Here is a 139,937-nt window from a genome sequence, read left to right on the forward strand (position 1 = left end):
GCTGGGGGCAATGCAGGCGGGGTGGGGGGAGCGCATGGGACAGAGGGTGCTGGGGCAATGCAGGCGGGGTGGGGGGAGCGCATGGGGCAGGGGGTGCTGGGGCAATGCAGGCGGGGTTGGGGGAGCGCAATGGGGCAGGGGGTGCTAGGGGCAATGCAGGCGGGGTGGGGGGAGCGCATGGGGCAGGGGGGTGCTGGGGGCAATGCAGGCGGGGTGGGGGGAGCGCATGGGACAGGGGGTGCTGGGGCAATGCAGGCGGGGTGGGGGGAGCGCATGGGGCAGGGGGTGCTGGGGCAATGCAGGCGGGGTGGGGGGAGCGCATGGGGCAGGGGGTGCTGGGGCAATGCAGGCGGGGTGGGGGGAGCGCATGGGGCAGAGGGTGCTGGGGCAATGCAGGCGGGGTGGGGGGAGCGCATGGGGCAGGGGGTGCTGGGGCAATGCAGGCGGGGTGGGGGGAGCGCACGGGGCAGGGGGTGCTGGGGCAATGCAGGCGGGGTGGGGGGACCGCACGGGCAGGGGGTGCTGGGGGCAATGCAGGCGGGGTGCGGGGAGCGCATGGGGCAGGGGGTGCTGGGGCAATGCAGGCGGGGTGGGGGGAGCGCACGGGGCAGGGGGTGCTGGGGCAATGCAGGCGGGGTGGGGGGAGCGCATGGGGCAGGGGGTGCTGGGGGCAATGCAGGCGGGGTGGGGGGAGCGCATGGGGCAGGGGGTGCTGGGGCAATGCAGGCGGGGTGGGGGAGCGCATGGGGCAGGGGGTGCTGGGGGCAATGCAGGCGGGGTGGGGGGAGCGCATGGGACAGGGGGTGCTGGGGGCAATGCAGGCGGGGTGGGGGGAGCGCACGGGGCAGGGGGTGCTGGGGGCAATGCAGGCGGGGTGGGGGGAGCGCACGGGGCAGGGGGTGCTGGGGGCAATGCAGGCGGGGTGGGGGGAGCGCATGGGGCAGAGGGTGCTGGGGCAATGCAGGTGGGGTGGGGGGAGCGCATGGGGCAGGGGGTGCTGGGGCAATGCAGGCGGGGTGGGGGGAGCGCATGGGGCAGGGGGTGCTGGGGCAATGCAGGCGGGGTGGGGGGAGCGCATGGGGCAGGGGGTGCTGGGGGCAATGCAGGCGGGGTGGGGGGAGCGCATGGGGCAGGGGGGTGCTGGGGGCAATGCAGGCGGGGTGGGGGGAGCGCATGGGGCAGGGGGGTGCTGGGGCAATGCAGGCGGGGTGGGGGGAGCGCATGGGGCAGTGGGGTGCTGGGGGCAATGCAGGCGGGGTGGGGGGAGCGCATGGGGCAGGGGGGTGCTGGGGCAATGCAGGCGGGGTGGGGGGAGCGCATGGAGCAGTGGGGTGCTGGGGGCAATGCAGGCGGGGTGGGGGGAGCGCATGGGACAGGGGGTGCTGGGGCAATGCAGGCGGGGTGGGGGGAGCGCATGGGGCAGGGGGGTGCTGGGGCAATGCAGGCGGGGTGGGGGGAGCGCATGGGGCAGGGGGGTGCTGGGGGCAATGCAGGCGGGGTGGGGGGGAGCGCATGGGGCAGGGGGGTGCTGGGGCAATGCAGGCGGGGTGGGGGGAGCGCATGGAGCAGTGGGGTGCTGGGGGCAATGCAGGCGGGGTGGGGGGAGCGCACGGGGCAGGGGGGGTGCTGGGGCAATGCAGGCGGGGTGGGGGGAGCGCATGGAGCAGTGGGGTGCTGGGGGCAATGCAGGCGGGGTGGGGGGAGCGCATGGGGCAGGGGGGTGCTGGGGCAATGCAGGCGGGGTGGGGGGAGCGCATGGAGCAGTGGGGTGCTGGGGGCAATGCAGGCGGGGTGGGGGGAGCGCATGGGGCAGGGGGTGCTGGGGGCAATGCAGGCGGGGTGGGGGGAGCGCATGGGGCAGGGGGGTGCTGGGGCAATGCAGGCGGGGTGGGGGGAGCGCATGGGGCAGGGGGTGCTGGGGGCAATGCAGGCGGGGTGGGGGGAGCGCATGGGGCAGGGGGGTGCTGGGGGCAATGCAGGCGGGGTGGGGGGAGCGCATGGGGCAGGGGGGTGCTGGGGCAATGCAGGCGGGGTGGGGGGAGCGCATGGAGCAGTGGGGTGCTGGGGGCAATGCAGGCGGGGTGGGGGGAGCGCATGGGGCAGGGGGTGCTGGGGCAATGCAGGCGGGGCTGAGGGGTAAGCTGCGCGGCCCCCGTCGGACTCTGGCTCCCCCCCCCCCCGCGGCTGCGCGGCCCCCGTCGGACTCTGGCTCCCCCCCCGCGGCTGCGCGGCCCCGTCGGACTCTGGCTCCCCCCCGCGGCTGCACGGCCCCCGTCGGACTCTGGCTCCCCCCCCCCCGCGGCTGCGCGGCCCCGTCGGACTCTGGCCCCCCCCGCGGCTGCACGGCCCCCGTCGGACTCTGGCTCCCCCCCCCCCGCGGCTGCGCGGCCCCCGTCGGACTCTGGCTCCCCCCCCCGCGGCTGCACGGCCCCCGTCGGACTCTGGCTCCCCCCCCCCGCGGCTGCGCGGCCCCCGTCGGACTCTGGCTCCCCCCCCCCGCGGCTGCACGGCCCCCGTCGGACTCTGGCTCCCCCCCCCCCGCGGCTGCACGGCCCCCGTCGGACTCTGGCTCCCCCCCCCCCGCGGCCTGCGCGGCCCCGTCGGACTCTGGCTCCCCCCCCCCGCGGCTGCACGGCCCCGTCGGACTCTGGCTCCCCCCCCCCCGCGGCTGCGCGGCCCCCGTCGGACTCTGGCTCCCCCCCCCCCGCGGCTGCACGGCCCCGTCGGACTCTGGCTCCCCCCCCCCGTGGCTGCGCGGCCCCCGTCGGACTCTGGCTCCCCCCCCCTCGCGGCTGCGCGGCCCCCGTCGGACTCTGGCTCCCCCCCGCGGCTGCGCGGCCCCCGTCGGACTCTGGCTCCCCCCCCCGCGGCTGCGCGGCCCCCGTCGGACTCTGGCTCCCCCCCCCCCGCGGCCTGCGCGGCCCCCGTCGGACTCTGGCTCCCCCCCCCGCGGCTGCACGGCCCCCGTCGGACTCTGGCTCCCCCCCTCGCGGCTGCACGGCCCCGTCGGACTCTGGCTCCCCCCCCCGCGGCTGCGCGGCCCCCGTCGGACTCTGGCTCCCCCCCCCGCGGCTGCACGGCCCCCGTCGGACTCTGGCTCCCCCCCCCCCCGCGGCTGCGCGGCCCCCGTCGGACTCTGGCTCCCCCCCCCCCCGCGCTGCGCGGCCCCCGTCGGACTCTGGCTCCCCCCCCCCCCGCGGCTGCGCGGCCCCCGTCGGACTCTGGCTCCCCCCCCCCCCGCGGCTGCGCGGCCCCCGTCGGACTCTGGCTCCCCCCCCGCGGCTGCGCGGCCCCCGTCGGACTCTGGCTCCCCCCGCGGCTGCGCGGCCCCCGTCGGACTCTGGCTCCCCCCCCCCCGCGGCTGCGCGGCCCCCGTCGGACTCTGGCTCCCCCCGCGGCTGCGCGGCCCCGTCGGACTCTGGCTGCCGGGCTCCCCTGCCGACTGGCTCCCCGCGCCGCGGCCCGTCCCTCTCTGTCCCCGCAGGTTGCTGACGACGGCTACGGCGTCTCTTACATCATCTCTGGCGAGAACCTGCTGACGTTCCACATCTCCAGCAAGTTCTCCAGCCCCGAGACGGTGAGTCGGCCCGGCCCGGCAGGCGGGTGCTCAGCAGCTGTCCCAGCTCTCCCTGGAGATGCGCCCTGGGGAACGCCTGGTCGGCCTGGGTGTGTCTGCGCAGCAAAGTCGTTTTGAAATAACAGCCCTTATTTCGAGTCACCTTCCCAGCGACTACGCAGCCAAACCGCTATTTCGAAATGAATCCAAACTAGCGGAGCCCTTATTTCGAGTTTGGGAAACCTCATTCCACGGGGAGTAACGCAAAATTCCAAAGAGCTATTTCGAAATGAGCGCTCTGTAGACACTTCTATCGAGGCCGGGGGCCGCCAGCCTTCCCAGGGTGCCCTCGTGGCCACTCCAGCCTCAAGCAAGAACACTCCTCTCCCTCCCCCCTCCCCGGAGCCCTTCAAGGGGTTGACTCTGGCCACAGAGCCTGGGCCAGCTCCAAGCCTGCCCAGAGCCAGCAGCCACTGCCCCGACCCAGTGGCCCCAAAACATGAGCCAGCGAGCCACTGGCAGCCAGCCCTCCGCCGCCCCCCAGGAGCAGGCTGCCAGCTCCCCGGAGCCTGCCAGGGTCTGGAGAAGGCAGGCGCCTTCCTGGTCCAGGGTGGAGATCACGGACCTTATTCAGGTTGGGGGGATGCCCCCAACGTCCATGATCTCAGCCCTAGATGGAGGATTGCGGCCGTCTATGGCAGGATAGCTGCCAGCCTGGCCACCAACGGCCACATGCGAACCCAGGAGCAGGTCAGCATGAAAGTCAAGTTGGTCTGGCGAGACCCCCAACCCGGAGCTGCCCCTCCCCCTTCCTCCCCTGTCATCCCCCTTCCAGCTCCCTCCTCCCAGGCTTCCCCCCTCCCACCTCCGTTCCCAGTCTCACCAGAGTTTCATTCCCTCCCCCCCCAGTTTTGTTAAATAAAGAGAGTTTGTGTTCATGAAAATAGGTGTATTTTATTTGACACCAGGAAGGGGGGTAGGGAGGGGTAAGTGAGGGACGAATGAGGCACCAGCCCCCAGTGGGGCAGACCAGGGAGGCTCTTCGTGCTCCTCAGGGTGGACGCTCTCCCGCAGGGTCTCCTGGATACTGACAGCCCCCGATGGACCCCCCCGGACGGCAGCCTGCAGACAGTGCAGCCAGGCTCGCAGCAACACGTCCACGAGAAGCACCAGCGTGCCCAGGGCAGCTCCGGCTCCATGTTGCCGAGTGCTGTGGTGTCCCGTGTGAGGGCACCAGAGCACGCAGAGACAAATGCTTTGCTGTCCCTCAGCGAGGTGGGCAGGCAAGCAGGGAAAGCTGAGAACTGGCTGCCAGGGGGTCCCCTTAAGCACAGAGCTCAGTTAGCCTCAGGCAGCAGCCCCACACAGTAAGTCCTGACCTGGCCCTCTGCCGGACCTGGTTCTGCTATTTCGCATTTCTGTGTAGATGCGTTATTTTGAAATAACACTGTAGTGTAACTACATGTAGACATAACCTCAGAGGGCAGCCCGGACCGACCCCTGACCCCCGACCCCCGGCAGCCCCTCTCCGACTCCCTCCCAGTCCTCAGCGGGACAGGACGGTTCCGCTGACCCTCTCCCCGTCCTACCCCATGGGGCTTGTCCTCGGGCAGCACCCCACTTCCGGAGCACGATGGGCCCCCATCCTGCCTGTCCCCCCAGCACCCCTCTGCCAAGGGCCTGGGACCCGCCCCCTCTTGGGGCTTCCCGCGCTGCCCCAGTTAACCAGGCCCTGTCTCCCCGCAGGACTCCAGGCGCTTCGGGAAGAACATCTGCCAGGCCATGCTGGACATCGCGGCCCTCCTGAGCGCAGCCGAAGGCTCTTCCCCGGTAAGTGCCTTGAGAGCAGCCCCCCGCCCACCGGCCCCGCCTTGAACGCATATTCTCACCAGCAACTACACACCTCACCACAGCAACTCGAACTCAGGAACCAATCCATGCAACAAACCTCGGTGCCAACTCTGCCCACATATCTACACCAGCAACACCATCACAGGACCTAACCCGATCAGCCATACCGTCACTGGCTCATTCTCCTGCACATCCACCAATGTAATATATGCCATCAAGTGCCAGCAATGCCCCACTGCTATATACATCGGCCAAACTGGACAGTCCCTGCGTAAAAGAATCAACGGACACAAATCAGATATTAGGAATGGCAACATACAAAAACCTGTAGGGAACATTTCAAGCTCCCTGGACACACAATTGCAGATTTCAAGGTAGCCATCCTGCAGCACAAAAACTTCAGGACCAGACTTCAAAGAGAAACTGCTGAGCTCCAGTTCATCTGCAAGTTTGACACAATCAACTCTGGATTAAACACAGACTATGAATGGCTCACTAACTACAAAAGCAGCTTCTGCTCTCTTGGAATTCACACCTCCAGGTCAGCTGCTAGAAGTGGGCCTCATCCTCCTTGATTGGATCCACCTCGTCATCTCCAGCCTGATCCTGGCCTGCATATTTCTACCTGCCTCTGGGAATTTCCACTACATGCATCTGATGAAGTGGGTCTTTGCCCACGAAAGCTTCTGCTCCTACACTTCAGTTAGTCTATAAGGTGCCACAGGACTCCTCACCACTTTTGCAGATTCAGACTAACACGGCTGCCCCTCTGATACTTGACCGGCTGAGGGTCTGTGAGAGCAGCAGGCCTGTGGGACCCAGAGACTAAGCGATAGTTCTGGGGTGCTGAGCGCCCCTGGGCAAACCCCACTTCCTAAGGGTGTTGGTCCCCAGCGCCGATGCTGCGAGATCTGTCGCCTGGTGCTGCGGGAGGCTCTGATTCCATCTGCGCTGCACACGATCAGGCTGCCAGTCGGAACGACACCAAGCAGTGGCCAGCGGGGAGAGCTCAGCGCCTGCGCCTGTGGGGGAGGGTGTCACGACGCGGTCAGTCCTCAGCCCAGCAACAGCCACGATCTCCATCACCAACCTACCCGGAATAGCACCCTGCTGCTGGGTGTGAGCAGGGAGCAGAGTCGGCAGGACGGTCCCAGCGGGGGCGGGGCGGTTCTGCAGACCAAGCGCACTCGCTGCCCGGGGCCTCTGGCCCGTGCGGTGCAGGAGGGCAGGGGAGGCGATCACAGTGGTCCCCTCTGGCTTTTCCACCTGTGCAAACCCGGCGCCCCGCCGGCCCCAGCCCCTCGCAGGCCTTTGGCTCATTGACGTTGGGCCTGCGCCCGAGTCGCTCGGCGACAGACGCTGAGTCTGGAGGCCTCTCGCCCGCGTGGCCCGGCTCGTGGCTGGAGGAGGGGCTGATCGGTACCATCGCTGTGCACTTTGGGGGGTCGCTGTGAGTCCTTGGGGTGTAACTGGGAGCTGGGGTACGGCGGAGCCCTCTGGGCCCCTCCGACTGTGAGGCTGCATCCAACAGCCGCCCTCCCCAGCTGTGCATTTGTGGAGCTGTCCACGGGCAGGGACACAGCTGATTTCCACGAATGTTTTCACCAGCCACTCCTGAACCAAGCCTAGCGAGGCCCCAGCCAATGGCCCCGGCTCCCCAGCCTCACAGCTGTCCCCTAGGACCCCGGGGGGACCCCTGACCAGTGTCAGTGCCTTACCCAGGCCCCCGCCCTGAATGTGGAGAGGGCAAAGCGCCAGCCCCTGTTCCCAAGCAGATTTCCCCTGGCCCTTTAGGGGAAGCCAGCACACTGCCCTGGGGGAGAATACCGAGCAGATGTGTGAATTACAGCAAGATCGATTGTCAGTGACAATCGGTACCAGCTGTACAGACCAAGGCAGACGGCCTGAACAACCAAACCTTATTGATGGAAACCGCTGATGTGAAGTGAACAGCACTTTCCCGGTGGACATACACTTCTTCCGTGGTCTATTGTGTTCCTTAACCGGCCATCACCAGGAATAGCTCACTCACACTGTGTTGGCTGGACTGGATGTAAATTACCTCCTGGGAGTTACTCCAAGAGCCGAACCAATGAGGCACCTTACAGACTCACAGATAATTGGGGTGTGCGCATGGGTGGGTAAACCCCCCTCATCAGGTGAAGCGGAGTGGAAGTTGCAGAAGCAGGAGTATTGGTGCAGAAGACGTTGCTTGTGGTAAAAAGCTCATCGAGTCAGGGTGGGAGTGGGTCGTTCGCGGCATTTGGTCTGGGAAGGTGACTTCTGCAGTGCTGAGCTGGGAGTGCTGAATTTGTATGTGAACTCTCGTTCCCACGTCTCCCTCTGTAACTGCTTCTTGCAATTCCCGTGTCGCAGGGCTCCTCAGCGCCTCCGCAGATACAGGCTAATGGGCCCCTCTGAGACGTTTCACAAGAGCAAACTCATCGGCAATACGGGCACATCGGCGACAGGCGAACTCCCCCGACAGCCACGTCACCTGCCTGCCAACAGGAGGCTCCTATTCAGGGAACCGGCCCCTTCCCGTGGACACCTGCGGGACGTGGTTTGCACGAGCCACCTCAGAATTGCACCACAGTCCTGCCCTGGGGGCCGGGGCCGAGGGGTGTTGCTGTGGGGTGCAGAGCGTCAGACCGTCCCCCTCAGCTCGCGGCAGGCGGGTGAGTCAGTGACTCACGCCGAGGCCTTGGCTGCCACGTTCTGCTCCCTTCCTACGCAGGAGCCTCGTGTCGAACCCTGGCAGGGCCCGGCTGCCGCGTAACAGGCTGGAATTGGAGCCCTGCGCTCTGTTTAGCCAGGCCAGGGGGGAGCAGGCCCCCAGGGACCGTACCGGCCTGGGACAGAGGGACGTGGCCGAGGGCTCTGCCCGTAACTGGAGGGAAATGGAAGCTCGGAGAGGTGTCCTGGCCCAGGACACCCAGCGCAGCCTCAGCTCCTGGCACAGGGACAGCAGCCACGAGGCAGACAGTCAGGGCCAGCTGACTCCGAGAAAGGGGCAGCCAGCAGGCCGAGGGGAAGGCTGGTTCGTAGCGGGCGGCCCCGCCAGTGCTTGGAGCGGCCTGGCTGTGCCTGGCAGGCTCGAGGCTTTGGGAGGAGACAGCTGGGGCTGTGGGGAAGGGCCAGGGGAGCAGGTGGTGCTAGAGTTGAGGAGGGGCAGGGAGAGGCAGCCATGAAAGGGTCCCTGGGTTGGGGCCCCGGGTAGTGGCCGACCTGCCCCCCTTTCCCCGGCGCTTGCCAGTGATGAAGGCGGCCAGGAGAGGCTGCTGTGTGGCGGTGGAGTGAGGGGCCGGAGTGGCCCCAGGGGGGTGTGACCCCACAGCAGAGTCCTGCTCCCTGGGGTGAGGTGCTGGGGCCAGGCCCCCAAACCTGCATTGATTGGCTCCGCACAGGCGACTAATTCTCAGCAGCGGCTCTGCAGGGACCAGCCAACCCCCCTGGCGCACCCCGGACCGGACACGTGCAGCTACCCCTGCACCAAGGGACCCACTCCTCTGCCAGCAGCCACTGGGCCTCGGTGCCTCGGTGCCTCAGAAGCCTAATCCGAACTAGCTAGTCCATGCCGCATGTAGCTGTGGGGCACGGGGTCCGACCTAGCCGGCATTTAACAATGGCGCCGGCCGGCTTTATGCAAATGAAGCCCGGGAAATTCAAATCCCGGGCTTCATTTGCAACTCCGTATGACTACATTACCCCCCTAGTTCGAACTAGGGGGGTAGTGTAGACAGACCCCCTGACAGGTAGGAACTTTTCCCTAATGTCCAACCTAAACCTCCCTTGCTGCAGATTAAGCCCATTGCTGCTTGTTCTATCCTCAGAGGCCAAGATGAACAAGTTTTCTCCCTCCTCCTTATGACACCCTTTTAGATATCTGAAAACAGCTCTCATGTCCCCTGTCATGTTACTGGATTTTGAGGGGAGCAGCCAGATCACTGCTGCACCCATAGGTGGGGGTGTTGGCCCCAGAAATGGTATAAAAGGGGCCATGTGGGCTGTTGAATAGAAGCTCACTGTCTGCTGATCCTGTGTACACTGTTCATGTGGTTGTATAATGTCTGTGTGTGTAGGTCGGAATCTGTAATCTGTGTGGAAACTGAATATTTCTCTGAATGTGGTTGAGCATTGGGCAGAGCCCGGGCCTGTGGACATGCTAATTAGTGAGGCCCTGTGGGACAATGGCTCTCAATGGGCCAAGCACACACCTAAAGAACGAGTGGGGACTCATACCTAAGGGCTACCAGCAGAGAACACAGAAATAAGCCGTGAGCCAGGTGACCTGCTGTAGCCAAGAGGAGACCAGGAAGGAGCGATAAAGGGTCCATGTGGCGGACTCCATCTTGGTCACTCAGCTCAGCACTTCATCCCAGAGGCAGCACTGCAGGGATCAAAGAGCCGGAAAGAACTGTGGACCCATCCTGATCGTAGGATGTGCAACAAGGACTTTTAAGCCAGCAGCTGTGACATCTCTGCTAGAGCCTTCACCGAGAACTGGGAGATTCGGTGCATGTAACGTACTGTACTTTAATAACCTCACTCTCAGGCTTTTCTTTCTTATGTTAATAAACCTTTAGTTGTTAGATGCTAAAGGATTGGCCCAGCGTGATTTGTGGGTAAGGTCCAGAGGGTAAATTGACCAGGGATCTGTGGCTGGTTTCTTGGAACCGGACAGAACTTGTTCGGGGTAGGTGGGATTGGGTGCTAGGACCCCCCACCTGTGTATGAGGCCCGGGGCCATCTGGGGCACGGATATTGCTGGGGTGTCGGAGGGGTTTTGCTCGGGAGGCTTCAGGCAGGCTGCTGAAGCGCTCTGTGGGACTGGTTTGTGGCCTGTTTGGAGAGGTCACCAGTCAGGGGCTGTAAGGAGCCCCGGATTTGAGCAATTCACCCTGAGCGGACGCCCTCAGCTGTGCCCGGACACGGCCCGGTCCGTCACATCCTCCTCAATCTTCTCTTTTGTAAACTAAACAAGCCCAATTCCTTCAGTCTTCCCTCACAGCCCCTGTTCTCTAGACCTTTCATCATTCTTGTTGCTCTTCTCTAGACACTGACCCTCGTCGCGGGTAGCCCCGAGCGACCCCTTCCCAGCCCTGCCCCTGAGAACCACCGGGGAGGCCGAGGGGCCCGGTCACGAAGGGGCTGGGCCCAGCCCACGGCCCCCGGGCTCGGGTGCAGGTCGAATCACACAGACAGGCCAGGCCCTGCCCCATGGCCTGGGAGCTCTGAGGGCCCCTCTCTGCCTGGCCGGGCCCCAGGCCCATCCAGCCCTACTCCCCTTGCCCCACAGCACCGGGTCCGAGTGGCCAGAGCCTCCTGCCGTCCCATCTCCTGGACGTGGCAGGGGGCAGGCGCCTTGCGCTGAGGTGTCTGCAGCCTCCCTCTCAGGCAGCCCCCCCAGGCCTGTGAGGGGACCTGCAACTGCCTCCCCCCAGGGCCCCACAGCTCCTGTAGAGCATCCCTCAGGGAGCCACCCCCCCGTCCTGCCAGCCCCGCACCTCACTGCTCAGACAGAGTCCCAGCCCCCCACCTCCCTGCTCGGAGCACAGGCCGTGGGGCCAGGCACAGACCCCCTGGGGGTCACATTCGTATTGCCCCAGTAAGAGGTGACAGTTGCTACCAAAATTGCAGTTTCTTTGGTAGCACTTGGGGGTGCACGGCCCCCCGTGCCTCTGCCAACATTTCCATTGCTAACTGGGGTGCCCCACACGTCCCCTGCCCCTCTGGGTGGCCCCCCCTGCTCCCCTCCCCCTCAGGCACCCGTCAAGCCTGGCAATCTCCTCTGTGATCCGGCACGTCCGGGGCGTTAGGACCCAGCCCTGGTGCGGCTCACCCAGCCCGCAGGGAGCTGAGATAACACAGGGCTGGCTCCTCGCCTCCGGGCCGGGCTCTGCGGGAAGCGGGTTCCTCTCCCGCTGCTGTAGGGGGGGAGTGCTGAGCGTCCCCTTCTCTGTCCTCCAGCTTGTTCTGCTCCCAGTGCCCTGGTCACCAGCTCCTCTTCGGGGCAAGACCATGGCGGGAAAATGGGGCGCGTGGCTCTGATCTGCCCAGGAACCAGGGAGTTCCCGGGGTCCTCGCCCCCCAGGCAGGCCAGCAGCACGGCCCAGCGGTGCCAGGCGACGGGGGCCGCTGTTTGGCCTCACTGGCCTCTGAGGCAGGAGCCAGCCCGGGTGCTGGCTTCCCTCCCTGCCGGCGCGGTCGTGGGCCACACGTGGCGGGAGGGATGCAGGGCCACACGCCCCTCCCCAGGTTTTGGCCAGACCAGTCAGCGCCAGGGCAGGGGAAGGGAGCAGAGCCGCAGGGAGAAGCGTTGGGACGGGACAATCCGGGATCCCTCCCGTCTGCCTCCCTCGGCGCTTCCCTTCCCTGGCGCCCCCCACAGGGCGCTTCCCAGCCTCGCCCCAAGCTCCGGGCGCGGGGGGACCGGGACATGCGCACGCCCAGCACGGGGCAGCCCGTTTCAAGAGAGTTTGTTCTGTCTCCGCGGCAGCCCTGCACCCGGCCCCGAGCAATCGAGGGGGGCAGCCGGATTCCCCTCACACGCTGACTGTGAACGGACCCGAGCAATCGGGGGGGGCAGCCGGATTCCCCTCACACGCTGACTGTGAACGAACCCGAGCAATCGGGGGGGCAGCCGGATTCCCCTCACACGCTGACTGTGAACGGACCCGAGCAATCGGGGGGGGCAGCCGGATTCCCCTCACACGCTGACTGTGAACGGCCCCGAGCAACCGAGGGGGGCAGCCGGATTCCCCTCACACGCTGACTGTGAACGGACCCGAGCAATCGGGGGGGGCAGCCGGATTCCCCTCACACGCTGACTGTGAATGGCCCCGAGCAATCGGGGGGGGCAGCCGGATTCCCCTCACACGGTGACTGTGAACAGACCCGAGCAATCGGGGGGGCAGCCGGATTCCCCTCACACGGTGACTGTGAACGGACCTGAGCAATCGGGGGGGGCAGCCGGATTCCCCTCACACGCTGACTGTGAACGGACCCGAGCAATCGGGGGGGGCAGCCGGATTCCCCTCACACGCTGACTGTGAACAGACCCGAGCAATCGGGGGGGCAGCCGGATTCCCTTCACACGCTGACTGTGAACGGACCCGAGCAACCGAGGGGGGCAGCCGGATTCCCCTCACACGCTGACTGTGAACGGACCCGAGCAATCGGGGGGGCAGCCGGATTCCCCTCACACGCTGACTGTGAACGGACCCGAGCAATCGAGGGGGGCAGCCGGATTCCCCTCACACGCTGACTGTGAACGGACCCGAGCAATCGGGGGGGCAGCCGGATTCCCCTCACACGCTGACTGTGAACGGACCCGAGCAATCGGGGGGGCAGCCGGATTCCCCTCACACGCTGACTGTGAACGGACCCGAGCAATCGGGGGGGGCAGCCGGATTCCCCTCACACGCTGACTGTGAACGGACCCGAGCAATCGAGGGGGGCAGCCGGATTCCCCTCACACGCTGACTGTGAACGGACCCGAGCAATCGGGGGGGCAGCCGGATTCCCCTCACACGCTGACTGTGAACGGACCCGAGCAATCGGGGGGGGCAGCCGGATTCCCCTCACACGCTGACTGTGAACGGACCCGAGCAATCGGGGGGGGCAGCCGGATTCCCCTCACACGCTGACTGTGAACGGACCCGAGCAATCGGGGGGGCAGCCGGATTCCCCTCACACGCTGACTGTGAACGGACCCGAGCAATCGGGGGGGGGCAGCCGGATTCCCCTCACACGCTGACTGTGAACGGCCCCGAGCAATCGGGGGGGGCAGCCGGATTCCCCTCACACGGTGACTGTGAACGGACCCGAGCAATCGAGGGGGGCAGCCGGATTCCCCTCACACGCTGACTGTGAACAGACCCGAGCAATCGGGGGGGGCAGCCGGATTCCCCTCACACGCTGACTGTGAACGGACCCGAGCAATCGGGGGGGGGCAGCCGGATTCCCCTCACACGCTGACTGTGAACAGACCCGAGCAATCGGGGGTGCAGCCGGATTCCCCTCACACGCTGACTGTGAACGAACCCGAGCAATCGGGGGGGGGCAGCCGGATTCCCCTCACACGCTGACTGTGAACAGACCCGAGCAATCGGGGGGGGCAGCCGGATTCCCCTCACACGCTGACTGTGAACGGACACGAGCAATCGAGGGGGGCAGCCGGATTCCCCTCACACGCTGACTGTGAACGAACCCGAGCAATCGAGGGGGGCAGCCGGATTCCCCTCACACGCTGACTGTGAACGGACCCGAGCAATCGGGGGGGCAGCCGGATTCCCCTCACACGCTGACTGTGAACAGACCCGAGCAATCGGGGGGGCAGCCGGATTCCCCTCACACGCTGACTGTGAACGAACCCGAGCAATCGAGGGGGGGGGCAGCCGGATTCCCCTCACACGCTGACTGTGAACGGACCCGAGCAATCGGGGGGGCAGCCGGATTCCCCTCACACGCTGACTGTGAATGGACCCGAGCAATCGGGGGTGCAGCCGGATTCCCCTCACACGCTGACTGTGAACGGACCCGAGCAATCAGGGGGGGGCAGCCGGATTCCCCTCACACGCTGACTGTGAACGGACCCGAGCAATCGGGGGGGCAGCCGGATTCCCCTCACACGCTGACTGTGAACGGACCCGAGCAATCGGGGGGGGGCAGCCGGATTCCCCTCACACGCTGACTGTGAACGGACCCGAGCAATCGGGGGGGCAGCCGGATTCCCCTCACACGCTGACTGTGAACGGACCCGAGCAATCGGGGGGGCAGCCGGATTCCCCTCACACGCTGACTGTGAACGGACCCGAGCAATCGGGGGGGGGGCAGCCGGATTCCCCTCACACGCTGACTGTGAACGGCCCCGAGCAATCAGGGGGGCAGCCGGATTCCCCTCACACGCTGACTGTGAACGGACCCGAGCAATCGGGGGGGCAGCCGGATTCCCCTCACACGCTGACTGTGAACGGACCCGAGCAATCGGGGGGGGGGCAGCCGGATTCCCCTCACACGCTGACTGTGAACGGCCCCGAGCAATCAGGGGGGCAGCCGGATTCCCCTCACACGCTGACTGTGAACGGACCCGAGCAATCAGGGGGGCAGCCGGATTCCCCTCACACGCTGACTGTGAACGGACCCGAGCAATCGGGGGGGGGGCAGCCGGATTCCCCTCACACGCTGACTGTGAACGGACCCGAGCAATCAGGGGGGCAGCCGGATTCCCCTCACACGCTGACTGTGAACGGCCCCGAGCAATCAGGGGGGCAGCCGGATTCCCCTCACACGCTGACTGTGAACGGACCCGAGCAATCAGGGGGGGGGCAGCCGGATTCCCCTCACACGCTGACTGTGAATGGACCCGAGCAATCGGGGGGGGCAGCCGGATTCCCCTCACACGCTGACTGTGAACGGACCCGAGCAATCGGGGGGGGCAGCCGGATTCCCCTCACACGCTGACTGTGAACGGACCCGAGCAATCGGGGGGGGGCAGCCGGATTCCCCTCACACGCTGACTGTGAACGGACCCAAGCAATCGCAGGGGGGGCAGCCGGATTCCCCTCACACGCTGACTGTGAACGGACCCGAGCAATCGGGGGGGGGGGCAGCCGGATTCCCCTCACACGCTGACTGTGAACGGCCCCGAGCAATCAGGGGGGCAGCCGGATTCCCCTCACACGCTGACTGTGAACGGACCCGAGCAATCGGGGGGGCAGCCGGATTCCCCTCACACGCTGACTGTGAACGGACCCGAGCAATCGAGGGGAGGGCAGCCGGATTCCCCTCACACGCTGACTGTGAACGGACCCGAGCAATCGGGGGGGGCAGCCGGATTCCCCTCACACGCTGACTGTGAACGAACCCGAGCAATCGGGGGGGCAGCCGGATTCCCCTCACACGCTGACTGTGAACGGACCCGAGCAATCGGGGGGGCAGCCGGATTCCCCTCACACGCTGACTGTGAACGGACCCGAGCAATCGGGGGGGGGGGGCAGCCGGATTCCCCTCACACGCTGACTGTGAACGGACCCGAGCAATCGGGGGGGCAGCCGGATTCCCCTCACACGCTGACTGTGAACGGACCCGAGCAATCGGGGGGGCAGCCGGATTCCCCTCACACGCTGACTGTGAACGGACACGAGCAATCGGGGGGGCAGCCGGATTCCCCTCACACGCTGACTGTGAACGGACCCGAGCAATCGGGGGGGCAGCCGGATTCCCCTCACACGCTGACTGTGAACGGACCCGAGCAATCGGGGGGGGGGCAGCCGGATTCCCCTCACACGCTGACTGTGAACGGACCCGAGCAATCGGGGGGGGGGGGCAGCCGGATTCCCCTCACACGCTGACTGTGAACGGACCCGAGCAATCGGGGGGGGGGGCAGCCGGATTCCCCTCGCACGCTGACTGTGAACGGACCCGAGCAATCGGGGGGGGGCAGCCGGATTCCCCTCGCACGCTGACTGTGAACGGACCCGAGCAATCGGGGGGGCAGCCGGATTCCCCTCGCACGCTGACTGTGAACGGACCCGAGCAATCGAGGGGGGGGCAGCCGGATTCCCCTCACACGCTGACTGTGAATGGACCCGAGCAATCGGGGGGGGGCAGCCGGATTCCCCTCACACGCTGACTGTGAACGGACCCGAGCAATCGGGGGGGCAGCCGGATTCCCCTCACACGCTGACTGTGAACGGACCCGAGCAATCGGGGGGGCAGCCGGATTCCCCTCACACGCTGACTGTGAACGGACCCGAGCAATCGGGGGGGCAGCCGGATTCCCCTCACACGCTGACTGTGAACGGACCCGAGCAATCGGGGGGGCAGCCGGATTCCCCTCACACGCTGACTGTGAACAGACCCGAGCAATCGGGGGGGCAGCCGGATTCCCCTCACACGCTGACTGTGAACGGACCCGAGCAATCGGGGGGGGCAGCCGGATTCCCCTCAAACGCTGACTGTGAACGGACCCGAGCAATCGGGGGGGGGCAGCCGGATTCCCCTCACACGCTGACTGTGAACAGACCCGAGCAATCGGGGGGGCAGCCGGATTCCCCTCACACGCTGACTGTGAACGGACCCGAGCAATCGGGGGGGGCAGCCGGATTCCCCTCACACGCTGACTGTGAACGGACCCGAGCAATCGGGGGGGCAGCCGGATTCCCCTCACACGCTGACTGTGAACGGACCCGAGCAATCGGGGGGGGCAGCCGGATTCCCCTCACACGCTGACTGTGAACGGACCCGAGCAATCGGGGGGGCAGCCGGATTCCCCTCACACGCTGACTGTGAACAGACCCGAGCAATCGGGGGGGGCAGCCGGATTCCCCTCACACGCTGACTGTGAACGGACCCGAGCAATCGGGGGGGGGGCAGCCGGATTCCCCTCACACGCTGACTGTGAATGGCCCCAAGCAATCGGGGGGGCAGCCGGATTCCCTTCACACGCTGACTGTGAACGGACCCGAGCAATCGAGGGGGGCAGCCGGATTCCCCTCACACGCTGACTGTGAACGGACCCGAGCAATCGAGGGGGGCAGCCGGATTCCCCTCACACGCTGACTGTGAACAGACCCGAGCAATCGGGGGGGGCAGCTGGATTCCCCTCACACGCTGACTGTGAACGGACCCGAGCAATTGGGGGGGCAGCCGGATTCCCCTCACACGCTGACTGTGAACGGACCCGAGCAATCGGGGGGGGGCAGCCGGATTCCCCTCACACGCTGACTGTGAACGGACCCGAGCAATCGGGGGGGGGCAGCCGGATTCCCCTCACACGCTGACTGTGAATGGACCCGAGCAATCGGGGGGGGCAGCCGGATTCCCCTCACACGCTGACTGTGAACGGACCCAAGCAATCGGGGGGGGGGCAGCCGGATTCCCCTCACACGCTGACTGTGAACGGACCCGAGCAATCGGGGGGGGCAGCCGGATTCCCCTCACACGCTGACTGTGAACGGACCCGAGCAATCGGGGGGGCAGCCGGATTCCCCTCACACGCTGACTGTGAACGGACCCGAGCAATCGGGGGGGGCAGCCGGATTCCCCTCACACTGACTGTGAACGGACCCGAGCAATCGGGGGGGCAGCCGGATTCCCCTCACACGCTGACTGTGAACGGACCCGAGCAATCGGGGGGGGCAGCCGGATTCCCCTCACACGCTGACTGTGAACGGACCCGAGCAATCGGGGGGGCAGCCGGATTCCCCTCACACGCTGACTGTGAACGGACCCGAGCAATCGGGGGGGGGCAGCCGGATTCCCCTCACACGCTGACTGTGAACGGACCCGAGCAATCGGGGGGGCAGCCGGATTCCCCTCACACGCTGACTGTGAACGGACCCGAGCAATCGGGGGGGCAGCCGGATTCCCCTCACACGCTGACTGTGAACGGACCCGAGCAATCGGGGGTGCAGCCGGATTCCCCTCACACGCTGACTGTGAACGGACCCGAGCAATCGGGGGGGGCAGCCGGATTCCCCTCACACGCTGACTGTGAACGGACCCGAGCAATCGGGGGGGGGGCAGCCGGATTCCCCTCACACTGACTGTGAACGGACCCGAGCAATCGGGGGGGGCAGCCGGATTCCCCTCACACGCTGACTGTGAACGGACCCGAGCAATCGGGGGGGGCAGCCGGATTCCCCTCACACGCTGACTGTGAACGGACCCGAGCAATCGGGGGGGGCAGCCGGATTCCCCTCACACGCTGACTGTGAACGGACCCGAGCAATCGGGGGGGCAGCCGGATTCCCCTCACACGCTGACTGTGAACGGACCCGAGCAATCGGGGGGGGCAGCCGGATTCCCCTCACACGCTGACTGTGAACGGACCCGAGCAATCGGGGGGGGGGGCAGCCGGATTCCCCTCACACGCTGACTGTGAACGGACCCGAGCAATCGGGGGTGCAGCCGGATTCCCCTCACACGCTGACTGTGAACGGACCCGAGCAATCAGGGGGGCAGCCGGATTCCCCTCACACGCTGACTGTGAACGGACCCGAGCAATCAGGGGGGCAGCCGGATTCCCCTCACACGCTGACTGTGAACGGACCCGAGCAATCAGGGGGGCAGCCGGATTCCCCTCACACGCTGACTGTGAACGGCCCCAAGCAATCGGGGGGGGGGCAGCCGGATTCCCCTCACACGCTGACTGTGAACGGACCCGAGCAATCGGGGGGGGCAGCCGGATTCCCCTCACACGCTGACTGTGAACGGACCCAAGCAATCGGGGGGGGCAGCCGGATTCCCCTCACACGCTGACTGTGAACGGACCCGAGCAATCGGGGGGGGCAGCCGGATTCCCCTCACACGCTGACTGTGAACGGACCCGAGCAATCGGGGGGGGGGGCAGCCGGATTCCCCTCACACGCTGACTGTGAACGGACCCGAGCAATCGGGGGGGCAGCCGGATTCCCCTCACACGCTGACTGTGAACGGACCCGAGCAATCGGGGGGGCAGCCGGATTCCCCTCACACGCTGACTGTGAACGGACCCGAGCAATCGGGGGGGGGCAGCCGGATTCCCCTCACACGCTGACTGTGAACGGACCCGAGCAATCGGGGGGGCAGCCGGATTCCCCTCACACGCTGACTGTGAACGGACCCGAGCAATCGGGGGGGCAGCCGGATTCCCCTCACACGCTGACTGTGAACGGACCCGAGCAATCGGGGGGGCAGCCGGATTCCCCTCACACGCTGACTGTGAACGGACCCGAGCAATCGGGGGGGGGGGCAGCCGGATTCCCCTCACACGCTGACTGTGAACGGACCCGAGCAATCGGGGGGGGGCAGCCGGATTCCCCTCACACTGACTGTGAACGGACCCGAGCAATCGGGGGGGGGCAGCCGGATTCCCCTCACACGCTGACTGTGAACGGACCCGAGCAATCGGGGGGGCAGCCGGATTCCCCTCACACGCTGACTGTGAACGGACCCGAGCAATCGGGGGGGGGCAGCCGGATTCCCCTCACACGCTGACTGTGAACGGACCCGAGCAATCGGGGGGGGGCAGCCGGATTCCCCTCACACGCTGACTGTGAACGGACCCGAGCAATCGGGGGGGCAGCCGGATTCCCCTCACACGCTGACTGTGAACGGACCCGAGCAATCGGGGGGGGGGGGGGGCAGCCGGATTCCCTTCACACGCTGACTGTGAACGGACCCGAGCAATCGGGGGGGGCAGCCGGATTCCCCTCACACGCTGACTGTGAACGGCCCTTTGCTGGCCAGCGCTAACGGACGGGCCCAGCGAGCTCGGGGGCGAGAGCTGAGGCACAAACTGGCTGGGCCCGTGGCCTGGGGGGCCTGTCTGAGTGGCCCAGGGGATTGTTTGTGGGACTTTCTTCCGGCCAGGGAGCAGCTGCCGTGCCGGGAGGGGCTGCTTTGGTGCCTTGCAGAGCAGGACCCAGGCCTGGGCTGCGGGGAGCCCTGGTTCTGAGCCGCTCTCCTTGAATTGACCCTCTCAGTGGCGCCCCCCAGTGTCCTGATCACAGAGCCCTGCGCTTGGCGGGTTGAGGGGGGTGAGCGGGAACGGCTCACTGCGAGCCCGGCTCGGCGGGTGCGACTGGGCTGGGGGGTCCCGGGGCCTCCCTTGGAACCGAGCTGATTGAATTTCTTCCACGCGGCCCCCGGCCCTGAGACCTCCCTGTAGCTCGTCCCCTCTGCCTGGGGCTCAGCGCTCTCGGGGGCGGGGTGGGGGGCTGAGCTGTCTGCAGGTGTCGCCCCCCCCCACTCACTCCCGGCCCGTGACAGGTGGTGAGTCCGAGGGGCCAGCACGGTCCCGGGGCGGCGAGTGCAGTTCTGGGCAGAGCTCCCTGCGCGTCCCCTCGACTCCCACTCGAATCGCTGGGTCCCGTTGCCAGTCCTGGCGCCCGGAGAGACACAGACACGTTCCCCCGGCCACGCGTTCTGGGAAACCCGGGTCTCACGCGTGTCTCTGGGCCACCTGCCTGTCCCAGCGCCCGGCCCTGCCCCCGCCTGCCTGTCCTAGCACCCGGCCCTGCACCCGCCTGCCTGTCCCAGCACCCGGCCCTGCACCCGCCTGCCTGTCCCAGCGCCCGGCCCTGCACCCACCTGCCTGTCCCAGCGCCCGGCCCTGCACCCGCCTGCCTGTCCCAGCGCCCGGCCCTGCACCCGCCTGCCTGTCCCAGCGCCCGGCCCTGCACCCGCCTGCCTGTCCCAGCACCCGGCCCTGCACCCGCCTGCCTGTCCCAGCGCCCGGCCCTGCACCCGCCTGCCTGTCCCAGAGCCCGGCCCTGCACCCGCCTGCCTGTCCCAGCGCCCGGCCCTGCCTTCGCCTGCCTGTCCCAGCACCCGGCCCTGCACCCGCCTGCCTGTCCCAGCACCCGACCCTGCACCCGCCTGCCTGCCCCAGCACCCGGCCCTGCACCCACCTGCCTGCCCCAGCACCCGGCCCTGCACCCACCTGCCTGCCCCAGCGCCCGGCCCTGCACCCACCTGCCTGTCCCAGAGCCCGGCCCAAGGCCCATCCCAGCGCCTCCCCAGTGCCAGGCTGGGACTCAGCAGCAAAAATGCTTCCCTCCCTCTCCTTCCTCCCCCCCCTCCCAGCCACTGCAGCGCAGCAGGAAGCTGAGCGGCGGAGGGGCAGATTGCCATCTCTCAGCTGTGTGGTCACTGGTCCCATTTCCACATTCTTGCTCCTCCCCCTTCCCCCAGCCCCTCCCCCTGCAGGGCTATAAATACCTGGGACCCTGCACCAGCTGGACACCAGCCCCCAGTGCTCCGGACCAGCCACCCAGACAGACGGACAAGCAGACGGACACACGGACAGGTGAGTCCCTGCCCCTCTGGTCCCTTCCCTCCATGCAAAGCCCTTGGGGGCAGCCAGTCCCTGGGGTGGGACGGGAATCCCAGCCCCACAGCTGTCTACAATAACTATCCCTCCTCCCCCCCCGGCCCCAAGCCCAGGGGGTCGGCTCCCCAGACTCGGGCCCTGGAGCGGGCCGTTTCCCTGGGGCTCACCCCCTGCGGGTGGGGAAGGCCCTGGCTGGGCTCAGGGGTTCCTGGGCCAGGAGCTGGCTGAGAACTCGAGGGGCTCCAGGTTCCCAGCAGGAAGCCCGCTCTCCAGTCCGGGGTGCGGGGCAGAGGGCGGCTCCTGCCACTGACACTCCAGCCACGAGCACACAGACCGACTTCCACCCCGGGGCAGCGGTGCCTCCTCCAGCCTCGTCCCTCCCCCGCCGCCCTCCACGTCCCTCGTGTGGGGTTACGTGGGCAGGGGCCACCCCCAGCCCGGGGGGAGGGGCCGCGGGAGGGGGCAAATGCCCCTGCTGAGACCCGCTTGGCTCTCCAATGGGACCCCCTTGCCTGGAACCAAAGGCCCCGGGAGCGACCCAGGACACGCCTGGTCCCCGGCTCCTCCCCACCCGCAGCCCTGGCTCGGGGAGAGTCTGGCCGTGGGGAGCTGGGACCTGCCCCAGGCTGGGGGCCCGGTTCTGCCCCTCAGGCTCGGCGCAGTGAGGGGGGAGCAGAAGGGCCCCGTGCGCCGAGGGAGATGGGCTCCGAGCGGTGGGTGTGGGGCAGGATTCCTCAGGCCCTTCCAGCCCGGCCAGACCCCCAGAGAACAGCCCCACCTCTGACCCCCCATGAACTGCCCCATGGGAGGGGGGAGGGGGGAGTGGTGCTCCTGGGGGTGTCTCCAGCTCTCCTGGCCCATCTCCCTTGTGTGTTTGCTCCCCAGGGGCAGCGAGAAGATGGGGCCAGTCGCCTTCGTCACCCTCTGCCTCCTCGGCTGCCTGGTCTGCAGCCCCGCGCTGGCAGGTGAGTCCTGGCCCGGCCCCTCGAGCCGGAGCCCCCGGGGGCGGGTCGCCGTGGTAGGAGCTGGGACGTGGCTCCATTTCCCTCGGGGCTGCCAGAGCCACGGCCCGTCTCCTGCTGCTGGGGCCCCTGCCTGGGGGGCCCAGTCCCACGGCCGCTCCCAGGGAGGGGGGAGAGGAGGAGGCTGAAATGCTCCCCGGGGTCGGGTCTTGGGGATCGGGGGGGGGGGGCCGCCCTGGGCAATGTGCGCTCAGCCCCTGGCAGCGACGGGTGGATTGGGGCCAGTTCTCTGAAGACATCCTCTCGGTGGCAGCAGCCGTCACAAAACCAAACAGAACGTTAGGAGTCATTGAAAGGGTTGGAGAATGAGACAGAGAATGTTATTGCCTCTAAATAAAACCCTGGGATGCGCACAGCTTGAATGCTGCTTAGAGATGTGGTCGCGTCATAGAATCGCAGACACTAGGACGGGAAGGGACCTCGAGAGTCAGCGAGTCCAGTCCCCTGCCCCCACGGCAGGACCCAGCACCGTCTAGACCATCCCGGATAGACGTTTATCCAACCTGCTCTTCAATATCTCCAGAGACGGGGATTCCACAACCTCCCTGGGCAATTTATTCCAGTGTTTGACCACCCTGACTGTTAGGAACTTTTTCCTAATGTCCAATCTAAACCTCCCTTGCTGCAGTTTAAGCCCATTGCTTCTTGTCCTGTCCTCAGAGGCCAAGATGAACAAGTTTTCTCCCCCCTCCTTGTGACACCCTGTTAGATTCCTGGAAACCGCTATAATGTCCCCCCTCAATCTTCTCCTTGTTTCACGGAGTAACAGTCGTTCAGAATAGGAAGCCTAGTCCAAACTACCTAGTCCGTGCCACGTGTAGCCGCGGGGCACGGAGTCCGCACTAGCGGACATTTAAAAATGGCGGCACCCAGCAAGATGCAAATGAAGTCTGGGAAATTCAAATCCCGGGCTTCATTTGCAACTCCGGTTGCCAACATTACCACCCTAGTTCGAACTAGCAGGGTAGTGTAGACAGACCCTGAGAGGGGATATGATCAAGGTCTATAAAATCATGACTGGTGTGGACAAAGTGAATAAGGAAAAGTTATTTAGTTCTTCCCACACTATAAGAACTAGGGGTCACTAAATGAGATTAATAGGCAGGAGGTTTAAAACAAACAAAAGGAAGGTTTTCTTCACTCAGCGCACAACCTGTGGAACTCCTCGCCAGAGGATGTGGTGAAGGCCAGGACTTTAACAGGATTCAAAAAAGAGGAAGATAGATTCCTGGAGGTTAGGTTCCATCAATGGCTATTAACCAGGGTGGGTAGGTAGCCACTACTGGCCCCACCCTGCCATGTTCCATCCCTTCCCTAAGTCCCACCCTGTCTCCACCCGCAACCTGCCCCCTCCCCAGGGGGACTACTGCAGACTGGCATGGTGGCAGCAGGAATCCCCCCGCCCCATCCCTCACTCAGGGTCTGTCTACACTACAGCACTAATTCGAACTAACTTAATTCAAATTAGTTAATTCGAACTAGTGAATCTAGACCTAAAAACTAATTCGAATGAGCCTTTTGCTAATTCGAACTAGCATGTCCACACTGAGTGGACCCTGAACCGAGGTTAAGGCTGGCCGGAAGCAGTGCCGGCAGGGCATCAGAGGAGGACTTAGAGCGTGGAGCTGCTGTCTCAGGCTAGCCGAGGGCTGTGCTTAAAGGGACCCGACCCCCACCCTGGACAGACAGTTCTCAGGGGTGCCCCGCTTGCAAAGCAGTCCTGACTTGGAGTGCCCTGAGTGCCCACATCTCAGCACTCGGCCATCAGCCCGGCTGCACTTGCCGCAGGCTGCCATCCGGGGGGGGGGGTCAATTGGGGGGCTGCAGGAGAGCTTCCACCCCGAAGAGCCCGCAGAGCCAGCCCAGTCCTCCCCACTGGGGGCTCGTACCCCATTCCTCCCTCACCTCCTTCCACTTACCCCGCCCTCCCCCCCCCTTCCTGATGTAAAAAATAATGGACACGTGTGTTTAAAAATAGAAACTCTGTTTATTTAACAAAACTGGGGGGTTAACCTCTGGGGAGACTGGGAAAAGTAGGTGGGAGAAGGGAAGAGAGAGGGTGGAAGAGGGGAGGGGAAACCTTGGAGCAGTGAGCTGGAAGGGGCAAGCCAGGGAAAGAAGGAGGAGGGGAAGTATCAAACTATGGTAGCCACATCTTCAGTACTGTGTACAGACGTGGTCTCCTCACCCCAGAAAAGATATTTTGGCCTTGGAAAGGGTTCAGAGAAGGGCAACTAAAATGATGAGGGGTTTGGAACAGGTCCCATATGAAGAGAGGCTAAAGAGACTGGGACTTTCAGCTTAGAAAAGAGGAGACGGAGGGGGGACAGGATAGAGGTCTCTAAAAGCAGGGGTTGGGTGGAGAGGGTGAATAAAGAAAAGTTCTTCATTAGTTCCCATAATAGAAGGACTAGAGGACACCAAAGGAAAGGAATGGGTAGCAGGCTTCAAACTAGTAACAGAAAGTTCTTCTTCACACAGCGCACAGTCAACCCGTGGAACTCCTTGCTGCAGGAGGCTGTGAAGGCTAGGACTATAACAGAGTTTAAAGAGAAATTAGATAAATTCATGGAGGTTCGGTCCTGTGACGGACCGGGCCAAGTCTGGGCACAGCTGAGGGCGTGTGCTCAGGGCAAATTGCTCAAATTCTGGGCACCTTACAGCCCCCAGACTGGTGACCTTCCCAAAAAGGCCACAAAGCAGTCCCACAGAGCGCTTCAGCAAAACCCCTCCGACACCCCAGCAATATCCGTGCCCCAGATGGCCCTGGGCCTATACACAGATGGGGGGTCCTAGCACCCAATCCCACCTACCCCGAACAAGTCCTGTCCGGTTCCAAGAAACCAGCCACAGATCCCTGGTCAATTTACCCTCTGGACCTTACCCACAAATCACACTGGGCCAATCCTTTAGCATCTAACAACTAAAGGTTTATTATTACGATAAAGAAAAGCATGAGAGTAAGGTTATTAAAGTACAGTACGTTACATGCACCGAATCTCCCAGTCCTCGATGCAGGCTCTAGCAGAGATGTTACAGCTGCTGGCTTAAGAGTCCTTTTTGCGCATCCTAGGAGCAGGATGGGTTCACAGGCTGTTCGTTTGAATTAACACTGTAGTGTAGACAGACCCTCACTGGGGTGACTGGGTGGCTCAGCAACCTGCTCCTCCCTGTCTCACCACCCCCCGGCCAGCTGGCCCTGCTTCTCGGCGGGGGGGCGTATGCCCTGGGGCAGGGCTGTCTGCCCCCCACTGCCGTGGAGAACCAGAGACCCGGCCCGGCGGGGCCCAGGGCTCCGCTCTGCGGCCATGGGGTCTGGGCAGACCCGGCTTCTCCCGCAGCCCCAGGGCCGGGAGGCTCCCCAGCCGGCCAGGCCTCAAACACTCCCAGTGCCAGTGTCCCTGGGGGAGAAACGCCTGCGCCCCCGACCTCGGCGCTAACCACTGGGCCTCTCACCCCCGGCCCCTCTCTCTGCAGGGCCACGAGCCACGTCCTGCCCACGGGGATGGCTGAACTACCACGGCGACTGCTACGGCTTCTTCGCCCAGAAGACAACCTGGCAGGAGGCCGAGGTGAGAGGCTGGGGGCAGCGGGGTCAGAACGCTGGGCGGGGGAGGGGCGGGCTGAATATCTGAGGAAGGGCGCTGGGCGGGGGAGGGGCGGGTGGAGTATCAGAGGGAATGAACAGACCAGGTCAGTTATCGTGTGATGTCGCCCATTCCCAAGTTCTGACAGACAGATGCTGAGGACACCATTCTTGCCCATCGTGGCTAATAGCCACTGATGGATCCAGGCTCCAGGAACTTATCTACTTCTCTATTTTTGGTCTCTGTTAGAATCTTAACCTTCCTAACATCCTGTGGCGTGGAGTTCCACTGGTTGCCTGCAAGTTGTGTGAAGAAATACTTCCTTTTGGTTGTTTAAAACCTGCTACCTAGTAATTTCAGTGGGTGAAGCTAGTTCTTGTGTTCTGAGAAGGAGGAAATAGCACGTCCTCATTCACTTTCACTACTCTCTCCTACCCCCCTTAGTCGTCTCTTTCTATAGGTCCAAGTCTTGTGAATCTCTCCTCATGCAGAAGCCAGGCCAGATTCTGAGTCATTTTGGTGCCCGTCTCTGGGTCTTTTCTAGTGCTCATAGATCTCTCTGGAGACGGGGCGACCCCTTCTGGACAGTCCAAGAGGTGGGCGTGTCGTGGGTTTGTACAGAGCCAATATGAAACTTTCTGTCTATTTCTCTCTCCTCTTCTCACTGATCCCCAGCTCCCATTCAGCTGCCATTGCACCCTGAGTGGGTGTGTTCAAAACCTGCCCAGAGCGCCGCCGCCATCTCTGGAGCGAGACGAGGTCGTGTCGACCCCATTGGTTAGGGGCGCAGCTGGGATTCCGGTTCCCAGTGGGGGTCACTCTGCCTTTAGCCACCTGGATTTTCATCTCACTTTGGTTCTAGTTGTGTGAGCTCCTCTTGTGACTGTTCACAGCCTGCGGTTGCTGAACCTCCCCTGAGCGGCTGTGGGGTAACACTCACGCGTCCAATGCCCCCTTGTTGCAGAATGGCCCAAGGCGATGTCTGGAGCCTTCGTCCCTGCGGGGCGCGGAGCGTTCGTACAGCGGCTCCAGATCTCGCGCGTTGCTTCTCCTCTGGGCCCCTTCCTCGCACGCCCAGGTCTGTGCCCGGCCCTGTGGCCCCGGGCTGCCCCGTTCCTTCACGCCCTTCTCCTGCAAGGCCCCCAGGACCCGCACCCGTGATCCCTTCACCAGCCCCTCCCCGCACCCCCCCTCACCCTCCATCTCACACGGAGCAGGACAGGAAGTCCAAAGTCTCCTTTTCCGTACCACATAACAAGGCAGGAGGGGGATTCGCACGCCAGCGAGTGGGATCTGCCAGGGCATCGTGCAGAGCAACCGAAATCCAAACAGTTTAATCCCACTAGAAAGGCCTCCGATGCCCCCGTCATTGCAGAGCGTCTACACAGCCGGCTGGCGCTGCTCCAAAACCAGCTCTTCACCGCCCAGCCAAACAACTCACCCGTGTCACCGAGAGTGTCCCCTGCGGACTTCCCAGCGCTCGGCCTCTGCCCTTCCCTAGGTCAGCTAGGACCGTGCCGGCCAGGCCTGGTCCCGCACAGAGCCCGGAGCGCACCTCTCTTCTCTCTCCACTCGGAAACCGACCGCTTCTCCCACCCTGGCTCTCCTGCCGCTCCCCAGTTATCACCTTCCCTCTCGTCCCATGGGGGCTCATTTTGCTCAAGAGTCCTTGGTGAGGGACCTTGTCCAAGTCTTTGTGAAAGTCCAAACCCACCAGAGCCCCTGGATCCCCCTGGGCCTCAGGCCGGTTGCCCCGGAGCTCGGTGAGGCAGGATTTCCCGTTGCAAAAGCCACGTTGACTCCTCCCCAGCTAATTGGATTCATCCACGCGTGTGAGCTTTCTGCTCTCTCCTGTGCTTCCCGCCTCGTCCCAGCGCCGGCGAGGGGCTCCTGGCACCGGAAGGGCCGGGGAGCTCTCCAAACAGGGGCGCCGTGCCCCGTCCTCCAGCAGCGAGCTGCAGACGCGATTTCAGTGGCAGGTGACAAACGCCAGTCGGTCGCTCTGCCAAGTCACAGGGACGCTCCCGCAGAGCTCGTGGGAGAGTCCCCTCTGGCCCTGGGGGCTGGTTCCCAAAACCTCCTCTGGGGCCCCCGGGTGCCCAGATCCGTCAGCGACGCAGAGCGGCTCAGGGCTGGGGATCTCCCGGTAGCCCAGCCGTGGGAGCGAGGCAAAGAACTCATCGGTGTCTCCGCAATGGCCGTATCGGCCGGAGGGCTGACCCCCCAGCGGGGAGCGGCCCTGGTCGTGTGGCCGGCTTCCTGCCTCCTGCCATGGAAGAAAAGGGGTCGTTCCTCGTTCAGTCTTGGGCTAGCGGAGCCTCCCGCTCCCGTTGTGATGCCGGGTGTACTTGGGACTTCACTGGGCGCAGCTCCTGCTCCTTCCGAGTCTCCTCTCTCGGATTCAGTCCACGTGTCGGAGGGTCCCTGTTTGCCTCTCGCTGCCAGGTCCCGCTCTGTGTTGGTTAAGCTGCTGCCTGTGGGGGGGCCGGGCCCCCGGCCTGCGCTGGACTCGCCCCTGCTGCTCCCTGGGGGCAGAAATGGGGTAACTGGCTTTGACTCTTCCTCCCACAGGCCGAGTGCCAGGAGCAGGGGCGGGGGACCCATCTCGCCTCCATTCACAGCAAGGGAGAGAACGACATGCTGGCCGGCTATGTCAAGCAGCAGCAGGCAAAGACTGACCCCGTCTGGATCGGACTCTCGGACCCAAAGCATGTGAGTGCCCGGCGCCCGCTCCACCTGCGGCCCCTCCCGGCCCTGGCTCTGTTCCCTGCTCAGTGGGGGGCTGTTGTGGGGCGGGGGGGGGTCCCACGAGAGCAGGATCTCAGGTGGGACGGGGTGGAAACAGGCTACAGCCGCCTGCGATGTCAGTCCCAGGGTCAGTGCCCAACACCCGGCGCAGAGCCCAGCCCGCTGTGACTGACATCCACAGTGACACTCGGCCCAGGCCTGTTGGGCTCCGACTGTTCAGTCCAGGCCAAGAGTTGGCCTCTCCCCCAAGACAAGACGTCTAGATGAGGGTGTGGGCAAGGGGCAGCCCCTCAAGCCCAATGAACAGTGTGGGGGCAGCAGAGCCCGGGGGGGGCCGGTCTGTGGGTTCTCTGCTGGGCCTGGCCGGGGGGGGGGCGGGTCCCTGGCCAGAGGCTCCTCAGCTCCCGGCCTTGTAGGGGGCACTCGGGGTCCCAGGAACCACCAGACACCGGCTCAGGACGGGCGGTTGCTGGGCGGGCAGGACGGGCAGGTGCTGATACCCCCGAGCTGCAGAGGGGGAATCGGTTCCAGGTCACAGTGAGCCCCAGCGGCTCTTGTTTGGCCCTGGGCCAGCCCACCGGCTGGTGCCACCCGCTAACCGCGCCCGACGGCTCTCGGTGCCCCCTTGTCACCGGTGACAAAACGGCAGAGCCAGAGACTGGCTGGGCACGTCCCAGAGCGACCCCAGCGCCCCCAGCGCCGCAGCCCGGAGCTCGGCAGGGGGGAGCAGCCACTGCCCTGGGGGAGCCTCGTTGGTGATTTTCATGCTTCCAGGGGCTGGGCGGGTCCTGCCCTGGGGCCCTGGCTCCGGCCCGTCGCTGGGTCCGTGGGGCTCACGGGGTCTCCGCCCTCTGTCTGCAGAATCGCTTTTGGAAATGGACGGATCGGACCCCGGCCAAATTCACCGCCTGGCAGAACGGGCAGCCTGACGATCCAAAGAAAGACGAGCACTGCGTGGTGTTGGAAAGACCAGGTGAGTCGGCAGCTCAGCCCCCCGCCCCAGCGGCTGCAGGGCCGACCCCGGCTCCTCTGACTGGCAGGGCAGTTGGGGGCGGAGTGGGGCTGGTCTGACCTGGTGACACTGCTGCTCCCCAGTTCCCCTGGGTCTGTTCACGTCTGCTCCCATGACAGGCAGGAGACACACACACACACACGGGCACACGGGCACACACACGCACACACACACACACACACGGGCACACGCACACACACACACACGCACACACACACGCACACACGGGCACACGCACACACACACACACATACACAGGTGGTCACACGGGGGACTCTGCTGCGCTGGCCCAGGGTGCTGGCTCTGAGCCCCCCCTGCCCTCTACCCCAGGGCACTAGGGGCCGCACAGGCTGCGCTGGGCACACGGGGGCATGCAGGGATTTCGGGGCCAGAGCTCCCTGCCGCGGAGTCGCCCACACGCTGGCGCCTGGTGAGAGGCCACAGGGTTGGCGCCGGCTGTTCCCAGGGCCTGGCACCCACAGGGGACCCCCAGCAAACGCTGCCGCCAGGGAGCGGAGCCGGCGGCGCTGGGGGAAGTGCCGGGCTGCTCACGGAGCCGGCAGGGCAGGGAAACGGCCAGACAGCGACGGGGACCAGGCAGAGCTGGGGGTGAGGAGGGGCCGGTTTGCAGAGCGGTGAGAACAGGAGAGGGGCCAGAGTCACAGCGAATCCTCTGCCCCCGCTCATTGGCACTGGGTCTGTGGGGGGGCTCGGGGGTAGGAACGGGGTCTCCCACCAATTTCCTTTCTCCCTGCGACACACCTGGTCCTCCCAGGACCCTGGTGTGTTAGATGGTGACGTACGATGGTGACAAGGAACCGCCAGCTGCCCCGCTGGGCTCTGCGTAATTGACTAACCATTTACGAAAACATGAATTATTTGTTACCTTTACCAACTGTTTATAATTCACAATCATAAATGTGTTAAAGGAACCTGATAGTTCCAGAGTCGAGGAAGAGCCTGTCCAAGGCTGCCCCTGTAACCTTAACTCTGCCCTTGGTATGTGTGTGTCTTGGCACAATCATCAGGGACAGGCTCTGTCCATCAGGCCAGGTGCTGGCAGGTGGGCCCAGCCGGGGCTGCCAAGACCAGATGGGGAGAGAGTCAAACAGCAGCAGAACCCGCCCCCCAGGGAGCAGGGCGCTGAGAACGGCCCATGCGCCCCACGGAGCTCCCTGCGGCCTGGGGTGCTGCTGAGGGGCTGAGCCCGCCTCAGGGCCGCCCTTCCCCCGCTCTCTGGCCACGGGGGCAGGAATCCATTGCAGGGAGCCGGGCAGGGCACGGCCAGCCCCAGAGCAGGGGGAGCGGTGCCCGAGGGAGGACCGTGTTCTGTGCACACTGGCTCCTGGGCAGGGGCACGTCCCCTCAGCCGGCGGCTGGGCCCTGCCTGGCGCAGACGTGCCCATGGGGACAGTCTCTTGCTGGCCCCTGCCCTGTGGCTGGGCTGGGGTAGGAGCAGGAGCACCCGGGCCAGGGGTCTCCCCGTCCCACGGAGCCTCTTGGCGCTCAGGCTCCATCCCCCCACTCGGGGCCAGGCCCAGGGCTGCGTCTAGACTGGCAAGTTTTTCTGAAAAAGTGGCTGCTTTTGCGCAAAAACTTGCCAGCTGTCTACACGGGCCGCTTGATTTTGCGCAAAAGCACCGACGTTCTACTGTCCGAAATCCGTGCTTCTTGCGCAAAGGCTTTGACGTTCCCGTTCCGGCAAAAGCCCTTTTCCGGAAATGCTTTTCCGCAAGGGGCCAGTGTAGATGCTAAAAACTGTTTTGCGCAAAAAGCCCCGATGGCGAAAATGGCGATCGGGGATTTCTTGCGCAAAACCGCGTCTAGACGGGCACGGACGCTTTTCCACAAAAAGGGCTTTTGCAGAGAAGCCTCCGTGTCAATCTAGACGCTCTTTTCCACAAATGCTTTTAACGGAAAAACTTTTCCATTAAACGCATTTGCGGAAAATCATGGCAGTCTAGACGCAGCCGATGGGTTTGGGGAGGGCCCAGCCTGCCCCTCCCACCTCAGTGCTGTTTGCCTTTCCAGGGTTTAACCAATGGCACGATTATCCCTGCGACCGGACATTCCCGTTCGTCTGTAAGCAAGAATCCCGTGGGAAGCAGCTCGCCGCGCGTGAGAGCACCGCAATGTCTGGCCAGTGAATCGGGTCCCTCCGGCGCCCCGGCTGCAAGGTCCCTGCTGCGGAGCATCGGTGTGACGCTGCCTCCCCCCGTCTTCCCCTGTCGCCCCCCCGCTCGGCTCTGCAACCCCTGCGCTGTGAAATAAACGTCCCCTGAGCATCCAGCTCTGAGCGTGTCCCTCTCTCTCGGGCCTCCCTCTGCCACGGCAGCCCCGCGTGTGGCCCGGCCCAGCACCCTGGGACCCACCCTGCGGAAGGGGTGGGGGGCGCGGGAGGTGGGGGGGATGGGAATGACCCGGGAACATGGTGTGACGGCGCGTTGGGGGTTCCCCGTCTCCTGCACCCCGAAATGGCACAAACAGACTGCACCAGCCGGTGGAATTGAGGGTGGTTTATTGCTCCTCCAGCACAGCGCAGCACAGATGTAATCTGGTTACAGGAACTGGGCTAGGATGCCTCAGGCCCCCTTGAGATGGGGGAGACTGGGCCCCTCAACTCCAGCCCCTTCCCCAGGCTGTCTCCTCCATGCTCTCCGACAGCCACCAACCAACTCCCTAACTTCCAGCCCTGCCCCCCAGCCAGGGCAGCATCCACCTTCCTTTGTTCCTCTCCATGGGGGGTGTCTGGCCACTGGTTTGCATAGTGACTCATCCTGTTTTGCTGGGTCGTGGTACCCACGGCAGCCAGTGGGGGTTCCCCCAGAGCCAGCCGCATAGAAACCAGCCAGGTACCCCCACTACGTCACACATGGCCAGGCCCTTTGGTAACATCCTGGGGCGTGGGTGCTCCAGAGGCCAGGCCCGTGGCACCCACCCCCTGAGCCCAGCCTGGGCACTGCCCCCCCTGCCCTCAGCACTGCCCTGGAGGGGATGTGCCGCCTGCCCCCCCGCACACACTCCCCCGCCGGGCAGGGACACGCGCAGAAAGCGCTGAGCCCGGCTCCTGGCTCCTTGCCCAGCCCTGCCGGAGGCGGTGGTGTGACCCGGGGAACTTCCCTTCCCTTCCCTCTGGCCTACGGGGTGTCCTCCCCCCGCAGACCCCTCAGCACGTCCCCTTGTCTGCTGCCCGGCCCAGCCTCCGAGAAGGGGGGGGGTCTCCTCGCGCTCGCCCGGCCCAGCCGCAGCCCCAGGGGTCCCAGGTCCAAGGCCCGAGGCCCTTGGAGTTCGGCTGCAGCCCGGACCGGCCCTGGGGTCCCTCTGCACACAGCAGGTGGTGCCCAACAGCCACCGAAATTGTGCGACTGGCCCCGAGATGCCGCCAGTCCCACAGCGAAGGCCCCAGCAAATCTCCCAGCCCCCAGGCTCCCGCCCCCAGTGCTGCCTGCCCTGCTGGGAAGCTCTCGGCCTGCCCCCCTGGAGGGGAGGAGGGGCCCCCCGCCTGCACCACCCCAGGTGGTGGGTTTCAGTGTGTGAATGAGAGACACGGTGTTACCCTCCATGTCTTTATAATGGGCAATTTCAAACTCTCTCTTTTGTCCTTCCGTCCTAGCGGTGATTGTAGGGAGAGGCCTCAATTCTTTAACCAAAAGAACAGGGAAGCAGAGGCCTGGGGCTGTTGGCTGGGCTGCCCCTGATGGAAGCAGCCGAAGATCCCAGGGTGGGGAGACAGCCCTGGTTGGGGGGCAGCTGGAGGTTTTAGGGTGAGTGTGAAGAGTTTGTGCTGGAGTCTCCGTGTCGAATTAGCCAAGTCTTGATTTGTAGCCTACTTTGCTCTGCCCGTTCCTGCTTCTTACCACTTGTGACGGGCCGGGTCTGACGCAGCTGAGAGCGTCTCCTCAGGGCAAATTGCTCAAATCCGGGGCTCCTTACAGCCCCCAGACTGGAGACCTTCTCAAATAGGCTACAAACGAGTCCCACAGAGCGCTTCAGCTGCCTGCCTGACCAGCCTGAAGCCTCGTGAGCAAACTCCTCCGACACCCCAGCAATATCTGTGCCCCAGATGGCCCCGGGCCTATACACAGGTGGGGGGTCCTAGCACCCAATCCCACCTACCCCGAACAAGTTCTGTCCGGTTCCAAGAAACCAGCCACAGATCCCTGGTCAATTTACCCTCTGGACCTTACCACAAATCACGCTGGGCCAATCCTTTGGCATCTAACAACTAAAGGTTTATTATCACCATAAAGAAAAGCCTGAGAGTGAGGTTATTAAAGTACAGTACGTTACATGCACCGAATCTCCCAGTCCTCGATGCAGGCTCTAGCAGAGATGTTGCAGCTGCTGGTTTAAAAGTCCTTGTTGCACATCCTAGGATCAGGATGGGTTCACAGTTTTTCCTGGCTCCTGATTCCCTGTGAGGCTACATCTGGGGTCAGGAGCAGATCTGAAGACAAAATGGAGTCAGCCACATGGCATCTTTATCCCTCCTTCCTGGTCTCTTCTTGGCTGCAGCAGGTCACCTGGCCAGCGGCCTATCCCTGTTCCCTGCTGGTAGCCCCCAGGTATCAGCCCCCATTCTTGAGGGGTGTCCTTGGCCTATAGAGGGCCATTGTTCCACTGAGACTTGCTCATTAGCATGTCCATGGGCTGAGCTGCTTCGCCCATTGCTCAACCGCACACGGAGAAACATTTGGTATCCACACAAAGTCCATGCTTCTAACGTCACACACAGACATTCCACCATCACACGCATAGCACATGTAGAATCTGCATAAGATACACTTTCACTTGACACCTCGAACGGCCCCTTTGTACCACTATTGGGGCAACCCCCCCCCAGGGGTGCAGCAGTGACCTGGCTGCTCCCCTTAAAATCCAGTAACGTGCCACCACTTCAGTCCTACTGCTTGTACTGAATAATCTCAGTTTTATTTTCTGTCTAAGCCACTGTAAGGAATTGTTCCGGGGGGGGAGACCAGTGTTCACATTCCCCCTTCCATTGCCGACGGTGGCTTACAAAATTCTTTGGGGTCTGTGGCTGTGACGGCGCGATGGGGTCCCCCGTCTCCTGCACCCCGAAATGGCACAAACAGACTTCACCAGCTGGTGGAATAGAGGAAGTTTATTGCCTCTCCAGGATACAGCGCAGCACAGATGGAATCTGGTCACAGAGCTGGGCTAGGATGCCTCAGGCCCCCTTGAGATGGGGGAGACTGGGCCCCTAAACTCCAGCCCCTTTCCCTAGGCTGTCTCCTCCATGCCCCCAGCCAGCAACTAACCAACACTCTTCCAGCCCTGCTCCCCAGCCAGGGCAGCATCCACCTTCCTTTGTTCCTCTCCATGGGGGGTGTCTGGCCACTGGTTTGCATAGTGACTCATCCTGTTTTGCTGGGTCGTGGTACCCACGGCAGCCAGAGGGGGTTACCCCAGAGCCAGCAGCATAGAAACCAGCCTGGTACCCCCACTACGTCACAGTGGCATCCCGGGAAGCTGGGCCCTAAACTGCGCTCTCCTCGGACCCAAAGAGGTTCAGTGTCTGTGCTGCCTGTCGGGGGGGAGGGACCTCAGCCCGGGGCCTTGGCTGGGGGAGGCCAGGGAGCTGGCCCAGCAGGACCGGGCGGTGAGGAGCCCCAGAGAGCGGGAAGGCGAGTGGCAGTGGCCGTGTCAGCACCCCGAGAGTCACCCCCGAGGGGCTGGTTGTGACTGCCCCCGTCACACCCCTCTGCGAGGTGCCCCCATGCGATCTCTTCCTGGGTCCTAGAAGAAAGGAGTTTTCACTCGGGTGGGGGCAGCTCCCTCCCCGGGCCAGGGAGTCGGCGATGTGGGGAGCTTTCTAAGCAGAAACCTGTAGAGGCGAGGTTACTGGCAGGCCCCGCCTTGTGTGTCACGTTGCTGAATTGGAGGGAAGCAGCCAGATCGCTGCTGCACCCCTAGGTGGGGGTGCTGGCCCCAGAAATTGGTGTGGGGGGAGCCATGTGGGGTATTGAATGGGAGATTATTGTTTGTTGATCTTATGTACATTATTTATGTGAGTGTATAATGTCTGTGTGTGTAGGTAGGAATCTGTAATCTGTGTGGAAGCTGAATATTTCTGTGAATGTGGTTAAACATGGCTATGGACAGGCTGAGTAGTGAAGCCCTGTGGAACAATGACTCTCAATAGGCTATGGACACACCCAAAGAATGGGATTTGTCACCTGAGGGCAGCCAGCAGGAAACATAGAGATTGGCCTCTGACCAGGTGACTTGCTGCATACCAGAAGAGGCCAGGAAGGGGGTATAAAGAGGCCATGTGGTCGATGCCATTTTGTTCTCAGCTCAGCACTTCATCCCAGAGGCAGCACTGCAGGGATTGAAGAGCCCGGAAGACCTGTGAACCCATCCTGATCGCAGGATGTGCAATAAGAACTTTTAAACCAGCAGCTGCAACATCTCTGCTAGAGCCTGCATCGAGGACTGGGAGATTCGGTGCATGTAACGTACTGTACTTTAATAACCTTACTCTCATGCTTTTCTTTCCTGTAACAATAAACCTTTAGATATAGATTCTAAAGGACTGGCCCAGCGTGATTTGTGGGTAAGGTCCAGAGGGTAAATTGACCAGGGATCTGTGGCTGGTTTCTTGGAACCGGACAGAACTTGTTCGGGGTAGGTGGGATTGGGTGCTAGGACCCCCCACCTGTGTATGAGGCCCGGGGCCATCTGGGGCACGGATATTGCTGGGGTGTCGGAGGGGTTTTGCTCGGGAGGCTTCAGGCAGGCAGCTGAAGCGCTCTGTGAGACTGGTTTGTGGCCTGTGTGGAGAGGTCACCAGTCGGGGGCTGTAAGGAGCCCCGGATTTGAGCAATTCGCCCTGAGCGGATGCCCGCAGCTGTGCCCAGACACGGCCCGGACCGTCACACTGTGCACATGGTGGCAGTGCTGGCGGGACCATCCGGAGCCAGGCGCGCCGAGCGAGGGCTCTGGAAGGACGCGCCTCGTTCTGTCGCTCTTGGGAGCTTGTGGGATTGGTTTTCCTTTTGCTGCTGGAGGGGGAAGGCGCGCGGGAGGGTAACGCTGCACAGCCCGAGAGCCCAAAGCAAACAGGGTCTGTCTACACTACAAAGTTAGTTCGAACTAACATTCATAGTCGCTACACTAGCGCTCCGTTAGTTCGAATTTAATTCGAACTAACGGAGCGCTTAGTTCAAACTAGGAAAACCTCATTCCATGAGGATTAAGCCTAGTTCGAACTAGCTAGTTCGAATTAAGGGCTGTGTAGCCCCTTAATTCGAACTAGTGGGAGGCTAGCCCTCCCCAGCTTTCCCTGGTGGCCACTCTGGCCAACACCAGGGAAACTCTATGCCCCCCTCCTGGCCCCGGACCCCTTAAAGGGGCACGGGCTGGCTACGGTGCCCGTGCCAGGTGCAAGCCTGCCAGCACCCAGCCAGCAGACCCTGCACCTGGCACGGCTCGAGCCACCCACCCGATGCCCCCCAGCCCTCCCCCTCTTCCCGGGATCAGGCTGGCAGCTCCCGGGAGCTTGCCCGGGACCGCAAGAGGCTGGCACCCACCTGGGCTAGTGCGGACATCGTGGACCTCGTCCACGATCTCCGCACTAGGCACAGGAAAGTGGCCGTCTAGGGCAGGGGAGCTGCCAGCCTGGCCACCCAGGAGCAGGTGTGCATGAAAATCAAGGGGGTCCACTGAGACCCCCGACCCTGAGCCCTGAGCTTACAATGGCCGTCCTGGGTCAGACCAAAGGTCCATCTAGCCCAGTAGCCTGTCTGCCGACAGCGGCCAACCCTAGGGACCCTGGAGGGGATGGACCGAAGACAATGACCAAGCCATTTGTCTCGTGCCATCCCTCTCCAGCCTTCCACAAACCTTGGGCAGGGACACCACTCCTACCCCCTGGCTAATACCACTCCATGGACCCAACCTCCATGACTTGATCTCACTTCCCTTTAAACTCTGTTCCAGTTCTAGCCTTCACAGCCTCCTGCAGCAAGGAGTTCCACAGGTTGACTCTTTGCTTTGTGAAGAACAACTTTCCCTTACTAGTTTGAAGCCTGCTACCCATTCCTTTCCTTTGGTGTCCTCTAGTCCTTCTTTATGGGAACTAATGAAGAACTTTTCTGTATGCACCCTCTCCACCCAACCCCTGCTTTTAGAGACCTCTATCCTGTCCCCCCTCCGTCTCCTCTTTTCTAAGCTGAGAAGTCCCAGTCTCTTTAGCCTCTCTTCACATGGGACCTGTTCCCAACCCCTGATCATTGTAGTTGCCCTCCCCTCTCCCAGCCTTTCTCTTCCCCTCTCCCACCTCCTTTTCCCAGTCTCCCCCAGTTTTGTTCAATAAAGACAGATTCCATTTTTGAACACAATTGTCCTTTATTTGTACATCAAGAAAAGGGGCTAGGGAAGGGTAAGTGGAAGGAGGTGAGGGAGGAATGGGGTACGAGCCCCCGATGGGGAGGACTGGGCTGGCTCTGCGGGCTCCTCGGGGTGGAAGCTCTCCTGCAGCCCCCCAATTACCCACTCTCTCCAGATGGCAGCCTGTGGCAAGTGCAGCCAGTCTGATGGCTGAGTGGTGTGATGTGCCCAATGTGGGCACTCCGGGCACTCCAAGGCAGGACTGGTTTGCAAGTGGGGCACCCCTGAGAACTGTCTGTCCGGGGTGGGGGTCGGGTCTCTTTAAGCGCAGCCCTCGGCTAGCCTGAGACAGCATCTCCACGCTCTAAGTCCTCCTCTGATGCCCTGCCGGCACTGCTTCCGGCCATCCTTAAGCCCTGTTCAGGGTCCACTCAATGTGGACTTGCTAGTTCGAATTAGCAAAACGCTAATTCGAACTAGTTTTTAGTTCTAGACGCGTTAGTTCGAATTAGCTTAGTTCGAATTAACTCTGTAGTGTAGACGTACCCACAGTTACTTTGGTTCCCTTCCCCAGCTCTCAGGGCAGCTGGATCTTGCTCTCTGGGGCTTGTCACTGCTCAGTCCTGCTGGATCAGCTCCCTGGTCTCCCCCAGCCCAGGCCCAGAGCTGAGATCCCCCCCCCCCCCCCCGCACCAATACGGACACCGATTCTCGTCAGGTCTGAGGAAAATGCAGTTTAGGACCCAGCTTCCTGGGATCCCGCCCCCCAAACGGGATCAGAACCCCACATGATTATTCGGCCAGCCCCCTTTAGCAATGAAGGGGGAATGTGAACATTGCTCCCCCCCCCCCCCGGCAACAATAATTTCCACTGGGTTTGGCAGCAAATGAAAGTGCTGTAGGAAGTGCAAGCAGGGGGTTCAGTGGCTGTAAGTGAGAACAGGCAGAGCACAGGGGATGACAGGCTCAGAATAACAGAAAACACGTCGCTCATTCGCACACGAAAACCTCAGTGCAAACGTGTCACCAGCTCCCCTGCACTGCTCTCCTTCTGGCTTGGCCTCCAGCCAGGGCGGTTCCTCTCCTGGGTTCCCGAGTCCTCCGCTTGGAGAGCCGCGCCAGCCACGGACCAAGACGCCGCTCGCTTCCCACGCTTGGAGATTCCCCCGTTGGGCGGGAATTCTGGTTCTACATCCCACCCTTCCAAGGGAAGTCGCCTGGCCGGCCCCTACCAGTTGGGGAGGTCACATGACTTCCTAGGGCCAACCACCGCTAGGACTCAAAGGAGAAAGGGGCTTGTTTGCAGTCGGTCACCTAGACGCTGTGGGTAGCACCTTGCTGGCTTCATTCGCACATTTGAAACCCTAAAGCACGTCGCCCCCCACACACCTAGCTCCTCACTCAAGGATGCTGAGCACCCTAGGTAAGATGCACAGACCCATTGGCTGGAGGCATGAAGACTGACAGCTCACAGGACGCGATTTGCCCCACCCACCTTTGATATATGCAGAGTTGTATCTGTAAGTCCATTTCACACAGCGCTGGGGAGTCCGTCACAGCCTCCTCCCCGAGCTCCGCTCAGCTCACCCTTCGCTTCACAGGCCACCGCCTCTGAGACGACCCCAACTTCCCCTTCAGGGCGTCGCTCTAGGGCTCCGTTTCGCTCACGGCTGCTGCTCGGTGAACGTCCTTCGCCTCCCGAGACTCCGGCTCCTTCCCCGCTCCTACAGGTACCGCGCCAGCCCGAGCTAACTCCCCTGCCTTCCTTCTAGTGCTGGACCCATCCGCTGTTTCTCTCAGCTCCACTGTATCCATAGGAGTAGGAGCTGATCCTGCCTCCTCCTGTAACTCGTATCCTGTCTGGTCACCAGCGCGGCTCCTTCTCCACCCCTCTGCCTGCTCTCCCTTGGAGGGTTCCTACAGCAGGCAGCTGTCGCTCTGACAAGTCTGAACTTTCTCTGACTCCTTTTGTCACTTCCCATCTCTCTGATTCTTCCGAGCAGCCGACCACAGTCTGATCTGTACCCGGCCAGTGACCCCCGGCTGGCAGCCACTCGCTCTCACCCGCAGCCTGTTTCCTCTGCTGTGTCCTGTGCTTGACACCTGCCCCCTTCTCTCCCTCTCACTCCCGCATCCCTTGGAGAAAGGCCGGTCGCGCCTCTGGTGCTGCACCCAACCGGGGGGTTCACTCCTTGACAGTCGGATCTTGCTCCTCCGAAGCGCGCTGGGCTTTTCTGAGCCACTGTCATTGATGGGTTAATTTCCTCCCTAGCGCGCTGCAAGCCTCAAGCAGACAGTGAAGGTGCCTTCTGTCACCAAATCAGACTTTCACTTCCCCCCCCCCAGTGTCTACCTTAAACTCCTCACTTACAGCCCCCTGGGCTGCCCTGCTCACAGCTGACCAGGCTGTCTCTTGGCTGGACTAAACCTCCTCCCTCTTCCTGACTAAGTTCTGGCAAAGTTTTCTAAAGTCATAAGAGAGAGGCAATTCTTGATTCAGTTCTAAGTGGAGCACAGGGTCTGGTCCAAGAGGTGACTATAGCTGGACCGCTTGGAAATAGTGATAAGCATATAATTAAATTGAACATCCCTGTGGTGGGAAAAACACCTCAGCAGCCCAACACCGTGGCATTTAATTTCAGAAACTACACAAAAATGAGGATGTTAGTGACAGAGAATTTACTTAAACACAGGTATACAAAAGGAGGGAACAGGTGAAACAATTAAGTTTATCCTTCATTAGTTAAGAGATATTTTGGCCTTGGAAAGGGTTCAGAAAAGGGCAACTACAATGATGAGGGGTTTGGAACGGGTCCCATATGAAGAGAGGTTAAAGAGACTGGGACTTTTCAGTTTAGAAAAGAGGAGACTGAGGGGGGATATGATAGAGGTCTATAAAATCATGAGTGGTGTGGAGAGGGCTGATAAAGAAAAGTTATTTATTAGTTCCCTAAATAGAAGAACTAGAGGACACCAAATGAAATGAATGGGGAGCAGGTTTAAAACGAATAAAAGAAAGTTCTTCTTCACACAGCGTGTAGTCAACCTGTGGAACTCCTTGCCAGAGGAGGCTGTGAAGGCTAGGACTATAATAGAGTTTAAAGAGAAGCTAGATAATTTCATGGAGGTTAGGTCCATAGAAGGCTATTAGCCAGGGGATAAAATGGTGTCCTTGGCCTCTGTTTTTCAGAGGCTGGAGAGAGATGGCAGGAGACAAATCGCTTGATCATTGTCTTCGGTCAACCCTCTCTGGGGCACCTGGTGCTGGCCACTGTTGGTAGACAGAATACTGGACTAGAAGGACCTTTGGTCTGACCCAGTACGGCCGTTCTTATGTTCTTATGTTCTTATGTAAAAAGAAATTAAAAGGTCCAACGACAAAAGTAAAATCCCTGCAAGCTGCATAAAAACCTTTCAAAGACATCGTAATAGAGACCCAACTTAAATGTGTACCCCAATTAAAAAACACAGTAAAAGAACCAAAAAAATGCACTGTGGCTTAACAACCAAATAAAAGAAGCAGTGTGAGAAAAAAAGACATAATTTAAAAAGTGGAAGATAAACACTAGTGAGGAAAATAGAAAGGAGCATAAATCCTGTGAAATTAAGTGTAAATCTGTAATAAGAAAAACCAAATGGAGTTTGAAGAGCCGCTAGCCAAAAACTCAACAAGTAACAGCAAAATGTTCTTTAAGTCCATCAGAAACAGGAAACCGGCTACACAACCAGTGGGGCCCTTGGACAATGGAGATGCTAAAGGAGCCCTGAAGGATGATAAAGTCGTAGCGGACAAGCTAATGAATTCTTTGCATTGTTCTTCACTGCTGAGAACAAAAGGGAGATTCCCAACTGGAGCCATTCTTTTTAGGAGACAAAGCTGAGGAGTTGTCCCAGACTGAGGGGTCATTAGAGGAGGTTTTGGAACAAAATGATAAACTAACAGTAACAAGTCACCGGGCCCAGATGGCCTCACCCAAGAGTTCTGAAACAACTCAAATGGGTCACTGCAGAACTATTCACTGTGGTTTGTAACCTGTCCTTTAAAACGGCCTCTGCACCTAATGACTGGAAGGTAGCCAATGTGACACCAATATTTCAAAAGGGCTCTAGAGGAGATCCTGGCAATTACAGACTAGTAAATCTAAGATCAGTGCTGGGCAAATTAGTTGAAACTATAGTAAAGAACAGAATTGTCAAGCACAGAGAGAAGCATAATTTGGTGGGGAAAGGTCAGTATGGTTTCTCTAAAGGGAACTCTTCCTCACTAATCTACTAGAGTTCTTTGAGGAGGGTCAACAAACATGTGGCCAAGGGGGATCCAGTAGATTTAGTGTACTTAGATTTCCAGAAAGCCTTTGACAAGGTCCCTCACCAAAGGCTGTGATGTGAAGGAAGCTGCCTTGGGATAAGAGGGAAGGTCCTTTCATGGACTGAGAACTGGTTAAAAGTCAGGAAACAAAGGGTAGGAATCAATGGTCAGTTTTCAGAGTGGAGAGGGGTAACTAGTGGGGTCCCCCAAAGGTCTGTCCTTGGGACCAATCTTATTCAACTTATCTATAAATTATCTAGAGAAAGGGGTAAACAGGGAGGCGGGAAAATTTGCAGATGATCCCAAACTGCTCAAGATAGTTCAGACCAAAGCAGACTGTGAAGAGCTTCCAAAAGCTCTCACCAAACTATGGGATTGGGCAACAAAATGGCAAATGAAACTGAATGTTGATAAATGCAGAGTAATGCACATTGGAAAAAGTAATCCCAACTATGCACGCAATATGATGATGACTAATTTAGCTACAACTACTCAAGAGATCTTGGAGTCACTGTGGATCGTTCTCTGAAAACATCCGCTCAGTGGCAGCGGCAGCAGAAAAGCAAACACAGTGTTAGGAGTAATTTCCAAAGGAATCGAGAATGAGACAGAGAACATCGTATTGCCTCTACATAAACCCATGGGACGCCCGCAGCTTGAATGCTATGTACAGACGTGGTCGCCAGATGGTAGGAGTGGTGTCCCTGGCCTCTGTCAGAAGCTGGGAATGGGCGACAGGGGAGGGATCACTGGATGATTCCCTGCTCCGTTCCCTCCCTCTGGGGCAGCTGGAATTGGGCGCTGTGGGCCGACAGGCCACGGGGCTAAATGAACCTTGGTCTGACCCCGTCTGGCCGTTCTGAAGTCGACTAGAATTCATTTCAAAACTCAGACTGCACGGCTGGCTTGACGCTATAACGAACTCTTTGAGCGCTAGGCTTGTCTGCAACTTTAAAGCTTTAAAAGGGAAGGAGAAACAAACAGGAATTAACACCCCAAACCGGTGTTCACACTTACTGCAGTGACCCCCAAAGAAACAGGCGAGTGGTTGGGGGCGAGATCCCGCTCTCTTACCTCAATGGCTCTTAGCTGATCGAGAGACTATTGCCTTGTTGGGACTTGCCAAACCGTTGGGGGAAACTGAGGCAGGAGGCTAAGCAACTTGAGGGGGCTAAGCAACTTGAGCCTGACCTGTTTTGAGATATGGGGTCATTCTGGCAGCTCGAAGCCCGTCCGATGAGCATATGCAGCCATCACTTCAAATAATCCTGTCACCATGGCTGCTGGGGCTCTACCTTGCAAGATCAAACCACAGAAAACACAAGTCAAACCACAGCACGAAACAGGAAACCGGGCCCCTGCCAAGAGCATCCGAAGGGTCGAAAGCGCCTCCCAGGCTAACAGGCCCCTCTGAGACTTTGCACAAAAGCAAACCCATTGGCAATACAGGCACATCGGCGACAGGCGAACTCCCCCGACAGCCACGTCACCTGCCTGCCAACAGGAGGCTCCTATTCAGGGAACCGGCCCCTTCCCGTGGACACCTGCGGGACGTGGTTTGCACGAGCCACCTCAGAATTGCACCACAGTCCTGCCCTGGGGGCCGGGGCCGAGGGGTGTTGCTGTGGGGTGGAGAGCGTCAGACGGTCCCCCTCAGCTCGCGGCAGGCGGGTCAGTCAGTGACTCACGCCGAGGCCTCGGCTGCCACGTTCTCCTCCCTTTCCCATTTGAGTTCTCTCGGAACTCGTGGGTGACGCCGTCCGGCCCCGGTGACGTGTCACTGTTAGTTTATCGATTGTTCCAAAACCTGCTCTACCGGCACCTCAGCCGGGGACAATTCCTCAGAATGGGCACCTAAAAAGAATGTCTCGGGCTGGGGATCTCCCCGATAGGCTCAGCCGTGGAGACCGGAGCAAAGAATTCACTTAGCTTCTCCACTAGGACTTGATCATCTGGAAGGCTCCTTTGGCATCTCCATGGTCCAGGGCCCTGCTGGCTGCTGAGCCGGCTCCCTGCTTCCGATGGACGTACGGAACATTCTGCTGTTACTTTCCGAGGTTTTGGCTCGCGGCTCTTCACACTCCTTCTTGGCTTTTCTTATTTCTCGGGACCCCCCTGAGGACTCGTGGGGGGCCTGCTGCCAGGCCGACACAGCCGTGGTGCTGGCTCGTGCATGGCCGGGCCCCTTTGCTTGGAGTCCTCTGCCTCTGGGCCTGCTCACCCCTCCGCTCGCCATGCCAACAGCCATGGCCTTGTGCAAAAACTGTCCCGACCGACATGCCAGCTGGGGCGTCTCCTCCAGTCCCCCCCAGTTACACCCTTCCACCGCCACTCCCCACTCCACACCCATGCCAGCCTGTGCCACGGGCCCCGGCCAGGCCCACACCTGTCACCCTGGCCCTATGGTCCAGCGCTCTCCGGGCCCCTCGGCCAGCCTGGCCTTCCCCAGAGAGCTCTGGGCCCATCCTTCCCGCCTCGGGCCCTCTGGGCTTTGACTGTGACAGTCTCTGCCCATGTCTGGGCTCAGGCCCAGCTCCCACCCTGCATGCGACAGCTGCCCAGACACACGGACAGACACACGGACAGACGAGCCCCTGCCCCCGCCAGCCCCTTCACCCCTCCATGCTGGGCACCTGGGGGCAGCCAGTCCCTGGTCTGGGGGCTGGGCTTGGGTCTACGTGAACTCCTGGGCCCTGGGACAGGGTCTGCCTGGCTCTCCACCCCACAGCCCAGCCCCCATCACAGGCATCCTGTCCCAGAGCGCGGAGCCCAGGGCCCCACCCTCCCTGGCTGGCACTGAACTGGGAACCCCCTTGTGCGGCTCCTGACCCACAATCCCCTGCAGAGGGGGACCTGCCCCCCGCTCATCTCCCCCACCCTGGGGTGTTCCACCAGCCTCCCACCCCCACCCTGGTGGAGCAGAAAGGGCAGAAGCGGTGGGAGAGCCCCATGGCAGGGCAGGAAGAACAAAAGGGTGGGGCAGCCCCCATGTCAGGGCATATGGGGTGGGGCAGGCCCCATAGCAGGGCAGGAAGAACAGGGGGGCAGGTCAGTCCCTGTGTCAGGGCAGGAAGTATAGGGGGTGGGGGAGCCCCATGGCAGGGTATGAAGGATGGGGCAGGCCCCATGGCAGGGCAGGAAGAACAGGGCTGGTGCAGCAGGGAGCTGACAGTCCGATCTCCAGCAAAGCTGCCCTCCCCATGGCTGGCTGGCAGCACAGGGGTCCTGGCTCTCCCTTGCGGGCAGGCGCCTGCAGGGGTGGGGTCCCGGCTCTCCTCTGGTCTCACTGCCCCCACGCCCGGGGGACCCTGACTCCCTCCCTGCGGGTGGGCAGATGGCCCTGAGCTTAGTACATGAGTGTGACGGGCGAGCACCCGCCCCACGACGCCTCCTGGTGGCCACCCTGGGAATTAGCTCTCCAGCCCTGGAGCGCCCCCTGCCTGCCCATGGCGCCCTCCCCCCAGTCCTGACCTAGGGCAGGGCCCCTCAGCAGGGCCGGCCTGAGCCATTCGTGCGCCCTGGCCCCGAGAGCGTGGCCCCGCCCCCGGGAGTGCGACTCCGCCCGGCCCAGCAGCCCCACACAGCGCCCCCTACTGTGGGGCGCCCCAGGTGATAGCCCGGTCAGCCTGCAGCTTGGGCCGGCTCTGCCCCTCAGGGAACCCCCCAGTGACCCACCCCCAGACCCCATCTAGCCCCTGCCCCGGGGCAAACTGCGCCTGACATGGTGACTCCTCATTGGCCTGCTGCCTCTGCCTGCCCCCCTGCAGCCCTAGTACCCCCAGGCCTTGCCTCAGGCCCTGCCGCCTGGGAGTGAGGTCAGGCCGGAGCCCCCCAGCCCTGCTCGATCTCAGAAAGCCTCAGCCAGAGCGAGAATGAGGATCTCCGCTGCACTTGGAGCCCTATTTACCCAGCCCCTGCCGGGCCCAATTGGCTGTGTCTGCCTCAGCTGCAGGCTCAGCCGCCCCCAGGGCTGGGTGTCACCCTGAAAGGGCCGGTGCGGGCCAGGCGCCCTGTACAATAAGGAAGAAGGGCAGCAGGGAGAACAGAAAACAGAGACGATGGGTTTCAGGAAGGCAGACGTCAGCAAACAGCGGGAGCCGGTAGGTACGTTCCCACGGGCTGCAGGAGTGAGAGGATGAACAATTGAAGACGAGGGGCAGTTTTCCAAAGGAACATTCTTAAGGCCCCAAGAACAAACTGCCCCCCCGCGCACCAAGGACAGCAAAACGTGGCTTACGCAGGAGATCTTCAAGGAGCCCAAACTGACGAAAGTCGTATAAAAAGTGGAAAGGAGGTCGGAGTGCAAGGGAGGGATACACATAAATAACAGGCGTGTGCAGGGCCGGATTAGAGAGCTGAAGGCACAAAACGAGCGCAAACGAGCTAGAGACACAAAGGGCAACAAGAAGCAAGAGGGAGAGCAAAGATGGGCTGGTCCGTGGCCAATCACAGAAAATACTAACGAGCAGAGGTGCTTAACGACCCCTTTCCTCCGCGTAGGTTGGGGGTGGCAGAAGCCTACAGTGGTGAATGCCAGTGGCAAAGGGGCAGGTTCAGAAGTTAAAATAGTAACAGAGCAAGGTGGAAATGACTCAGGGTCTGTCTACACTACAGCACTAATTCAAACTAAGCTAATTCGAACTAGTGCATCCAGACCTAAAAACTAGTTCGAATGAGCATTTTGCTAATTCAAACTAGCAAGTCCACACTGAGTGGACCCTGAACCGGGGTTAAGGATGTCCGGAAGCAGTGCCGGCAGGGCATCAGAGGAGGACTTAGAGCGTGGAGCTGCTGTCCCAGGCTAGCCGAGGGCTGCGCTTAAAGGGACCCAACCCCCACCCCGGACAGACAGTTCTCAGGGGTGCCCCGCTTGCAAAGCAGTCCTGGCTTGGAGTGCCCTGAGTGCCCACACTCGGCACATCACAGCACTCGGCCATCAGACCGGCTGCACTTGCCGCAAGCTGCCATCTGGGGAGAGGGGGCTGTGACGTAGTGGGGGTACCTGGCTGGTTTCTATGCTGCTGGCTCTGGGGGAACCCCCACTGGCTGCCGTGGGGACCACGACCCAGCAAAACAGGATGAGTCACTATGCAAACCAGTGGCCAGACACCCCCCATGGAGAGGAACAAAGGAAGGTGGAATGCTGCCTTGGCTGGGGGGCAGGGCTGGAAGTTAGTGAGTTGGTTGCTGGCTGTCGGAGGGCATGGAGGAGAGCCTAGGGGAAGGGGCTGGAGTTTAGGGGCCCAGTCTCCCCCATCTCAAGGGGGCCTGAGGCATCCTAGCCCAGTTCCTGTAACCAGATTACATCTGTGCTGCGCTGTGCTGGAGGAGCAATAAACCACCCTCAATTCCACTGGCTGGTGCAGTCTGTTTGTGCCATTTCGGGGTGCAGGAGACGGGGAACCCCCAACGCGCCGTCACACTGGTGTCAGAAGTGGGATGCACTGCACCCCGTGGATGGAGCTTCCAGCGGCAAGCGACAAGGCGCAGTAGAAGCAAGAGCCCTGGAGCCAGGCGTGCTGGAGACAGAGCGAAGCGGTTCCTGGGAATCGTGGGGCGCTGCAGCACTAGACTGGTGAGTCTGCACCGAGGGGCCCAGCGGGCAGATGGCCTACGCCCAACTCTTGAAGGCAGAGCTGGTGGGGCTGTGCAGAGAGAGGGGCTTGCCTGTGCAGAAAGCAACCAAGGCCCAGCTGATTGCTCAGCTAGAAGAGAACGACCAGCCACAGGGCCAGGATCTTGTCCCCAGGGGAAGCAGCCAGACCCCCCCTGAGAGTGTGTCAGGCTCAGAGAGGGGGAGGAGCGCTGGAACCCACAGGAGAGATGAGACAGCTTCCCCCAGGAGGCCTGCAAGCTGCAGCCCATCTAGGGCAGGGGCCAGCCAAGCAGAGCTGCGGCGGCTGGAGATCCAGCTGCGGATCAAGGAATTGGAAGTAGAGGACCGAGAGAGGGACCGCCAGGACCGAGAAAGGGATCGCCAAGATCGAGAGAGGCAGCGGCAGCATGAGCTGGCCATGGCAGAGCGGAGAACCGGCGGGGCACCGGCCGCGCCAAGTGCGGATGGGCCCCAGGGTCCCAGGACTGCCAGATGCTTGGAGAGGCCCGTGGTGGCCCAATTGAAGGACATGGGTGACATAGACGGGTTCCTCAGTGCCTTTGAGAGGGCCTGTGGACTGCAACGGGTTCCCCCAGCTGACTGGCTGCAGGAGCTCATCCCCGCACTGAGCCAGGAGGCGGCCGGAGTGCTCAGTCAGCTGGAGGACCTACAGCCCGGGGATTACAACCGAGTCAAGGAGGCCCTGCTGCACAAGTTCGGGCTGACCCCCGAGATGTACAGGAAGAAGTTCCGGGGGGTACAGAAAGGGCCACGGGAGACCTATGTGGACCTGGCCTCCCGCCTGGCGCAATACTGCCGCAAGTGGGTGTCTGGAGTCGGAGCCCAGACCGCAGAGGAGCTGCTCAAGCTGGTCATGATGGAGCAGTTCTATGCAGCGTGCCCACCCAAACTGAGGCTGTGGCTCAAGGACCGGAGACCAGAGAACCCCCAGGAGGCCGGGAGGCTGGCAGATGAGTTCATGGAGAGCCGGTCCGGGTGTGAACGGGAGTCCCGGAGAGAGAGGGAACCGCGCAGAGACCGGATCTCGGCTGAGCGACGGAGGGAGTCAACTACGGGGCGAGACCAAGGAACAGGTCGTCTGCGCCCCAGAGAACCAGCCAGGGCCTGGACAGAGACAGCCCAAAGCCTAACTTGCCAGCGCTGTGGGCAAAAAGGCCACAAGAGGGCTCAGTGCACCAGGTCCCAGGACCGGGGACTTTCCAGGGTTAACTGGCTGGGGCGGGAGGAAGGGCAGGCTGCCCCAGAGGCAGGGGCTGGCAGGCAAACCTCAGCTCAGAGAGAGGGGAAGGATGCTCAGTGCACCTCCCCTGGGAGGTCTGATTCTCAGGAGGCGGATTTCTCCGTGTACCGGGTGGGGGCAGGACGGCCCCTGCGGAGCGAGTGCCTCATACCCCTGGAGGTGGATGGTAGGAAGGTGACGGGCTTCTGGGACACGGGGGCGGAGGTGACTCTGGCCCGATCCGACATAGTGGCCCCGGAGCGGATACTACCCCACGCGCAGCTGACCCTGAAGGGCATAGACGGGTCCCCGTTTAAGGTGCCTGTAGCCAGGGTGCATCTGAAATGGGGGGCCAAGGAGGGCCTCAAGGAAGTGGGGGTGCACCCGCACTTGCCCACCGAGGTGCTGATGGGGAACGACCTAGAGGAGTGGCCCCATGAATCCCAGCGGGCTCTAGTCCCTACCCGGAGCCAGAGCCAGCGGGGGGCTGACAACGTGGGTCCAGGGAAGGACTCCTGGCAGCATTCTCAGTGTCCCATCCCAGTAGACACGGGGTCCAGCCAGGCTGGGACTCCGGACGTAGGCAGAGGTGGGGGACAGGTCCCGATCCCTGCCTCAGCAGCTGAATTCCAGGCTGAGGTGCAGGCAGACCCCTCCTTGCAGAGGCTGAGGGACCAGGCTGGCCTCCGTGCAGCTCAGCCCCGGGGGAGAGGTGGCCAGGAGAGATTCCTGCGGGAGCGTGGGCTCCTGTTCCGTGAGTGGCTTCCCCCCAGGAAGGCGAGGGCATGGAGGGTAGAGCGGCAGCTGGTCGTCCCCCGAAATTATCACCTCAAGCTGCTGTATTTGGCCCACGACGTCCCCGTTGGGGGCCACCGGGGGATCCGGAGCACCCGGCTGAGGCTGCTCCAGCACTTCTATTGGCCGGGAATCTTTACAGCCGTGCAGCGGTACTGCCGGTCCTGTGACTCCTGCCAGAGGGGCGGGAAGGCCCAAGACAGGAGGAAAGCGGCTTGGGGGTCTCTACCCCAGATAGACCCTCTGGGCTTGCTGAGAGAGTTATGGGAGGGGAAGTCCTCCCTGGATGGAGCTTCGGGAGTGGAAGCCGCCCTGGCTGTCCAGAGAAGGCTCGCTGGGCTCATGGCCCCGGCCCGAGAGACCCTGGCCAGAGATCAAGGCCAGCGGAAGGGTGGGTGTGACCCCCGAGGACAGGCCTGGGCCAGTCACCCTGGAGCGGGGCGGCGAATGGACAGAGGGAAGCCAATTCATGTGGGGCCTCGCCACGGCCGGCCCGAGTCAAGGGGAGCACCCATGTCCCCGGGGCGGGTTCCCACGCAGAGGACCCGAACTTCCCTAGGTCACGAGCGGAGTGACCCTGCTCAGTTCGCTCTCGGAGGGGGGAGAACTGTGACGTAGTGGGGGTACCTGGCTGGTTTCTATGCTGCTGGCTCTGGGGGAACCCCCACTGGCTGCCGTGGGGACCACGACCCAGCAAAACAGGATGAGTCACTATGCAAACCAGTGGCCAGACACCCCCCATGGAGAGGAACAAAGGAAGGTGGATGCTGCCTTGGCTGGGGGGCAGGGCTGGAAGTTAGTGAGTTGGTTGCTGGCTGTCGGAGGGCATGGAGGAGAGCCTAGGGGAAGGGGCTGGAGTTTAGGGGCCCAGTCTCCCCCATCTCAAGGGGGCCTGAGGCATCCTAGCCCAGTTCCTGTAACCAGATTACATCTGTGCTGCGCTGTGCTGGAGGAGCAATAAACCACCCTCAATTCCACTGGCTGGTGCAGTCTGTTTGTGCCATTTCGGGGTGCAGGAGACGGGGAACCCCCAACGCGCCGTCACAGGGGCCAATCGGGGGGCTGCAGGAGAGTTTCCACCCCGAGGAGCCCACAGAGCCAGCCCAGTCCTCCCCATCGGGGGCTCGTACCCCATTCCTCCCTCACCTCCTTCCACTTACCCCTCCCTAGCCCCCCTTCCTGATGTACAAAATAAAGGACACGTGTGTTCAAAAATAGAAACTCTCTTTAGTGAACAAAACTTGGGGAGACTGGGAAAAGGAGGTGGGAGAGGGAAAGAGAAAGGCTGGGACTGGGGAGGGCAACTAAAATGATCAGGGGTTTGGAACAGGTCCCATATGAAGAGAGGCTAAAGAGACTGGGACTTTTCAGCTTAGAAAAGAGGAGACTGAGGGGGGATAGGATCGAGGTCTATAAAAGCACGAGTGGTGTGGAGAGGGTGCATAAAGAAAAGTTCTTCATTAGTTCCCATAATAGAAGGACTAGAGGACACCAACTGAAATGAATGGATAGAAGGCTTCAAACTAATAACAGAAAGTTCTTCTTCACAAAGCAAATAGTCAACCTGTGGAACTCCTTGCTGCAGGAGTCTGTGAAGGCTAGAACTAGAACAGAGTTTAAAGAGAAGTTAGATAAATTCATGGAAGTTGGGTCCATGGAGTGCTATTAGCCAGGGGGTAGGAACGGTGTCCCTGGCCTCTGTTTGTGGAAGGCTGGAGATGGATGGCACGAGACAAATGGCTTGGTCATTGTCTTTGGTCCATCCCCTGCCGGGTACCGCTGTCGGCAGACAGGCTACTAGGCTAGATGGACCTTTGGTCTGACCCAGTACTGCCATTCTTATGTTCTTATGTTCTAAGCTCAGGGTCGGGGGTCTCACTGAACCACCTTGATTTTCATGCAAACCTGCTCCTGGGTGGCCAGGCTGGCAGCTATCCTGCCCTAGACGGCCACTTTCCTGTGCCTAGTGCGGAGATCGTGGACGAGGTCCACGATGTCTGCACTAGACCAGGCGGGCGCCCACCTCTTGTGGCCCCGGGCAGGCTCCTGGGAGCTGCCAGCCTGGTCTTGGGAGGAGGCGGAGGGCAGGGTGGCAGTGGGTGGCTGGTTCATGCCGTTCCAGGTGCATGGTCTACTGGCTGGGTGCTGGCAGGCTTGCACCTGGCATGGGCACCGTAGCCAGCCAGTGCCCCTTTAAGGGCTCCGGGGCCGGGAGGGGGGCAGAAGAGTTTCCCTGGTGGTGCCCAGAGTGGCCACCAGGGCAAGCTGGGGAGGGCTAGCCTCCCACTAGTTCGAATTAAGGGGCTACACAGCCCTTAATTCGAACTACTTAATTCGAACTAGGCGTTAGTCCTCGTGGAATGAGGTTTACCTAGTTCGAATTAAGTGCTCCGCTAGTTTGAATTAAGTTCGAACTAGCGGTTTCTATGTGTAGCGCCTATCAAAGTTAATTCTAACTAACGTCTGTTAGTTCGAATTAACTTTGTAGAGTAGACAGACCCTTAGATAAGTTGGATGTCTTCAAGCCACGAGGGTCTGGTGAAATGCACCCTAGAATACACAAGGGGGGTAACTGAGGAGGTATCTGAGTCATTAGCTACCATCTTTGCAAAGTCATGGAAGTCAGGAGAGATTCCAGAAGACAGGAAAAGGACAAATCTAGGGCCCATCTATCAAAAGGGAAATAAGAACAACTCAGGAAACAACAGACCAGTCAGCTTAACTTCTGTGCCAGGAAAGACAATAGACCAAAGAATTAAGGAATCCAACTGCAAACATCTGGTAGATAACAAGGGGATAGGTGTCAGCCAAAATGGATTTGTAAAGACCAAATCATGTCAAAGCAACCTGGTAACTTTCTCTGATTAGATAACAAGCCTTGTGGATAAGGGGGAAGTGGTAGATGCGGTAAACCTAGATTGTGCTATAACATTTCATACGGCCTCGCATGACCTTCCTAGCAATAAACTGGGGAATTCCAACCTAGAGGAGGCTCCTGTTAAGTGGGTGACTAGCTAGTCGGAAAACCCTTCTCTCGGAAGTTACCAATGGTTCACAGTCATACTGGACGGGCACAGAACAGGCCTGGGGAAGCGAAGACCCAGGGTCCAGATCTGGTCTCCAGTTTGCCTGGCCCTGGCCCCCAGATCTCAGGACTCCTCCCCCTTAGCGTTGGAGATCCCAGGTTGGCTCTCCAGCTCCTACTGCCTCCCACCCAGCTGATTTTTCTGTGGGTCAGCAGCCCCTGACCCAAAAGAGGTTCCCCAGCCCGGCATAACAGATGGGGCTCTGCTGGGATCAGATAGTTCAATATCTTCTCAATATCTTCATCATTCATCTGGACAAGGGCACAGCGAGTGCCCCTATGAACTGCCCCATGGGAGGGGGAGGGGTGCTCCTGGGGGTGTCTCCAACTCTCCTGGCCCATCTCCCCTGTGTGTTTTCTCCCCAGGGGCAGCGAGAAGATGGGGCCAGTCGCCTTTGTCACCCTCTGCCTCCTCGGCTGCCTGGTCTGCAGCCCCGCGCTGGCAGGTGAGTCCCGGCCCGGCCCCTCGAGCCTGAGTCCCCGGGGGCGGGTCGCCGTGGTAGGAGCTGGGACGTGGCTCCATTTCCCTCGGGGCTGCCAGAGCCACGGCCCGTCTCCTGCTGCTGGGGCCCCTGCCTGGGGGGCCCAGCCCCACAGCCGCTCCCAGGGAGGGGGGAGAGGAGGAGTCTGAAATGCCCCCTGAGGTCGACTCTTCCCCCGGGGATTGGGTGGGGCTGCCCTGGGCAATGTGCGCTCAGCCCCTGGCAGCGATGGGTCCCGTCCTGCCCCCCGTGTTCCCCGCCCATTAGCCGGCCTGTCCCCACGGGGTCCGTCTTTGATATTACCACATTAAACCATGAACGTTGGCATCAACGCGCTAAGCTGCCCTGACTGACTTAATATCGCCCGATGCCCTTGTTTCAGCGGGCACATGGGCCGTGATGGGGAACCGTTACTTTGTGGAGGGCTGAGCGTGCGCTGAAAATATAAAATCAGGATGAAGGAAATGCCAAGAGAAGAGCCGCATCACGTACCCCAGGCCGAGGTCAGCAGGGGTCACAGAAATCTCGGAGAAACGCCGGGTCTAGCAAAGCCCTGTGGCCGACGTCGCTTTCTCCCGGATTTGGTGCTTTAATTAGGCGCCGGCGTCCCTCACTCGGTGCGCACCGCGGGGGGCGGCGGCCGGGGGCGGGCTCCTCCGGCTGGACGCGTTGCGACGCGATGTCGCTATACCTGCCGGCTGCGCAGAGGCGACTACGTCACTTCGAGCTAGTCTCGCGCTGTGGACCTGCCCCGGGAGGCTCCCCAGCCGGCCAGGCCCCAAACGCTCCCGGTGCCAGTGTCCCGTGGGGGAGAAACGCCCGCGCCCCCGACCCAGGCGCTAACCACTGGGCCTCCCGCCCCCCGGCCCCTCTCTCTGCAGAGCCACACGCCACGTCCTGCCCACGGGGATGGCTGAACTACCACGGCGCCTGCTACGGCTTCTTCGCCCAGAAGACAACCTGGTACCACGCTGAGGTGAGAGGCTGGGGCAAACGGCACCAGGCTGGGGGCTGGGCGGGGGAGGGGCGGGCTGAGTATTGGGGGAAGGGGACTGGTCGGGGGAGGGGCGGGCTGAGTATCAGAGGGAGGTGCCGGGCGGGGGAGGGGCAGGCTGAGTATCAGAGGGAGGTGCCGGGCGGGGGAGGGGCGGGCTGAGTATCAGAGGAAGGTGCCGGGCGGGGAGGGGTGGGCTGAGTATCAGAGGGAGGTGCCGGGCGGGGGAGGGGCGGGCTGAGTATCAGAGGAAGGTGCCGGGCGGGGGAGGGGCGGGCTGAGTATCAGAGGAAGGTGCCGGGCGGGGAGGGGTGGGCTGAGTATCAGAGGGAGGTGCCGGGCGGGGGAGGGGCGGGCTGAGTATCAGAGGAAGGTGCCGGGCGGGGAGGGGTGGGCTGAGTATCAGAGGGAGGTGCCGGGCGGGGGAGGGGCGGGCTGAGTATCAGAGGGAGGTGCCGGGCGGGGGAGGGGCGGGCTGAGTATCAGAGGGAGGTGCCGGGCGGGGGAGGGGCGGGCTGAGTATCAGAGGGAGGTGCCGGGCGGGGGATGGGCAGGCTGAGTATCAGAGGGAGGTGCCGGGCGGGGGAGGGGCGGGCTGAGTATCAGAGGGAGGTGCCGGGCGGGGGATGGGCAGGCTGAGTATCAGAGGGAGGTGGTGGGCGGGGGAGGGGCGGGCTGAGTATCAGAGGGAGGTGCTGGGCGGGGGAGGGGCGGGCCGAGTATCAGAGGGAGGTGCCGGGCGGGGGAGGGGCGGGCCGAGTATCAGAGGGAGGTGGTGGGCGGGGGAGGGGCGGGCTGAGTATCAGAGGGAGGTGCCGGGCGGGGGAGGGGCAGGCTGAGTATCAGAGGGAGGTGCCGGGCGGGGGAGGGGCGGGCCGAGTATCAGAGGGAGGTGCTGGGCGGGGGAGGGGCGGGCTGAGTATCAGAGGGAGGTGCCGGGCGGGGGAGGGGCGGGCCGAGTATCAGAGGGAGGTGCCGGGCGGGGGAGGGGCAGGCTGAGTATCAGAGGGAGGTGCCGGGCGGGGGAGGGGCGGGCTGAGTATCAGAGGGAGGTGCCGGGCGGGGGAGGGGCAGGCTGAGTATCAGAGGGAGGTGCCGGGCGGGGGAGGGGCGGGCTGGGTATCAGAGGGAGGTGCTGGGCGGGGGAGGGGAGGCAGCCCCGGTAGGGCGGGCTGAGTATCAGAGGGAGGTGCCGGGCGGGGGAGGGGCGGGCTGAGTATCAGAGGGAGGTGCCGGGCGGGGGAGGGGCGGGCCGAGTATCAGAGGGAGGTGGTGGGCGGGGGAGGGGCGGGCTGAGTATCAGAGGGAGGTGCTGGGCGGGGGAGGGGAGGCAGCCCCGGTAGGGCGGGGGGGGGGCCCAGCGCTGGCACAGCGCAGGGGCCAGGACAGAGCTGGGCACTGGTCGGGAGGGAGGAGCCTGCCGGGCCGGGGAGCAGAGCGTGGTGTAGCCCTCGCCCGGGGGGCTCCATCTCCCCTGGCCCCACAGAGCGCGGGGTGGGCTGTGTGGGGTGGGGACACCAGGGACGGCTGGGCCGGGGGGCTCACGTCTCCCTCAGCGCCCGGCTCCGGATCCTCCTGCCCCAGCTCCGTGAGCCAGAGCAGCTGCCTCAGGTCTCCGCTGCCCCCCCCCCCCCATGCCGAGCTCCCCGGGGCTGCCCTGTGCCGGCTGCCGGGCTCAGGGCGTCGCCGCGCGGGGCCAGGGGATGCTCACGGGGCCCTTGGGTCAGACTAAAGGCCCATCCAGCCCGTGTGCTGTCGGCCGGCAGTGCCCAGAGGGAGGGAGCAGAACCGGTCCATATCGAATGATGTTCCTCGCACGCCCAGGTCTGTGCCCGGCCCTGTGGCCCCGGGCTGCCCCGTTCCTTCACGCCCTTCTCCTGCAAGGCCCCCAGGACCCGCACCTGTGATCCCTTCCCCAGCCCCTCCCCGCACGCCCCCCCGTCCCACACGGAGCAGGACAGGAAGTCCAAAGTCTCCTTTTCCGTACCACATCACAAGGCAGGAGGGGGATTCGGTCGCTCTGCCAAGTCACAGGGACGCTCCCGCAGAGCTCGTGGGAGAGGCCCCTCTGGCCCTGGGGGCTGGTTCCCAAAACCTCCTCTGGGCCCCCGGGTGCCCAGATCCGTCAGCGACGCAGAGCGGCTCAGGGCTGGGGATCTCCCGGTAGCCCAGCCGTGGGAGCGAGGCAAAGAACTCATCGGTGTCTCCGCAATGGCCGTATCGGCCGGAGGGCTGACCCCCCAGCGGGGAGCGGCCCTGGTCGTGTGGCCGGCTTCCTGCCTCCTGCCATGGAAGAAAAGGGGTCGTTCCTCGTTCAGTCTTGGGCTAGCGGAGCCTCCCGCTCCCGTTGTGATGCCGGGTGTACTTGGGACTTCACTGGGCGCAGCTCCTGCTCCTTCCGAGTCTCCTCTCTCGGATTCAGTCCACTCGTCGGAGGGTCCCTGTTTGCCTCTCGCTGCTCCCTCTCATTGGCTGGTAAAGCCGCGGGGGCACTGTGCTTTGGTTTGTAAGAACATCAGAGCGGGCAGACGGGGCCAGACCAAAGGCCCATCCAGCCCAGGGTCTGTCGGCTGACCCAGGCCAAGGCCGGGTGCCCAGAGGGAGGGAACAGAGCAGGGAACCCTCCTGGGATCCCTCCCGTCGCCCATTCCCGGCCCCTGAGGAAGAGGAGCTACGGGCAGCACGGCCCACGCCCGGTCCCTTACTAGGTTGGTATGTGGGCTAGACAGGTAAGTTCCTGCCTGGGGGGGCCGGGCCCCAGATCTGTGCTGGACTCGCCCCTGCTGCTCCCTGGGGGGCAGAAATGGGGTAACCGGCTTTGTCTCTTCTCCACCCAGATTGTGTGCCAGGAGCACGGGCGGAGGACCCATCTCGCCTCCATTCTCAATAATGGAGAGAACGACATGCTGGCCAGCTATGTCAAGCATCACAAGGAAAACACTGAACCCGTCTGGGTCGGACTCTCGGACCCTGAGCATGTGAGTGCCCGGCGCCCGCTCCGCCTGCGGCCCCTCCCGGCCCTGGCTCTGTTCCCTGCTCAGTGGGGGGCTGTTGTGGGGCGGGGGGTCCCACGAGAGCAGGATCTCCAGTGGGACGGGGTGGAAAGAGGTTGCAGCCACCTGTGATCTCAGTCCCAGGTCAGTGCCCAACACCCGGCGCAGAGCCCAGCCCGCTGTGACTGACATCCACGGTGACACTCGGCCCAGGCCCGTTGGGCTCTGACCCTTCAGCCCAGCCCACAGGTCAGCCCAGCTGTGACGGACGGGCTGTGTCTGGACACTGCTGAGGGCATCTGCTCAGGGCGAATTGCTCAAACCCAGGGCTCCTTACAGCCCCTGACTGGAGACCTTCCCGAACAGGCCACACACCAGTCACACCGAGCGCTCCAGCTGCCAATCCAGCCGGCAGGAAGCCTCATGACAAAACCCCTCAGACGCCCCAGCTCTCCCTGTGCCCCAAACAGCCCCGGGCCTAACACAGGTGAGGGGTGTAGCACCCAATCTCACCTACTCCCAGCGGCTCCTCCCAGTCCCAAGAAACCAGCCACAGGCCCCTGGTCAATTTACCCTCCGGATCTTACCCACAAATCACGCTGAGCCAATCCTTTAGCATCTACAGTCTAAGGCTGCGTCTACATTGGTGCGCTCTTGTGCAAAAACTTGCTGCCTGTCTACACTGGACGCGTGTTCTTGCGCAAGGAAACTGACGTTCTAATGTATGAAATCAGGGCTTCTTGCACCAGGACGCTGACGCTCCCGCTCAGGGATAAGCCCTTTTGTGCAACTGTTCTTGTGCAAGAGGCCAGTGTAGACAGGCAACATGAATTTCTTGCACAAGAAATCCCTGTGGTTAAAATGGCCATTGGAGTTTTCTTGCCCAAGAGAGCATCTACACTGGCACGGATGCTCTTGCACAAACACACATGCCAGTGGAGACGCTCTCTTCTGGAAGAGTTTTTGCACAAGATCTTGCCAGTGTAGACGTAGCCTAAAGGTTTATTATCACAAGAAAGAAAAGCCTGAGAGTGAGGTTGTTAAAGGATGGTACGTTACACGCACCGAATCTCCCAGTTCTCGATGCAGGCTCTAGCAGAGATGTCACAGCTGCTGGCTTAGAAGTCTCTGGTATCTATCCTACGGAGCAATCGACTCCCTTCCATGGGTGCAGCTGTGATCTGGCCGCTCATTTTCCAATGCAATCACGTGACACTCCCGCCTCCCGAGACGCGACGTCTAGACGAGGGCGTGGACAAGGGGCAGCCCCATAGGCCGAGCAAACAGTGCGGGGGAGGAGTCTGTCAGTCTCTGTTCTCTGCTGGGCCTGGCCGGAGGGAGGGGGGGGTCCCCTGGCTGCAGGCACCTCAGCTCCCGGCCTTGTAGGGGACACTCAGGGTGCCAGGAACCACCAGACACTGGGTCAGGACGGGCGGTTGCTGGGCGGGCAGGACGGGCAGGTGCCGATACCCCCGAGCTGCAGAGGGGGAACCAATCAGAGAGGAATCCATGATGCCCAAGCGGCTCTTGTTTGGCCCTGGGCCGGCCCTGTCCAGAGCCAGAAACCAGCTGGGCACGTCACAGAGTGACTCCAGCGCCGCCCAGAGCCGCAGCCCGGAGCTCGGCAGTGGGGAGCAGCCACTGTCCTGGGGGTGGGCTAGGGTGGGGGGGTTCGCTGGGGATTTTCATGCTTCTAAGGGCTGGGCGGGTCCTGCCCTGGGCCCCTGGCTCCAGGCCCATCGCTGGGACGGTGGGACTCACGGGGTCTCCGCCCCTCTGTCTCTGCAGGATCGCTTTTGGAAATGGACGGATCGGTCCCCGGCCAAATTCACCGCTTGGCAGAAAGGGCAGCCTGACCCGCCAAGCAAACAGGAGCGCTGCGTGGTGTTGGAAGTACCAGGTGAGCCGGCAGCTCGGCCCCCCGCTCCCCCACCCCACCGGGGCCCTGCTGCGCTCTGCCCACGGGCCCTGGGACACGGACCCGGCTGCCCCAGCGGCTGCAGGGCCGACCCCGGCTCTGTCTCCCCTGCCCCAGCCAGGAGGGAGTTGGCGGGAGGCTGTGACGACACATCGGGGAGCCCCCGACCCTGCTCCCCCATCCGCAGCCAGACGTGCCTCAGGCGGCCAGTAGAGTAGAAGGTTTATGTGGGTCTCAGAGACCCGGCGCAGCGCAGGGGTGATGCTGAGAGGAGCCAGGGCAGAGCCTAGTCCTCTGGGGGGGTCACAGGTCCCTGAACCCCCCGTCCTGGACTTACTCTGCTCCCTGCAGGCTTCCCCCAGCCAAGCCTGCCCAGCTCCCAGCCCTGCCCCAGCCAGGTGGCGTCTCCCCCTCCCTCCCTTTGTCCCCCCCCCCCCGCCCCGAGACGAGCCTTGTTCCCTGCCCAGGCTGGGCCTGGGTGTCTGGGCCAATCCACGTGGGTGAGTCAGTGGGAATCGCACCCCACAGCGCAGCGCAGCCAGGTGGGGACCCCGGGTTACAGAGCAGACAGCCCCCCCCCCCCCCCGCGTCACACCCAGGGCTGACCCGGTGACACTGCTGCTCCCCAGCTCTCCCGGGTCTGTTCACGGCTGCTCCTGTGACAGGCAGACACACACACACACACACACACACACACACACACACAGTCGCACTGGGGGACTCTGCTGCGCTGGCCCAGGGTGCTGGCTCTGAACCCCTCCAGCCCCTGCCCCAGGGCACCAGGCAGGCTGCGCTGGGCAAACTCGGGGGCACGCAAAGATTTTGGGACCAGAGCTGCGTGTGCTCCCTGCTGCGGGGTGGCCCACATGTCGGCGGCTGGTGACATGCCACAGGGCTGGCGCCGGCTGTTCCCAAGGCCTGGGAACTTATTTGCTACTTTTTTAAACTGTTCATAAATTGCACCCAAACGTGTTAAAGGAACATGATGGTTCCAGAGCTGAGAAAGGGCCTGTCCAAGGCTGCCCCTGTAACCTTAACTCTGCCCCTGGTACGTGTGTGTCTTGGCACAGTCTCCAGTGACAGGCTCCATCCACCCCCCCTCCCCAGTGCCAGGCCCAAGTGCTGGGACACAGAACGGGGGGAGGAGGGGCTGCTTATGGCAGGAACAGCACGGTCTGCCCCCCCCCCCCCGGCTCAGTGCTGTTTGCCTTTCCAGGGTTTAACCAATGGCACGATTATCCCTGCGACCGGACATTCCCGTTCGTCTGTAAGCAAGAATCCCGTGGGAAGCAGCTCGCCGCGCGTGAGGGCACCACAACGCCCGGGCAGTGAATCGGGTCCCTCCGGCGCCCCGGCTGCAAGGTCCCTGCTGCGGAGCATCGGTGTGACGCTGCCCCCCTCCCCGTCCTCCCATCGCCCCCCCGCTCGGCTCCGCAACCCCCGCGCCGTGAAATAAACGTCCCCTGAGCATCCAGCTCTGAGCGTGTCCCTCTCTCTCGGGCCTCCCTCTGCCACGGCAGCCCCCGTGGGGCCGGGCCAGGGCTGTCCAATATCGGTTAATTGACTAGTCGAGTAACAGCACGAATTCTTATTGGTCACTCGACTGTTCTATCGTCTCGGGGCGGGGCTGGCAGCCAGTGCTCTCCGCCCCGCCCCTGAGAAGCCCCCTGCAACCCCAGAGCGGTGGGGGGAGGCAGAAGCCCCTGTCTGGGGGCCGGGTCAGAGCTTCTGGGCCTGGCGGGAGTTGGAACCGATCCGGGCTGCCTGGCTCCTAATACACCCTAAAAGCAGAGCCGCAGCAGGCGGGTCCAGGACCGAGCCCGGCTGCTTGTCAGCCTGCTAAAAACATTACTGGCGGGGGACGGGGACAAGGATGCCTGAGTCCTACAGCATTAAGCTGTACACTCCTGTGTATCTGTTAATCAACTACCCTATTACACCCCTAGGCCTGGCCTGGCCCGGCCCGGCCCAGCACCCAGACCCCACCCGTCGGGGAGAGGGACAGGAGTGAACCAGGAATAAGAGCCAGTGTTCCTTGTCATTTTTTGCCCCCCTGTGCAGAATGAATTTTGTTATGTGAACCGATGTGCATATCGTGCACCACATAGCACCTCCATACTGGAGCACATAACAATTCATGGGGGGTGGGAGGGGCTCAAGCGTTTGGACTGTGGTAGGGGGTTGAAGATTCGGCAGATGAGGGCTCTGGCTGGGGTGTGGGCTTGGAGCTGGGGATGAAAGTTTTAGGGTTCGGGGGAGACACAGGACTGGGGCAGAGGGCTGGGGGCAGGGGGCAGGCTGGGGCTGGCCGTGTGGGAGGGGCCGAGGGAGAGGGGCAGGCTGCAGGCTGGGGCCATGTGGGAGGGGCTGAGGGTGGGGGGCAGGGTGCAGGCTGGGGCTGGCCGTGTGGGATCTCAGCTGGGGCTGGGTGGGGGTTCTGGGAACAGGCTCCCCCGTCCTCTGTCACCGCAGCAGCTCCTGGGCGGGGGACCGGCCCCTCTCCGGACGCCATCTCCCCCCGGCCACGGCAGCCTCCTCCCCCGCGGGGATCAGGCCCCACTTCCGTGCTAGTCCCTGGAGCAGTAAATTCCCCTCCCCTCCCCTCAGTTAACCAGTGACGCGGGGCCACTGAGTCGCGGCCCTTGGCCAGCCCAGCCGATGCCCCCTGCCCCCCCCCCCCACACTCACCCGGCCCAGACGCGGCCCCAGGGTCCCCTGCCGGCGGCCCGAGGCCCTTGGAGTTCGGCTGCAGCTCGGACCGGCCCCGGCGAGGTCCCACGCGGGAGCCCCAGGCAGGGCCCAGAGCAGGGACCCCCCGGAAGGCTCCTTGCACAGCCCCCTGGTGCCGCAAGGGCTGGACTGACTCAGCCCTGGGGGTCGAGGGGTCCGAACGGGCCCTGCCCTGGGGGTGGCACATGTGGAATCAGCAGACAGTGGGGGTCCGTCTGACCCCTCACATGGCCCCGTTCTACCACTTTTGGGGCCAACACCCCCCCATGGGCGCAGCAGGGATCTGACTGCTCCCCCCACAATCCAGTAACGTGACACCCCCCTCGGCCCCTCCCACACGGCCCCAGCCTGCCCCTGCCCCCACCCTTGGCCCCTCCCACAGGGCCAGTCCCAGCCTGCCCCTGCCCCCCACCCTCAACCCCTCCCACACGACCCCAGCCTGCCCCTGCCCCCCACCCTCAGCCCCTCCCACACGGCCCCAGCCTGCCCCTGCCCCCCACCCTCAACCCCTCCCACACGGCCCCAGCCTGCTCCTGCCCCCCCACCCTCAACCCCTCCCACACGGCCCCAGCCTGCTCCTGCCCCCCACCCTCAGCCCCTCCCACACGGCCCCAGCCTGCTCCTGCCCCTCACCCTCAGCCCCTCCCACACGGCCCCAGCCTGCTCCTGCCCCCCACCCTCAACCCCTCCCACACGGCCCCAGCCTGCTCCTGCCCCCCCACCCTCAACCCCTCCCACACGGCCCCAGCCTGCCCCCGCCCCTCACCCTCAACCCCTCCCACACGGCCCCAGCCTGCTCCTGCCCCCCCACCCTCAACCCCTCCCACACGGCCCCAGCCTGCTCCTGCCCCCCACCCTCAACCCCTCCCACACGGCCCCAGCCTGCTCCTGCCCCCCCACCCTCAACCCCTCCCACACGGCCCCAGCCTGCCCCCGCCCCTCACCCTCAGCCCCTCCCACACGGCCCCAGCCTGCTCCTGCCCCCCACCCTCAACCCCTCCCACACGGCCCCAGCCTGCTCCTGCCCCCCACCCTCAACCCCTCCCACACGGCCCCAGCCTGCCCCCGCCCCTCACCCTCAGCCCCTCCCACACGGCCCCAGCCTGCTCCTGCCCCCCACCCTCAGCCCCTCCCACACGGCCCCAGCCTGCTCCTGCCCCCCACCCTCAGCCCCTCCCACACGGCCCCAGCCTGCTCCTGCCCCCCACCCTCAGCCCCTCCCACACGGCCCCAGCCTGCTCCTGCCCCCCCACCCTCAACCCCTCCCACACGGCCCCAGCCTGCTCCTGCCCCCCACCCTCAACCCCTCCCACACGGCCCCAGCCTGCCCCCGCCCCTCACCCTCAGCCCCTCCCACACGGCCCCAGCCTGCTCCTGCCCCCCACCCTCAGCCCCTCCCACACGGCCCCAGCCTGCTCCTGCCCCCCACCCTCAGCCCCTCCCACACGGCCCCAGCCTGCCCCTGCCCCCCACCCTCAGCCCCTCCCACACGGCCCCAGCCTGCCCCTGCCCCCCACCCTCAGCCCCTCCCACACGGCCCCAGCCTGCCCCTGCCCCCCACCCTCAGCCCCTCCCACACGGTCCCAGCCTGCCCCTGCCCCCCACCCTCAGCCCCTCCCACACGGCCCCAGCCTGCCCCTGCCCCCCACCCTCGGCCCCTCCCACACGGCCCCAGCCTGCTCCTGCCCCCCACCCTCAGCCCCTCCCACACGGCCCCAGCCTGCCCCCGTCCCCCACCCTCAGCTCCTCCCACACGGCCCCAGCCTGCCTCCGCCCCCCACCCTCACCCCCACCCACACAGCCAGTCCCAGCCTGTCCCCGCCCCCCACCCTCAGCCCCTCCCACATGGCCAGTCCCAGCCTGCCCCCGCCCCCCACCCTCACCCCCACCCACACAGCCAGTCCCAGCCTGCCCCCCATCCTCGGCCCCTCCCACACGGCCAGTCCCAGCCTGCCCCCCATCCTCGGCCCCTCCCACACGGCCAGTCCCAGCCTGCCCCCCACCCTCAGCCCCTCCCACACAGCCAGTCCCAGCCTGCCCCCTGCCCCCCACCCTCGGCCCCTCCCACACGGCCAGTCCCAGCCTGCCCCCCACCCTCAGCCCCTCCCACACGGCCAGTCCCAGCCTGCCCCCCACCCTCAGCCCCTCCCACACGGCCCCAGCCTGTCCCCCACCTCCATCTTTGGCCCCAGCCCTGAGCCTCCCCCTGTGCCCTAAAACTCTCATCCCCAGTCCCATCCCAGAGCCCTCATCCCCGCAATCTTCAGCCGTTTCCCTCGCTGCGAGCACTTCACCTCCCCCCAGATTGTGCATGTGCGCAGTGAATAGTTATGTGCACTGTGACGGCGCGTTGGGGGTCCCCCATCTCCTGCACCCCGAAATGGCACAAACAGACTGCACCAGCCGGTGGAATAGAGGAAGTTTATTGCCTCTCCAGGATACAGCACAGCACAGATGTAGTCTGGTCCCAGAGCTGGGCTAGGATGCCTCAGGCCCCCTTGAGATGGGGGAGACTGGGCCCCTAAACTCCAGCCCCTTCTCCTAGGCTGTCTCCTCCATGCTTCCAGCCAGCAACTCACTAACCCTCTTCCAGCCCTGCCCCCCAGCCAGGGCAGCATCCACCTTCCTTTGTTCCTCTCCATGGGGGGTGTCTGGCCCTACTGGTTTGCATAGTGACTCATCCTGTTTTGCTGGGTCGTGGGGGTTACCCCAGAGCCAGCCGCATAGAAACCAGCCAGGTACCCCCACTACATCACATGCACCAATACAGGGCTGCCGTGTGGCACATCTGCATATTGGTGCACATTGTGACGGCGCGTTGGGGTCCCCCGCCTCCTGCACCCCCGAAATGGCACGAACAGACCCCATCAGCCAGTAGAATAGAGGGAGTTTATTTCTTCTCCAGGATACAGCACAGATGTCACCAGGCTACAGGGCAGGCCTAGGATGCCTCAGCCCCCCTTGAGATGGGGCAGGGTTCTTGGCTTCTGTGACGGCGCGTTGGGGGTTCCCCGTCTCCTGCACCCCGAAATGGCACAAACAGACTGCACCAGCCGGTGGAATAGAGGAAGTTTATTGCCTCTGCAGGATACAGCACAGCACAGATGTAGTCTGGTCACAGAGCTGGGCTAGGATGCCTCAGGCCCCCTTGAGATGGGGGGAGACTGGGCCCCTAAACTCCAGCTCCTCTCCCTAGGCTCTCCTCCATGCTCCCAGACAGCCAGCAACCAACTAACTCACTTCCAGCCCTGCCCCCCAGCCAGGGCAGCATCCACCTTCCTTTGTTCCTCTCCATGGGGGGTGTCCGGCCACTGGTTCAACAAGTTTGGCCTTACCTCTGCCTAGTGAGGTTTTCCCTGCTGGGTCACCACATCCCAGCAAGTACCCCCACTACGTCACAGCTTCTAAACCCCCCAGCCTGTTGCTGAGGCTGCTTCCTCCATCCTCCCAGCCAGGAACTAACTCCCCCTCCTCCAGCCCTGCCCCCAGCCAGGGCAGCATCCCCCTTCCTTTGTTCCTCTCCCTGGGGGGTAGCTGGTCAGACAGGTCGAGACACCCTCTTTGCATAATGACTCATCGCCTGTCTTGCTCGGTGGTGCTACAGACAGCAGCCAGTGAGTTAGCAAGTTACCCCCCACTACGTCACACACATGACAAAATTCATTCTGCACAGGAGCATAAAAATGACAGGGAGCACAGGCTCTTCTTCCTGGTTCACTCCCGTCCTTGCCCACAGGGCAGGCTCCGGGGTGCTGGGCCGGGCCCCACGCGGGGCTGCCGTGGCAGAGGGAGGCCCGAGAGGGAGGGATACGCTCAGAGGCCTAACCAGCGCAGAGTAGAGCAGAAGAATGACTCCTCGTGTCTTGCTCACAACACACCTGTTAATGCCTCCCAGAATCATGTTGGCTTTCTTTGCAAGAGGCTGGAGGGAAAGATCCAGACTGCATCCATACAACTTAATGACTTATGCACAAATCATTTCTAAGACACCTGTCCTGCAGCATGTGAGTCCTCCAAAAGTTTCTACATAAACAGGAAACATTAGTAACACTGTTCCCAGCCCTTCTTCACTGGCACACCAATGTGCCAAAAACAGCATGAGAAAGTTTCTGCTGAATATTCCTTAGGGCTAAATCCCACCCCCCCCTCTCTCTCTCAAGCTTGACACAAAAGGAGAATGAATTCTCTCCCTGCCCCAAAGCGTGGAGCAGCAGGGATGTCACCTCACAGCTTCCCCTACGTCTTTATTGCTCGGGAATCAGAATCTGACGATTGCGTTTAAGCGGCAGGTCCATCGACTCCATCTCGATGGGATGCTGCACCAATTCCGTTGGGCTGGAATGTGCGGAACGCCCCTGTGGCACACATAGGACTCCCTTAAAGAACTCCAAAAGTCCTCCTCAATATGTGGTGGAGCTACATTGATCTTAGTGCAATTTGGATTCCTCTCTCCTTGCTGCCAGAGTAGATATTGGATATTCAATGGGGGAAAAGAATATTTCAGTCTACAGCCTAAATGTTACAGTAAGTGCACAGTTAGGAAGCTGGAAGTTACAGCTCCAACAAAGCCACAATTCAGTCTCAAGGTGCATAAGCATTACTAGACACGCGGTTCAATCTTATAACGTTGTATGATCTGCGCGTGACCGTGGTTGAGCCAGGCTTGGTGAACAGAGTCCCAACTTCGAATTTCTGGATCAAGGATTCAGTTCTCAAGTAGAATCTCACAGCAACCATCATTTTACCCACATTTTCTATGTGTTTTTGACAGTGAGCATGTATGTTGTACATCAACTTCTACGTTTATATTAAGGGGGTCTCCACAACACACTAGGTCAGTGTTTCTTCAACTTTTTAAGACTGAGGAACACCAAACAATCATCTTTTTTCATGGGGAACACCAAGGATTTTTTTGTTGAGGAAAAAAAAGAAAAAAGGAGGCTTGCTCCTTTAAGGGCAGCCATTCCCCAGGGAAAAGTTGTTGACAAAACAAGAGGCTTGTCCCTTTAAGGGTGGCCATTTTGAATTGTTCACACTAAGAAATGCTGCACTAGGTGCTTCCTACGTGCACTGTAAGGCAGGAGGCCTGATTTTCTATGGCACTGAGCACTTGCAGCCTCCCACTGACTTGAATTGGGGTCCTGGGGGCTTGGCACGTATGAAGAAAGTGAGGCTCTCAAAAAGCTTGGAGCACAAATGTGTGCAGATCATGCGTTATCAGAAGTGGAGCAGAAGTTAGCCAACAGCACGTGTGTGTTGTGCGATAACCTAGCCCGTTTAACATGCAACTCACTTGTCCTCGCTGAGAACCCCGTTCAGTGTCGCTTGTTCAGAGGAAACGCTCATGGAAAGCCAGTGGGAGGTTACACTACAGAGCATTGAACAGGCATCTGCTGCATGCATGAACTTTTTCAATGGCTCCTTCAAAAATGAAGGGCTGTGTCTGCTGTCTACACTGGCCGCTTGAATTTCCGGAAAAGCACTGACAATCTCATGTAAGATCGTCCGTGTTCTTGCGGAAATACTGTCTGCTCCCGTTCTTTTTCCGAAAGACTTTTGCGCAAAAGGGCCAGTGTAAACAGCATAGTACTGTTTTCTGCAAAAAAAGCCCTGATGGCGAAAATGGCGATCGGGGCTTTTTTGCGGAAAAGCGTCTAGATTGGCCACGGACACTTTTCCGCAAAAAGTGCTTTTGCGGAAAAGCATCCTGCCAATCTAGACGCGCTTTTCCGCAAATGCTTTTAACGGAAAACTTTTCCATTAAAAGCATTTCCGGAAAATCCTGCCAGTGTAGACGTAGCCAAGATGTATTATCACCTCCTGTCTTCTCAGCCATAAGGAGAGGCAGGACAACCCTATAGTCACGGCTTAAGACTAAGAATCAGGAAGCTCAGTGCTAATCATACCTCTGCCATCAACCACTCACACTCCCTTGGTCAAATGACTGCACTTATCCATACCTCAGCTCACACGCTTGTTAAAGAAAAACAAAGATAACGCATCCCTAAATATTTGGGAGGCTTAACTGATTCAATATTTGTAAGTGGCTTTGAGTTTCCCAGATGGATTATGCTGTAAGTAAGTAAAACAATATTGTTAGTTTTGATTCTGAGTCCAACTTTTTTGAGCAACTGTGTTACAATAGGGGCAATCTGCAAAAGTGAAAAACTGCCAGTACGTGCCGAATTTGACTGTAAACGCCTGGAATTAAAGGGCAGAACATCACTCAGCAGTAATTAAAACTGAAGAAATGACGTAATTCGATATCTGAATTTTGTCCCCTCAAAAGTTCGCTAATGTACACAGGAAAATAAAAGTAGAAGAAGTCAAAGGGATGTTTTTCAGTAGAGCAAGCAGTCTGTGAAATGCTTCAGGACAGGTTATCCTCTCAGTGAGCTGAAAATAAAGGGGACAAAGCATTGGATCAAAGTGTGGAGAGGGCGGATAAAGAAAAGTTATTTATTAGTTCCCATAATAGAAGAACTAGAGGACACCAAATGAAATTAATGGGTAGCAGGTTTAAAACTAATAAAAGAAAGTTCTTCTTCACACAGCGTGTAGTCAACCTGTGGAACTCCTTGCCAGAGGAGGCTGTGAAGGCTAGGACTATAATAGAGTTTAAAGAGAAGCTAGATAATTTCATGGAGGTTAGGGCCATAAAAGGCTATTAGACAGGGGGTAAAATGGTGTCCTTGGCCTCTGTTTTTCAAAGGCTGGAGAGGGATGGCAGGAGACAAATCGCTTGATCATTGTCTTCGGTCCACCCTCTCTGGGGCACCTGGTGCTGGCCACTGTCGGCAGACAGGATACTGGGCTAGATGGACCTTTGGTCTGACCCGGTACGGCCGTTCTTATGTTCTTATGTATGTTCTTACGATCACCAGGGAACCTGAAGAAAACCAAGCTCGCTTCTCAACAGCACTCCACAGCGCTGTTCAGGCTTCTCTGCCATCCACTTCCAGGTTGCCTAGCATCTTGCTAAAAGTCTCCCAATGCCTAGAATCAAGTCCACGTTCTACTTCAGTATCCAGAACGTTCTGGCCTAGCTTTCTCCAGGACATGACAATCTATCAGTCAGGAGACACAGCTACAATGCGACTGTCCCAATTCAAACACCGTAGAAGTTGCAGTGTAGACGGACCTATGTACCTACACTTTGGCTTTGGCCAAGCCAGAATTTAAATTATACAGTTAGATCCCATGCAGTTCCATTACAATTCTAGCCTTAAACATGGAGTTCTCTTTGCAGTAAGGCTGTGTCTAGACTGCATCCCTTTTCTGTAAAAGGAATAAGGGATCTTTCGGAAAAAGCTTTATTTTCTGAAAGATCTGCGTCTAGACTGGCGCTTTTTTCCGGCAAAGCGCCAAGCCAGAAAAAAGCAGCAGCCATGTTTATGCAAATGAAGCGGGGGGGATTTAAATCCCCGCTTCATTTGCAATTGCGATGTGTCTAATTTGCATCCCTTTTACGGAAAAGGGATGCAGTCTAGACACAGCCTAAAGTTGGGATGATAATGCTTAGTGCCCAGCTTTGAAATGTGCTCATAAAAAGCACTCTGGTTAGGATGGAGACCTTTTCCTTTCTATATTTTGTAAAGTGTCAGGTACACTTGCAGCACACTGAGAACAATCCAATGAGCAGTGCAACACCCGAAGCATCAAAATAAGCTATCAAGAAGGAAACTTGCAGGACAGTTTTATATTGCCTCAGAACAAGGACCCAAAGTGCATATGGAAAATGAAATCAATGTGTTGCCTTCAACAAAATATCTGGAATGAAATGAAAAACGCAGTTGCTACCAGCAACAAAAATCCCTGAACTGGCGCGTTGTGGATACTAGGGATGTTAAAATGAATTTATTGAAGTAATCGTGTACATTTCAACAGTTTCACACAGGTCAGCGTGCATGCAGGAAGCCAGCACTCACATACTGGAAGCCTGAGTGTAACGATAGCTCGAATTAGAGATCCTAATTTGAACTACCTAGTCCGTGACGCGTGTAGCCGCGGGCACGGTGTCCGCATTAATGGGGATTTAAAATGGCGGCGCCTGGCAAGATGCAAATGAAGCCTGGGATATTTAAATCCTGGGCTTCATTTGCAACTCCGGTTGCCTACATTAGCCTCCCTAGTTCAAACTAGGGTGGTAGTGTAGACAGACCCAGGGTGTCCTTTATCTCCCCTTCCTCTGGGGAGGAGGGGGAGAGAGTCCTTTATCCCACCTCCTCCTGGGGGGGAGGGGGAAGGGGCAGGACTCAAACCTGCCACCCTGCCCTCCTCAGGTGAACGCACTTTTACCTCCCTAGTGGAAATCCAGAGCATCCTGTCATCTCTGCGCAGGAAGTCTCTGCAAAGCTGCAAAGAGACTTCAATATATAATAAAAAACAGTGAAAAGAAATCAATGATTGTTTTCATATCAATTATTTTCCTTCTAACTCTGCCATCTCTTGTTGATGTCTAAAGCGGCGTTGCCCAAACTATGGGCCGCGGCCCAGTGCCGGGCTGCAGGAAAAAAACACCGGGCCTCAGCGTGGTTGCTGGGGTGTTCTGGGCTCTCAGAGTATCCGTGGGCACCGGGTCCGCAAAGCCCTTGGCCGGCCTGGGCATAACCTGCAGCCCGATGTTCCGGCTCCCGGCAGAGGCGTAGGCTAGCTAAGGGAGGTCGGGAGCGGGGGAGAGAGAGGAGTAGGAGGAGGAGGGGACAGTGTAGACAGCTGGCGTTTGCTTTTGCACAAAATCTTGCCAGTCTAGATGCACCCCCTATGTCAGGATGGGTCCACAGTTCTTCCCGGCTCGTGGTTCCTTGCAAGGCTGCCTCTAGGATCAAGAGCTGAGCTGAAGACCAAGAGGGAGTCGGCCACATGGAATATTTATCTCCCTTCCTGGTCTCTTCCAAGCTGGAGACAGTCACATGGTCAGTGGCCAGGCACCTAGATTCCTTCCCAGGTGGGTCTCTGGTACTTAAGAGACCGATTGTCCCTGGAGCCTTGCTAATTAGCATGTCCATAGGCTGAGCCCATCGCTCCACCACACACAGAGAAACTTCCCGTCTCCACACAGAGTAATGTCTATAGCTCCACACACAGACATTATACAATCACATGAAGAGAATATTCAGACTCAGTGGAAGGTGAGCTTTTGTTTGACACCTCACATGGCCCCGTTTGTACCCACTTTGGGGGCAAACACCCCCCATGGGTGCAGCAGTGATCTGGCTGCTCCCCTTAAACTCCGGTAACGTGACACACAGGCCGGCGTGTTCTCACAATAACTTCAGACACTGTTTGCTGGCTGCCCGGGTGGGGCCTCACCTGCCCTGCAGGGCTCTGCATTGACATGGGAACTGACATTTAATCTCCAGGAAGAGCCGCGCGCTCCCCGGCCCGCCCTGGCTCACCACACTGGCGCTGGAGCCAAGAGGCGCCGGAGAAGCCTTAGAACAGGGTTTGCAAACGGGGACTCGACTGGCTGGAACGTGGAGGCTCCTCGTGGGGCCGGGACATTTGCATGACGGTCAATATTTGGAGAGGAAAGTGCATTGAAATGAGGCTTCCCGGGAATATTTGCTGAGGGACTGAGGTTTCACTTTCGGCTCCCGCGGGGCCTTCACACCCCTCCCCCGTAGTCTGCAGTGGCAGGGGATTTCTGACCCGGGATCGGGAAACCCCAACCCCGCCCACAGCTCTCCGCTGGAGACAGGACCCCGCCGAGGCAGAACACTGTCCCTGGCGCGCTCCAAACGGGCCCCGGCGACGGAGAAACCCTGAACGGAAGTTTGGGGGTGAAATTGCCGCCCCCCTGCGAGCTGCTCTGTGACGCTGTTGGGCTGGAGCCGCAACAGGCAGATCACAGCCGCCCTCACTGTGCGTCGTTGCCCCAGTTAGGTGGAAATTGGCCAAGTGAGGAGTCCAGTGAAAATTCTGGGTGCTGCTCATGTGCATGTCTGGCGTATGTGTGTGTGTGCATGGGGGCTGTGTGTGTGTGTACACGGGGGCTGTGTGTGTGTGTACACGGGGGCTGTGTGTGTGTGCATGGGGGCTGTGTGTGTGTGTACACGGGGGCTGTGTGTGTGTGTGTACACGGGGGCACTGTGTGTGTGTGTGTGTGTGTGTGTGTGTGTGTACACGGGGGCTGTGTGTGTGTGTGTGTGTGTGTGTGTGTGTGTGTACATGGGAGCTGTGTGTGTTTGTCTGTGTGTGTACATGGGAGCTGTGTGTGTGTCTGTGTGTGTCTGTGTGTTTACATGGGGGCTGTGTGTGTGTGTCTGTGTACACGGGGGCACTGTGTGTGTGTGTGTGTGTGTGTGTGTGTGTGTGTGTGTGTGTGTACACATGGGAGCTGTGTGTGTGTGCTCCAGGGACTTGTAAGCCGGCAGCTTGTCCCATCCCAGCATGGGTTTGTGAAGAACAAGTCATGCCAAACTAATCTGATAGCTTTCTTTGATAGGATAACGAGCCTTGTGGATAAGGGAGAAGTGGTGGATGTCATATACCTAGACTTTAGTAAGGCATTTGATACGGTCTCGCATGATATTCTTATTGATAAACTAGGCAAATATAACTTAGATAGGGCCACGATAAGGTGGGTGCATAATTGGCTGGATAACCGTAGTCAGAGAGTTGTTGTTAACGGTGCTAAATCCTGCTGGAAAGGGATAACAAGTGGAGTTCCTCAAGGGTCTGTTTTGGGACCCGTACTGTTCAATATCTTCATCAATGATGTAGATATTGGGATAGAGAGTACGCTTATTAAGTTTGCAGATGATACCAAACTGGGTGGGGTTGCACCTTCTTTGGAGGATAGGGACATAATTCAAAATGACCTTAGCAAGTTAGAGAAATGGTCAGAGGTAAACAGGATGAGGTTTAATAAAGAGAAATGCAAAGTGCTCCACTTAGGAAGGAACAATCAGTTCCATACATACAAGATGGGAAGCGACTGTCTAGGAAGGAGCATGGCGGAAAGGGATCTAGGGGTCATAGTGGACCACAAGTTGAATATGAGTCAACAGTGTGATGCTGTTGCAAAAAAAGCAAATATGATTCTAGGTTGTATCAACAGGTGTGTTGTAAGCAAAACTCGTGAAGTCATTCTGCCGCTCTACTCTGCACTAGTTAGGCCTCAGCTGGAGTACTGTGTCCAGTTCTGGGCGCCACATTTCAAGAAAGATGTGGAGAAATTGGAAAGGGTCCAGAGAAGAGCGACAAGAATGATTAAAGGTCTAGAGAACATGACCTATGAAGCCAGGCTTCATGAACTGGGCTTGTTTAGTTTGGAAAAAAGAAGATTAAGGGGGGACATGATAGCGGTTTTCAAATATCTAAAAGGGTGTCACAAGGAGGAAGGCGAAAATTTGTTCCTCTTGGTTTCTGAGGACAGGACAAGGAGTAATGGGCTTAAAGTGCAGCAAGGGAGGTTTAGATTGGACATTAGGAAAAAATTCCTAACTGTCAGGGTGGTCAAATATTGGAATAAATTGCCAAGGGAGGTGGTGGAATCTCCCTCTCTCACCCTCTGCCTCCCTACTTGGCACCAGAGGGGATTTCTCTCTCACCTGGCATCAGGAAGTTTTAAAGAGCAGAAACAGAAGAACATGGAGGATACCCGGCCCTGGCCACAGCTCCCTCTGAATCACCCTCACGGCTGCCAGTTTGCATCTAATGTCTGAGCTGCTTCTCCAGCATCAGCTTCCAGCCCTGGCTCCGGGTGCGCCCTTCCTGGTGGACGACAGAGCTTCTGCCGCCCGCTGGGTAGCTCCTGAAAGGCCCCGGTGCACCAGAACCAGACCCCTGTGTCCTTGTTAACAAGCAGACAAAGCGCCCTCGGCCCCTCACAGTCGGACATTACCCCGCGTCCTCCAGCCATGTCCCTCGGCCCCTCACAGTCGGACACTGCCCCTCCTCCAGCCATTTCCCTCGGCCCCTCACAGTCGGACACTGCCCCTCGTCCTCCAGCCATTTCCCTCGGCCCCTCACAGTCGGACACTGCCCCTCCTCCAGCCATTTCCCTCGGCCCCTCACAGTCGGACACTGCCCCTCCTCCAGCCATTTCCCTCGGCCCCTCACAGTCGGACACTGCCCCTCCTCCAGCCATTTCCCTCGGCCCCTCACAGTCGGACATTGCCCCTCGTCCTCCAGCCATTTCCCTCGGCCCCTCACAGTCGGACACTGCCCCTCCTCCAGCCATTTCCCTCGGCCCCTCACAGTCGGACATTGCCCCTCGTCCTCCAGCCATTTCCCTCGGCCCCTCACAGTCGGACACTGCCCCTCCTCCAGCCATTTCCCTCGGCCCCTCACAGTCAGACATTGCCCCTCGTCCTCCAGCCATTTCCCTCGGCCCCTCACAGTCGGACATTGCCCCTCGTCCTCCAGCCATGTCCCTCGGCCCCTCACAGTCGGACATTGCCCCTCGTCCTCCAGCCATTTCCCTCGGCCCCTACAGTCGGACATTGCCTCTCCTCCTCCAGCCATTTCCCTTGGCCCCTACAGTCGGACATTACCCCTCCTCCTCCTCCAGCCATTTCCCTTGGCCCCTACAGTCGGACATTGCCTCTCCTCCTCCAGCCATTTCCCTTGGCCCCTACAGTCGGACATTACCCCTCCTCCTCCTCCAGCCATTTCCCTTGGCCCCTACAGTCGGACATTGCCTCTCCTCCTCCAGCCATTTCCCTTGGCCCCTACAGTCGGACATTGCCCCTCCTCCTCCAGCCATTTCCCTCAGCCCCTCACAGTCGGACATTACCCTTCTCCTTCCAATCCCTTTCCTGGCTCTTTACTGCTCCTTCTCCAATTTGTCAACAAGCTCTTTAAGAGGTGAACCCCAGAGCGAGATGCAACCTCCACTGTGCAGTGTCAGCCTCCCCCGTGCCACACAGAGAGGCGAAACCCCCTCCCTGCCTGACCCACAGAGCAGGGCTAACTGGGCAACTGTCCCTGGGCAGGAGGTCAATCATGGGGCCCCCGGGGCCTCTACTGGGACCTGGGTGGCTCCCACTCTGGGAAGGGGGGTGAGCAGTGAGGAGTGGCCAAGCCAAGGGGCGAGCGGCACCGGATGACACAGGAAGCTCCGTGGGGGGTATTGCTGTGGGGAGGAAATGCTCTGAGCAGGCAGGGCTGCGTATCCCCCAGGATAGTCCTTGCTTAACATGCCGTTAGACGGCGGAACTCACTGCCACAGGATAGCGTGAGGTCAGCTGCCTCGCGGGGTTCAGCGGATGAGTGGACATTTCCAGGGAGAGCGCGAACATGCCGGGATCCGACCGTGCGGATAACCCTGTCCCGGAGCCCCGCCCCGTCAGCCCTCCTGCTTCAGGGCATGGGCTGGTGCTGACCACGGGGGTCAGGCAGCATCTTCCCCAAAGCTGGTTGTGGCCTCGCCGCCAGTGCTGGGATTCTTGCCCCATCCCACAAGGCCCTGCCGGGGACTGGAGACGGGCTGCACCGCCCCGGTGATCCCCACTGAACCCCAGGCTGGAGGGGAGGCAGCTGCCCTCCGGCCCGGGGAGGCGGCCGTGATGGTGGCCACAGGTGGGGGAAGGACTCAGCTTCGGGCAGAGACCCGGGCTCCTCACCCGGTGGCTCTGCCTTGGAGCTCACCCTGACAAAGGCTTCTCCATGGTCCCAGCTTGGCTGCCGGCCAGGCCCCGAGTCTCTGTTTGCTCTGGGTGCGGGTCCACGTTTGCCAGCTGGGCTGATTTGCATCTTCAGCATCCTCCCCTTCCTCCCCCGCCCTCCATGTAGGGCAATAAATACCCTGGAGAGCCAGCGCCCTGCACAGGCTGGATCCGACCCTCAGCGCTCCCCGCCAGCTGCCCAGACGGACGGACGGACGGGTGAGTCCCTGCCCCTCCCGGCCCTTCTCCTCCGTGCTGGGTGCTGGGCAGTGGGAGATACCTGAGCCCTGGGCCGGAGCTGCCCTGTGTGTCACTGGGGCTGTCTCAGCCCCTCCCTCCCCACAGCGCGGCCCCGGCACCCTGCTGAGCACCCCCCACCCGCTCTGCTCCCAGGCCCCTGCCCTGCTCTGTGCTGGGAGAGTGGGGGAGGGGACGGTGCTGCCAGGCTCTTGGGGACCAGTCCAGAGAGCTCCCCTGCCCATGGGGGACTCTGAGCCTGCCCCTCGGGGTGGGAGATGGATCCCCAGGGCCCTTCCCCCTCAGCCAGGCCCCTCAGCAAACATCCCCAGCTCTGAAATGCTCCCCCATGAACTGCCCCATGGGAGGGGGGAGGGTGGCCCTGGGGGTGTCTCGGGCTCTCCTGGCCCATCTCCCTTGTGTGTTTTCTCCCCAGGGGCAGCGAGAAGATGGGGCCAGTCGCCTTCATCACCCTCTGCCTCCTCGGCTGCCTGGTCTGCAGCCCCGCGCTGGCAGGTGAGTCCCGGCCCGGCCCCTCGAGCCTGAGCCCCCGGGGGCGGGTCGCCGTGGTAGGAGCTGGGACGTGGCTATGAGAGCCATGGCCCGTCTCCTGCTGCTGGGGTCCCTGCCTGGGGGGCCCAGCCCCACGGCCCCTCCCAGGGAGGGGGGAGAGGAGGAGGCTGAAATGCCCCCTGGGGTCGGCTCTTCCCCTGGGGATCGGGTGGGGCTGCCCTGGGCAATGTGCGCTCAGCCCCTGTCATCGACGGGTTCTGTCCTGCCCCCCGTGTTCCCCCTGTGGGTCCCTCTCAAAGGGCTGGTTAGGGCTCTTCTCCAGCCCTGGCGTCTCCCCATCCGCCCTCTGACGCCAGCAGGGCCGTCCCATTCCCGGCACATTGTGCCTTTGTCCCACAGACTGTCCTCCCCCACTTTTCCCCCCTTGGCTTATGAGACGGTCGTGCGAGACAGGCTCAAAAGCCTCACTGGAGTCCAGCTCTACCGCATCTACCGCTTCCCCCAGCCACAGGGCTCCGTACCCTGCCAACGGAAGCCACCAACGCGCTCTGACAGGGTTTGTTCTGGACAAACCCTGCTGACTGTTCTCTTCTACGCGGGGGCACACTGGTTGCTTACTGTCTTTCTGGGCACTGAGGTGAAGCCGGATTCCCCAGATTGCCGTTATTCCCAGTCTTATAGCTGGGCCCTGTGCTTGCCCTCTTAGAGCTCTGCAAGCTCCCTCCTTTCAAAGATAATTGCTAATGGCTCAGCTGTCACCTCAGCTATCTCCTGGAGAGTTCCCGGATGCATTTCATTAGGCCCTCGTGGCTTGAAGACATCCAGCTCGTGTAAGGATTTGTCCCACTGACAATCGAAAGACAAAATTGTTGTCCAGGTGTTAAAACACACAACCCAAAATACAGAAGCAAGGGCCGGTGTGAACCCGGCTGTCTCGGGGGAAGCGCCCTCCTGCCGACAAAGCTAAAAACGCTCTGTGGGGTGGAAGGGTTTTGTTGGCAGGAGAGCGCCTTCGGCCAGCACCCTGCGGCTGCGCTGTGTGACTTCCGGTGGCAGAAGGGTAGCGGTCCAGCCGTGCCCCTAACGGCGCCGCAGCGCAGACGCACGCCGAGCCACTCGGTTCTTTGCCAGCTGGCGCGTCAGCCCCCGACTCTGAGCGGTGCTCACTGAGCCAGACGCCCTCTGCTGCGAAACCCCAGGGCACCGGGCCCGTCGGCCACTGCCACGGCTTCAGCTGCTGCCTGACCCCTCCCTGCACAGCGTCCCCTCCCCCGCCTCGTGCCCCCTGGTCCCTTCCCCACCTCCCTAGGCACCTCTCTCCCTTCCCTCCTCCAGCCCTGGGCCCCTCTGCTCGACCCCATGGCCCCCCCAGCTCTGCCCTTTCCCCTCCCCCCAGCATGTCTGCTCCCACAGTCCTGCCTGGCCCCGGGGATGGGCGGAGAAACTCAGGCTGGCAGCTCCCAGGAGCCAGCGCTGCTGCATTTCCCCCTTCCTGGCACTGGGAGCCCTGGTGCTCCTGGGGCAGAGCTACCAGCCCGACGATACTCGAGCACCGGGAAAGCGAAGGTTGGTCTCAGAACCAGCCTCTGACCAGCTGCACCCAGCAGCCCCACCCCCCCTACAGCCCCGCCCCCCCTGCAGCCTCAGACCCCCCCTGCAGCCCCGTCCCCCCCGCAGCCCCGCCCCCCGGCAGCCTCAGACCCCCCCTGCAGCCCCATCCCCCCCGCAGCTCCGCCCCCCCAGCAGCCATGCCCCCCAGCAGCCCCGCCACCCCTGCAGCCCTGGCCCCCCCCTACAGCCTCGGCCCCCCCTGCAGCCCCGCCCCCCCTGCAGCCTCAGAACCCCCCCTGCAGCCCCGCCACCCCTGCAGCCCTGGCCCCCCCTGCAGCCTCAGAACCCCCCCTGCAGCCCCGCCCCCCCTGCAGCCCTGGCCCCCCCTGCAGCCTCAGACCCCCCCTGCAGTCCCGGCCCCCCCTGCAGCCCCAGCCCGCCCCCCTGCAGCCCTGGCCCCCCCTGCAGCCTCAGACCCCCCCTGCAGCCCCGGACCCCCCCTGCAGCCCCGGACCCCCCCTGCAGCCCCGGACCCCCTGCAGCCTCAGACCCCCCCCGCAGCCCCAGACCCACCTGCAGCCCCGGCCCCCCCCTGCAGCCCCGGCCCCCCCTGCAGCCCCAGACCCACCTGCAGCCCCGGCCCCCCCCTGCAGCCCCGGCCCCCCCTGCAGCCCCAGACCCACCTGCAGCCCCGGACCCCCCCTGCAGCCCCGGCCCCCCCTGCAGCCCCAGACCCACCTGCAGCCCCGGACCCCCCCTGCAGCCCCGGACCCCCCTGCAGCCCCGGACCCCCCCTGCAGCCCCGGACCCCCCTGCAGCCCCAGACCCCCCTGCAACCCCAGACCCACCTGCAGCCCCGGACCCCCCCTGCAGCCCCGGACCCCCCTGCAGCCCCAGACCCCCCCTGCAGCCTCAGACCTCTCCTGCAGCCCCGGCCCCCCCTGCAACCCTGTTCCTTCCCCCTGCAGCCCCAGCCTCCCCCACGTTACCTGAACTCTAGGAAAGAACAGGTGTGGTGTGAAACAGCCTCTAACTGGCCCCCGGCATCCTCTCCACAGGGACACAGGCCGGGTTCTGTCCCAAAGGCTGGAAATCCCACCAAGGCGACTGCTACAAATACTTCCCCCAACGGAGAACCTGGCAGGAGGCCCAGGTGAGAGGCTGGAGGCAGCGGGGCTCAGAGCACTGGGTGTAGGGGTTGAGTATCGGGGGAAGGGTGCTGGGCGGGGGAGGGGTGGGTTGAGTATCGGGGGAAGGGCGCTGGGCGGGGGAGGGGTGGGCTGAGTATCGGGGGAAGGGTGCTGGGCGGGGGAGGGGTGGGCTGAGTATCGGGGGAAGGGCGCTGGGCGGGGGAGGGGTGGGCTGAGTATCGGGGGAAGGGTGCTGGGCGGGGGAGGGGTGGGCTGAGTATCGGGGGAAGGGTGCTGGGCGGGGGAGGGGTGGGTTGAGTATCGGGGGAAGGGTGCTGGGCGGGGGAGGGGTGGGCTGAGTATCGGGGGAAGGGTGCTGGGCGGGGGAGGGGTGGGCTGAGTATCGGGGGAAGGGTGCTGGGCGGGGGAGGGGTGGGCTGAGTATCGGGGGAAGGGTGCTGGGCGGGGGAGGGGTGGGCTGAGTATCGGGGGAAGGGTGCTGGGCGGGGGAGGGGTGGGCTGAGTATCGGGGGAAGGGTGCTGGGCGGGGGAGGGGTGGGCTGAGTATCGGGGGAAGGGCGCTGGGCGGGGGAGGGGTGGGCTGAGTATCGGGGGAAGGGTGCTGGGCGGGGGAGGGGTGGGCTGAGTATCGGGGGAAGGGCGCTGGGTGGGGGAGGGGTGGGCTGAGTATCAGAGCACTCTAGTGAGGCAGGATTTCCTGTTACACAAGCCATATTGTCTCTGTGCTGCTCTCACCAGCCCCGTGCACGTGTAACACCCCTCGTGCCCCCCAGTCCTGTGCTTGCACGCTCCAGGCTCACACTCGCCCTGGTGTATCACGGCACCGAGCGCTCCCAGGCACTGGCTGGTGCCTGCCCCCTCCGAGCTGCTCAGCCCGGCTCCCAGGCTCTGTGCCCAGGGTGGGTGGGGCCGGCTCGCTGGGCCCTGGACGGGCGCCCTGGCACTGGGCTGTGTCAGTCACACGGGGCTCACGGCAGCCCAGCCCCCCAGCCTCCCAGTCCTGCCGCCTGCATCACTATTCACTGCCCAGCCCCCCCCCCAGGCTGCACCCGCAGCGATCCCCCCCCCCCCGAGAACGTGGCTCAATCGCCCGGGCGGGAACAGGCCCTGGGGGCGGCTACGCAGCAGCAGACCCGGGGCTGCCCCGTCCAGACGACTCGGGCGCCCGGGGCTGGGGACTCGTCCGGGCGGGGCCGGGGAGCGGCTCAGGGCCGGGTGGGATCTCCAGGAAAGCCCTTCCCGCGGCGCTGCCCCGTGGCCTGTGGGGCCAGCGCGGGGTCAGGACGTCCTGGGACCAGCCAGCGCCCGGCAGAGCCCGGAGCCAGGGCCGGCCCAGAGCCAGGGGAGCTGTGTCTGTGCCCAGAGCGCAGGGGGCCAGGCGGGGGTGGGGGCAGGCTGCTCTGCCTGCTCCTGCCATTGGCGCTGGGAGGGAGGGGCGCTACCCCGGGGGGGCCAGGCCCCAGGCCTGTGCTGGACTTGCCCCTGCTGCTCCCTGGGGGGCAGAAATGGGGTAACCGGCTTTGTCCCTTCTTGGCCCAGGCCGAGTGCCAGGAGCAGGGCGCGGGAACCCATCTCGCCTCCATTCTCAGCGCCGGAGAAAATAACATGGTGGCCGAATACGTCAGGCAGAACCCGGGGTCGGGTTCCGTCTGGATCGGACTCTCGGACCCTTCGGAGGTGAGTGCCCGGCGCCCGCTCCGCCTGCGGCCCCTCCCTCCCCTGGCTCTGTTCCCTGCTCAGTGGGGGGCTGTTGTGGGGTGGGGGGGTCCCACGAGAGCAGGATCTCAGGTGGGACGGGTGAAAACCGGCTACAGCCGCCTGCGATGTCAGTCCCAGGGTCAGTGCCCAACACCCGGCACAGAGCCCAGCCCGCTGTGACTGACATCCATGGTGACACTCGGCCCAGGCCTGTTGGGCTCCGACTGTTCAGCCCAGGCCTTGAGTCAGTCCCTGCCCCCGACCCGAGACGAGACGTCTAGACGAGGGCTACAGCCTCCAGGGATTTAAGTCTCAGGATCAGAGCCCAACACCCACCGCCGAGCGCAGCCCAGGGCCGGTCTGTGGGTTCTCTGCTGGGCCTGGCCGGGGGGGTCCCTGGCCAGAGGCTCCTCAGCCCCCAGCCTTGTAGGGGACACTCGGGGTCCCAGGAACCACCAGGCACCGGCTCAGAAACGTGTGCGGGCGGAGGCGGATGGTTCTGGAAGCCTTTGGGCTGGCGGGTGCTGGAAGAGAGTCGTGGGGCCGCGCCCGTCGGGGCGGCGCTCGCTGGAGGGTTCTCGGCCGCGCTCTGCATCGGCTCCTGTGCGTCCGGGACCCGGCTCGCGCTCGGGGCCAGCGGGGCGGCTCATCAACACGAGGGGCGACGCTCTAGCTGGTGACCTTGGGAGTCACGGGGTCTCCTCTCCTTTGCCTCTGCAGAACCAGTGCTGGGGCTGGGCCGATCGCTCCCCGGCCAAGTTCATCGCGTGGGATAATGGACAGCCTGGCGGCCAAACACAAAACGAGCGATGTGCGGTGTTAGAAGGGCCAGGTGAGCCAGCAGCTCAGCCCCTCTCCCCCCCACTCCCTGCCCCGCCAGGGCCCTGCCTCGCTCTGCCCAAAGCCCTGAGACTCGGATCCGGCTGCCCCAGCAGCTGCAGGGCCAACCCCAGCTCCTCTGTCGCCCCTGCCCCAGCCGGGGAGAGCAGTCAGGGGGGTCCTGGTCTGACCCGCTGCCCCCAGCGCCCCAGGCCTGTTCACGTCTGCTCCCGTGACAGATGGGAGAGATGCACACATGCATGCACACGCACAGACAAGGTGGGCCCAGTCGGGCTGCTGTGACTGGACGGGGACAGAGTCAAACAGCAGGAGAACCCGCCCCCCGGGAGCAGGGCGCTGAGAACGGCCCATGTGCCCCACGGAGCTTCCTGCGGCCAGCCCCAGAGCAGGGGGAGCGGTGCCCGAGGGAGGACCGTGCTCTGCGCACGGCAGGCCGGGAACCCGGGCTCCGGGCAGGGACCGCACGGGGCTGGGGAGGGGTTGCTGTCCGGCGGGAACGGCCCAGCCGTCTGCACTCAGGCCCGGTCTCTCTTCTCCCCCTAGATTTTCAGAAGTGGCACGATTATCCCTGTGACCAGAGGTTCCGCTTCGTGTGCAAGCGGGGATCCTGCGGGAGGCAGCTCCTCCCCGCACCCGGGCAGTGAATCGGGTCCCTCCGGCGCCCCTGGTGCAAGGTCCCTGCTGCGGAGCATCTCTGTGTGACGCTGCCTCCCCCCGCCCCCTGCTCCCCCCGTGGCCCCCACACTCGGCTCCGCAACCCCCGCGCCGTGAAATAAACGTCCCCTGAGCATCCAGTTCTGAGCGTGTCCCTCTCTCTCGGGCCTCCCTCTGCCACGGGCAGCCCCGCGTGGGGCCGGGCAGCACCCCGGGACCCGCCCTGCGGGGGGGACGGGAATGAACCAGGAGCAAGTCCAGGCCCTCTGGTAACAACCTGGGCCTTGCCCCCCTGCCCTCAGTACTGCCCCAGAGGGGCCCTGCAGCCTGCCCCGCGTGCACACGCTCCCCTGCCGGGCAGGGACATGTGCCAGAACCCGCTGAGCACAGCTCCTGCCTCCTTGCCCGGCCCAGCCTCCGAGAAGGGGGGTCTCCTCGCGCTCGCCCGGCCCAGCCGCAGCCCCAGGGTCCCAGGCCGGCGGCCCGAGGCCCTTCGAGTTCGGCTGCAGCTCGGACCGGCCCCAGCGAGGTCCCACGCGGGAGCCCCAGGCAGGGCCCAGAGCAGGGTGCTTGCACGGGTCCCCTGGTGCCACAGGGGCTGGACTGACTCAACCCTGGGGGCGCGAGGGGTCCGAACGGGCCCTGCCCTGGGGGGGCGCTGACCCCCAGGCGGGGGCGGGGAGAGTGGAGGGAGGGGCACATTAGGGGCGTTGCCTGCCTGGCATCGGCAGTGCCAGGGGCAGGGGGGTGCAGGCGTGAGCAGGGGATGGGGCGGCTGCTGCGGGGAGCGTTCCTGTCGCCTGCGCTGCCCGGCGACCGCGAGGTGTTTGGGGGCCCCCCTCCGATTTCCCCCCAGCCCCAAGAAGCCCCACTCCCTACCTCCAGGGACAATGGAGGTGGAACCATAGAGCTGGAAGAGACCTCAGGGGTCATCAAGTCCAGCCCCCTGCTCTAGGCAGGACCAGTCCCAACTAACTCAACCCAGCCAGGGCTTTGTCAAGCCGAGACTCAAACACCTCTAGGGATGGAGACTCCACCTCCCTAGGGAACCCAGCCCAGCGCTTCACCACCCTCCTAGGGAAATAGTTTTTCCTAAGATCCAACCTGGACCTCTCCCACCACAACTTGAGCCCATTGCTCCTTGTTCTACCATCCCTCACTACTGAGAACAGCCTCTCGCCAGCCTCTTTGGAACCTCCCTTCTGGAAGTTGAAGGCTGCTCTCAAATCCCCCCTCACTCTTCTCTTCTGCAGACTAAACAGACCCAAGTCCCTCAGCCTCTCCTCGTAAAAGGGGAAAGGGGATTTGTGTGCAGCCATCTTAGGTTTGTCAGTAGCAGAGCAAGAGTCAGGCTAAGTCTGTGGCCTAGCAGCGCGAGAACTGTAAGAAGCTGCCTTTGCCTCTCGCCTCCTGTGACGGCGTGTTGGGGTCCCCCATCTCCTGCACCCCCAAATGGCATGAACAGACTCCCCCAGCCAGTAGAACAGAGGTAGTTTATTGCTTCTCCAGGGTATAGCACAGCACAGATGTCATCTGATTACAGGAATTGGGGCTAAGAGGCCTCAGTGCCCCCCTTGAGATAGGGGAGTCCCAGTCCCCTCCGCCACTCCTTCTCCCCAGACAGGAACTAACCACCTCTCCTCCAGCCCTGCCCCCCCGGCCAGGGCAGCATCCACCTTCCTTTGTTTCTCCCCATGGGGGGTGGCTGGTCAGACCAGTTTGGAGCCCCCTTTGCATAATGACTCCCCCCTTCCCTGCTGGGTCTTGCTACAGACAGCAGAGGTCACCCACAGCCCTAACAAGGTCGTCACAGCCCCGCTGGTTCTCCGCTCTGCCATGGCCAGCTCATGCTGCCGCTGCCTCTCTCGATCTTGACGCTCCTTCTCTCGGTCCTGGCGGTCCCTCTCTCGGTCCTCTACTTCCAATTCCTTTATCTGCAGCTGGATCTCCAGCCGCCGCAGCTCCGCTGGGCTGGTCCCTGCCCTGTCCCGCGGGCCCCCCCGGCCTCCCCACCCTTGGACCCCCAGCCGGCTGCAAAATCTGCAGCCGGTCTGTTTCCGGACCGCGCCCAGGGAACAGCTGTACACACTAGTGCTCCACGCTTTGCATTTCCCCACCCTCGTGTCCTGCCCCGATACAAAGTGGCGGGACTACCTCAGACCTATAGAGGGTGGGGAACCCCGATGGGCCAGCGTTTATTCGACCTTAATTCCGCGGCCCATCGGGGACATCAGTTGGCGGCTCCTTCACGGGGCCGTGAGCACGGGCGTGTACTTGGCGCGGTTCACCCCTATCCCAGACACCTGCCCCTTTTGCGGCGTGAGGGAGAACCTGGCGCACACCTACCTCGAATGCGCCAGGGTGCAGCCCCTATTCCGGCTCCTCCAGAACCTCTTATTGAGGTTCTGGCTGCACTTTTCCCCTCACCTTTTCATTTATGCACACCCTATCCGTGGCCCCACAAAGTCGCGAGACCCCTCGTCAGCTTGCTCCTGGCCTTAGCGAAAGCTGCCATCTTTAATAGCAGGAGGAGGATGCTAGACGAGGGGGTTCTCTGCGACTGTGGGGCCTATTTCCGCTCCTCCCTCGTGTCACGAATCCGGACAGAGTTCCTCTGGGCGGCGTCCATTGGCTCCATCGACAGCTTTGAGGAGCAGTGGGCGCTGGCCGGGGTTCTCTGCTCGGTGTCCCCATCCGGCTCCCTTATTTTGAACCTCTAGCCCGCACTTCTTGACCCTTTAGTCATTATTTGTCCCAAGCAATCAGTTGAACATGGGTCCAGTGTCCCTCCCATAAGGTTGGGGAGGGGCTTTTAGATTTCAAATAGGCCTAGATGGGCTACGGCTTGCAGGGCTCCCAGGGGAAGCTGTCTCATCTCTCCGGTGGGTTCCAGCGCTCCTCCCCCTCTCTGAGCCTGACACACTCTCAGGGGGGGTCTGGCTGCTTCCCCTGGGGACAAGATCCCGGCCCTGTGGCTGGTCATTCTCTTCCAGCTGGGCAATCAGCTGGGCCTTGGCTGCTTTCCGCACAGGCAAGCCCCTCTCTCTGCACAGCCCCACCAGCTCTGCCTTCAAGAGTCGGGCGTAGGCCATCTGCCCGCTGGGCCCCTCGGTGCAGACTCACCAGTCTAGTGCTGCAGCGCCCCACGATTCCCAGGAACCGCTTCGCTCTGTCTCCAGCACGCCTGGCTCCAGGGCTCTTGCTTCTACAGCGCCTTGTCGCTCGCCGCTGGAAGCTCCATCCACGTGGTGCAGTGTATCCCACCCCTGACACCAGTGTGACGGCGCGTTGGGGGTTCCCCGTCTCCTGCACCCCGAAATGGCACAAACAGACTGCACCAGCCGGTGGAATAGAGGACATTTATTGCCTCTCCAGGACACAGCACAGCACAGATGTAGTCTGGTCACAGAGCTGGGCTAGGATGCCTCAGGCCCCCTTGAGATGGGGGAGACTGGGCCCCTAAACTCCAGCCCCTTCCCTAGGCTGTCTCCTCCATGCTCCCAGACAGCAACTAACTAACCCTCTTCCAGCCCTGCCCCCCAGCCAGGGCAGCCTCCACCTTCCTTTGTTCCTCTCCATGGGGGGTGTCTGGCCACTGGTTTGCATAGTGACTCATCCTGTTTTGCTGGGTCATGGTCCCCACGGCAGCCAGAGGGGGTTACCCCAGAGCCAGCAGCATAGAAACCAGCCAGGTACCCCCACTACGTCACAGCCCACATGCTCAGGGTTTAGCTGGTCGCCATATTTGGGGTCGGGAAGGAATTTTCCTCCAGGGTAGATTGGCAGAGATCCTGGAGGTTTTTCGCCTTCCTCTGTAGCATGGGGCACAGATCACAGCTGGAGGATTCTCTGCATCTTGGGGCCTTCAAAGTATCTGAAGGCTTCAATATCTGAGATCTAGGTGAGAGGATTATTCTAGGAGGGGTGGGTGAGATTCTGTGGCCTGCACCGTGCAGGGGGTCAGACTAGATGATCAGAATGGTCCCTTCTGATCTTAGAGTCTATGAGTCTATGAATCTGCAACAAGGTCAGACCCAGAGCGGTGCTGGGGACGCTTCTTTGCTGCCCCCCAATACGGTTAGTGAATACGGTACCAGGGAATAGTCTTTGCCGCCCCCAATACGGTTAGTGAATACGGTACCGGGGAATAGTCTTTGCCGCCCCCAAATACGGTTAGTGAATACGGTACCGGGGAATAGTCTTTGCTACCCCCAATACGGTTAGTGAATACGGTACCGGGGAATAGTCTTTGCCGCCCCCAATACGGTTAGTGAATACGGTACCGGGGAATAGTCTTTGCCGCCCCCAATACGGTTAGTGAATACGGTACCGGGGAATAGTCTTTGCCGCCCCCAATACGGTTAGTGAATACGGTACCGGGGAATAGTCTTTGCCGCCCCCAATACGGTTAGTGAATACGGTACCAGGGAATAGTCTTTGCCGCCCCCAATACGGTTAGTGAATACGGTACCGGGGAATAGTCTTTGCCGCCCCCAATACGGTTAGTGAATACGGTACCGGGGAATAGTCTTTGCCGCCCCCAATACGGTTAGTGAATACGGTACCGGGGAATAGTCTTTGCCGCCCCCAATACGGTTAGTGAATACGGTACCGGGGAATAGTCTTTGCCGCCCCCAATACGGTTAGTGAATACGGTACCAGGGAATAGTCTTTGCCGCCCCCCAATACGGTTAGTGAATACGGTACCAGGGAATAGTCTTTGCCGCCCCCAATACGGTTAGTGAATACGGTACCAGGGAATAGTCTTTGCCGCCCCCAATACGGTTAGTGAATACGGTACCGGGGAATAGTCTTTGCCGCCCCCAATACGGTTAGTGAATACGGTACCGGGGAATAGTCTTTGCCGCCCCCAATACGGTTAGTGAATACGGTACCAGGGAATAGTCTTTGCCGCCCCCCAATACGGTTAGTGAATACGGTACCAGGGAATAGTCTTTGCCGCCCCCAATACGGTTAGTGAATACGGTACCGGGGAATAGTCTTTGCCGCCCCCAATACGGTTAGTGAATACGGTACCGGGGAATAGTCTTTGCCGCCCCCAATACGGTTAGTGAATACGGTACCGGGGAATAGTCTTTGCCGCCCCCAATACGGTTAGTGAATACGGTACCAGGGAATAGTCTTTGCCGCCCCCCAATACGGTTAGTGAATACGGTACCGGGGAATAGTCTTTGCCGCCCCCAATATGGTTAGTGAATACGGTACCGGGGAATAGTCTTTGCCGCCCCCAATACGGTTAGTGAATACGGTACCGGGGAATAGTCTTTGCTGCCCCCAATACGGTTAGTGAATACGGTACCGGGGAATAGTCTTTGCTGCCCCCAATACGGTTAGTGAATACGGTACCGGGGAATAGTCTTTGCTGCCCCCAATACGGTTAGTGAATACGGTACCGGGGAATAGTTTTTGCTGCCCCCAATACGGTTAGTGAATACGGTACCGGGGAATAGTTTTTGCTGCCCCCAATACGGTTAGTGAATGCAGTACCGGGGAATAGTCTTTGCCGCCCCCAATACGGTTAGTGAATACGGTACCGGGGAATAGTCTTTGCCGCCCCCAATACGGTTAGTGAATACGGTACCGGGGAATAATTTTTGCCGCCCCCAATACGGTTAGTGAATACGGTACCGGGGAATAATTTTTGCCGCCCCCAATACGGTTAGTGAATACGGTACCGGGGAATAATTTTTGCCGCCCCCAATTCGGTTAGTGAATACGGTACCGGGGAATAATTTTTGCCGCCCCCAATACGGTTAGTGAATACGGTACCGGGGAATAGTTTTTGCCGCTCCCAATACGGTTAGTGAATACGGTACCAGGGAATAGTCTTTGCCGCCCCCAATACGGTTAGTGAATATGGTACCAGGGAATAGTTTTTGCCGCCCCCCAATACGGTTAGTGAATACGGTACCAGGGAATAGTCTTTGCCGCCCCCAATACGGTTAGTGAATACGGTACCAGGGAATAGTCTTTGCCGCCCCCAATACGGTTAGTGAATACGGTACCAGGGAATAGTCTTTGCCGCCCCCAATACGGTTAGTGAATACGGTACCGGGGAATAGTCTTTGCCGCCCCCAATACGGTTAGTGAATACGGTACCGGGGAATAGTCTTTGCCGCCCCCAATACGGTTAGTGAATACGGTACCGGGGAATAGTCTTTGCCGCCCCCAATACGGTTAGTGAATACGGTACCGGGGAATAGTCTTTGCCGCCCCCAATACGGTTAGTGAATACGGTACCGGGGAATAGTCTTTGCCGCCCCCAATACGGTTAGTGAATACGGTACCGGGGAATAGTCTTTGCCGCCCCCAATACGGTTAGTGAATACGGTACCAGGGAATAGTTTTTGCCGCTCCCAATACGGTTAGTGAATACGGTACCGGGGAATAGTCTTTGCTGCCCCCAATACGGTTAGTGAATACGGTACCAGGGAATAGTTTTTGCCGCTCCCAATACGGTTAGTGAATACGGTACCGGGGAATAGTCTTTGCCGCCCCCCAATACGGTTAGTGAATACGGTACCGGAGAATAGTCTTTGCCGCCCCCATTACGGTTAGTGAATACGGTACCGGGGAATAGTCTTTGCCGCCCCCAATACGGTTAGTGAATACGGTACCGGGGAATAGTCTTTGCTGCCCCCAATACGGTTAGTGAATACGGTACCGGGGAATAGTCTTTGCCGCCCCCAATACGGTTAGTGAATACGGTACCGGGGAATAGTTTTTGCCGCCCCCCAACACGGTTAGTGAATACGGTACCGGGGAATAGTCTTTGCTGCCCCCAATACGGTTAGTGAATACGGTACCGGGGAATAATTTTTGCCGCCCCCAATACGGTTAGTGAATACGGTACCGGGGAATAATTTTTGCCGCCCCCAATACGGTTAGTGAATACGGTACCGGGGAATAGTCTTTGCTACCCCCAATACGGTTAGTGAATACGGTACCGGGGAATAGTCTTTGCTACCCCCAATACGGTTAGTGAATACGGTACCGGGGAATAGTCTTTGCCGCCCCCAATACGGTTAGTGAATACGGTACCGGGGAATAGTCTTTGCCGCCCCCAATACGGTTAGTGAATACGGTACCGGGGAATAGTCTTTGCCGCCCCCAATACGGTTAGTGAATACGGTACCAGGGAATAGTCTTTGCTACCCCCAGTACGGTTAGTGAATACGGTACCAGGGAATAGTCTTTGCCGCCCCCAATACGGTTAGTGAATACGGTACCGGGGAATAGTCTTTGCTACCCCCAATACGGTTAGTGAATACGGTACCGGGGAATAGTCTTTGCTACCCCCAATACGGTTAGTGAATACGGTACCAGGGAATAGTCTTTGCCGCCCCCAATATGGTTAGTGAATACGGTACCGGGGAATAGTCTTTGCCGCCCCCAATACGGTTAGTGAATACGGTACCAGGGAATAGTTTTTGCCGCCCCCAATACGGTTAGTGAATACGGTACCGGGGAATAGTTTTTGCCGCCCCCAATACGGTTAGTGAATACGGTACCGGGGAATAGTTTTTGCCGCCCCCAATACGGTTAGTGAATACGGTACCAGGGAATAGTTTTTGCCGCCCCCAATACGGTTAGTGAATACGGTACCGGGGAATAGTCTTTGCCGCCCCCAATACGGTTAGTGAATACGGTACCGGGGAATAGTCTTTGCTGCCCCCAATACGGTTAGTGAATACGGTACCGGGGAATAGTCTTTGCCGCCCCCAATACGGTTAGTGAATACGGTACCGGGGAATAGTCTTTGCTACCCCCAATACGGTTAGTGAATACGGTACCGGGGAATAGTCTTTGCCGCCCCCAATACGGTTAGTGAATACGGTACCGGGGAATAGTCTTTGCCGCCCCCAATACGGTTAGTGAATACGGTACCAGGGAATAGTCTTTGCTACCCCCAATACGGTTAGTGAATTCGGTACCAGGGAATAGTCTTTGCCGCCCCCAATACGGTTAGTGAATACGGTACCAGGGAATAGTCTTTGCTACCCCCAATACGGTTAGTGAATACGGTACCGGGGAATAGTCTTTGCCGCCCCCAATACGGTTAGTGAATACGGTACCGGGGAATAGTCTTTGCCGCCCCCAAATACGGTTAGTGAATACGGTACCAGGGAATAGTTTTTGCCGCCCCCAATACGGTTAGTGAATACGGTACCAGGGAATAGTCTTTGCCGCCCCCAATACGGTTAGTGAATACGGTACCGGGGAATAGTCTTTGCCGCCCCCAAATACGGTTAGTGAATACGGTACCGGGGAATAGTCTTTGCTACCCCCAATACGGTTAGTGAATACGGTACCGGGGAATAGTCTTTGCCGCCCCCAATACGGTTAGTGAATACGGTACCGGGGAATAGTCTTTGCCGCCCCCAATACGGTTAGTGAATACGGTACCGGGGAATAGTCTTTGCCGCCCCCAATACGGTTAGTGAATACGGTACCGGGGAATAGTCTTTGCCGCCCCCAATACGGTTAGTGAATACGGTACCAGGGAATAGTCTTTGCCGCCCCCAATACGGTTAGTGAATACGGTACCGGGGAATAGTCTTTGCCGCCCCCAATACGGTTAGTGAATACGGTACCGGGGAATAGTCTTTGCCGCCCCCAATACGGTTAGTGAATACGGTACCGGGGAATAGTCTTTGCCGCCCCCAATACGGTTAGTGAATACGGTACCGGGGAATAGTCTTTGCCGCCCCCAATACGGTTAGTGAATACGGTACCAGGGAATAGTCTTTGCCGCCCCCCAATACGGTTAGTGAATACGGTACCAGGGAATAGTCTTTGCCGCCCCCAATACGGTTAGTGAATACGGTACCAGGGAATAGTCTTTGCCGCCCCCAATACGGTTAGTGAATACGGTACCGGGGAATAGTCTTTGCCGCCCCCAATACGGTTAGTGAATACGGTACCGGGGAATAGTCTTTGCCGCCCCCAATACGGTTAGTGAATACGGTACCAGGGAATAGTCTTTGCCGCCCCCCAATACGGTTAGTGAATACGGTACCAGGGAATAGTCTTTGCCGCCCCCAATACGGTTAGTGAATACGGTACCGGGGAATAGTCTTTGCCGCCCCCAATACGGTTAGTGAATACGGTACCGGGGAATAGTCTTTGCCGCCCCCAATACGGTTAGTGAATACGGTACCGGGGAATAGTCTTTGCCGCCCCCAATACGGTTAGTGAATACGGTACCAGGGAATAGTCTTTGCCGCCCCCCAATACGGTTAGTGAATACGGTACCGGGGAATAGTCTTTGCCGCCCCCAATATGGTTAGTGAATACGGTACCGGGGAATAGTCTTTGCCGCCCCCAATACGGTTAGTGAATACGGTACCGGGGAATAGTCTTTGCTGCCCCCAATACGGTTAGTGAATACGGTACCGGGGAATAGTCTTTGCTGCCCCCAATACGGTTAGTGAATACGGTACCGGGGAATAGTCTTTGCTGCCCCCAATACGGTTAGTGAATACGGTACCGGGGAATAGTTTTTGCTGCCCCCAATACGGTTAGTGAATACGGTACCGGGGAATAGTTTTTGCTGCCCCCAATACGGTTAGTGAATGCAGTACCGGGGAATAGTCTTTGCCGCCCCCAATACGGTTAGTGAATACGGTACCGGGGAATAGTCTTTGCCGCCCCCAATACGGTTAGTGAATACGGTACCGGGGAATAATTTTTGCCGCCCCCAATACGGTTAGTGAATACGGTACCGGGGAATAATTTTTGCCGCCCCCAATACGGTTAGTGAATACGGTACCGGGGAATAATTTTTGCCGCCCCCAATTCGGTTAGTGAATACGGTACCGGGGAATAATTTTTGCCGCCCCCAATACGGTTAGTGAATACGGTACCGGGGAATAGTTTTTGCCGCTCCCAATACGGTTAGTGAATACGGTACCAGGGAATAGTCTTTGCCGCCCCCAATACGGTTAGTGAATATGGTACCAGGGAATAGTTTTTGCCGCCCCCCAATACGGTTAGTGAATACGGTACCAGGGAATAGTCTTTGCCGCCCCCAATACGGTTAGTGAATACGGTACCAGGGAATAGTCTTTGCCGCCCCCAATACGGTTAGTGAATACGGTACCAGGGAATAGTCTTTGCCGCCCCCAATACGGTTAGTGAATACGGTACCGGGGAATAGTCTTTGCCGCCCCCAATACGGTTAGTGAATACGGTACCGGGGAATAGTCTTTGCCGCCCCCAATACGGTTAGTGAATACGGTACCGGGGAATAGTCTTTGCCGCCCCCAATACGGTTAGTGAATACGGTACCGGGGAATAGTCTTTGCCGCCCCCAATACGGTTAGTGAATACGGTACCGGGGAATAGTCTTTGCCGCCCCCAATACGGTTAGTGAATACGGTACCGGGGAATAGTCTTTGCCGCCCCCAATACGGTTAGTGAATACGGTACCAGGGAATAGTTTTTGCCGCTCCCAATACGGTTAGTGAATACGGTACCGGGGAATAGTCTTTGCTGCCCCCAATACGGTTAGTGAATACGGTACCAGGGAATAGTTTTTGCCGCTCCCAATACGGTTAGTGAATACGGTACCGGGGAATAGTCTTTGCCGCCCCCCAATACGGTTAGTGAATACGGTACCGGAGAATAGTCTTTGCCGCCCCCATTACGGTTAGTGAATACGGTACCGGGGAATAGTCTTTGCCGCCCCCAATACGGTTAGTGAATACGGTACCGGGGAATAGTCTTTGCTGCCCCCAATACGGTTAGTGAATACGGTACCGGGGAATAGTCTTTGCCGCCCCCAATACGGTTAGTGAATACGGTACCGGGGAATAGTTTTTGCCGCCCCCCAACACGGTTAGTGAATACGGTACCGGGGAATAGTCTTTGCTGCCCCCAATACGGTTAGTGAATACGGTACCGGGGAATAATTTTTGCCGCCCCCAATACGGTTAGTGAATACGGTACCGGGGAATAATTTTTGCCGCCCCCAATACGGTTAGTGAATACGGTACCGGGGAATAGTCTTTGCTACCCCCAATACGGTTAGTGAATACGGTACCGGGGAATAGTCTTTGCTACCCCCAATACGGTTAGTGAATACGGTACCGGGGAATAGTCTTTGCCGCCCCCAATACGGTTAGTGAATACGGTACCGGGGAATAGTCTTTGCCGCCCCCAATACGGTTAGTGAATACGGTACCGGGGAATAGTCTTTGCCGCCCCCAATACGGTTAGTGAATACGGTACCAGGGAATAGTCTTTGCTACCCCCAGTACGGTTAGTGAATACGGTACCAGGGAATAGTCTTTGCCGCCCCCAATACGGTTAGTGAATACGGTACCGGGGAATAGTCTTTGCTACCCCCAATACGGTTAGTGAATACGGTACCGGGGAATAGTCTTTGCTACCCCCAATACGGTTAGTGAATACGGTACCAGGGAATAGTCTTTGCCGCCCCCAATATGGTTAGTGAATACGGTACCGGGGAATAGTCTTTGCCGCCCCCAATACGGTTAGTGAATACGGTACCAGGGAATAGTTTTTGCCGCCCCCAATACGGTTAGTGAATACGGTACCGGGGAATAGTTTTTGCCGCCCCCAATACGGTTAGTGAATACGGTACCGGGGAATAGTTTTTGCCGCCCCCAATACGGTTAGTGAATACGGTACCAGGGAATAGTTTTTGCCGCCCCCAATACGGTTAGTGAATACGGTACCGGGGAATAGTCTTTGCCGCCCCCAATACGGTTAGTGAATACGGTACCGGGGAATAGTCTTTGCTGCCCCCAATACGGTTAGTGAATACGGTACCGGGGAATAGTCTTTGCCGCCCCCAATACGGTTAGTGAATACGGTACCGGGGAATAGTCTTTGCTACCCCCAATACGGTTAGTGAATACGGTACCGGGGAATAGTCTTTGCCGCCCCCAATACGGTTAGTGAATACGGTACCGGGGAATAGTCTTTGCCGCCCCCAATACGGTTAGTGAATACGGTACCAGGGAATAGTCTTTGCTACCCCCAATACGGTTAGTGAATACGGTACCAGGGAATAGTCTTTGCCGCCCCCAATACGGTTAGTGAATACGGTACCAGGGAATAGTCTTTGCTACCCCCAATACGGTTAGTGAATACGGTACCGGGGAATAGTCTTTGCCGCCCCCAATACGGTTAGTGAATACGGTACCGGGGAATAGTCTTTGCCGCCCCCAAATACGGTTAGTGAATACGGTACCAGGGAATAGTTTTTGCCGCCCCCAATACGGTTAGTGAATACGGTACCAGGGAATAGTCTTTGCCGCCCCCAATACGGTTAGTGAATACGGTACCGGGGAATAGTCTTTGCCGCCCCCAATACGGTTAGTGAATACGGTACCGGGGAATAGTCTTTGCCGCCCCCAATACGGTTAGTGAATACGGTACCGGGGAATAGTCTTTGCCGCCCCCAAATACGGTTAGTGAATACGGTACCAGGGAATAGTCTTTGCTACCCCCAATACGGTTAGTGAATACGGTACCAGGGAATAGTCTTTGCTACACCCAATACGGTTAGTGAATACGGTACCAGGGAATAGTCTTTGCCGCCCCCAATACGGTTAGTGAATACGGTACCGGGGAATAGTCTTTGCCGCCCCCAATACGGTTAGTGAATACGGTACCGGGGAATAGTCTTTGCCGCCCCCAATACGGTTAGTGAATACGGTACCGGGGAATAGTCTTTGCCGCCCCCAATACGGTTAGTGAATACGGTACCGGGGAATAGTCTTTGCCGCCCCCAATACGGTTAGTGAATACGGTACCGGGGAATAGTCTTTGCCGCCCCCAATACGGTTAGTGAATACGGTACCGGGGAATAGTCTTTGCCGCCCCCAATACGGTTAGTGAATATGGTACCAGGGAATAGTCTTTGCCGCCCCCAATACGGTTAGTGAATACGGTACCGGGGAATAGTCTTTGCCGCCCCCAATACGGTTAGTGAATACGGTACCGGGGAATAGTCTTTGCCGCCCCCAATACGGTTAGTGAATACGGTACCGGGGAATAGTCTTTGCTACCCCCAATACGGTTAGTGAATACGGTACCGGGGAATAGTCTTTGCCGCCCCCAATACGGTTAGTGAATACGGTACCGGGGAATAGTCTTTGCCGCCCCCAATACGGTTAGTGAATACGGTACCAGGGAATAGTCTTTGCTACCCCCAATACGGTTAGTGAATACGGTACCAGGGAATAGTCTTTGCCGCCCCCAATACGGTTAGTGAATACGGTACCAGGGAATAGTCTTTGCTACCCCCAATACGGTTAGTGAATACGGTACCGGGGAATAGTCTTTGCCGCCCCCAATACGGTTAGTGAATACGGTACCGGGGAATAGTCTTTGCCGCCCCCAAATACGGTTAGTGAATACGGTACCAGGGAATAGTTTTTGCCGCCCCCAATACGGTTAGTGAATACGGTACCAGGGAATAGTCTTTGCCGCCCCCAATACGGTTAGTGAATACGGTACCAGGGAATAGTCTTTGCTACCCCCAATACGGTTAGTGAATACGGTACCGGGGAATAGTCTTTGCCGCCCCCAATACGGTTAGTGAATACGGTACCGGGGAATAGTTTTTGCCGCCCCCAATACGGTTAGTGAATACGGTACCGGGGAATAGTCTTTGCCGCCCCCAATACGGTTAGTGAATACGGTACCGGGGAATAGTCTTTGCCGCCCCCAATACGGTTAGTGAATACGGTACCGGGGAATAGTCTTTGCCGCCCCCAATACGGTTAGTGAATACGGTACCGGGGAATAGTCTTTGCCGCCCCCAATACGGTTAGTGAATACGGTACCGGGGAATAGTCTTTGCCGCCCCCAATACGGTTAGTGAATACGGTACCGGGGAATAGTCTTTGCCGCCCCCAATACGGTTAGTGAATACGGTACCGGGGAATAGTCTTTGCCGCCCCCAATACGGTTAGTGAATACGGTACCGGGGAATAGTCTTTGCCGCCCCCAATACAGTTAGTGAATACGGTACCGGGGAATAGTCTTTGCCGCCCCCAATACGGTTAGTGAATACGGTACCGGGGAATAGTCTTTGCCGCCCCCAATACGGTTAGTGAATACGGTACCGGGGAATAGTCTTTGCCGCCCCCAATACGGTTAGTGAATACGGTACCGGGGAATAGTCTTTGCCGCCCCCAATACGGTTAGTGAATACGGTACCGGGGAATAGTCTTTGCCGCCCCCAATACGGTTAGTGAATACGGTACCGGGGAATAGTCTTTGCCGCCCCCAATACGGTTAGTGAATACGGTACCGGGGAATAGTCTTTGCTACCCCCAATACGGTTAGTGAATACGGTACCGGGGAATAGTCTTTGCCGCCCCCAATACGGTTAGTGAATACGGTACCGGGGAATAGTCTTTGCCGCCCCCAATACGGTTAGTGAATACGGTACCGGGGAATAGTCTTTGCTGCCCCCAATACGGTTAGTGAATACGGTACCGGGGAATAGTCTTTGCTACCCCCAATACGGTTAGTGAATACGGTACCGGGGAATAGTCTTTGCCGCCCCCAATACGGTTAGTGAATACGGTACCGGGGAATAGTCTTTGCCGCCCCCAATACGGTTAGTGAATACGGTACCAGGGAATAGTCTTTGCCGCCCGCAATACGGTTAGTGAATACGGTACCAGGGAATAGTCTTTGCCGCCCCCAATACGGTTAGTGAATACGGTACCAGGGAATAGTCTTTGCCGCCCCCAATACGGTTAGTGAATACGGTACCGGGGAATAGTCTTTGCCGCCCCCAATACAGTTAGTGAATACGGTACCGGGGAATAGTCTTTGCCGCCCCCAATACGGTTAGTGAATACGGTACCGGGGAATAGTCTTTGCCGCCCCCAATACGGTTAGTGAATACGGTACCGGGGAATAGTCTTTGCCGCCCCCAATACGGTTAGTGAATACGGTACCGGGGAATAGTCTTTGCCGCCCCCAATACGGTTAGTGAATACGGTACCGGGGAATAGTCTTTGCCGCCCCCAATACGGTTAGTGAATACGGTACCAGGGAATAGTCTTTGCCGCCCCCAATACGGTTAGTGAATACGGTACCGGGGAATAGTCTTTGCTACCCCCAATACGGTTAGTGAATACGGTACCAGGGAATAGTCTTTGCCGCCCCCAATACGGTTAGTGAATACGGTACCGGGGAATAGTCTTTGCCGCCCCCAATACGGTTAGTGAATACGGTACCGGGGAATAGTCTTTGCCGCCCCCAATACGGTTAGTGAATACGGTACCGGGGAATAGTCTTTGCCGCCCCCAATACGGTTAGTGAATACGGTACCAGGGAATAGTCTTTGCCGCCCCCAATACGGTTAGTGAATACGGTACCGGGGAATAGTCTTTGCCGCCCCCAATACGGTTAGTGAATACGGTACCGGGGAATAGTCTTTGCCGCCCCCAATACGGTTAGTGAATACGGTACCGGGGAATAGTCTTTGCCGCCCCCAATACGGTTAGTGAATACGGTACCAGGGAATAGTCTTTGCCGCCCCCAATACGGTTAGTGAATACGGTACCGGGGAATAGTCTTTGCCGCCCCCAATACGGTTAGTGAATACGGTACCGGGGAATAGTTTTTGCCGCCCCCAATACGGTTAGTGAATACGGTACCGGGGAATAGTCTTTGCCGCCCCCAATACGGTTAGTGAATACGGTACCAGGGAATAGTCTTTGCTACCCCCAATACGGTTAGTGAATACGGTACCAGGGAATAGTCTTTGCCGCCCCCAATACGGTTAGTGAATACGGTACCGGGGAATAGTCTTTGCTACCCCCAATACGGTTAGTGAATACGGTACCGGGGAATAGTCTTTGCTACCCCCAATACGGTTAGTGAATACGGTACCAGGGAATAGTCTTTGCCGCCCCCAATACGGTTAGTGAATACGGTACCAGGGAATAGTCTTTGCTGCCCCCAATACGGTTAGTGAATACGGTACCGGGGAATAGTCTTTGCCGCCCCCAATACGGTTAGTGAATACGGTACCGGGGAATAGTCTTTGCCGCCCCCAAATACGGTTAGTGAATACGGTACCAGGGAATAGTCTTTGCTACCCCCAATACGGTTAGTGAATACGGTACCAGGGAATAGTCTTTGCTACACCCAATACGGTTAGTGAATACGGTACCAGGGAATAGTCTTTGCCGCCCCCAATACGGTTAGTGAATACGGTACCGGGGAATAGTCTTTGCCGCCCCCAATACGGTTAGTGAATACGGTACCGGGGAATAGTCTTTGCCGCCCCCAATACCGTTAGTGAATACGGTACCGGGGAATAGTCTTTGCCGCCCCCAATACGGTTAGTGAATACGGTACCGGGGAATAGTCTTTGCCGCCCCCAATACGGTTAGTGAATACGGTACCGGGGAATAGTCTTTGCCGCCCCCAATACGGTTAGTGAATACGGTACCGGGGAATAGTCTTTGCCGCCCCCAATACGGTTAGTGAATACGGTACCGGGGAATAGTCTTTGCCGCCCCCAATACGGTTAGTGAATACGGTACCGGGGAATAGTCTTTGCCGCCCCCAATACGGTTAGTGAATACGGTACCGGGGAATAGTCTTTGCCGCCCCCAATACGGTTAGTGAATACGGTACCGGGGAATAGTCTTTGCCGCCCCCAATACGGTTAGTGAATACGGTACCGGGGAATAGTCTTTGCCGCCCCCAATACGGTTAGTGAATACGGTACCGGGGAATAGTCTTTGCCGCCCCCAATACGGTTAGTGAATACGGTACCGGGGAATAGTCTTTGCCGCCCCCAATACGGTTAGTGAATACGGTACCGGGGAATAGTCTTTGCCGCCCCCAATACGGTTAGTGAATACGGTACCGGGGAATAGTCTTTGCCGCCCCCAATACGGTTAGTGAATACGGTACCAGGGAATAGTCTTTGCCGCCCCCAATACGGTTAGTGAATACGGTACCGGGGAATAGTCTTTGCTACCCCCAATACGGTTAGTGAATACGGTACCGGGGAATAGTCTTTGCCACCCCCAATACGGTTAGTGAATACGGTACCAGGGAATAGTCTTTGCCGCCCCCAATACGGTTAGTGAATACTGTACCGGGGAATAGTCTTTGCCGCCCCCAATACGGTTAGTGAATACGGTACCGGGGAATAGTCTTTGCCGCCCCCAATAAGGTTAGTGAATACGGTACCGGGGAATAGTCTTTGCCGCCCCCAATACGGTTAGTGAATACGGTACCAGGGAATAGTTTTTGCCGCCCCCAATACGGTTAGTGAATACGGTACCGGGGAATAGTTTTTGCCGCCCCCAATACGGTTAGTGAATACGGTACCGGGGAATAGTTTTTGCCGCCCCCAATACGGTTAGTGAATACGGTACCAGGGAATAGTTTTTGCCGCCCCCAATACGGTTAGTGAATACGGTACCGGGGAATAGTCTTTGCCGCCCCCAATACGGTTAGTGAATACGGTACCGGGGAATAGTCTTTGCTGCCCCCAATACGGTTAGTGAATACGGTACCGGGGAATAGTCTTTGCCGCCCCCAATACGGTTAGTGAATACGGTACCAGGGAATAGTCTTTGCCACCCCCAATACGGTTAGTGAATACGGTACCGGGGAATAGTCTTTGCCGCCCCCAATACGGTTAGTGAATACGGTACCGGGGAATAGTCTTTGCCGCCCCCAATACGGTTAGTGAATACGGTACCGGGGAATAGTCTTTGCCGCCCCCAATACGGTTAGTGAATACGGTACCGGGGAATAGTCTTTGCCGCCCCCAATACGGTTAGTGAATACGGTACCGGGGAATAGTCTTTGCCGCCCCCAATACGGTTAGTGAATACGGTACCAGGGAATAGTCTTTGCTACCCCCAATACGGTTAGTGAATACGGTACCAGGGAATAGTCTTTGCCGCCCCCAATACGGTTAGTGAATACGGTACCAGGGAATAGTCTTTGCTACCCCCAATACGGTTAGTGAATACGGTACCGGGGAATAGTCTTTGCCGCCCCCAATACGGTTAGTGAATACGGTACCGGGGAATAGTCTTTGCCGCCCCCAAATACGGTTAGTGAATACGGTACCAGGGAATAGTTTTTGCCGCCCCCAATACGGTTAGTGAATACGGTACCAGGGAATAGTCTTTGCCGCCCCCAATACGGTTAGTGAATACGGTACCAGGGAATAGTCTTTGCTACCCCCAATACGGTTAGTGAATACGGTACCGGGGAATAGTCTTTGCCGCCCCCAATACGGTTAGTGAATACGGTACCGGGGAATAGTTTTTGCCGCCCCCAATACGGTTAGTGAATACGGTACCGGGGAATAGTCTTTGCCGCCCCCAATACGGTTAGTGAATACGGTACCGGGGAATAGTCTTTGCCGCCCCCAATACGGTTAGTGAATACGGTACCGGGGAATAGTCTTTGCCGCCCCCAATACGGTTAGTGAATGCGGTACCGGGGAATAGTCTTTGCCGCCCCCAATACGGTTAGTGAATACGGTACCAGGGAATAGTCTTTGCCGCCCCCAATAGGGTTAGTGAATACGGTACCGGGGAATAGTCTTTGCCGCCCCCAATACGGTTAGTGAATACGGTACCGGGGAATAGTCTTTGCCGCCCCCAATACGGTTAGTGAATACGGTACCGGGGAATAGTCTTTGCCGCCCCCAATACGGTTAGTGAATACGGTACCGGGGAATAGTCTTTGCCGCCCCCAATACGGTTAGTGAATACGGTACCGGGGAATAGTCTTTGCCGCCCCCAATACGGTTAGTGAATACGGTACCGGGGAATAGTCTTTGCCGCCCCCAATACGGTTAGTGAATACGGTACCGGGGAATAGTCTTTGCCGCCCCCAATACGGTTAGTGAATACGGTACCGGGGAATAGTCTTTGCCGCCCCCAATACGGTTAGTGAATACGGTACCGGGGAATAGTCTTTGCCGCCCCCAATACGGTTAGTGAATACGGTACCGGGGAATAGTCTTTGCTGCCCCCAATACGGTTAGTGAATACGGTACCAGGGAATAGTCTTTGCTACCCCCAATACGGTTAGTGAATACGGTACCAGGGAATAGTCTTTGCCGCCCCCAATACGGTTAGTGAATACGGTACCGGGGAATAGTCTTTGCTACCCCCAATACGGTTAGTGAATACGGTACCGGGGAATAGTCTTTGCTACCCCCAATACGGTTAGTGAATACGGTACCAGGGAATAGTCTTTGCTACCCCCAATACGGTTAGTGAATACGGTACCGGGGAATAGTCTTTGCCGCCCCCAATACGGTTAGTGAATACGGTACCGGGGAATAGTCTTTGCCGCCCCCAATACGGTTAGTGAATACGGTACCAGGGAATAGTCTTTGCTACCCCCAATACGGTTAGTGAATACGGTACCGGGGAATAGTCTTTGCCGCCCCCAATACGGTTAGTGAATACGGTACCAGGGAATAGTCTTTGCCGCCCCCAATACGGTTAGTGAATACGGTACCGGGGAATAGTCTTTGCCGCCCCCAATACGGTTAGTGAATACGGTACCGGGGAATAGTCTTTGCCGCCCCCAATACGGTTAGTGAATACGGTACCAGGGAATAGTCTTTGCCGCCCCCAATACGGTTAGTGAATACGGTACCGGGGAATAGTCTTTGCCGCCCCCAATACGGTTAGTGAATACGGTACCAGGGAATAGTCTTTGCTACCCCCAATACGGTTAGTGAATACGGTACCGGGGAATAGTCTTTGCCGCCCCCAATACGGTTAGTGAATACGGTACCAGGGAATAGTCTTTGCCGCCCCCAATACGGTTAGTGAATACGGTACCGGGGAATAGTCTTTGCCGCCCCCAATACGGTTAGTGAATACGGTACCGGGGAATAGTCTTTGCCGCCCCCAAATACGGTTAGTGAATACGGTACCAGGGAATAGTTTTTGCCGCCCCCAATACGGTTAGTGAATACGGTACCAGGGAATAGTCTTTGCCGCCCCCAATACGGTTAGTGAATACGGTACCGGGGAATAGTCTTTGCCGCCCCCAATACGGTTAGTGAATACGGTACCGGGGAATAGTCTTTGCCGCCCCCAATACGGTTAGTGAATACGGTACCGGGGAATAGTCTTTGCCGCCCCCAAATACGGTTAGTGAATACGGTACCAGGGAATAGTCTTTGCTACCCCCAATACGGTTAGTGAATACGGTACCAGGGAATAGTCTTTGCTACACCCAATACGGTTAGTGAATACGGTACCAGGGAATAGTCTTTGCCGCCCCCAATACGGTTAGTGAATACGGTACCGGGGAATAGTCTTTGCCGCCCCCAATACGGTTAGTGAATACGGTACCGGGGAATAGTCTTTGCCGCCCCCAATACGGTTAGTGAATACGGTACCGGGGAATAGTCTTTGCCGCCCCCAATACGGTTAGTGAATACGGTACCGGGGAATAGTCTTTGCCGCCCCCAATACGGTTAGTGAATACGGTACCGGGGAATAGTCTTTGCCGCCCCCAATACGGTTAGTGAATACGGTACCGGGGAATAGTCTTTGCCGCCCCCAATACGGTTAGTGAATACGGTACCGGGGAATAGTCTTTGCCGCCCCCAATACGGTTAGTGAATATGGTACCGGGGAATAGTCTTTGCCGCCCCCAATACGGTTAGTGAATACGGTACCGGGGAATAGTCTTTGCCGCCCCCAATACGGTTAGTGAATACGGTACCGGGGAATAGTCTTTGCCGCCCCCAATACGGTTAGTGAATACGGTACCGGGGAATAGTCTTTGCTGCCCCCAATACGGTTAGTGAATACGGTACCGGGGAATAGTCTTTGCCGCCCCCAATATGGTTAGTGAATACGGTACCGGGGAATAGTCTTTGCCGCCCCCAATACGGTTAGTGAATATGGTACCAGGGAATAGTTTTTGCCGCCCCCAATACGGTTAGTGAATACGGTACCGGGGAATAGTTTTTGCCGCCCCCAATACGGTTAGTGAATACGGAACCGGGGAATAGTTTTTGCCGCCCCCAATACGGTTAGTGAATACGGTACCAGGGAATAGTTTTTGCCGCCCCCAATACGGTTAGTGAATACGGTACCGGGGAATAGTCTTTGCCGCCCCCAATACGGTTAGTGAATACGGTACCGGGGAATAGTCTTTGCTGCCCCCAATACGGTTAGTGAATACGGTACCGGGGAATAGTCTTTGCCGCCCCCAATACGGTTAGTGAATACGGTACCGGGGAATAGTCTTTGCCGCCCCCAAATACGGTTAGTGAATACGGTACCGGGGAATAGTTTTTGCCGCCCCCAATACGGTTAGTGAATACGGTACCAGGGAATAGTCTTTGCCGCCCCCAATACGGTTAGTGAATACGGTACCGGGGAATAGTCTTTGCCGCCCCCAATACGGTTAGTGAATACGGTACCGGGGAATAGTCTTTGCCGCCCCCAATACGGTTAGTGAATACGGTACCGGGGAATAGTCTTTGCCGCCCCCAAATACGGTTAGTGAATACGGTACCAGGGAATAGTCTTTGCTACCCCCAATACGGTTAGTGAATACGGTACCAGGGAATAGTCTTTGCTACACCCAATACGGTTAGTGAATACGGTACCAGGGAATAGTCTTTGCCGCCCCCAATACGGTTAGTGAATACGGTACCGGGGAATAGTCTTTGCCGCCCCCAATACGGTTAGTGAATACGGTACCGGGGAATAGTCTTTGCCGCCCCCAATACGGTTAGTGAATACGGTACCGGGGAATAGTCTTTGCCGCCCCCAATACGGTTAGTGAATACGGTACCGGGGAATAGTCTTTGCCGCCCCCAATACGGTTAGTGAATACGGTACCAGGGAATAGTCTTTGCCGCCCCCAATACGGTTAGTGAATACGGTACCGGGGAATAGTCTTTGCCGCCCCCAATACGGTTAGTGAATACGGTACCGGGGAATAGTCTTTGCCGCCCCCAATACGGTTAGTGAATATGGTACCGGGGAATAGTCTTTGCCGCCCCCAATACGGTTAGTGAATACGGTACCGGGGAATAGTCTTTGCCGCCCCCAATACGGTTAGTGAATACGGTACCGGGGAATAGTCTTTGCCGCCCCCAATACGGTTAGTGAATACGGTACCGGGGAATAGTCTTTGCTGCCCCCAATACGGTTAGTGAATACGGTACCGGGGAATAGTCTTTGCCGCCCCCAATATGGTTAGTGAATACGGTACCGGGGAATAGTCTTTGCCGCCCCCAATACGGTTAGTGAATATGGTACCAGGGAATAGTTTTTGCCGCCCCCAATACGGTTAGTGAATACGGTACCGGGGAATAGTTTTTGCCGCCCCCAATACGGTTAGTGAATACGGAACCGGGGAATAGTTTTTGCCGCCCCCAATACGGTTAGTGAATACGGTACCAGGGAATAGTTTTTGCCGCCCCCAATACGGTTAGTGAATACGGTACCGGGGAATAGTCTTTGCCGCCCCCAATACGGTTAGTGAATACGGTACCGGGGAATAGTCTTTGCTGCTTTGCTGCCCCCAATACGGTTAGTGAATACGGTACCGGGGAATAGTCTTTTGCCGCCCCCAATACGGTTAGTGAATACGGTACCGGGGAATAGTCCTTTGCCGCCCCCAATACGGTTAGTGAATACGGTACCGGGGAATAGTCTTTGCCGCCCCCAATACGGTTAGTGAATACGGTACCAGGGGAATAGTCTTTGCTACCCCCAATACGGTTAGTGAATACGGTACCAGGGAATAGTCTTTGCCGCCCCCCAATACGGTTAGTGAATACGGTACCAGGGGAATAGTCTTTGCTACCCCCAATACGGTTAGTGAATACGGTACCGGGGAATAGTCTTTGCTACCGCCCAATACGGTTAGTGAATACGGTACCGGGGAATAGTCTTTGCCGCCCCCCAATACGGTTAGTGAATACGGTACCGGGGAATAGTCTTTGCCGCCCCCAATACGGTTAGTGAATACGGTACCAGGGGAATAGTCTTTGCCCGCCCCCAATACGGTTAGTGAATACGGTACCAGGGAATAGTCTTTGCTACCCCCAATACGGTTAGTGAATACGGTACCGGGGAATAGTCTTTGCCGCCCCCAATACGGTTAGTGAATACGGTACCGGGGAATAGTCTTTGCTACCCCCAATACGGTTAGTGAATACGGTACCAGGGGAATAGTCTTTGCTACCCCCAATACGGTTAGTGAATACGGTACCAGGGAATAGTCTTTGCCGCCCCCAATACGGTTAGTGAATACGGTACCGGGGAATAGTCTTTGCTGCCCCCAATACGGTTAGTGAATACGGTACCGGGGAATAGTCTTTGCCGCCCCCAATACGGTTAGTGAATACGGTACCAGGGGAATAGTCTTTGCCGCCCCCAATAAGGTTAGTGAATACGGTACCGGGGAATAGTCTTTGCCGCCCCCAATACGGTTAGTGAATACGGTACCAGGGAATAGTCTTTTGCCGCCCCCAATACGGTTAGTGAATACGGTACCGGGGAATAGTCTTTTGCCGCCCCCAATACGGTTAGTGAATACGGTACCGGGGAATAGTCTTTGCCGCCCCCAATACGGTTAGTGAATACGGTACCAGGGGAATAGTCTTTTGCCGCCCCCAATACGGTTAGTGAATACGGTACCGGGGAATAGTCTTTGCCGCCCCCAATACGGTTAGTGAATACGGTACCGGGGAATAGTCTTTGCTGCCCCCAATACGGTTAGTGAATACGGTACCGGGGAATAGTCTTTGCCGCCCCCAATACGGTTAGTGAATACGGTACCAGGGAATAGTCTTTGCTACCCCCAATACGGTTAGTGAATACGGTACCGGGGAATAGTCTTTGCCGCCCCCAATACGGTTAGTGAATACGGTACCGGGGAATAGTCTTGCCGCCCCCAATACGGTTAGTGAATACGGTACCAGGGAATAGTCTTTGCTACCCCCAATACGGTTAGTGAATACGGTACCAGGGAATAGTCTTTGCCGCCCCCAATACGGTTAGTGAATACGGTACCAGGGAATAGTCTTTGCTACCCCCAATACGGTTAGTGAATACGGTACCGGGGAATAGTCTTTGCCGCCCCCAATACGGTTAGTGAATACGGTACCGGGGAATAGTCTTTGCCGCCCCCAATACGGTTAGTGAATACGGTACCAGGGAATAGTCTTTGCCGCCCCCAATACGGTTAGTGAATACGGTACCAGGGGAATAGTCTTTGCCGCCCCCAATACGGTTAGTGAATACGGTACCGGGGAATAGTCTTTGCCGCCCCCAATACGGTTAGTGAATACGGTACCGGGGAATAGTCTTTGCCGCCCCCAATACGGTTAGTGAATACGGTACCGGGGAATAGTCTTTTGCCGCCCCCAATACGGTTAGTGAATACGGTACCGGGGAATAGTCTTTGCCGCCCCCAATACGGTTAGTGAATACGGTACCGGGGAATAGTCTTTGCCGCCCCCAATACGGTTAGTGAATACGGTACCAGGGGAATAGTCTTTGCCGCCCCCAATACGGTTAGTGAATACGGTACCGGGGAATAGTCTTTGCCGCCCCCAATACGGTTAGTGAATACGGTACCAGGGAATAGTCTTTGCCGCCCCCAATACGGTTAGTGAATACGGTACCGGGGAATAGTCTTTGCCGCCCCCAATACGGTTAGTGAATACGGTACCGGGAATAGTCTTTGCCGCCCCCAATACGGTTAGTGAATACGGTACCGGGGGAATAGTCTTTGCCGCCCCCAATACAGTTAGTGAATACGGTACCGGGGAATAGTCTTTGCCGCCCCCAATACGGTTAGTGAATACGGTACCGGGGAATAGTCTTTGCCGCCCCCAATACGGTTAGTGAATACGGTACCGGGGAATAGTCTTTGCCGCCCCCAATACGGTTAGTGAATACGGTACCGGGGAATAGTCTTTGCGCCCCCAATACGGTTAGTGAATACGGTACCAGGGGAATAGTCTTTGCCGCCCCCCAATACGGTTAGTGAATACGGTACCAGGGAATAGTCTTTGCCGCCCCCAATACGGTTAGTGAATACGGTACCGGGGAATAGTCTTTGCTACCCCCAATACGGTTAGTGAATACGGTACCGGGGAATAGTCTTTGCCGCCCCCAATACGGTTAGTGAATACGGTACCGGGGAATAGTCTTTGCCGCCCCAATACGGTTAGTGAATACGGTACCGGGGAATAGTCTTTGCCGCCCCCAATACGGTTAGTGAATACGGTACCGGGGAATAGTCTTTGCCGCCCCCAATACGGTTAGTGAATACGGTACCGGGGAATAGTCTTTGCCGCCCCCAATACGGTTAGTGAATACGGTACCAGGGAATAGTCTTTGCCGCCCGCAATACGGTTAGTGAATACGGTACCAGGGAATAGTCTTTGCCGCCCCCAATACGGTTAGTGAATACGGTACCAGGGGAATAGTCTTTGCCGCCCCCAATACGGTTAGTGAATACGGTACCGGGGAATAGTCTTTGCCGCCCCCAATACAGTTAGTGAATACGGTACCGGGGAATAGTCTTTGCCGCCCCCAATACGGTTAGTGAATACGGTACCGGGGAATAGTCTTTGCCGCCCCCAATACGGTTAGTGAATACGGTACCGGGGAATAGTCTTTGCCGCCCCCAATACGGTTAGTGAATACGGTACCGGGGAATAGTCTTTGCCGCCCCCAATACGGTTAGTGAATACGGTACCGGGGAATAGTCTTTGCCGCCCCCAATACGGTTAGTGAATACGGTACCAGGGAATAGTCTTTGCTCCCCCCAATACGGTTAGTGAATACGGTACCAGGGAATAGTCTTTGCCGCCCCCAATACGGTTAGTGAATACGGTACCGGGGAATAGTCTTTGCTCCCCCAATACGGTTAGTGAATACGGTACCAGGGGAATAGTCTTTGCCGCCCCCAATACGGTTAGTGAATACGGTACCGGGGAATAGTCTTTGCTACCCCCAATACGGTTAGTGAATACGGTACCGGGGAATAGTCTTTGCCGCCCCCAATACGGTTAGTGAATACGGTACCAGGGGAATAGTCTTTGCCGCCCCCAATACGGTTAGTGAATACGGTACCGGGGAATAGTCTTTGCTACCCCCAATACGGTTAGTGAATACGGTACCAGGGAATAGTCTTTGCCGCCCCCAATACGGTTAGTGAATACGTACCGGGGAATAGTCTTTGCCGCCCCCAAATACGGTTAGTGAATACGGTACCAGGGAATAGTTTTGCCGCCCCCAATACGGTTAGTGAATACGGTACCAGGGAATAGTCTTTGCCGCCCCCAATACGGTTAGTGAATACGGTACCAGGGAATAGTCTTTGCCACCCCCAATACGGTTAGTGAATACGGTACCGGGGAATAGTCTTTGCCGCCCCCAATACGGTTAGTGAATACGGTACCGGGGAATAGTTTTGCCGCCCCCAATACGGTTAGTGAATACGGTACCGGGGAATAGTCTTTGCCGCCCCCAATACGGTTAGTGAATACGGTACCGGGGAATAGTCTTTGCCGCCCCCAATACGGTTAGTGAATACGGTACCGGGGAATAGTCTTTGCCGCCCCCAATACGGTTAGTGAATACGGTACCGGGGAATAGTCTTTGCCGCCCCCAATACGGTTAGTGAATACGGTACCGGGGAATAGTCTTTGCCGCCCCCAATACGGTTAGTGAATACGGTACCAGGGAATAGTCTTTGCCGCCCCAATACGGTTAGTGAATACGGTACCGGGGAATAGTCTTTGCCGCCCCCAATACGGTTAGTGAATACGGTACCGGGGAATAGTCTTTGCCGCCCCCAATACGGTTAGTGAATACGGTACCGGGGAATAGTCTTTGCCGCCCCCAATACGGTTAGTGAATACGGTACCGGGGAATAGTCTTTGCCGCCCCCAATACGGTTAGTGAATACGGTACCAGGGGAATAGTCTTTGCCGCCCCCAATACGGTTAGTGAATACGGTACCGGGGAATAGTCTTTGCCGCCCCCAATACGGTTAGTGAATACGGTACCGGGGAATAGTCTTTGCCGCCCCCAATACGGTTAGTGAATACGGTACCGGGGAATAGTCTTTGCCGCCCCCAATACGGTTAGTGAATACGGTACCAGGGAATAGTCTTTGCCGCCCCCAATACGGTTAGTGAATACGGTACCGGGGAATAGTCTTTGCCGCCCCCAATACGGTTAGTGAATACGGTACCGGGGAATAGTCTTTGCCGCCCCCAATACGGTTAGTGAATACGGTACCGGGGAATAGTCTTTGCCGCCCCCAAATACGGTTAGTGAATACGGTACCAGGGAATAGTTTTTGCCGCCCCCAATACGGTTAGTGAATACGGTACCAGGGAATAGTCTTTGCCGCCCCCAATACGGTTAGTGAATACGGTACCGGGGAATAGTCTTTGCCGCCCCCAATACGGTTAGTGAATACGGTACCGGGGAATAGTCTTTGCCGCCCCCAATACGGTTAGTGAATACGGTACCAGGGAATAGTCTTTGCTGCCCCCAATACGGTTAGTGAATACGGTACCGGGGAATAGTCTTTGCCGCCCCCAATACGGTTAGTGAATACGGTACCGGGGAATAGTCTTTGCCGCCCCCAATACGGTTAGTGAATACGGTACCGGGGAATAGTCTTTGCCGCCCCCAATACGGTTAGTGAATACGGTACCGGGGAATAGTCTTTGCTGCCCCCAATACGGTTAGTGAATACGGTACCGGGGAATAGTCTTTGCCGCCCCCAATATGGTTAGTGAATACGGTACCGGGGAATAGTCTTTGCCGCCCCCAATACGGTTAGTGAATATGGTACCAGGGAATAGTTTTTGCCGCCCCCAATACGGTTAGTGAATACGGTACCGGGGAATAGTTTTTGCCGCCCCCAATACGGTTAGTGAATACGGAACCGGGGAATAGTTTTTGCCGCCCCCAATACGGTTAGTGAATACGGTACCAGGGAATAGTTTTTGCCGCCCCCAATACGGTTAGTGAATACGGTACCGGGGAATAGTCTTTGCCGCCCCCAATACGGTTAGTGAATACGGTACCGGGGAATAGTCTTTGCTGCCCCCAATACGGTTAGTGAATACGGTACCGGGGAATAGTCTTTGCCGCCCCCAATACGGTTAGTGAATACGGTACCGGGGAATAGTCTTTGCCGCCCCCAATACGGTTAGTGAATACGGTACCGGGGAATAGTCTTTGCCGCCCCCAATACGGTTAGTGAATACGGTACCAGGGAATAGTCTTTGCTACCCCCAATACGGTTAGTGAATACGGTACCAGGGAATAGTCTTTGCCGCCCCCAATACGGTTAGTGAATACGGTACCGGGGAATAGTCTTTGCTACCCCCAATACGGTTAGTGAATACGGTACCGGGGAATAGTCTTTGCTACCGCCAATACGGTTAGTGAATACGGTACCGGGGAATAGTCTTTGCCGCCCCCAATACGGTTAGTGAATACGGTACCGGGGAATAGTCTTTGCCGCCCCCAATACGGTTAGTGAATACGGTACCGGGGAATAGTCTTTGCCGCCCCCAATACGGTTAGTGAATACGGTACCAGGGAATAGTCTTTGCTACCCCCAATACGGTTAGTGAATACGGTACCGGGGATTAGTCTTTGCCGCCCCCAATACGGTTAGTGAATACGGTACCGGGGAATAGTCTTTGCTACCCCCAATACGGTTAGTGAATACGGTACCGGGGAATAGTCTTTGCTACCCCCAATACGGTTAGTGAATACGGTACCAGGGAATAGTCTTTGCCGCCCCCAATACGGTTAGTGAATACGGTACCGGGGAATAGTCTTTGCTGCCCCCAATACGGTTAGTGAATACGGTACCGGGGAATAGTCTTTGCCGCCCCCAATACGGTTAGTGAATACGGTACCGGGGAATAGTCTTTGCCGCCCCCAATAAGGTTAGTGAATACGGTACCGGGGAATAGTCTTTGCCGCCCCCAATACGGTTAGTGAATACGGTACCAGGGAATAGTTTTTGCCGCCCCCAATACGGTTAGTGAATACGGTACCGGGGAATAGTTTTTGCCGCCCCCAATACGGTTAGTGAATACGGTACCGGGGAATAGTTTTTGCCGCCCCCAATACGGTTAGTGAATACGGTACCAGGGAATAGTTTTTGCCGCCCCCAATACGGTTAGTGAATACGGTACCGGGGAATAGTCTTTGCCGCCCCCAATACGGTTAGTGAATACGGTACCGGGGAATAGTCTTTGCTGCCCCCAATACGGTTAGTGAATACGGTACCGGGGAATAGTCTTTGCCGCCCCCAATACGGTTAGTGAATACGGTACCAGGGAATAGTCTTTGCTACCCCCAATACGGTTAGTGAATACGGTACCGGGGAATAGTCTTTGCCGCCCCCAATACGGTTAGTGAATACGGTACCGGGGAATAGTCTTTGCCGCCCCCAATACGGTTAGTGAATACGGTACCAGGGAATAGTCTTTGCTACCCCCAATACGGTTAGTGAATACGGTACCAGGGAATAGTCTTTGCCGCCCCCAATACGGTTAGTGAATACGGTACCAGGGAATAGTCTTTGCTACCCCCAATACGGTTAGTGAATACGGTACCGGGGAATAGTCTTTGCCGCCCCCAATACGGTTAGTGAATACGGTACCGGGGAATAGTCTTTGCCGCCCCCAAATACGGTTAGTGAATACGGTACCAGGGAATAGTTTTTGCCGCCCCCAATACGGTTAGTGAATACGGTACCAGGGAATAGTCTTTGCCGCCCCCAATACGGTTAGTGAATACGGTACCAGGGAATAGTCTTTGCCACCCCCAATACGGTTAGTGAATACGGTACCGGGGAATAGTCTTTGCCGCCCCCAATACGGTTAGTGAATACGGTACCGGGGAATAGTTTTTGCCGCCCCCAATACGGTTAGTGAATACGGTACCGGGGAATAGTCTTTGCCGCCCCCAATACGGTTAGTGAATACGGTACCGGGGAATAGTCTTTGCCGCCCCCAATACGGTTAGTGAATACGGTACCGGGGAATAGTCTTTGCCGCCCCCAATACGGTTAGTGAATACGGTACCGGGGAATAGTCTTTGCCGCCCCCAATACGGTTAGTGAATACAGTACCAGGGAATAGTCTTTGCCGCCCCCAATATGGTTAGTGAATACGGTACCGGGGAATAGTCTTTGCCGCCCCCAATACGGTTAGTGAATACGGTACCGGGGAATAGTCTTTGCCGCCCCCAATACGGTTAGTGAATACGGTACCGGGGAATAGTCTTTGCCGCCCCCAATACAGTTAGTGAATACGGTACCGGGGAATAGTCTTTGCCGCCCCCAATACGGTTAGTGAATACGGTACCGGGGAATAGTCTTTGCCGCCCCCAATACGGTTAGTGAATACGGTACCGGGGAATAGTCTTTGCCGCCCCCAATACGGTTAGTGAATACGGTACCGGGGAATAGTCTTTGCCGCCCCCAATACGGTTAGTGAATACGGTACCGGGGAATAGTCTTTGCCGCCCCCAATACGGTTAATGAATACGGTACCAGGGAATAGTCTTTGCCGCCCCCAATACGGTTAGTGAATACGGTACCGGGGAATAGTCTTTGCTACCCCCAATACGGTTAGTGAATACGGTACCGGGGAATAGTCTTTGCCGCCCCCAATACGGTTAGTGAATACGGTACCGGGGAATAGTCTTTGCCGCCCCCCAATACGGTTAGTGAATACGGTACCGGGGAATAGTCTTTGCCGCCCCCAATACGGTTAGTGAATACGGTACCGGGGAATAGTCTTTGCCGCCCCCAATACGGTTAGTGAATACGGTACCGGGGAATAGTCTTTGCCGCCCCCAATACGGTTAGTGAATACGGTACCAGGGAATAGTCTTTGCCGCCCGCAATACGGTTAGTGAATACGGTACCAGGGAATAGTCTTTGCCGCCCCCAATACGGTTAGTGAATACGGTACCAGGGAATAGTCTTTGCCGCCCCCAATACGGTTAGTGAATACGGTACCGGGGAATAGTCTTTGCCGCCCCCAATACAGTTAGTGAATACGGTACCGGGGAATAGTCTTTGCCGCCCCCAATACGGTTAGTGAATACGGTACCGGGGAATAGTCTTTGCCGCCCCCAATACGGTTAGTGAATACGGTACCGGGGAATAGTCTTTGCCGCCCCCAATACGGTTAGTGAATACGGTACCGGGGAATAGTCTTTGCCGCCCCCAATACGGTTAGTGAATACGGTACCGGGGAATAGTCTTTGCCGCCCCCAATACGGTTAGTGAATACGGTACCAGGGAATAGTCTTTGCTACCCCCAATACGGTTAGTGAATACGGTACCAGGGAATAGTCTTTGCCGCCCCCAATACGGTTAGTGAATACGGTACCGGGGAATAGTCTTTGCTACCCCCAATACGGTTAGTGAATACGGTACCGGGGAATAGTCTTTGCCGCCCCCAATACGGTTAGTGAATACGGTACCGGGGAATAGTCTTTGCTACCCCCAATACGGTTAGTGAATACGGTACCGGGGAATAGTCTTTGCCGCCCCCAATACGGTTAGTGAATACGGTACCAGGGAATAGTCTTTGCCGCCCCCAATACGGTTAGTGAATACGGTACCGGGGAATAGTCTTTGCTACCCCCAATACGGTTAGTGAATACGGTACCAGGGAATAGTCTTTGCCGCCCCCAATACGGTTAGTGAATACGGTACCGGGGAATAGTCTTTGCCGCCCCCAAATACGGTTAGTGAATACGGTACCAGGGAATAGTTTTTGCCGCCCCCAATACGGTTAGTGAATACGGTACCAGGGAATAGTCTTTGCCGCCCCCAATACGGTTAGTGAATACGGTACCAGGGAATAGTCTTTGCCACCCCCAATACGGTTAGTGAATACGGTACCGGGGAATAGTCTTTGCCGCCCCCAATACGGTTAGTGAATACGGTACCGGGGAATAGTTTTTGCCGCCCCCAATACGGTTAGTGAATACGGTACCGGGGAATAGTCTTTGCCGCCCCCAATACGGTTAGTGAATACGGTACCGGGGAATAGTCTTTGCCGCCCCCAATACGGTTAGTGAATACGGTACCGGGGAATAGTCTTTGCCGCCCCCAATACGGTTAGTGAATACGGTACCGGGGAATAGTCTTTGCCGCCCCCAATACGGTTAGTGAATACGGTACCGGGGAATAGTCTTTGCCGCCCCCAATACGGTTAGTGAATACGGTACCAGGGAATAGTCTTTGCCGCCCCCAATACGGTTAGTGAATACGGTACCGGGGAATAGTCTTTGCCGCCCCCAATACGGTTAGTGAATACGGTACCGGGGAATAGTCTTTGCCGCCCCCAATACGGTTAGTGAATACGGTACCGGGGAATAGTCTTTGCCGCCCCCAATACGGTTAGTGAATACGGTACCGGGGAATAGTCTTTGCCGCCCCCAATACGGTTAGTGAATACGGTACCGGGGAATAGTCTTTGCCGCCCCCAATACGGTTAGTGAATACGGTACCGGGGAATAGTCTTTGCCGCCCCCAATACGGTTAGTGAATACGGTACCGGGGAATAGTCTTTGCCGCCCCCAATACGGTTAGTGAATACGGTACCGGGGAATAGTCTTTGCCGCCCCCAATACGGTTAGTGAATACGGTACCAGGGAATAGTCTTTGCCGCCCCCAATACGGTTAGTGAATACGGTACCGGGGAATAGTCTTTGCCGCCCCCAATACGGTTAGTGAATACGGTACCGGGGAATAGTCTTTGCCGCCCCCAATACGGTTAGTGAATACGGTACCGGGGAATAGTCTTTGCCGCCCCCAAATACGGTTAGTGAATACGGTACCAGGGAATAGTTTTTGCCGCCCCCAATACGGTTAGTGAATACGGTACCAGGGAATAGTCTTTGCCGCCCCCAATACGGTTAGTGAATACGGTACCGGGGAATAGTCTTTGCCGCCCCCAATACGGTTAGTGAATACGGTACCGGGGAATAGTCTTTGCCGCCCCCAATACGGTTAGTGAATACGGTACCAGGGAATAGTCTTTGCTGCCCCCAATACGGTTAGTGAATACGGTACCGGGGAATAGTCTTTGCCGCCCCCAATACGGTTAGTGAATACGGTACCGGGGAATAGTCTTTGCCGCCCCCAATACGGTTAGTGAATACGGTACCGGGGAATAGTCTTTGCCGCCCCCAATACGGTTAGTGAATACGGTACCGGGGAATAGTCTTTGCCGCCCCCAAATACGGTTAGTGAATACGGTACCAGGGAATAGTCTTTGCTACCCCCAATACGGTTAGTGAATACGGTACCGGGGAATAGTCTTTGCCGCCCCCAATACGGTTAGTGAATACGGTACCAGGGAATAGTCTTTGCCGCCCCCAATACGGTTAGTGAATACGGTACCGGGGAATAGTCTTTGCTACCCCCAATATGGTTAGTGAATACGGTACCAGGGAATAGTCTTTGCCGCCCCCAATACGGTTAGTGAATACGGTACCGGGGAATAGTCTTTGCCGCCCCCAATACGGTTAAGTTATAACAGTTCTGGGGAATTTTTTGAAGTGCCGCCCCCAAGTATGGTTAATGATGCGGTTCTGGGGAAGTTGTCGTTTTGCCGCCCCCAGATCCGGTTCCGGTTAAAAGATGCATCTAGGCACGAGGAATGAGTGAGTGGGGACGTAATGAGTGAGGTGTGAATGCCTCTGGCCGGGTCTGAGACTTAAGTTGACCCCAGCCTCACCAGGGCCACCCCACGAGGGCGTCCGGAACACAAGGGGGGTCAGCTGAACCTCGTGACCCAGCGGATATGAGGGGGTGACGACTCCCCTTATTTCATGAGCTGCTGTTAAGGTCAAGACCCAGCAGACCCCTTCTTTGGAGTGTGTGGGGTCAGTTTCCTATGAGCCGTTGAGCGGATAGAGCGAAGCCGCTGAGCGGACAGGATACTCCCCTGGGTGGCTAATATGGGTGGGGGTCAGTCTAAGCACACCCCCACAGCGCCGAAGGGCACCCCTGCGTACTACGTGTACGTGCATGATGGTCATAGGACCTGCAGCCACACTTAGAAAGAACGTTTCCGCCCGGAGGGGGTAATGGCCGAGCAAGAACGCCCCCAGCACACAGGACAGCTCGCAGGAGCAGGAAAAAGCTGCCAGGCAACTCCAGGAGATTCACACGCTCCTTGCTAGCAGCTAGCTAACAGCGGCCTCTCCGGCCGACCCGCAGGCAACCCAAGGATGTTTCTCAGCACACGAGGGGGGGCCGGCCAGGAGGAGGTCAATTAAAAGCCGCCCTCAGTCGACCGGTAGACGTCGAATGTGAAGATGTGATCACTGGACGCTAAATCTGCCCTAACAAGGAGAGACATTCTGCGGCACAGGCCTCCTGACAGAGCATGGGGGAGTGATCCACCCCAGAGCCAGCAGCACAGATCAACCCTGCTGCAGCTCACATAAGAACGGCTATACGGGGTCAGACCAAAGGTCCATCTAGCCCCATAGCCTGTCTGCCGACAGCGGCCAGCGCCAGGTGCCCCAGAGAGGCACCTCCACTCCTCCCCTCCCCTCCTGACTCTCCTGTCTCTTCTCTAACGTTGACGTCACAAACAGGGTCCCAGGAGAGAGTCGTGCCTGGTCCCCAAGTCTCAGGGCATCTCAAGGGTAAGTCTGGCGGGCCCTTCGCTGAGGGGTTTTATTAACAAACCGCAGGAGATGCTGGGGAAAGGGGGAGGGACCTTATCGGCCATTCTAATAAAAAAATGGGTCCTTTTCCAAAACAAGTCTGTGAGTAATCCAAGGAAAAAACCCAGCGTCATTTATGTGCATGTATTTGTGAATGTATGCGCGCACACACACGGACACACACACACGGACACACGCACACACGGACACACACACACACGGACACACATATGCACACACAAGCATAATATAAATATGTAAAATCTTTAACATTTTACCAACAATCATAATTTGTAAAATTCTCTTCTAAAAGCTTAAAATAAATTTGTTTTGTTTAATTTTCAATAATGCCATTTCAAGTTATAAAATTAATCAAACGCTTTTTGCCATACACAAGTAACTAGTGTTGCTTGGCTTTTGATATTTAGCATTTAATTTAGCATCTAACTCCTTAGTTCGAATTAGCTGTTACTCCTCATGGAGTTAACTAAGGAGTTAGTTCGAATTAACGTTTAACTGCCGCGTGTAGCCGCGGGCAGTTAGTTTGGACTAAGGGGGCTTTAAAAATGGCGGCGCCCGGGAAGATGTAAATGAGGCCCGGGAAAGTTAAATCCTCGGCTTCATTTGCAACTCCGGTTGCCCTCATTTGCCTACCTAGCTCGAACTAACGAGCTAGTGTAGACGTACCCTAAGGTACTCCTAGACCATTCGTTGTTTTTTAAGTTTTTCCAGTTACAGACTAACTTGGTACCCCTCTGAAACTCAGTGTATCAAGTTCATCGTCTTTTTATGTCAAGTTGTGGCTGTTACAAGGGACATCCAAACCCAAATTTAGATTATTTATATTGAGACGGACCAGGCCGGATCTGGGCACAGCTGAGGGCGTCTGCTCAGGGCAAATTGCTCAGACTCGGGGCTCCTTATAGCCCCTGACTGGAGACCTTCCCAAATAGGCCACAAACCAGTCACACAGAGTGCTTCAGCTGCCTGCCTGGCCAGCTAGAAGCCTCACAAGCAAAACCCCTCGGACACCCCAGCTCTCCCTGTGTCCCAGTCAACCCCAGGCCTAACACACAGGTGAGGGGTTTTAGAACCCAATCTCACCTACCCCGAACGGGTTATTCCAAGAAACCAGCCACTGATCCCAGGTCAATTTACCCTCTGGACCTTACCCACAAATCACGCTGAGCCAATCCTTTAGCAAGAAAGAAAAGCCTGAGAGTGAGGTTGTTAAAGTATCCTACGTTACATGCATCGAATCTCCCAGTTCTCAACACAGGCTGGCAGCAGAGATGTTACAGCTGCTGTGTTAAAAGTCTCTGGTGTACATCCTATGTCAGGACGGGTCCATGGTTCTTTCTGGCTCGTTGTTCCCTGCGAGGCTGCATCTAGGATCAGGAGCAGAGCTGAAGACCAAGATGGAGTCGGCCACCTAGCACTTATATCCCTCCCCTGGCATCTTCCTGGCTAGAGCAGGTCACTGCAGGTCACATGGTCCCTTGACCTATCCTCGTGTCCCAAGCCAGCAACGCTTATTCCGGCTGGTCTGCAGGCATCCAGATTCATTTCCCAGGGCTACGTCTACACTGGCATGATTTTCCGAAAATGCTTTTAACGGAAAAGTTTTCTGTTAAAAGCATTTTTGGAAAAGCGCATCTAGATTGGCAGGACACTTTTCCGCAAAAGCACTTTTTGTGGATAAGCATCCGTGGCCAATCTAGACGCTTTTCTGCAAAAAAGCTCCAATCGCCATTTTCGCCATTGGGGCTTTTTTGCAGAAAACAAATCTCTGCTGTCTACACTGGCCCTTTCGGGCAGAAGTCTTTTGGAAAAGACTTTTGCCCGAACGGGAGCAGCATAGTATTTCCAGAAAGGCACTGATGATTTTACATGAGATCGTCAGTGCTTTTCTGGAAATTCAAGCGGCCAGTGTAGACCGCTGGCACGTTTACCAGGAAAATCAGATGATTTTCCGGAAAAACTTGCCAGTCTAGACACAGCCCAGGCGTATCTCTGGCCTTTAGCGATCTATTATCCCTGGAGCCTTGCTCCTCAGCACAGCCATTGAGCAGACGTTCCTGGCCCATTGCTCGGCCTCAGACAGAACCTTGCAGCATCGACAGAGTCCAGAGTTAGAGCTCCACTCACATAGATCGAACACGTACACACACAGCACACACAGAACCAGTAGAACAGGAGCTTTCCTGTGACACCTCCCATGGCCCCCTTTGTACCAAGGTTTGGGGCAACCCCCCCCCATGGGTGCAGCAGTGACCGGTCTGATCCCCTTAAAATCCAGTAACGGGACATATATCTAATCTAAATGTCTTGTTACTTAATACAATAGCAAATAAAAGCCATAATAAAAACATGAAACCAGCGATGTTAACACACTAAGCCTTACCATGGGTCTAACGTATTGACAAAAACCAACATTGCAAAAAAGACATCAAATACAAATACCCCCACCACCCTCTGGATTCCCCTGAACTCTACGGGCCTGGCACCCTTCATAGTGGCCACGTCATGCCACCCCTTTTGCCAGACGACCTCGGTTTCCCCTGCTTGTCCGTTCCTGATGCGAAGGCGTGAGAAGAAAAGCGGACGCGCCCCCTGGTGGCTCGAGGTGGCAGGGCAGCTCTTCCCTAGGCCCCCTGCTGGTGGCCCGGCAGCCCTCCCTTCCGTGCCGCTCCGCCCCCTGGCCGGGTCCCGGCGGAGTTCCCGGGGCAGCAGACAGTCCAGCATGTAAATCCAAGATGGGTGTCGGTCTCCGGGCTTTTCTCCCGCGTCCAGTGTCCCGTTCACCTTTCTGCAGGGAGCGTGCCAGCCTCTTCGGGGGAGACGGGGGACCGAGGTGGGTCTTAGCCCCGCTCTGCCCCCCACTCCTCCTCCTCCCCCAAGGCCGCCCCATGGGCCGTGCAAAAGCCGAAGCAGCAGGAAGCGCGAGAAGTAGCAAGAAAAGGGCCTGAAACATGAGCCCGCGTGTCACAGGCTGGTGCGAGGCCGCAGGCCGAGGCCGCCGCTGGCCAAGCCTTTGCCACTCGACAGCGAGGTGGAGCTGAGAGCAAGAGGCAGGCCCTGCCCACGGAGCGTGGCAAGGCCAGGGCGGATGTGGCAGAGACACACGTAGCAAACAGGTGCCAGGCCCAGGCCCCAGCACAGTGCAGAACAGCACGAGAACAGCCCCCTCCCCTCACCCCCTCCTCCCCCGAGAACAGGAACACACGGCCCCCGGGTCCAGAATGGGCTCGGGTGACAGCACCGTGCACAGCCATGTCTTGACTGACCCGCCACAGCGGGTTTTACCCACGGAAGCTCAGGGGTCTCTGTATTTTGGTGAGTCTCCAAGCTACCCAGGAGCCCTCGTTCTTTGTGACGTTCCAGACCGATGCGGCTCCCTGCCACCACCACCACCCCCGAGCCGTTGTCTCCACGTACGCAGCAATGGGAGGTGTCTAGGTACGGAGAGGCTGGCGCCGGACATGCCTGTTAATACAACCTGAGTGGGCAGATACCGCTACAGACACACTCCCTCCCCGGACAGGTGACTTCAGACCGCTCTGCAGACCTCCGCCACTGCTCTGGTGAATGACCCTGGCCATTTCCCCTGTGGGCTGCTCTGTTTTGCTGCCTTGGTGGTGAGAGAACATCTGCTGTTTCCGGTCTGTGGGTGCTGCCTTAAACACCTTATGCTGGTTAACATAACGGTGGGTTGGTTGGTTTGTTTCGCATTCCCCTTGGGTTGAGTCATCTGAAATACACCGACTGATTCACTTGTTTACAACAGGGGCCTGCAGCCTGTCTAGCTGGAAGATGGCTTTTCCAATGGAAGTGCAATGTCAGATCGACCTCAACCCCAATACCCTTGTCCCGCTTCCTTCTCTGGGGCTCCGTCCCTGCCCCCCCTTCTTTGAGGCCTCTGGGATTTCATGGTCACTTTCTCCCGAGCTGCGTCCACTTTCAAATTCTCAGCCAGTTCTTCCAGATCTGTTAAAATCAAATCTAGAGCAGTTCCTCCTCGCCCCCCCCCCCCCAAGCTTTTTCAACCTTCTGAATACAAAATTGTCTCCAGTGCAGTCCAGGAACGTGTTGGCCAGTCTGCGCCCCGCTGTGTTAGTTTCCCTACATGTCTGGAGAGTTGAAATCCCCCATCACCACCGAATCCTGCGCTTTGGATGATTTTGTGAGTTGTTTCCAAAAAGCCTCGTCCGCCCGGGTAGGTGGCCTGTACTAGACCACTAGTGACATCACCCTTGTTTTTTACCCCTTTTAATCTAACCCAGAGTAACTCAACAAGTTGTCTCCTCTGTCCATCTCCACCTCCGGCCAGTGGGTACATTTTTAATCTATAAGGCAACACCTCCTCCCTGGTTACCCTGCCTCTCCTTCCTGAGCGAGCTGAACCCTCCGGTACCAATATTCCCATCGTGTGTATTATCCTACCAAGTCTCTGGATACCAACTATGTCACCGTTGTATTTATTTATTAGCACTTCAAGTTCTTCCTGCTTATTCCCCACACTCCCTGCATTTGTACACAGGCATCTCAGATACCAATTTGACCTTGCCTCCCAATTCTGCCTTGTCCCTCCTTTTTCTCTTCTTTTATAGCCCATGCTCCCTCCCATTTCCGACCCGTCTCCCAGGTCACCATGTTCTCCACTTACCCGTGGGCTTTGCTCACCTGTCCCCGTCGAACCTAGTTTAAAGCCCCCCTCACTAGGTTAGCCAGTCTGTGTCCAAATCCGGTCTGCCCCTTCCTCGAAAGGTGAACGCCATCCCTGCCTCGCAGCCCTTCCTGCAACAGCAGCTCGTGGTCTAGGGAGCCAAAGCCCCCCCTGGCGACACCATCTTTGCAGCCAGGCCTCCCCCCCCAGGATGCACCTGTCTCTGCCTGGCCCGACCTTTGACAGGAAGGACCGAAGAGAATCCCACCTGCGCCCCAAACTCCTTCACCCGGACCCCCAGAGCCCTGGAGTCACCCTTGAGCCGCCCAGTGTCACACCTCGCAGTGTCATTAGTGCCCACGTGGGGTAGGAGTCAGAGGGCCGGATAATCCTCGCCAAGGCCTCCGTGACGTCTCGGGTACAGGCCCCCGGCAGGCAGCACCTCCCGAGACGACATGTCAGGTGACAGATGGGCGCCTCCGCCCCCTCAGAAGGGAGTCTCTGAGCACCCCCCTATGTTCCCTCCTTGCAGCGGGGCACGAAGAGGCCTGACCCACCGGCCCAGGTGTCGCAGGCGGGCGCCCGGGGCCCAGGCACGAGGGGCCAAGTCTCTGCGGACGCACAGCAAAGCTGGGCTGGGAGCCAGAGGCCCGGCTCACAGAACGTGGCAAGAAGAGGCTGATGTTGCAGTAACACCCCTAAGAGGCGCGAGGCCCCAGCCGGGAAACACCTTCCAGTGCGGGACTAGAACCCCCAGCACCCGCACACTCACCGTAGAGAGCGGGACCGAACGGAGCCAGCCGCAGAGCGCCGGAGCCCCAGGGCGTTACCAGAGGGCCTGGCCTCACTCCTGGGTCATTCCCGTCCCCCCTCCCCGCAGGGTGGCTCCGGGGTGCTGGGCCGGGCCACTCGCAGGGCTGCCGTGGCAGGGGGAGGCACGAGAGGGAGGGACACGCTCAGAGCTGGATGCTCAGGGGACGTTTATTTCACGGCGCGGGGGTTGTGGAGCCGAGGCGAGCGGGGGGACGATGGGGGGGGGGGCGTGTCACACAGCGAGGCTCTGCAGCAGGGACCTTGCAGCCAGGGTGGCGGAGCTGGTTGCTCAGGGGCGCTGGAGGGACCCGACTCGCTCCGCTGGAGGGACCCGATTCCTCCCACCGGCACTTTGCTTACAGACAAACGGGAACTTCCGGTCACAGGGATAATCATCCCATTTTTTAAAATCTGGAGGGAGAAACAGCAATGAGCCGGGGGGGGGGGGGGGGGGGGCGTGTAGGGGCAAGCTGGGCCCTTCTGGCCATAAGCAGCCCCTCTCCTGCCCCGTTCTGTGCCCTGGGGGAGGCTCCCAGCCCCTGGGCCCGGCCCCAAAGGGGAGGGGGCGGGATGGAGCCTGAGCACCCAGAGGGAGCAGCCCCACCCTGCAAAGAGACACGGAGGCTCCGTGGGACGGGGAGACCCCTGGCCTGGGTGCTCCTGCTCCTGCTCCAGCCCAGCCACAGGGCAGGGGCCAGCAAGAGACCTGCCCCGGGAAATCTGCTCCAGATTATTATTTCGAAAGAACGCGGCTTTTCTTTCGATGGCGGTAAACCTCGTTTCACGAGGAAGAACGCCTTCCTTCGAAAGTTCCTCTTTCGAAGGAAGGCGTTCTTCAATGTAAAGAGGCCGTCTTCGAAAGAGAGCATCCAGACTCGCTGGGTGCTCTCTTTCGAAAAAGCGGATTTCCTCTATCGAAAGATCCGCCTGCAGTCTAGACGCGATCTTTCGAAAGAAGCCTGCAGTGTAGACATAGCCTAAGATATTCTGGGTCTTATTTTCTATCCCTTTCCTAATAATTCCTAACGTCCTATTTGCCTTTCTGACCGCCGCTGCACACTGCGTGGAAGTTAACGCTGGCAAAGTTTGGTGCTTGTAGGACTCCCTGGCACCCCGGGCGTAACTCGCAGTGTAAACAAAGGGCTGGGAACCAGAGCAGGCCTGACCCCGGCAGAACGGCCACATGGCGCAGAGTTATCCAGGGAGTGCGTCTTTCCTGACTCCAGAGGACGGTGGAAAACCCCTCGAGCGCTTCATTCCCTGCGCCAGTTCCCCTGGGTAGCACAGGAGCTCAGCGACTCTCGTTAGGGTTGGGGGGGAGGGCAGGGGGGGAATGGGGCTGAGGCTGGTTTGCTTGAAGGAGCAGGCACAAAGCAGCGCGGGACCTAACGGCCTCTGGAGCGACAGGCCGGGCTCTGCGGGGAGGAGCCAGCTGAGGTGACGGGGCCTGGGCCCTGACGAAGCCGTTCCCTGGTCGGGGGCACACGTGTGTCTGCGTTTGTGCCTGTCACAGGAACAGACGTGAACAGACCCGGGATGCTGGGGGCAGCATGTCACCGGGTCAGCCCCCCGGGCGGGGGCAGGGCAGACAGAGGAGCCAGGGTCGGCCCTGCAGCCGCTGGGCAGCCGGGTCCGTGTCTCAGGCTCTGTGGGGGCTGAGCTGCCGGCTCACCTGGTCTCTCTAACACCACGCAGTGCTCGTTTCTAGTTGGCGGATCAGGCTGCCCCCTATTCCAGGCGCTGAATTTGGCCAGGGATCCATCGGCCCATCTCCAGGAACGATTCTGCAGAGACAAAGGGCGGAGACCCCGTGAGCCCCACGGACCCAGCGACGGGCCCGGAGCCAGGGGCCCCAGGACAGGACCCGCCCAGCCCTTGGAAGCATGAAAATCCCTGTTCTCTCGGCCTGAGGGGCTGCCCCTTACCCACACCCTCGTCTAGACGTCTCGTCTCGGGAGCGGGGGGGCAACTCTTGGTCTGGGCTGAACAGTCAGAGCCCAGCAGGCCTGGGCCGAGTGTCACCGTGGATGTCAGTCACAGCGGGCTGGGCCCTGCGCCGGGTGTTGGGCACTGACTCTGGGACTGACGTCACAGGCGGCTGTAGCCTGTTTTCACCCCGTCCCACTTGAGATCCTGCTCTCGTGGGACCCCTCCGCCCCACAACAGCCCCCCACTGAGCAGGGAACAGAGCCAGGGCCGGGGAGGGGCTGCAGGTGGAGCGGGCGCCGGGCACTCACATGCTCAGGGTCCGAGAGTCCGATCCAGACGGGTTCAGTCTTTGCCTGCTGCTGCTTGACATAGCCGGCCAGCTTGGTACTTTCTCCGTCAGTGAGAATGGAGACGAGATGGATCTCCTCCCCGTGCTCCTGGCACTCGGCCTGGGCCAAGAAGGGACAAAGCCAGTTACCCCATTTCTGCCCCCCAGGGAGCAGCAGGGGCGAGTCCAGCACAGGCCTGGGGCCCGCCCCCCCGGGGTAGCGCCCCTCCCTCCCAGCGCCAATGGCAGGAGCAGGCAGAGCAGCCTACCCCCACCCCGTCCCCTGCCTGGCCCCCAGTGCTCTGGGCACAGACACAGCTCCCCTGGCCCTGGGCCGGCCCCGGCTCGGCTCTGACCCCGGCCTGCCCCGGGTCTGCTGCTGCGTAGCCGCCCCCAGGGCCTGTTCCTGCCTGGGCGATTGAGCCACGTTCTCGGGGGGTGGGGGGCGATCACTGCGGGTGCAGCCTGTGGGGGGGAGGGCGAGGCTGGGCGGTGAATAGTGACGTAGGTGGCAACACTGGGCAGGGCTGCCATGAGCCCCGTGTGACTGACACAGCCCAATGCCAGGGCGCCGTCAAGGGCCCAGCGAGCCGGCCCCACCCACCACTGGGCACGGAGCCCTGGAGCCGGTCAGAACAGCTAGGAGGGGGCAGGCACCAGCCAGTGTCTGGGAGCTCTCCGTGCTGTGCTGCACCAGGATGAGTGTGAGCCTGGAGCGTGCAAGCACAGGACTGGGGGGCACAAGGGGTTTTACACGCGCGCAAGACTTGTGAGAACAGCCAGAGACAACATGGCTTGTGTAACGGGAAATCCTGCCTCACTCATCTACTAGCGTTCTCTGAGGAGGTCAAAAAGCATGTGGCCAAGGGGGATCCAGTCTATGGAGAATACTTGGATTTCCAGAAAACCTTTGACAAGAGCCCTCACCAAAGGCTCTTGTGTAAATTAGGTTGTCATGGGATAAGGGGGAAGGTCCTTTTGTGGACTGAGAACTGGTTACAAGACAGAAAACAAAGGGCAGGAATCAATGGTCAGTTTCCGAGTGCAGAGAGGTAACTAGGGGGGTCCCCCAAGGGTCTGTCCTGGGGCCCATCCTATTCAAACGATCTGGGGAAAGGGGCGAGCAGTGAGCTGGTGAAATCTGCAGGTGACACCATGTCAGCTGCACGGGATGAAATGTTCAGGCCCGTTAGGTCAGAGCTAGGTTTCTGTCAGCGGGTTTGGGCACAGGGAAGCTGTATCATAACGTAAGACATTGGCCGTCCTGGCGAAGAGCAGTGAGAGAAATGCTCGTTAGATACTATTGTTAGCTAGCAGACTTACTCGTCTTTGCCCCAGTCCATCGGGGTAGGGGGCTGGGTGTGTGGGGCAGGGGACAGGAGTCAGGGCAGGGCTGTGGGGATGTGTAGGGGAATGCAAGGCAGGAGACTGGGGGACGGGGAGACTGAGGGAATGAGGAGGAGCTCAGAGTGGGGGAGGGTCCCATCTGTCTCCTCCAGGCCTGTCTCCTGCCAGTCCGCCCTGCTCCCATTGCTAGGGGTATTCTGTCCTTCTCCTGCCTGCCTCAGCCCCCCGCCTTCCCCCGCCAACAGGAACCTTCTGGGTATCCCCCAATCTCCCCCAGCTGCCAGGAGCCGTCTGTCTGACCCCAGTAAAAGGGAGACTTTGAACTTCCTGCCCTGCTCCGTGTGAGATGGGGGGCACGTGGGGAGGGGCTGGGGAAGGGATCATGGATGCGGGTCTTGAGGGCCTTGCAGGAGAAGGGAGTGAAGGAACGGGGCAGCCCGGGGGCCACAGGGCCGGGTACAGACCTGGACGTGCGAGGAACAGGCCCAAAGGAGAAGCAACGCGCGAGATCTGGAGCCGCTGTACGAACGCTCCGCGCCCGGCTGGGACGAAGGCTCCAGACATCGGTGAGGAGGGAGGACGGGGGGAAGGGCTGATCTGGGACGGGCAAACCCCGCTGACCCAGCAAGACCCACAGGCCTGCCTGAGGGAGAACCGCCAGGCAGACAGGCGAGAGGAGGAGGCTTTGGCCGTTCTGCAGCAAGGGGGCATCGGACACGTGTCTGGCTGAGGCCCGGATCCCAGCTTGTGTTCAGCCGGACGGGCCACCCGACCGATTGCAGCCGCTGGCGTGTGCGTGTGCAAATGGCGCACGTGCTGTTTGTAACGTTTCAGCTGCACCCTCGATAAATGCGGCGTATTGCCGGACCCCCTGGCAGCAGTTCCCGTGTGCTGCCGGCGTGCGTAACACCACAGCTACTCAGGCCAGGTGCAGCCACGGCAGGCTGGGAACAGTCACAAGGGGAGCTCACAACTGGGTGACTGAGCAACAAGAACAAAATGTCGGATGAAAATCCAGGTGGATACATGCAAAGTGACGCACATTGGGAGACCGACTCCCAGCTCTGCACCTAACCAATGGACTCTGGACTCTTATCGCTCCAGAGAGATCTCGGAGTCACTGAGGAGAGTTCTCCGCAAACATCCACTCAGAGTGCAGCAGCAGCAGCAGTGAAAAACAGCAAACGAGGGTTGGGAATCAGTAAGAAGAGGATAGAGAAAGGGACAGAAAATATAATTGTGACTCTGTATCCATCCATGACATGCCCACCTCTTGGAAACCGTGTCCAAGTGTGGTCACGCCAGCTCAAAAACCGCTGCCTTAGCATTGGAAAAGATTCAGAAAAGGCAACAAAACTGATTAAGGATCTGGCCTGGCTTCCGCATGAGGAGAGATTCCTAAGAGCTGGACTTTTGGAAAGAGACGACTCCGGGGGATAGGACAAAGGTCTATTAAATGTCTGGTGCGGAGCAAGCAGAGGAGGAAGTGCTGCTATTTACTCCTTCCCAGAGCACAACCACTAGGAGCTCCCAATGATCTCGCTAGGCAGCAGGTTTACAGCAGAGCGGAGGTGTTGTTTCCACACACCATGCAGTCACCATGTGGAACTCCTCGCCACAGGTTACTGTGAAGGCCAAGACTAACAGGGATCCCAAAAAGAACTGCATACACTCATAGAGATGTCGTGAGGCAGAGTGGGCACCCACAGATCCCGAGAGGGAGGACCCCTTCCTCAGCTTCGGTGGGCAGAGTCTTGTCTCACCCCAATAGCCTGCTACAAGTTGGGACGGACCCAGGAGCCCAGTGGGAGCCCAGTTGCTGGAGGATCCAGACCCCTCCCCCGAGGTGGGAGGTTGTATTGGCCCTTAAGGGAGATGAGGACTGGCCAGGGCCCTTGATGGACCTGATGGAGGCTCCATTTCCTAGCGACCTGGAGGACCTGCCTGCCTGCCATCGTTTCCTTGACAGTGTGTTTGGCAGGTTGGAAAGTGTGAACTGGCAGGGCTTTGTTCCGGGGGTGCCTTGATGGGCTGATTGGATTGGAGACAAGGCTTTGAGACGGGCCTCCTGCTTGGAGCCAGCAGCCCTACAACAAAGGTAGCCAGAGTGAGTGCAGTGAACAGCCGACAGGGGGGCTTGCCTTGGATTTCGCCTTGGGGGGAGCCCCCCAGTGTTTGGAGGTTTTCCTGCTTTTTGTTCTTTCTCTCTCTTTTCTCCCCTTGAAGCTTCAGGGCAATACAAATACCAGCTGAGGAGTCTCTTCGAGGGAAGGCAGCGGTGACAGGTCTGCTGCTGTGGTGTACGCCATGTTTGTCTTCCTCCCGGAGGATAGAAGGGATTTCGTCTGCACGAAGTGCAAGCTGGTCGCCATTTTGGAAGAAAAAATGAGAGGACTGGAGGCCCAAGTGTCGACCCTCCGTTCCATCAGCGAGGATGCAGACTTCCTCGCTAGAAGGCAGCATTTAATCCTGCAGGTGCAGCAGGCTGAAGAGCCAGCCAGGGCAGTACAGGACAAGGAAAAAAACTGGCAGCATGTAACCTCTAGGAAAAGAAGGCCAACTTAGAGATCCACCATTCCTGTAGAGTAATCTCTTTCAGGCTCTCTGCACAGGCACTGCGGTGGAGAATGCTTTGGCAAAGACCTCTCAGGGAAGAGATCAGAAGGAGACACACCATCTACCAGAAGGCATGGGATGCGTAGCCCTAGGGATCGGGGTTCCACGACCACCACCCCGAAAAGAAGAAGACGGGTGGTGGTGCTTGGGGACTCCCTCTTAAGAGGGACTGAGCCATCCCTCTGCCGTGCAGACCGGGAATCTTGAGAGGTGTGCTGCTTACCAGAAGCTCATATTCAGGATGTGACCGAAAGTCTTCGAAAACTGACCAGACTTTCGGATCGCTACCCCTTCCTGCTTCTCCATGTAGGAACTAATGATACGGCCAAGAATGACCTGGAGCAGGTCACTGCGGATTATGTAGCGCTGGGAAGAAGGATCTAAGAATTCGGAGCGCAAGTGGTGTTCTCGTCCATCCTCCCTGTTGAAGGGAAAGGACTGGGCTGGGATCGTCAAATTGAGGACGTAAATGCGTGGCTGTGCAGGTGGTGTCGCAGAGAGGGCTTTGGTTTCTTCAACCATGGGAGGGTATGTCTACACTACAATGTTAGTTCGAACTAACGGACGTTAGTTCGAACTAACATTCATAGCCGCTACACTAGCGCTCCACTAGTTCGAATTTGAATCGAACTAGTGGAGCGCTTAGTTCGAACTAGGAAAACCTCATTTTACGAGGATTAAGCCTAGTTCGAACTTACTAGTTCGAATTAAGGGGTGTGTAGCCCCTTAATTCGAACTAGTGGGAGGCTAGCCCTCCCCAGGTTTCCCTGGTGGCCACTCTGGCCAACACCAGGGAAACTCTATGCCCCCCTCCCGGCCCCAGACCCCTTAAAGGGGCACGGGCTGGCTACGGTGCCCGTGCCAGGTGCAAGCCTGCCAGCACCCAGACAGCAGACCCTGCACCTGGCACGGCACAGAGCCACCCACCCGATGTCCCCCAGCCCATACCCTCTTCCCGGGACCAGGCTGGCGGCTCCCGGGAGCTTGCCCTGGACCGCAAGAGGCGGGCACCTTCCTGGGCTAGTGCGGACATCGTGGACCTCGTCCATGATCTCCGCACTAGGCACAGGAAAGTGGCCATCTAGGGCAGGAGAGCTGCCAGCCTGGCCACCCAGGAGCAGGTGTGCATGAAAATCGAGGGGGTCCACTGAGACCCCCGACCCTGAGCCCTGAGCTTACAATGGCCGTCCTGGGTCAGACCAAAGGTCCATCTAGCCCAGTAGCCTGTCTGCCAACAGCGGCCAACCCTAGGGACCCTGTAGGGGATGGACCGAAGACAGTGACCAAGCCATTTGTCTCGTGCCATCCCTCTCCAGCCTTCCACAAACCTTGGGCAGGGACACCACTCCTACCCCTGGCTAAGACTACTCCATGGACCCAACCTCCATGACTTGATCTCACTTCCCTTTCAACTCTGTTCCAGTTGTAGCCTTCACAGCCTCCTGCAGCAAGGAGTTCCACAGGTTAACTATTTGCTTTGTGAACAACAACTTTCTCTTACTACTTTCAAGCCTGCTACCCATTCCTTTCCTTTGGTGTCCTCTAGTCCTTCTTTATGGGAACTCAGGAAGAACTTTTCTGAATGCACCCTCTCCACCCAACTCCTGCTTTTAGAGACCTCTATCCTGTCCCCGCTCCAACTCCTCTTTTCTAAGCTGAACAGTCCCAGGCTCTGTAGCCTCTCTTCATATGGGACCTGTTCCCAACCCCTGATCATGTTAGTTGCCCTCCCCTCTCCCAGCCTTTCTCTTCCCCTCTCCCACCTCCTTTTCCCAGTCTCCCCCAGTTTTGGTCAATAAAGACAGAGTCAATGTTGGAAGAAACGTTATCTTTATTTTGTACATCAATAAGAAGGGGGGCTAGGGAAGGGTAAGTGGAAGGAGGTGAGGGAGGAATGGGGCACGAGCCCCCGATGGGGAGGACTGGGCTGGCTCTGAGGGCTTCTGGGGGTGGAAGCTCTCCTGCAGCCCCCCAATTGCCCCCTCTCCCTAGATGGCAGCCTGCGGCAAGTGCAGCCGGGCTGATGTCCGAGTGGTGTGATGTGCCCAGTGTGGGTACTCCGGGCAATCCAAGCCAGGACTGCTTTGCAAGCGGGGCACCCCTGAGAACTGTCTGTCCGGGGTGGGGGTCGGGTCCCTTTAAGCGCAGCCCTTGGCTAGCCTGAGACAGCAGCTCCACGCTCTAAGTCCTCCTCTGATGCCCTGCCGGCACTGCTTCCGGCCATCCTTAAGCCCTGTTCAGAGTCCACTCAATGTGGACTTGCTAGTTCGAATTAGCAAAACGCTAATTTGAACTAGTTTTTAGTTCTAGACGCGTTAGTTCGAATTAGCTTAGTTCGAATTAACTAATTCGAACTAAGTTAGTTCGAATGAGCGCTGTAGTGTAGACGTACCCGGACTCTGTTCCGGGCACAAGGATTGTTAGGAAGAGATGGGATCCACCTAACCAAGGGCATGTCTACACTACCACCCTAGTGCGAACTGGGGAGGCTAATGTAGGCATTCGAAGTTGCAAATGAAGCCTGGGATATTTAAATCCTGGGCTTCATTTGCAACTTCGAATGCCCACATTAGCCACCCCAGTTCGAACGAGGGTGGCAGTGTAGACATACCCCAAGAGAGGAAAGAGCATCCTAGGTTGGAGATTAGGAAAAACTCTTTCCCTGGGCGGGGGGGAAGCACAGGGCTGGGTTCCCTGGGGAGGGGGTGGAATCTCCATCCCCAGAGATGTTTCAGTCCCGGCTTGACCAAGCCCTGGCTGGGCTGATGGAATCGGGTTGGTCCTGCTTTGGGCAGGGGCTGGACTCGGTGACTCCTGAGGACTCTGCCCGCCCGAGGAGTCTAGGGTTCTGGAGGTCGCCCTTCCTCTGCCACCCAGCCTTACCCTTCTGGTCCCAGCCTCCAGCCCAGCACCCTGAGCCTGCTGCCCCCAGCCTCTCACCTCAGCCTCGTCCCAGCTTTTCTCTTGGGTGAAGTATCCGTAGCAGTGGCCGAGATAGCTCTCCCAGCCACTGGGACAGGCCGTGGCTCGTGCCCCTGCAGAGAGAGGGGCCGGGGGGCGGGAGGCCCCATGGTTAGCGCCTGCTCAGAGCTGTGGGACGCTCCAGGCCTGAAGGCGAAAGCTGGATGCTCGGATTGTGCGTGGAACATCCATGCCAGGACGCCAGGGCTCTGACCCTACAGCCCTCCGCCCCACCGCACGGGCTGTGCACGGCCAAGGGCTCTCCGGCCCCACACCCACGTCACAGAGACACCCCTGCTTGGCCAGCCCAGTCACCGACTGACCGTCTGCGCCCCGGGGGCATGTGCCCATTCAACAGATACAGCCAGGGTCAGCGCAGGGGTGGGAGCGGTGGGGCACGAGGACCCAGGGGAGGCTGCGCCATCCCTTTTCTGATGGGAGCGGCCCATGGCAGAGAGCCCCAGGGACTCCCCGTCTGGGGAAGGGGAACGTGGACCAGCCAGCAACAGGCTCCCCCACTCAGCTCTGGGCCTCGGGCAGAGGGATCCTGCCGGCCTGAGCTTCTCCCCGTCCTGGGCCGGGGTGGGGGGAGACTGTGGAGCTGAGGGGAGGGGCAGGACAGAGGCACCAGGACCAAGGGGCAGAGCTGGGGGGTCACAGGGTCGAGCAGAGGAGAACTGGGGAGCAGGGGCCCAGGGCTGGGCGGAAGGAGCTGGGGGGCTGGAGGGGGAGGGAAGGGGAGAGCAGTGTCCAGGAGGTGGGGCACAAAGAGGGGGGCAGCAGGGATCCGTGGGGCAGGGCAGGGAACACTGGCTGGGCACTGCCCCTCTCAGGGCCAGGGCGGAGGGCGGGGGGAGCCCTATCCCAGCGGGGGTGGGGGAACAGGACATGTGGGAGGACAGAGGCACAATGTGCCGGGCAGGGGGCAGTCCAGCCAGGGGCGGGACGGGGGAGGAGCCAGAGTGGAGCCAGGAGCCCTGGGGCAGCCCTTGGAGAGGGGCCCTGTGGGGACAGGGCCGGCCAGTGGGTGGGGAACACGGGGGGCAGGACGGGACCCATCGCTGCCAGGGGCTGAGCACACATTGTTCAGCCCCCCCTCCCGATCCCCAAGAGCCGACCCCAGGGGGCATTTCAGCCTCCTCCTCTCCCCCCTCCCTGGGAGCGGCCGTGGGGCTGGGCCCCCCAGGCAGGGGCCCCAGCAGCAGGAGACGGGCAGCGGCTCTGGCAGCCCCGAGGGGAATGGAGCCACGTCCCCGCTCCTACCACAGCAACCCGCCCCCGGGGGCTCCGGCTCAAGGGGCCAGGACTCACCTGCCAGCGCCGGGCTGCAGACCAGGCAGCCGAGGAGGCAGAGGGTGACGAAGGCGACTGGCCCCATCTTCTCGCTGCCCCTGGGGAGAAAACACACAGGGGAGATGGGCCAGGAGAGCTGGAGACACCCCCAGGAGCACCCCTCCTCCCTCCCCCCTCCCATGGGGCAGTTCATGGGGGGTCAGAGGTGGGGCTGTTCTCTGGGGGCCTGGCCGGGCTGGAAGGGCCTGAGGAATCCTGCCCCACACCCACCGCTCGGAGCCCATCTCCCTCGGCACACGGGGCCCTTCTGCTCCCCCTCACTGCACCGAGCCTGAGGGGCAGAACCGGGCCCCCAGCCTGGGGCAGGTCCCAGCTCCCCACGGCCAGACTCTCCCCGAGCCAGGGCTGCGGGTGGGGAGGAGCCGGGGACCAGGCGTGTCCTGGGTCGCTCCCGGGGCCTTTGGTTCCAGGCAAGGGGGTCCCATTGGAGAGCCAAGCGAGTCTCAGCAGGGGCATTTGCCCCCTCCCGCGGCCCCTCCCCCGGGCTGGGGGTGGCCCCTGCCCACGTGGCCCCACACGAGGGCCGTGGAGGGCGGCGGGGGAGGGACGAGGCTGGAGGAGGCACCGCTGCCCCGGGGTGGAAGTCGGTCTGTGTGCTCGTGGCTGGAGTGTCAGCGGCAGGAGCCGCCCTCTGCCCCGCACCCCGGACTGGAGAGCGGGCTTCCTGCTGGGAACCTGGAGCCCCTCGAGTTCTCAGCCAGCTCCTGGCCCAGGAACCCCTGAGCCCAGCCAGGGCCTTCCCCACCCGCAGGGGGTGAGCCCCAGGGGAACGGCCCGCTCCAGGGCCCGAGTCTGGGGAGCCGACCCCCTGGGCTTGGGCGGGGGGGGGGGGGATAGTTGGTGTGGACAGCGGTCGGCCGTGGCCCCAGGGCAGGCAGAAGGGGCCCGATGGGAACGCCCCGGCAGCAGGGGCCCCAGTGCGGATTTGGGGGGGCGACCTGTGCATGCTGTGATGGGGGGCGGCGAGAGAGTGACAGCATGGGGGGGGAGTGAGGGCAGAGGCTTCAGCTGTGTTACTGAGCATGGCCACATTGGAAGGGGGAAAGCCAGGAAACCCAGCCCCATCTGCCCTCCCGCCCCACATCGTCTCTAGCCGGGCTCTGGACACTCCCTTTTTGGGCAGCCAGTTTAGCCCCCCGCCGGCAGGAGCACGGCGCCTATCTCCTATGGGAAAGCAAGACAATCCCACCCATACTGGACCCACTGGCTGTAACTGACGTCCTGGGAGCAGGGCCGTAAGGGGCTCTCCCGCGCTCCCCGCCTGCCGCGAGCTGAGGGGACCGTCTGACGCTCTGCGCCCCGCAGCAGCGCCCTTCAGCCCCGGCCCCCAGGGCAGGACTGTGGTGCAATTCTGAGGTGGCTCGTGCAAACCACGTCCCGCCAGGTGTCCGGGGAAGGGGACGGTTCCCGGAATAGGACCCTGTCACGTTACTGGATGTGGAGGGGAGCAGCCAGATCACTGCTGCACCCACAGGTGGGGGTGTTGGCCCCAAGAATGGTATAGAAGGGGCCATGTGGGGTGTTGAATAGAAGCTACTGTCTGCTGATCCTGTGTACGCTATTTATGTGAGTGTATAATGTCTGTGTGTGTAGGTAGGAATCTGTAATCTGTGTGGAAACTGAATATTTCTCTGAATGTGGTTGAACATTGGGAAGAGCCTGGCCTATGGACATGCTAATTAGCGAGGCCCTGTGGGACAATGGCACTCGATGGGCCAAGGACACACCTAAAGCAGGAGGGCGGAGGCCTAAGAGCTGCAGCAGAGAGAGGCTGAGGGCCAGGTGACCGGCTGCGGCCAAGGAGAGGCCAGGAAGGAGGGATAAATAGGCCATGTGGGGGACTCCATTTTGTTCTCAGCTCAGCACTTCATCCCAGAGGCAGCACTGCAGGGATCGAAGAGCCGGGAAGACCTGTGAACCCATCCTGATCGTAGGATGTGCAATAAGAACTTTTAAACCAGCAGCTGCAACATCTCTGCTAGAGCCTGCATCGAGGACTGGGAGATTCGGTGCATGTAACGTACTGTACTTTAACAACCTCACTCTCAGGCTTTTCTTTCTTGTAAGAATAAACCTTTAGAGTTTAGATTCTAAAGGATTGGCCCAGCGTGATTTGTGGGTAAGGTCCAGAGGGTAAATTGACCAGGGATCTGTGGCTGGTTTCTTGGAACCGGACAGAACTTGTTCGGGGTAGGTGGGATTGGGTGCTAGGACCCCCCACCTGTGTATGAGGCCCGGGGCCATCTAGGGCACGGATATTGCTGGGGTGTCGGAGGGGTTTTGCTCGGGAGGCTTCAGGCAGGCAGCTGAAGCGCTCTGTGGGACTGGTGTGTGGCCTGTTTGGAGAGGTCTCCAGTCTGGGGGCTGTAAGGAGCCCCGGATTTGAGCAATTCGCCCGGAGCGGACGCCATCAGTTGTGCCCAGACACGGCCCGGTCCGTCACAGTGGCGTAGTCGGCAGGATCCACAGATCTTGGGCAATCGAGCTTTGGGATCAGGACCCCGCGCTGTCTAAATTTGATTTTAGCTACTGAGAGTTTGGTTGGGTAAAGAGCAGCTGCAATGAGTGAGCTACAGTATGAAAGTCTGGACAGAGAGGCTCTGGAACTCTTGTGCTCGGAAGGAGGCATTGCCTTTAATGAGGAAGTTTCTAATCCGGAGCTGGCATTTTTGTTAATGGTCAGAAATGCTGCAGAAGAAATAAGAGAGCAGGATCCAGTGAGGAGAATGCAACTTAGATGTAAATGAGAAGTGGAGGAGTTTCGTCTGCTATCACAGCAGAGAATACAGAGGCGAGACCGAGAACATGCAGAGAGAATGGCAGAGTGGGACAGACAAATCAATCAAGGCTGGGGAAAAGCTGCCAGATTTGAACTTCAACCCAAAAGAATCGGAGCACAAAAGGAACCGTGTCCTCCTGAAAGTTCTGTGTATGACCGTGTGGGCATGAGGGGTAATGTTGTAGCCCAGCCCCGAAACATGCATGAGGTTTGTGAGGGGGGTACAGGTAACTCTGGGAAGCTTTCTGGGGCTAGTCAATTTTATTGTAACCGAAAGAAAAGTGTCTCTAAATGTTTGCCTGTGGCAGGTAGCCGTGAATCTGCGAATGAGGCTTCCAAGGGCCTGTCTAGTGCCTCAAAGGCGAGGCTGAAATCAGCACCAGGGCTGAAAAAGCCCAGAAATCAGAGAAAGTTTCCTGGAGCTGGTCAGTCTCCCTGGAACCAAGGGGAAAGTGTCTCTACATGTGTGCCTGTGGCAGATAGCTGTGTGTCTGTGCAGGGGGGCAGTGAGCCTGGGGGTGAGGGCCTGTCTGATGCCTCAGAGGTGAGGCTGGAATCAGAACCAGGGCAGGAAGAGCCCAGAAGTCAGGGAAATGTTTCTCTGGGGCAGCCTGGAGTGGCTGGCCAGAGTGAAGTTTTAGTTGAGGAGTTGGTGGCTGGTGAGGTTTGTGGAATTGAACCTGCACAAGCTGAAAGTGATTTGTGTGAAGCACAGTGTGTGCAAGCTGGCAATTTGGAGGGTGGAAGTAGCAGTGGGGCAGTAAAGGAAGCTGTCCCAGTGGCTAGCTGTATGCCTGAGATTAGCCAGGGGTGTTGGGACAAGGGAGAAACTGTCTCTGGTTGCCTGTCTGAGTGTGGGGAGGAGTTTCTTCCTTTGTCTGAGGAAGGTGCCCCACAGCCTGTGTTGGCTGAGAGCAGGGCTGTTGTCCCAGAGTTGGGTCTGGGTACAAAGAAGGCCCAGAAAGGAGGTGTCTCTAAGTTTGTGTCTGCTGGGGAGGAGGATGCTGGGACTTGGGTAGATCCAGGCAGTGTCTTGCCAGAACCCCAGAGACCAGACAGTGGAGACCCTGATGTTGTGTCTGATGCTGCTGTGTTGCTGGAAGAGGGGGAAGTGACTCTGTGGGACCAGGGTGACCCCTTAGCCTGGGCACAAGGAGAGATTGAGGGCATGTTAGCTCTGGAGCCTAATGATGGTGAGGAAGTTTACAGCCATCTAGAGAGCTGCAAAGGGGGAGAAGGTGCCTCTGACCTTGTATCTTGTGAGTCTGTCTGTGTGCCTGAGAGGGGATTATCTGTGAATCCACCAGAGGGGCTGGAGATAACTCAGGGAGAAAGGGAATTGCAGGAGGAGTTGGTTGTGGCTTAGCAGGGTAATGCTGCTGCGGAGCCAGGGAAGGGTGAACTGCTGCTTAAGGAAGCTCATAGGGAGGAGAGTCCTGGCAGTGCTTGTAGCAAGCAGTTTGCTGTGACTGAGGGAGGTGACAGGACCTTGCTGGGAGAAGGCATTCAGGAGAAAGCTCTGCCTGTAAAAGGCAGCAGCTTCTTGTGTGAGGCACTTGTTTTGGTGCCTGAGGGACAGAATTTGTCTGTTAGCAGTGACTCCACTGACTTGGATGTAGCCAAATCTAGTGTGGATGGTGGTGAAGAGGTCTCAGAGGGACTGAGGGTTGTTCCAGAGGAGGCAGGAACAGCCAGAGAACTGGAGCAGGCTGCTAACCCAGTGACTGTGGGTGACCAGCTTGCTGGGAAGTCAGTGTGTGTGGGACAGGATTGTTCCCAGGTGAGTGAGGAGAGTGGGAAGTTAGTGTCTCAGATTCAGGAGAAGGACTGGGTCGCTAAGTATGCAGAGCAGAACAGCTGTGTGGTCACTCTCCCTAGGATGCAGGAGATGGCAGTTACGCTCCCATCTCTGGACACTGTGGACACTCATACTCAATCAGGGAGGTTGATATCTGGTTCCATGTGGAAACAGAGGTTAGAGAGGGACAGAGGAGAGACTTGGGAGTCTACAGCTCACTGCTGTTACCCCACTGAGTGGGGGAAGGGGGAGAATTCCAGGGCCATTGTGAGCCAGGGGGTCACACCCAGCCAGCCCTTTGTCTTGGTCAGGCCAGAGGTTTCAGGCCTGGAGCCTACAGGACAAGGGGGAGGGGCAGGACTTGCTTTGGCCAAGAAGATTTGCAGTTTAAACCTGAAGGGCCAAAACTGCAATGGTGTGGGGCCAGAGAAGGGGCCTGACGGAGAATGTCAGTATACACCTGAGATAGGATTGTTCTTGTTACTGATGTTAATTCTTGTAACCAATGTATTATTGTTGCAGAGAATTGTAAGGATGTATGATGTGCCTGATGTTCTGGAAACACCTTGTAACTTGTCAGGGAATGTGCCCAGTGACAGACTGGACGTAAAAGGACATTGTGATGTTGATAGTTCATGGTTAATGCTTGTAACTGGTCCAGGAAGTTCTTACAGGACAAAAAAGGTTCCAGCCAGAAGGTCCTGTATGAAAAGGGAAACTGAGGCACGCCACCATTTTGTTTTCGTGGATAAGTGCAAAAATGCCTACACGATTTGGGATGAGAATACCTGCATTCACACAAGGTTAATTGTGGTTCAGAGAGTTGCCAGAGCTGGCCTGGATAAATTCACTACTTTCTTCAGCTCTGGGCAAAATCACCTGACATACATGGGGATCATGCTACAAAGGCAGATCCAATTAGTTCTGGGTTTTACCAAGTTTTACCTGGGGATTCTAAGACAATGCAAGGGCGTGGTTGTCGCTATGACAGACCTTGCAGTAATGAAGCCTATTTTTGGCGAGCTGGGTTCTCATACACTGATCCGGCTCTGTACTGTTGTTTCTAACATTGGGTTAGAACATGCGATGACACAGAGCCAAAGCATGGGGAGGCCTGTGATGCCCTCAGTGATGTTACTGGCATCACTTCCTGCATCAGTTTTGCGTTGGGGGTGTCACGTTACTGGATCTGGAGGGGAGCAGCCAGATCACTGCTGCACCCATAGGTGGGGGTGCTGGCCCCAGAAATGGTATAGAAGGGGCCATGTGGGGTGTTGAATAGAAGCTACTGTCTGCTGATCCTGTGTACGCTACTGATGTGAGTGTATAATGTCTGTGTTTGTAGGTAGGAATCTGTAATCTGTGTGGAAGCTGAATATTTCTCTGAATGTGGTTGAACATTGGGAAGAGCCTGGCCTATGGACATGACACATGACACTTTGCAGATGACACTAAGCTAGGGGGAGAGGTAGATACGCTTAAGGGCAGAGATAGGGTCCAGAGTGACTTGGACAAATTGGAGGATTGGGCCACTAGAAATCTCATGAGATTCAACAAAGACAAGTGTAGAGTCCTGCACTTGGGACGGAAGAATCCCAAGCATAGTTACAGGCTGGGGACCAACCAGTTAAGTAGTAGTTCTGCAGAAAAGGACCTGGGGGTTACAGTGGATGAGAAGCTAGATATGAGTCAACAGTGTGCCCTTGTAGCCAAGAAGGCTAATGGCATATTAGGATGCATTAAGAGGAGCATTGCCAGCAGATCCAGAGATGTCATTATTCCCCTTTATTCGGCTTTGGTGAGGCCACATCTGGAGTACTGTGTCCAGTTCTGGGCCCCCCACTACAAAAAGGATGCGGACGCATTGGAGAGGGTCCAGCGGAGGGCAACCAAAATGATTAGGGGTCTGGAGCATATGACCTACGAGGAGAGGCTGAGGGACTTGGGTCTGTTTAGTCTGCAGAAGCGAAGAGTGAGGGGGGACTTGATAGCAGCCTTCAACTTCCTGAAGGGAGGTTCCAAAGAGGATGGAGAGAGGCTGTTCTCAGTAGTGACAGATGGCAGAACAAGGAGCAATGGTCTCAAGTTGTGGTGGGAGAGGTCCAGATTGGATATTAGGAAAAACTATTTTACTAGGAGGGTAGTGAAGCATTGGAATGGGTTACCTAGGGAAGTAGTGGAGTCTCCATCCCTAGAGGTATTTAAGTCTCGGCTTGACAAAGCCCTGGCCGGGTTGATTTAGA

At 59.0% G+C, this 139,937-nt stretch overlaps 3 protein-coding genes and 1 long non-coding RNA gene across 8 annotated transcripts in view; 3 read left to right on the plus strand and 1 right to left on the minus strand.

The window, feature by feature from the left end:
* The first annotated feature begins 3,219 nt into the window (after positions 1 to 3,219).
* On the plus strand, positions 3,220 to 8,553 carry LOC142825012 (uncharacterized). Its single transcript, XR_012899553.1, has 3 exons — positions 3,220 to 3,577; positions 5,303 to 5,386; positions 7,784 to 8,553. It is a non-coding gene; the product is annotated as an uncharacterized LOC142825012 (long non-coding RNA).
* Positions 8,554 to 21,132: 12,579 nt separating this feature from the next.
* Positions 21,133 to 31,873, plus strand: LOC142825011 (C-type lectin-like). The gene is made up of 6 exons (XM_075916725.1): positions 21,133 to 21,203; positions 22,113 to 22,192; positions 25,727 to 25,821; positions 28,408 to 28,548; positions 29,446 to 29,557; positions 31,628 to 31,873. The coding sequence occupies exons 2-6, from the start codon at positions 22,126 to 22,128 to the stop codon at positions 31,741 to 31,743; spliced, it is 531 nt and encodes a 176-aa protein (XP_075772840.1). The 5' UTR covers positions 21,133 to 21,203; positions 22,113 to 22,125; the 3' UTR covers positions 31,744 to 31,873.
* A 4,057-nt stretch (positions 31,874 to 35,930) lies between these two features.
* On the plus strand, positions 35,931 to 82,484 carry LOC112547409 (C-type lectin-like). 5 transcript variants are annotated; one of them, XM_075916722.1, is made up of 6 exons: positions 35,931 to 36,078; positions 53,343 to 53,422; positions 54,340 to 54,434; positions 57,290 to 57,430; positions 59,234 to 59,345; positions 60,580 to 60,837. In XM_075916722.1, the coding sequence occupies exons 2-6, from the start codon at positions 53,356 to 53,358 to the stop codon at positions 60,693 to 60,695; spliced, it is 531 nt and encodes a 176-aa protein (XP_075772837.1). In that variant the 5' UTR covers positions 35,931 to 36,078; positions 53,343 to 53,355; the 3' UTR covers positions 60,696 to 60,837. The 5 variants fall into 5 exon arrangements, with proteins under 5 accessions (XP_075772837.1, XP_075772835.1, XP_075772838.1 ...); XM_075916720.1 differs by having other exon boundaries at positions 35,941 to 36,073; XM_075916723.1 differs by lacking the exons at positions 35,931 to 36,078; positions 53,343 to 53,422; positions 54,340 to 54,434; ... (1 more) ...; positions 59,234 to 59,345; positions 60,580 to 60,837 and adding exons at positions 39,478 to 39,681; positions 76,380 to 76,459; positions 79,066 to 79,160; ... (1 more) ...; positions 81,577 to 81,688; positions 82,240 to 82,484.
* A 38,657-nt stretch (positions 82,485 to 121,141) lies between these two features.
* Positions 121,142 to 139,937, minus strand: part of LOC142825017 (C-type lectin-like) — a 22,803-nt gene continuing 4,007 nt past the window's right edge. The window contains exons 2-6 of the mRNA XM_075916734.1: positions 133,076 to 133,155; positions 131,744 to 131,838; positions 124,821 to 124,961; positions 124,256 to 124,367; positions 121,142 to 122,994 (exon numbers count right to left, since the gene is read on the minus strand). Coding sequence (XP_075772849.1) covers positions 122,873 to 122,994; positions 124,256 to 124,367; positions 124,821 to 124,961; positions 131,744 to 131,838; positions 133,076 to 133,142 — 537 coding nt within the window. The 5' untranslated portion in view covers positions 133,143 to 133,155 and the 3' untranslated portion in view covers positions 121,142 to 122,872. The remainder of the gene's footprint in view (positions 122,995 to 124,255; positions 124,368 to 124,820; positions 124,962 to 131,743; positions 131,839 to 133,075; positions 133,156 to 139,937) is intronic.

The sequence above is a fragment of the Pelodiscus sinensis genome, unplaced genomic scaffold, assembly GCF_049634645.1.
Source record: "Pelodiscus sinensis isolate JC-2024 unplaced genomic scaffold, ASM4963464v1 ctg58, whole genome shotgun sequence".
Classification (NCBI taxonomy): domain Eukaryota; kingdom Metazoa; phylum Chordata; order Testudines; family Trionychidae; genus Pelodiscus; species Pelodiscus sinensis.

Bases quoted from the DNA above. Each gene is read 5' to 3' on its own strand.
- LOC142825011 (XM_075916725.1), top strand. From the start codon at position 22,126: ATGGGGCCAGTCGCCTTCGTCACCCTCTGCCTCCTCGGCTGCCTGGTC. The intron at 22,193-25,726 runs GTGAGTCCTGGC...CTCTCTCTGCAG, and splicing joins CTGCAGCCCCGCGCTGGCAG to GGCCACGAGCCACGTCCTGC. The intron at 29,558-31,627 runs GTGAGTCGGCAG...TTGCCTTTCCAG, and splicing joins CGTGGTGTTGGAAAGACCAG to GGTTTAACCAATGGCACGAT.
- LOC112547409 (XM_075916720.1), top strand. The intron at 53,423-54,339 runs GTGAGTCCCGGC...CTCTCTCTGCAG, and splicing joins CTGCAGCCCCGCGCTGGCAG to AGCCACACGCCACGTCCTGC. The intron at 54,435-57,289 runs GTGAGAGGCTGG...TTCTCCACCCAG, and splicing joins CAACCTGGTACCACGCTGAG to ATTGTGTGCCAGGAGCACGG.